Source organism: Mustelus asterias, chromosome 8 (genome assembly GCF_964213995.1).
Source record: "Mustelus asterias chromosome 8, sMusAst1.hap1.1, whole genome shotgun sequence".
Lineage (NCBI taxonomy): Eukaryota > Metazoa > Chordata > Chondrichthyes > Carcharhiniformes > Triakidae > Mustelus > Mustelus asterias.
The window spans coordinates 25,679,291-25,823,469 of NC_135808.1; the positions used below are offsets into that span (position 1 = coordinate 25,679,291).

Genomic DNA, 144,179 nt, shown 5'->3' on the forward strand with positions numbered 1-144,179 from the left:
GCTTTACAAATATTGACTGGAAAAGCTATAGTTCGAGTACTTTGGAGAAGTCGGTTTTTGTCCACTGTGTGCAGCAAGGCTTCTTGACACAGTGTGTAGATAGACCAACAAGAGGCGAGGCCACATTGGAAATGGTACTGGGTAATGTATCAGGCCAGGTGTTAGATTTGGAGGTAGGTGAGCACTTTGGTGACAGTGACCACAATTCGCTTACGTTTACCTTAGCTATGGAAAAGGATAGGTATATACCAAAGGGCAAGGTTTATAGCTCGGGGAAAGGAAATTATGATGCGATTAGGCGAGATTTAGCTGGCATAGGTTGGGGAAGGAAACTGCAGGGGATGGGCACAATTGAAATGTGGAACTTGTTCAAGGAACAGCTGCTATGTGTCCTTGATAAATATGTACCTGTCAGGCAGGGAGGAAGCAGACGTGTGAGGGAACCGTGGTTTACTAAGGATGTTGAATCTCTTGTGAAGAGGAAGAAGGAGACGAATGCAAAGATGAGACGTGAAGGCTCAGTTCGGGAGCTTGAGAGTTACAAGTTAGCCAGGAAAGACCTAAAGAAAGAGTTAAGAAGAGCCAGGACGGGACATGAGAAGTCTTTGGCAGGTAGGATCAAGGAAAACACTAAAGCTTTCTATAGGTATGTCAGGAGTAAAATAATGACTAGGGTAAGATTAGGGCCAGTCAAGGAAAGGAGTGGGAAGTTGTGCGTGGAGTCTGAAGAGATAGGAGAGGCACTAAATGAATATTCTTCGTCAGTATTCACACTGGAGAGGGACAGTGTCGAGGGGAGTACTGAGATGCAGGCTGTTGGACTGGATGGGATTGAGGTTCATAAGGAGGAGGTGTTAGCAATTCTGGAAAGGGTAAAAATAGATAAGTCCCCTGGGCCGGATGGGATTTATCCTAGGATTCTCTGGGAGGCTAGAGGGGAGATTGAAGAGCCTTTGGCTTTGATCTTTGGGTCGTCATTGTCTACTGGAACAGTGCCAGAAGACTGGAGGATAGCAAATGTTGTCCCTTTGTTTAAACAGGGGAGTAGGGACAACCCTGGTAATTATAGACCGGTGAGTCTTACTTCTGTTGTGGGCAAAGTATTGGAAAGGATTATAAGAGATAGGATTTACAATCACCTGGAAAGGAATAATTTGATTAGGGATAGTCAGCACGGTTTTGTGAAGGGTAGGTCGTGCCTCACAAACCTTATTGAGTTCTTTGAGAAGGTGACCAAAGAGGTGGATGAGGGTAAAGCGGTCGATGTGGTGTGTATGGATTTCAGCAAAGCGTTTGATATGGTTCCCCATGGTAAGCTTTTGCAGAAAATACGGACTCATGGGATTGAGGGTGATTTAGTGGTTTGGATCAGGAATTGGCCAGCTGGAAGAAAACAGAGGGTGGTGGTTGATGGGAAATATTCGTCCTGGAGTTCAGTTCCTAGTGTTGTACCGCAAGGATCTGTTTTAGGGCCACTGCTGTTTGTCATTTTTACTAATGACCTGGATGAGGGCATAGAAGGATGGGTTAGTAAATTTGCGGATGACACTAAAGTCGGTGGAGTTGTAGACAGTGCGGAGGGAAGTGGCAGGTTATAGAGTGACATAGATAAACTGCAGAGCTGGGCTGAGAGGTGGCAAATGGAGTTTAATGCGGAAAAGTGCGAAGTGATTCACTTTGGAAGGAGTAAGAGGAATACAGGGTACTGGGCTAATGGTAAGATACTTGGTAGTGTGGATGAACAGAGGGATCTGGGTGTCCATGTGCATAGATCCCTGAAAGTTGGTACCCAGGTTGATAGGGTTGTTAAGAAGGCGTACGGTGTGTTAGCTTTTATTGGTAGACGGATTGAGTTTCGGAGCCAGGAGGTCATGATGCAACTGTACAAAACGCTGGTGCGGCCGCACTAGGAGTATTGCGTACAGTTCTGGTCGCCGCATTATAGGAAGGATGTGGAAGTGTTGGAAAGGGTGCAGTGGAGATTTACCAGGATGTTGCCTGGTATGGTGGGAAAATCGTATGAGGAAAGGCTGAGGGACTTGAAGTTGTTTTCGTTAGAGAGAAGAAGGTTAAGAGGTGACTTAATAGAGGCATACAAGATGATCAGAGGATTAGATAGGGTGGATAGTGAGAGCCTTTTTCCTCGGATGGTCATGGCTAGCACTAGGGGACATAGCTTTAAATTGAGAGGTGATAGATATAGGACATATGTTAGAGGTAGGTTCTTTACTCAGAGGGTATGAGGAGCGTGGAATGCCCTGCCTGCAGCAGTAGTGGACTCGTCAACATTAAGAGCATTCAAATGGTTATTGGATAAACATATGGATGATATTGGAATAGTGTAGGTTCGATGGGCTTTAGATTGGTTTCACTGGTCGGCGCAACATCGAAGGCCGAAGGGCCTGTACAGCGCTGTAATGTTCTATGTTCTATGTTCTAAGTTCAGTGATCAGTTCATTAATGCAGTGAAGTATTAATTTACATCAACGATTCAATTACTTATGAAACAAAACAACTGAAAACAGACCTGAGGCAGCGAAGGGTGAACATCTGAGAATATAAATCAAGTATTTTTAAGTTTTAAAGTGTATTTAATTGTGTCACAAGTAGTCTTACATCAACACTGCAATTACAGAGCACGGGAGGGGCAGAGGGCGCTGGAGAATGCGATATAGATAGGGAGGAATATAGGTTTTCGAGGAGGTGACAGAAATATGAAGGATGTAGAAGTTGCAGGAAAAGATTGATAGTGATGAATGTAGGGGCTGAAGGAGGTATCAAAAATATGAGGGGTGTTCAGATACGAAACGGGAGGGGTACACGTGAGTGAAAAGTGTTTCTGGATGGCCCGGAATATACATCTCTCACCTGTTTCCACCCTTCGTTTACCATGGAGATTGATTCACAGAAATTCTTCTCACGAATTGCACTGCCGCGGAGGCTACATGACCTTAAGCAAAATTCAGGATCAGCAATATAACAAGTCTTGTCATGGGTTGCCAAACTGAAGTCGGTGATTAGAACCTTTAACTTGGAAACAGAGAGTGGGCAACCACTTCCAACCTCAAATTAGACATACACCTCCCATTTTAAACGGTTGATATTGTCTTATTCCACATTCTTTTTGAAACTGTCTGTCTCTTTCATTCCTTGCTTTCTTCCCTTGTTAACTTCTCTCTCTCTCTCTCTCTCACACACACACACACACACACACACACACACACACACACACACACACACACACACACACACACACACACCCACACACACACACAATCTATCTCTATCTCTCTTTGCCTGTCTCTCTCCCCCTCTCTCCATGGAGTTCAGGTTCAAGCTGTCGTGTTGATTTTCCTTCGTGTTTTCAACTGCTAATGTCAAGCAGCCTTGCCTGCATCTGAATTCTAGCTAAATCAAACTGCTTTACAGCAGTGTTCGATATTCCCATCTTCTACTCAAAATGCTATGCCATTGCCTCAAATATATCTGCTCCCTAAAACTCAGCTTTTAAGTCCATCCTCAAAATCATTATTCTATTGTGATTGATCGAACTTTGGTTAACTCATTCAGGGATATATCTTCTCTACCCAGCAAAGTCATAGTTATCGGCAAGTCATTCTGCTTTTCAATAGATATCGGAAAATCCACCATTAAAATCTTGTCAGTCTCAATCTGAGCAAATTCCAGCACGAGTGTTTTTCTGTGGATTCGAAATCCTGCAAGAGTCTCCAGTTTACGTTACTATCTGGTTATGGAAAATTATTTTAATTTTTATTAAAGCAAACACAGTTCAAAACCCCATTCAGCCACTCGTGTAAAGAAGCTACTTCGTTTCACAGATTAAAACCTAGGATTCAAAATAATGCTCCCCCACCTTTAATTATTGCCACGTATCCATGTATTTCACAAACCACTCCATTCACTATGCTGGCAATGTTCCTGGGTTTCTATAAACTTCAACCTGCCGACCTCGAGATATATGTGCTTCCCCTGGCTTCCTCTGTGCTCAAAGCGTCTCCAAAATGCAACCATCCATCTTCCACAGACTTTAGAACTTGCGAGGATATCTTTTCAGCCATGAATGTCGGGGATCCTGCACAAGACTCCCAACGCTTTGCTGTATGCTGGAAACCAGACAGTGTCCAAACTGAAAACATTCACCCTCTCCCAGAAAACACACGATCAATTGAAACCAATTAATATTTGTTCAGCTCTGCCCATTTCCAAGAAGAGTCGGCCTTCGAGGCAACACTGAAATTGTTTGAATTCATGTAGCTGTACCTCCAAGAACAGTTATGCAACACTGCGAGCCTGGCTGGCGGACAAACTTAAATTAGTTTTAACATAATTCTTGGTACATGGTAGATTATTTATGAAATTTTGAGAAACGATAATGTGTCCCAAGTTACATTGATTCTATGAGCCGACAACATTTGTGTGTCCTGGAAGCTATGCCTATTAAAAACAAGAGTGTAGTGCTTTGCAGAACAAAAGAACAAGTCCAAGCATTGACCCTGTTTTAACTAAACAAAATTCATGACAGTTATTTGTTCACTCATTCCTCAGGACAATTCCTTGGCAAATCAGGTGCAATCAGCCTTGCTTCTGGATCAAATTATGCTTGGGCATTAACTGACGGTCAACCTTTTGCACTCTCTATTACAATCCATCGAAAAAGCAGGCAAAACGTGTCAAACAATCAGGACAACATCCAACTGATAATAGTATTCGTGTGAAGTGGCCTGATGAGTGAAAGACTAACACTCAAGTACTCCAATAATAACCGAATATTAAAGCAAAATAGTGCAAACGTCTAAATTGCTGTACCTCATTCACAAAATATTCCCTCTCTCTTCACTCAGCACTGGCATCACTCGCTCACTCAGACTATCTCTCTCCAGGGAAATCCCTGGCCTGTCCCTCGTGCATCAACTTCAATACTGCTCCCACAGTGCGAACAAACAGCGGGCCTTTGTTGTCGAAGAGGTGATGGAAGGGATGGAACCATCTGTCACTATGATTCTGCCGATGACCAAAAAGAATAGGGCAATCCGAGAAATGTTATACAATTTCGTCAGTGTGATCAAGCAATGCAATTGAAAAGGTATCTAGCCAAATTTCCTTGTTAGAAGCCATTTGTATCCGTAAAAAACCGCAAAACATTGGTCAACTATCGAAAGTGATTTATTTAAACTTCCAGTTCACAAAATTACAGAATCCCGATAGTGCAGAAGGGCGCTATTCGGCCCATCGAGTCTGAAACGACGAAGTTCCCACCCAGGTCCTATTCCCGTAACCCCACTTATTTACCCTGCAGACCCCCTGACACTCCTGGGCTATTTTGCTTGGCCAATTAACGACCGTACATCTTTGGACTGTAGGAGAAGCCCGGAGCACCCGGAGCAAACCCACATAGACACAGGGACAATGTGCAATCTCCACACAAACAGTCACTCAAGGCCGAAATTGGGTTCCTGGCGCTATGAGGCATCAGTGTTAACCACTGAGCCGCCATGCCTCCCACATTAATGCACTTTATCACAAATTAAATCAACATTTGTAATCATGTCAACAATTGGAGATAATTTGTGAAACATTTTACGTGATTAAAAATATGCTGCAGAGTAAAACGACAAGCATGGTGTCGTTAAAGGGAATTTTCTGAGCTGCTTACTCCAGGAGGGAGTATGACTTTGCTACTCCTAGTATTGCTCCGTCATCCACATGGACCTCTGTGTTCACACAGGACTGAAAATTTCGATGGAAGATCTGAAAATGTGTAAGCAGCATTTTTGACCATTATTTGCTGGACAGATGTGATAGAACAAATATTGATGGGACATAAACCCAAGAGCATCGGAATGAATCAAGCCAAAGGCAAGATAAACATAACACTAGTGAAGTTAGAAGTTTTAGAGACTGGTGAACTTTTGAGCGAGGTATAATGTCCCGAAGATTGCTGGGCTGGCCACGCAACAAAACAGTTTTGGTGAAGGACAGAAAGATACGTTCAATATTTGGAAACACAGTTGGACAAGTGTGCAGACCCAGGTATAAAAAGGAGAGCAGATTGAAGCAATTCCACCCTTGAGTCTTCTTCGCAATTTAACTTCATCCTGCAAAACCTTCTGTCTCAGGGGAACTTCCCTGCGCTATCTCCACACCTCTTGACATTTTTAATATCTACAAATCCAATGATACCCATGTCGTATATAGATTCAGTGACTGAGCATAATAACGTTCTGTTGTAGAGAATCCAAGGATTCAGCACACTCCGAGTGAAGACATTTCTCTGCATCTCAATCTTAAATGGCCTTCCCCCCTAATCATGATAGTATCCTCTGTTTCTCGACACATCTACCCCCTCTAGACCGCCACCGCACCCCCACCCAGCCCCAGCACAAGCCCCAGCCCGGGAAACATCCTTCCTGCATGTGCCATGTCGAATCCTGCAAGATTTTCTGGCACCAATCAGAGCATCTGGCATTTACAAAACTCAAGAGAACATGGAGCCGGTCTCCTCAATATCTTCTGATGGAACAATCTTTTCACCCACTGTTCAGCTTGGAGAACAGTCTTTGCATTCAATCTATGGTCAGAATATCGGTCAAAAAATGGTAGCACGGTGGTTAGCGGTGCTGCTTCACAGCTCCAGGGACCTGGCTTCGATTCCCGGCTTGGGTCACTGTCTGTGTGGAGTTTGCACATTCTCCTCGTGTCTGCGTGGGTTTCCTCCGGGTGCTCCGGTTTCCTCCCACAGTCATAAGATGTGCGGGTTAGGTTGATTGGCCATGCTAAAATTGCCCCTTAGTGTCCTGAGATGTGTAGGTTAGAGGGATTAGCGGGTAAATATGTAGGGTTATGGGGGTAGGGCCTGGGAGGGACTGTGGTCGGTGCAGACTCGATGGGCCAAATGGCCTCTTTCTGCGCTGTAGGGTTTCTATGATTTCTATTCTATGATTTCTAATATCCCTTCCTCCTGTCAGAAGACCATAGCTGCACACAAGTTTCAAGGTGTGGTCTCCTCAAACCACCAAGCAATTGCAGAAAGACCAAACTTACCACCAGCAATATCGTTGGATAGGCGATGGCCTAGTGGTATTATTGCTACATATTCCAGAAACTCAGTTAATGTTGTTGGGACCAGGGATCGTATCCTGCCACGGCTGATGGTGGCATTTGAATTCGTGAAACTATGGCCAATCACAGTAAAAACCCATCTGGTTCATTAATGTTCCTTACGGAAGGAAATCTTCCATCCTCGCCTGATCTGCCCATATGTGACTCCAAAGCCACAGAAATATTGTTGACTCTCAGCTGCCCTCTGAAATGGCCGAGCAAACCATTCAGATCACCAGCAGCTTCTCAAGTTCAATTGAAATCATGAAGGTTTACAGCATGGAATCAGGCCCTTTGGCACAACATGTCCATGTCACACAGCTTTTTCCCACTAAGCTAATCACAATTGCCTGCATTTGTCCATATCCCTGTACACCCAGCATATCCATATAACTCTCCAAATGCCTTTTAAAAGACAAAATTGAACACGCCTCTACTATGATCTCTGGCAACTCGTTCCAGACACACACCACCCTCTGAGTGACAAAAAAAATGCCTCTCTGGTCCCTTTTGTATCTCTCCCCTCTCACCTGAAACCTATGTCCTCCAGTGTTAGACTCCCCTATGTTTGGGAAAAGATGGTTAGAATCTACCTGATCCATGCCCCTCAATATTTTATAGACCTCTATAGATTCTACTGGAAGCCTCCTACCCTCCAGGGAAAAAAGTCCCATTCTATCCAACATCTCTCTGTAACTCAAACCATCTGGTCCCGGTAGCATCCTAGTAAATATTTTCTGCACTCTTTCTAGTTCAATAATATCCTGAATTTGGGATGGGCAATAAAGACCAGTCAGCGACGCCCATGTCCCACGAATGAATAAAAAATATGCCTTCCTGCGTTCTTGCTTTCAGGGACTCAGGATCAAGGGCACCCACGTCCCTTTTGCTATCAATATTTTCCAATTTCTCCCCATTGAGAAATAGTCTTCATTTTAGTTTTTTTTCTTTCCGACCAAAATAGATCACTTCATATTTTTCTACATGATATTACATCAGCCATGTTATTATCTACTCATGTAGCCTACCTAAATCAACCTGAGGCCCGCGTCCATCCTTTTAACTATTCTAATTCAGACCATTTTGTCTGATCAAATATAGAAATAATACATGTCGTCCGTACATTCAAATTATTGTTATATATTTTCAAGAGCTGGTGCCCAATCACTAATTGCTGCAATATTCCACCAGTCATAGTCTAAAACTTCAGAATTATCCATTCATTACTATATCTCTGGGCCATAACGCCTGAGGGGTGGCATGGGATTTAACAGCCTCGCTCGACCCAAGACCCAAAATCCCACCCTAGGCCAACGGACCTGCCCATTGTTTGTTCCTCGCCCGCTCAATTCACGTGGTTGGCCGGTCAGTTGAATTCCGGCACAACAGTCAGATTGACGCTCCACTCCTTCCTGGTGTTGCACAGTTCTGGAGTAGATTTCGGATGTTGGTTTGGTGAGAAATGTGAAGCGTGCTCTGTTCTGGAGTCCCTTCAGTGTGTGATAGCAGCATCGGGGCAAATGAAACCAAGCTCACTGTGTATGGCACTGTCTGACACAAAGCAGGGAGTTTTAAAGGCCCCAGCCAGTTTAAGAACCCAGCGAAAAAATACGTGTGTCAGGTATGTGGTTGAAATGGTTAGGGTGGATGTATGCACGTCTGATAATCGGGGATTAGCATGTAATTGAACCGTCAAAAATGTAGTGCAGCAGGTGAGTAGGTCGTAGTGTGTTCTGTAGAGTCGCCAGGTTCGGGAAGCCGGAGGATCAGAAAGTTAGTCCATGATTTGGGACCATGATCAGGGGCTTGTGTATGAGGTAGGTGTTGTGGGCTGGATGACAAATATAGTCAGGGAGTGGGGTGGCCGGCAATCAGGGGAGGGGAACGTCAAAGGATTCAGGGTTAGTCGGGGATTCGCAAAATTGGGAAGTCGTGAGGCCGTTATGAAGCCTTGCGTTCCAATGCAGAAGACAGATTGGAGACAAAAGGAATTATATTGCAATCCAGAGCCTATCTGGGCCAAAGTCATTTCTTGGGCTTGTCTTGTGTATCAGAGGCATTGACCACCAGGGCACGTGTAATGGGAACCGATGTAGTTCACTCAGCCGTGTTGCCATTTAATAATATCATGTAGTTTTGAATTTCCAGTTCCATATACCCGCCTATCCTAAATAACCTTTGATACCTTTGCCAAAAAAGAATCTATCCACCTCCATCGTAAAAAAAAATCTAATGGCAACCACATCCACCTTTTGCTTGATCAAGGATTTCCAACGTTGCACTCTGAGAGATTTATGCTTATTCCAGAGAAATTGATTTGGGAATTTTTATTTTGTTTTTCTGCTTCTATGCAGAGGTCCATTGACTTTGATTGAGGTGGAGAATGCATTTACTGACAGCTTGAAAGATCCATAATATATTTCCCTGGCCTTTATTTGTTTGTTTTCTGGTGTGGGCGTCGCTGGCTTGGCCAACATTTAATGCCAATCCCTAATTACCCTTAAGTTGTCACCTTGAGTTGCTTCAGCTAATATGGTGCAGGTACACCATCGTGCCAGTAGGGTCGGCATTACAGAATTTTCAATTAGAGTGGAGAGTGGCTTGGTGGAGGATCAGCATGTGGCAGCGCTCCCAGGTATTTGCTGCCTTGGTTCCTCTACATGGTAGGTGTGCTGTTTGGAAAGGGCTGAACAGAAAGCCTTGGTGAGTTTCTGCCTTGAATTCCAAATGGGACACATTGCTTTCACTCTACGTCGATCGTGAAGAGAGTGGATGTTTAATTTGATGGATGGGGTGTGGATGAAACGAGTTGTCGTGGAATCACAGAGATTTCGATAATTGAATGAGACTATTTAACCTCAAGTGCATTACACAAGTGTCAGGCAATGGCCACCTCCCACAACAAATAATCTACTCACCTCTCTTTACATTCAATGGCATTACGATCGCTCACACACCAATACCTGGATATTGCCATTGATCAAATACTGGAACTTCGACAAAAGTAGCATAGAAGCTGGGAATTTTGCAGAAAAGAACTCACCTCATGACTCACCAAAGTCTCTAAACAAGGTACAGGTCAGCAGTGTGAAGCAGTACTCACGATGAGTATAATGCCAGAGTAAGTGACGCTGCAACAGCACTCAAGACGTTCGACACCATCCACGTAAAAGCAGTCAAGTTGATTGACACATCGACAATCGCCTCCAACATCCACTTCAACCACTGCCAAATGCAAAGCGACAGAGGTGTGTACCAACTGCAAATTGAATGTAGCAACCCATCAACTAACGGTTTCGACAGCATCTTCCAAACCCGCGACCTCTATCATTTGGAAGGATAAGTGCAGGAGACAACTGGGAACACCACCAACTGAAGGTTTCGCTCCAAGTCACTCACGATCCTGACTTGGAAATATATCAACGGGTCCTTCACTGTCGCTGGGTAATAATCCTGGAATTCCCTCCCAAACAGTACTGTGGGTGTAACTTCGTCGTCCAGTACTTCCCTGGAGCGGAGAAGCTACGACATCTCCTCCGGAACTTTCAACATGTCATTGATGAAGGCGTACATCTCGCCAAGGCCATCCCCACACCCCCACTTCTTGCCTTCAAACAACTGCAAAACCTCAAACAGACCATTGTCGGCAGCAACCTACCCAGCCTTCAGGAGAACAGTGACCACAGCACCACACAACCCTGCCACAGCAACCTCTGCAAGACGTGCCAGATCATCGGCATGGATGCCATCATCTCACACGAGAACACCATCCAGCAAGTACACGGTACGTACTCTTGCAACTCGGCCAACGTTGTCTACCTGTTACGCTGCAGGAAAGGATGTCGCGAGGCATGGTACATTGGGGAAACCATGCAGATGCTACGACAACGGAAGACTGAACACCACTCGACAATCACCAGGCAAGACTGTTCTCTTCCTGTTGAGGAGCACTTCAGTGGTCACGGGCATTCAGCCTCTGATCTCCGGCTAAGCGTTCTACAAGGCGGCCTTCACGACCCACGACAGCGCAGAGTCGCTGAGCAGAGACTGATAGCCAGGTTCCGCACACATGGGGACGGCCTCAACCGGGATATTGGGTTCATGTCACACTATCTCTAACCCCCACAACTTGCCTGGATGTGCAAAATCTCACTAGCTGTCCTGTCTGGAGACAATACACATCTCTTTAACCTGTGCTTAATGCTCCCTCCACTCACATTCTCTGTCCCTTTAAGACTTGATTAGCTGTAAAGATTCACATTCCAATCATTATTCATGTAAATTGAGTTTGTGTCTTTGTGCCCTGTTTGTGATCAGAACTCCCACCCACCTGACGAAGGGACAGCCTGTTCCGAAAGCTAGTGGCTTTTGCTACCAAATAAAACTGTTGGACTTGAACCTGGTGTTGTGAGACTTCTTACGGTGTAACTGCACCACGTGTTGCAGTAGATGATGAAGACAGCTCACTGCCGTTTTCTCATGTGCAATTGAGAATGGGCAATAAATGTTGTTCTCGCCAGCGATTTCCATATTCGGTGAAACAATGAGAAAAACACCAAAACAAGTGGCTCAGTTTGATGCCCTGGGAAATCCACTGGAAACAGTTTTGCTGTGGAACAATCCATGAAAATGAAACTTGGCTTTCTGCCTCTCCGCAGATTTTGGTTGGACTTACCACACTGCTGTGGATCACCTGTGCTCTCTAGTTTAACATGTCCACCTGCCCAGCTTCATTCGCTAAAACAGGCCGAGAGCAATCCATATCTCATTTAGGGATTGCTCTCTATTGGCTTAAATTTTATTTCCTCAAAACATTTAAATGATTCTGCCAATTACGTGGCGTTCTCACGAACCCCATCCCAGATAGCATTGTGTCACGGAAAACCACACTGTTAGTGTTCCATGCTTTTGCAATTTTTGCAGGATTACCTATAGGTTTGTTCCTCGATCTGCCTCTGGAACACTGAAAGTTTACTCCTGCTGGTGTGATTCCTTCATTGATGTGCTTCAGATCGAGCAACATGGCCTCATTTGGTGAATCCTCATGCATGTGACAGTCATAATGGATTATTTCATTAACGCTGCAGCCCCAGCCTGCTCTCTACAGACACATCTGACCTGAAGCCATCGGGACTGGAAATAAGCTCGCACACCTGTTGTTGGTCCATCAGATTTTCCACCATAACCCGACGATTCCCGCAGTGAATGGGACGGGAAATACGCTCCTCTTGAGCTGCCATCCCTATCATTCTTTGAGTGACTGTAAGGATTTGAGAGCTGCATTAGTTTGAGCCGCTCAGAAAGATGGAGGAGATGTATTAATGAGAGGGCACGCTGGATTTTTAATTTAGAACCTTGGTGAAATATGTTGTACAGCTAAATCAGTGCAGGGACTTCTCAGAGTTAAGATTTTTGGGGAAATATATGCTTTTGTGGAATTAATCTGAGAGGCTGTAGTAGTTTGAGGACGCACTTGAATCATTTACCTGTACGTCACAATTAAAGATGGCATCCACATCCCAGTGTTCATTAGAACATCACTGAGAGAGCAGGTTAAATTTGGAATGCAACTGTTGAATGGACAAGGTAGAGAACAATGATCACTGAAACAGTTTGAAATCGAGACATAGAGCTGATTGTATCTGAATGGCTAACACCATTACTGGGAGAATGCAGCTTTCAATTTTCATAGTTAATTAATTAATAAGAATATAAGAATTAGGAGTAGTTACAGGCAATTCAGCCCCAGAGCCTCCTCCGTAATTCAATACGATTATGGCTGATCTCGTGTCGCCTCAACTTCAGTTTTCCTGCTCATTCTCCTTAACCCTTCGCCATGATTAATTAAACACATTTCTATCCCTTCCTTAACTTCACTCAATGCTCAGTATCCACCACCTTCTGAAGCAGTGAATTCCACAGTTTCACGACCCTATGAGAGAAGCAATTTCTTGCTGTAAGATACCAGAAAGCAGGCCATCAAACCCGGGACTTAGCTGCCTTCAATCCTAATAGTTTGCTGAGCATCTTTTCTTATTGATCAGGATTGTTTTAAATTCATTATTTTCTATTACATCTTCTCTGCACGTTACGATTGGGATTGTGCTGGTGTCCTCCACCGCTAAAACTGAGGCAAAGTACTGATTTAGTGCCTCCGCCATTTATCTGTTCCCCACTACTAAGTCCCCACTCTCATCCTTCCACAGCGCCACTTTCAGTGCTTATGGCTTTCCAGTGTAATCTCAGAACAAAAAGGGGGATAACTCTGATGTGTTAGTCTGTTTGTTCATTTTTTTTTAACTAAAGAAAAACAAGTCGACCGACATTGCAACATCAGCGTTCCCATTGTGATTCCACAGGGTATAAATTAATGGTCCTGTGAAAGTGATACCTCAGAGTTCAACTTAGAAGAGGTTACCTACAGCACGAAGGGGTAGATCATTCGCACGTAAAGAATGGAAACATTTCACAGTATCGAGAAAATATACTATACAATGCTTGCCTTCGTCGCTGTTCCTGGTAAGTGACACTGACAATTGAAGCTGTGGCACCTGTGCAGCACGTGGTTTCTGGTTTCAAGATGTGACAAATAATTTCACAGGGTAATCTAATGGTCACTGTTATACAGACACCTGGTGTGTTACCATTTGGTAAGTCAAATGTTCTGAATAATATCTCAAGTTTAATCCATTCCTTAAGTAGATAAAACAACGATGTGTAACTATGAATATTCTTTCCGTCAGTGCAACATTGTGTACACCTGAATCAGAAAGCCAGGGAAATTTCAAAGGGATGATCCCACTAGGCATGTTTCAGCGCCACTGGGCATGTTTCAGCGCCACTGGAGAGACTAACATTTATTGCCCATTCCTGATTGCCCTTGAGTAGTTGTGGGTAAGCTGAGAATTTCATTGTCTCCAGTCTATGTGTTGTAGGTCCACCCAAAAAGGTGTTAGGATTGGTATTCGAAGATTTTTGACCCAACGACAGTGAAAGAGCAATGATATATTTCCAAGTCAGAATGGTGTGTAAATTGGAGGAGAATTTGCAGGTCGTGTCATTCTCACCGATCCGTTGCCATTGCCCTTCTAGATGATAGCGATCACGGCTTTTAATGTTGCTATTGAAGGAACGTTGGTTGTTTGCCTAACGCCTCGTGTAAGCTAGCACACTGCTGTTACTTGGCGCTCCAGGTGGATGGAGCAACTGATTAACATGGTTGCCTGGGGTGCCACATAAATTGCTTGCTTTACCACTAATGAAGTCGAGCTTCTTGAGTCTTGGTGGAGCTGCTCTGATTTCGACGCTTGGAGACTATTCCATCACATGCCTGAGTCATCTCTGTATTCAATGAGGCTGTGTAAGCCATAGAAGATAGAACACAGAACAGTACAGCACAGTACAGGCCCTTCGGCCCACGATGTTGTGCCGAACCTTTTCCGAAACCAAGATCAAGCAATCCCACTCCCTAATATTCTAGTGTGCTCCACATGCCTATCCAATAACCGACTGAAAGTTCCAAAAGTGCCCGACTCCACTATCACAGCAGGCAGTCCATTCCACATCCCAAACACTCTCTGAGTAAAGAACCTACCTCGTACATCCCTCCTATATCTTCCACCACGAACCTTATAGTTATACCCCCGAGTAACAGCTACATCCACCCGAGGAAATAGTCTCTGAACGTCCACTCTATCTAGCCCCCTCATCATTTTATAAATCTCTATTAAGTCGCCTCTCAACCTCCTCCGCTCTAAAGAGAAAAGCCCTAGCTCCCTCAACCTTTCCTCATAAGACCTACCCTCCAAACCAGGCAGCATCCTGGGAAACCTCCTTTGCACTCTTTCCAGTGCTTCCGCATTCTTCTTATAGTGAGATGACCAGAACTGCACACAATATTCCAAATGTGGTCTCACCAAGGTCCTGTACAGTTGCCGCATAACCCCATGGCTCTTAAACTCAAACCCCCTGTTAATAAACGCTAACACACTATAGGCCTTCTTCACAGCTCTATCCACTTGAGTCGCAACCTTCAGAGATCTGTTGATATGAACCCCAAGATCTCTCTGTCCCTCCACATTCCTCAGAATCCTCGCTTTGACCCTGTAAACCACATTCAAATTTGTCCAAGCAAAATGAATCACCTCACATTTATCAGGGTTAAACTCCATCTGCCATTTTTCGGCCCAGCTCTGCTCATATCAATGTCTCTTTGCACCCTACAACAGCCCTCCACCTCATCCACTCCTCCACCAATCTTGGTGTCATCCGCAAATTTACTGATCCACCCTTCAGCCCCCTCCTCCAAGTCATTTATAAAAATCACAAATAGCAGAGGACCCAGCACTGATCCTTGTGGTACACAACTGGTAACTGGTCTCCAGTCTGAAAATTTTCCATCCACCACCACCATCTGTCTTCTATGAGATAGCCAGTTACTTATCAAATAGGCAAAATTTCCCTCTATCCCACACCTCCTTACCTTCTTCATGAGCCGACCATGGGAGACCTTATCAAACGCCTTACTAAAATCCATGTATATGATATCAACTGCTCTACCTTCATCAACGCACTTAGTTACCTCCTCAAAAAATTCAATCAAATTTGTGATGCAAGACTTACCCTTCATGGATCCGTGTTGACTATCCCGGATTAAGCTGCATCTTTCTAAATGGTCGTAAATCCTATCCCTCAGGACCTTTTCCATTAACCTACCGACCACCGAAGTAAGACTAACCGGCCTATAATTACCAGGGTCATTCCTATTTCCTTTCTTGAACAGAGGAACAACATTCGCCACTCTCCAGTCCTCTGGCACTATCCCCATGGACAGTGAGTACCCAAAGATCAAAGCCAAAGGCTCTGCAATCTCATCCCTTGCCTCCCAAAGAATCCTAGGATATATCTCATCTTGCCAAGGGGACTTATCGACCTTCAGGTTTTTCAAAATTGCTCATACATCTTCCCTCAGAACATTTGCCTCCTCCAGCCTATCAGCCTGTATCACACTCTTAGCCTCAAAAACATGGCCCCTTTCCTTGGTGAACACTGAAGAAAATTATTCATTCATCGCCTCTCCTATCTCTTCTGACTCCATGCACAAGTTCCCTCTATTGTCCTTGACCAGCCCTAACCTCACCCTGGCCATTCTTTAATTCCTCACATAAGAGTAAAAAGCCTTGGAGTTTTCCTTGATCCGACCCGCCAAGGACTTCTCATCCCCCTCCGAGCTCTCCGAAGCCCTTTTTCAGCTCTTTCCTTGCTAACTTGTAACCCTCAATGGAACCAACTGAACCTTGTTTTCTCATCCTTACATACGCTTCCTTCTTCCTCTTGACCAGACATTCAACCTCTTTTGTGAACCATGGTTCCCTCACTCGGCCATTTCCTCCCTGCCTGACAGGGACATACCTATCAAGGACACGCAGTATTTGTTCTTTGAACGAGCTCCACTTTTCATTTGTGCCTTTCCCTGACAGTTTCTGTTCCCATCTTATGCTCCCTATTTCTTGCCTAATCGCATCATAATTACCCCTCCGCCAATTCTAAACCTTGCCCTGCCCTCAAAGAAGTCCTCAAAGAAACTAACAAATGGACAGGAAGATATGTTGGTTCCATTTTCTCTCCACAAATGCTGTCAAACCTGCAGAGGTTCTCCAGCATGTTCTGCTTTTGATTCAGTTTGCAGCATCCGCAGTATTTTGACTTGACCTAAGGGAATGCTTTTGGTGCTTGTTGGTGGTTGGGAATTACTGCATCAAGTGAAATATATTAATAATGCTGCGTTTCCTCTTGAACAACAACAATTTAAATAAATGTTAACTAATTGCTGACAGGTAAATGCTGATCTATTCTGTATTCAAATGCTCTGGATAATTTCTTACTCTTACTCGGCGTATAATTACTGTAACAATTTTACTTGTATCACTGCTAATTGTCTCTTTGCCCAATACCGTTGTGAGTATATGTGGGTAATGAGTGTTCTCTGCTTTAAGATCTTCCTGTGATAAGGGCTTAACATTGGTCTGTTGTTATACAGTTGTGCACTTTGAAACTGAACAATAACCAGTATTGCAACTCTCCCACCTCTTTTGCCTGCCTCTCTGTCTCGCCAAAACCATTTATATCCCGGAATATTTAGCTGCCAGTCCTGTCCCCCTTTTAACAAAGTCTCCATTATCGCAACCATATCCATGTTCCGTGCAAGAATCAAGACTTTAACTTCATCAGTCTTACCGTTTATACTCCTTGCATTGAAGCAGATGCACACAAGACCTCCGAAAAGAGGTCGAACTGAGTTCGACCTCCCCCAGTCTGCTCCTCCTCTTTGCTAGCTTGCCCTTGGTTCCATGCTCATCCTCAGTCTCTACTCTTGCTGACCTACTGTTCAGTGTAATATCAAATGTTTAGAGGTTCGACGGATGCAACCTATATTGTACTCTGGTCTTAGCTCACCGCCGTGTTCCCGAGCAAAAAAGCATGTGCTCATGAAAAACATAGTTCCCTGGTTTCATAAGTCTGAGCACAATAAATATTAACATGATCGATAACTAAACTATTGCCATTTCTGTGGTGTTAAAAATGATATTTTTAAGTAGCAATTTACTAATATTCAAAAATATATCGAGCAACATTGAATTTACAACACTGAAACCATCTTTTCGGTTTGTGTTAGCACCCATGTTCCACACGAGCCATCCCCACTCTTCTTTATCGAACGGAGTCACCAGAATCTTCTTAAACTTTTGCCTAGTTTCCAGTTCAATTAATCTGATCCCAGTTAACCGAGTTCGCCATTCTCTTCATTCCCTGATTGAAGACAGTTCTCGTGAATGGCTTCCTTTCTATTAATGACCGTTTTACAGTGATATTCCCAAATACTAGAGCCTCCACATATCTTCTCTTTGTCAAGCTTATCAAATCCATTTAGTGCCTTATATCCTCAAGCAGATCTGCTCTCTGCCATGTATTTTCGAACGAAAATACCCCACCCAGTTTCTTCCCTCCAGATTGTTAACGTCTCTAAGTCCTAATATTGATCCTGGTGAAGCATTTTGCATCTTCTTATGTTTTCCCACAAATGCTTTCTCTGTTATTATAGAGACCAGGACTATAAACAATCTATTAATTAGGAAAGAACTGATGTCCTGGATACGTTTGATATAACATTTCAAGCTCATTCATGATCTAATAGGCCTGTATTAAGTCTGTCCTCAACCTTTTTTGTTCCCTGTTAAAGGTTCTAAACATTCTTATATTTGTGAAATGCATGCATATCGGACACCTGGACCATAATGTGCACATTGCAATTTTATTTCTGCACATGTTTAATGAAAATAACCTCCGATTTTCAATAATTTACCTTTAGAAATAAACACTGGCGTTCTGTTTCAATATTTATTACCTCGTTAAAGTACATTGTGACGGGAGCGGTAAAGTCCATTGTGACGGGCGGCACGGTAGCACAGTGGTTAGCACTGCTGCTTCACAGCTCCAGCGACCTGGGTTCGATTCCCGGCTTGGGTCACTGTCTGTGTGGAGTTTGCACATTCTCCTCGTGTCTGCGTGGGTTTCCTCCGGGTGCTCCGGTTTCCTCCCACAGTCCAAAGATGTGCAAGTTAGGTTGATTGGCCATGCTAAAATTGCCCCTTAGTTTCCTGGGATGCGTAGGTTGGAGGGATTAGTGGGTAAATATCTAGGGATATGGGAGTAGGGCCTGGGTGGGATTGTGGTCGGTGCAGACTCGATGGGCCGAATGGCCTCTTTCTGTGCTGTCGGGATTCTAAGACATTATCTTTTTATCAACCTGTACATCTCCAACCCTTTTTAAGTTCCACTATTTTCCCAGTTACCTCCCTTTTTCATTTACTGCATTTGCTCGATGAACTTAATCTTAGTCATTCTCTCTCTCTCCATCTCTCTCGTCTGTGTTAATACATGTTGCACTCCTCTTTCTTTCTGTGTTCTCCCTTTGTTTCAGTTCTGACTCCCATCTATCACTGCCTTTGTCTCTCCCTTTGCTGACTTGCGTTCTCTGCTCTTGCTTCTCATTATTTCTTCTCCTCTGTATTACCATTGTCTTTCTGAGTTCTATTCTCCTCACTCCTGAATCTAGCTCTTCTCCAATTCACCACGAAGGTTGTCTCGCCCTGCTCTTTTTTCTGGACATCACACCGGTGTGTGGTGTTATCATTGCTATGTCTTATGCAGAAACAGAATGTTTCTCCTTTCAAAATATTTGTGGTAATTTGTTGCCAGAAGCTGAATATTAAATATTGCTCCAAGAACACTGTAGCTATCGTTCTAGCAACAACAGGCATTCTGATTTCTTTAAAGGATATCCCCTTTTATTTTACATTTGAACCTGCAGAGATACTGAACAATGTGCCCCGGCTCTGTAATGAAAGATCAATCTTTTATACTGATCTTGCATGGGTAGGATTTGAATGGTTTGATAAGGTATTAACCCCATTACTCCAACATGCTCTAATCCTGTTGCTCAATATTCTGCCAGTCAGATGTATTATAGTGACCAGTCAAGTCCGAAAAGGACCGAGTAGTCAAAACAAGGGAGATAATTGCACTGACACAGAGGTAGAAAGCAGAAGGAAGTCTGTGATTTTGCTCTTCAACATAGCTGCTACGTTCACTATGTTATGGCTTGCATATGGTATAGACTTCATCCTTTATAGTACGACAGGAATTTACCCAGAATATTACAACAATCGTCTTATATATTTGCAAAGGTTGCACTTATGCTGTTCAGTTTAAATTGCTGTACAATTGCTGTACAATAAACAATTGCATTTGTTTATGGGGCGACACAGTCCAAGTTCACGGAGTAGTTCAAGTATGCAGCGAATTATCCTATCACATTAATTACTACATTGATGTATGAATAAAGGGACTGAGAGCAGCCTGGTGTTGGAGAATTGTGTATGTGCCAGAGGATGCTACATAGATGGGGAGGGTGTGGGAGTTGGAGGAGCTGATTGACATTGAGAGGAGTAAAGGAGCTGACGGATACAACAGAGATGAGAAGGTTCGGAGAGATTGGAGTAGTTGGTTTTATAGGGATTAGAATAGGGGCTCGATGAGGCAACAAATATGATGGGTGTAGGAGCAGATTAATGGGGAGCGGAAATCAGGAAACCTTGGAGTCCATAAATAACTGGATAAATATTTGTCACCCATTTGCACCATTTTGTCACTGAAGAGATTCATTCAGAGGAGCTCTCCAGTTATAATTCAGCTCAGAAACTCCAAAGTGTTTTACAAAATCCGCCTCGATCATAAGCTTTGCAATTTCGGCTACAGTAAGAATGAGATGTTTCTCTACAGGTATGATTCAACTGACCCACTAAAGAGCTTTAATCAAAAGACGTTTATTCATAAATACAATTAACATGTATAGAAAGGAAGTAAGTATGTTTTTTTACTAATTACAAACAAGGAAATAAACAACTATGATGATCTATAAACCGTAATAGCGAAATAGCGTTCCAACCAAACAAAACCCACAAACGAAACATTTACCACAGGTTTAGCACAGAAAATACAAATGCTCACGTGATGCTGGAAATTCCTCTTTTGGTTGGATGCTGCAGTTCTCTTGATATGCATATAAACAAGCTTGAAGTCAGAACAGCTTCCCAATACATCAGAACGAGACAGAGAGAGAGAGGGGGGGGGGGGGGAGGACACTAGGCATTAACTACAGCAGGCGTTCACTCCAGGAAGCCGAGGAGGTCTGCTTCCAGCTATCGATCAGAATTTCCAATAACACGGAGAGGCAGAGAGAGATAGAGAGAAAACCTGCCTGCCATCTGAGAAATGGGACAACTTCTGATGCTGAAATCAAATCTGAAACTGAATCCTTGGATGCTTCTGGGGAGGAACCACCTGACTTTGACTTGTCAATCAATTTTCCCCTCACAATGCAGGGTCATAAAATATCCCAGAAAGTACCTGAGGCACAGTGTAAAAATAAACAAAACGCCATTTAAACCATTGGAGCGGCAATTAAAGGACTTCTGACCCGACAGCCTGCCAACAATGAAAAAAACTTAAAGCCGCTTAACGTTTCGAAAAATCATTTTTTAATGGTACACAGGCATCGCGCCCCACCCGAACAGCACTGCGGGTAAAACTGTCACACGAGCAGCAGCATCTTAAGGGGAATTCGGGATAGGCAATAAACACCAACATAGTCGGCGAGCTTCTCATCTGAAGCTGATCATTACAAACGTTCCCATTTGGAAAATGGAGCGAGTAATAACATAAAGCCTTCATTAACATTGACCCTTTCCATTTTACCCAATCTATGATCTCTTAATTAAACCTCTCTTTGAAGATCATTGTCCCTTTCCTACTTTACCACCTTTTTTTGTTAACTCATTTCACTTCTTGGAGGTCAAAAACAATCTTTCACGTTAATCTTTCTTTTATTTTTCGAATTCAAGTGCTAGATTTGCTCCATCTCTTTAGATGCCCAAATGTTTCATCTTCAACTGAATTCTAATCAATTCAACGATGTTATGCAAGTCTCATGCTTCGTTTTAGTAACTCAAGGCGCTCTTAGATCGTGCTTTTAACTCTAACAACATGTTTTCAGCTAATGTGATTCACCATACCTGATATAATTATTTCAATCACTGAACAATAATCTCCCCTATTCGGCAAAGTGACAGGAACTGGAAAGCAATTATTCTGCTCAATAATTATAGTAACATTTAGCATGAAAACCTGATCAGCCTTACCACAGAAAGTTCCATCACGTATTATTGTCTTTGGATTTTCGACCTTGAAGGTTCCATCAGTTTATTTCACGCTCCTTTGTGGAATCAGTAGTTGTTTTTAAAAGTAAATAAAGTTTAAATTCCCCGTTATACATGCGGCCAACAAAGTCACAACATAGCACATTTCAACCAAACAAAGTAAACTCAGAAGAGTAGAACAATTTGCAATATCTATCTCTTAGACACGAAATGTCCAAGAAATGGAACTAGGAAATTATGAATGAACCACCAAAATGTGGTGGAAATCAACTGATTGCAGAATAAAAGACAGGTGTGACCACGAAGATCCCATTATTTCTCCACATACCATCTCGACATCAGTGACCACTGCAAGATACAAAATGTTGTTAAAGTTCTGGCCCGCTCACAAGGGATTTCACTGCATCAGTAGCGACGATCAATCCTTTGAATGGCCCTTAATGAGCGACCTTCCGCAAACATCAGAGCTCCCCAGGAACTCCCCTGAGCCCTAATTGTTTGGATCCTACTCAGAGCTCTCAAGGCTTTCCTGTGTTCTACAAACCACACAGTGTCCAAACTGAAACCATCAACCCTATCCCAGAAAACATACGATCAATTGAAATCAGAGAATGTTCTTGAGATCTGTCCATCTCCATGAAGAAGTAGCCTTCCAGTTTTCAAAGAATGCCTTTGAAATCATTGAACCTTATCTCCAAAAACAATTCTGCCACATGGCGAGCGTGGTTGGCAAACTTCAGTTAGTTTTCATCGTACGTTTTAGCTCAAGGATTAATTTGAAAATCTTCCAAAACATGGTACCCTACATTTGATCTGATTTTTTGAGTGGGCAATATTTGCATATCCTGTAAGCTATGCATAGTAAGGCCTCAAATATTTGCCGAACAAAAGAACATGTATAGAGTGTGTGCCTGTTTCATCTGAGGAAAATACGTGGCAGCCATTCGTTGATTCATTCCACAGCAAGATTTCTTGGCTAACAAGGTTCAAATTGCTAATGATTGTGCAATGTTCTGCACCATAGCGACCCCTCAGATATTGAAGCAGTCCATCTTCAATCGCAACAAGATCTAGATAGTATCCAGGCTTGGGTTGACAATTGGCAAGTAACACTCGTGCCACATAAATGCCAGAAAATGAATATCACTAATATGAGACGGTCTAACCACAGCCTATTGACATTCAATGAAGTTACATGGGTAAGATGGGTATACAGCGATATGGGCCAAATGCAGGCTATTGGAATTAGCTTAGGGGTTTAAAAAAAGGCGGCATGGGCAAGTTGGGCCGAAGGGCCTGTTTCCATGTTGCAAACCTCTATGACTCTCTGACTCTATCATCAATTGATTCCCCACTGTCAACATCCTTGAATTTACCATTGACCCAAAACTCAACTGGACACGCCACATAAACACAGTGGCTATAAAAGCAGGTCACTGGCTGGCAATGCTGCGGCGAGTAGCTCACCTGCTGATTCCCCAAAACCTATCCACCATCTAGAAGTCTCAAGTCAGAAGTGCGATTGGATAATCCCCACTTGCTTGTACAGGTGCAACTCCAACAACACTGAAAAAGCTTGGCATTATCCAGGGCAAGGCATCTCACTTGATTGGTCCCACATTCTCAAACATCCACTACCTCTTCCAACAGCGGTGGTATGTACTAACTCCAAGATGCACTGCAGTAAATCACCAAAGACACTGCACCTTCCAAACCCAAGGCCAGTATTATCTGGAAGAAAAAGTGCAGCAGATGCATGGGAACACCACCAATTGAAAGCTCCCTTCCAAGCCACTCACCATCCTGACTTGGAAATTTATCAACATTCTTTCACAGTCGCTGGGTCAGGATTGATCACATGGTGTGAACAGAACAGCCAGTCCTTGTTGGGAGGTATGGAAACAGGCTTTCACAATAATTCTGCCGATGGCCAAATGGAGCAGGATGGTCACAATATTGTTATATCGTTTCCTCAGGGTGAGCAAACGATGCAATTGAAAAGTTGGCTGTCCAAGTTTTCTTATTGAAAGCGCTTCAATAACATTTAGAGCCTTGTAGAAAGAGGATTTCCCATTTCTTGTGTATCGATGCATAAAACAACGCAGAATACTACACGTGACGGGTCCCAGGTTCATTGTTGCCTGGATGCACAATGCATATCAAATTGCCAGACATCAGGGACAACAGCTTTTAGTCGGAGATTCAAGAAGATGATGAAGAGAAAATAAATGTGGCAATGGAGAGGGAGAGGGCTATGCGGCAGGGCATAGTTTACAATTGGGGGAGAGGTAATTATGATGCAATCAGGCGGGAATTAGGAAGCATAGGATGGGAACAAAAATTGTCAGGGAAAGGCACGAATGAAAAGTGGAACTTTTTCAAGGAACAAATACTGCGTGTCCTTGATAAGTATGTCCCTGCCAGGCAGAGAGGAAATGGCCGAGTGAGGGAAACATGGTTCACAAAAGAGGTCTTGTCAAGAGGAAGAAGGAAGCATATGTAAGGTTGAGAAAATAAGGTTCAGTTGGCTCGATGGAGGGTTACAAGTTAGCAAGAAATGAGCTGAAAAAGGGGCTTAGGAGAGCTAGGAGGGGGCATGAGAAGTCCTTGGCGGGTCGAATCAAGGAAAACCCCAAGGCTTTTTACCCTTATGTGAGGGATAGAAGAATGACCAGGGTGAGGTTGGGGCTGGGCAAGGACGGCAGTGGGAATTTGTGCATGGAGTCAGAAGAGATAGGAGAGGTGATGAATGAATACTTTTCTTCGGTGTTCACCAAGGAGAGGGGACAAGTTTATGAGGAAGAGAGGGTGTCACAGGCTGATAGGCTGGAGGGAAGATGTACTAGCAATTCTGAACAAACTGAAAGTTGATAAGTCCCCTGGGCCTGATGAAATATATCCTAGGAGTCTTTGGGAGGCAAGGGATGAGATAGCAGAGCCTTTGGCATTGATCTTTGCGTCCTCACTGTCCACAGGGATGGTGTCAGCGGACTGGAGAGTGGCGAATGTTGTTCCTCTGTTTAAGAAAGGGAATAGAAATGACCCTGGTAATTATAGGCCGGTTTGTCTTACTTCGGTGGTCGGTAAGTTGATGGAAAAGGTCCTCAGGGATAGGATGTACGACCATTTAGAAAAATGCAGCTTAATCCGGGATAATCAGAACGGATTTGTGAAGGTCAAGTCTTGCCTCACAAATTTGATAGAATTTTTTGAGGAGGTAACTAAGTATGTAGATGAAGGTAGTGCAGTTGATGTCATATACATGTATTTTAGTAAGGCGTTTGATAAAATCCCCCATGGTCGGCTTATGAAGAAAGTAAGGATGTGTGGGATAGAGGGAAGTTTGGCCGATTGGATAGGTAACTGGCGATCTAACAGAATGTGGAGATGCCGGTGTTGGACTGGGGTATCTATCAGAAGACAGAGGGTGGTGTTGGATGGAAAATTTTCGGACTGGAAACCGGTTACCAGCGGAGTGCCACAGGGATCAGTGCTTGGTCCTCTGCTATTTGTCATTTTTATAAATGACTTGGAGGAGGGAGCTGAAGGGTGGATCAGTAAATTTGCTGATGACACCAAGATTGGTGGAGTAGTGGATGAGGTGGAGGGCTGTTGTAGGCTGCAAAGAGATATAGATAGGATGCAGAGCTGGGCTGAAAGATGGCAAATGGAGTTTAACCCTGACAAAAGCGAGGTGATTCATTTTGGTAGGACTAATTTAAATGTGGATTTCAGGGTCAAAGGTAGGGTTCTGAAGAATGTGGAGGAACAGAGAGATCTTGGGGTTCATATCCATAGATCTCTGAAGGTTGCCACTCAAGTGGATAGAGCCGTGAAGCAGACCTATAGTGTGTTGGCGTTCATTAACAGGGGGTTTGAGTTTAAGAGCCGTGGGGTTATGCTGCAACTGTACAGGACCTTGGTGAGACCACATTTGGAATATTGTGTGCAGTTCTGGTCACCTCACTATAAGAAGGATGTGGAGACACTGGAAAGAGTGCAAAGGAGATTTACCAGGATGCTGCCTGGTTTGGAGGGTAGGTCTTATGAGGAAATGCTGAGGGAACTTGGGCTTTTCTCTTTGGAGCGGAGGAGGCTGAGAGGAGACTTGATAGAGTTTATAAGATGATGAGGGGGATAGATAGAGTGAACGTTCAAAGACTATTTCCTCGGGTGAATGGAGTGGTAACTAGGGGGCATAACTATAGGGTTCATGGTGGGAGATATAGGAAGGATGTCCGAGGTAGGTTTTTTACTCAGAGAGTGGTTGAGGTGTGGAATGGACTGCCTGCAGTGATAGTGGAGTCAGAAACTTTAGGAACATTTAAGAAGCTATTGGATAGGCACATGGAGTACTTCGGGATGATAGGGAGGCAATAGCTTGATCTGGGTTTCAGACAAAGCTCGGCACAACAACGTGGGCCGAAGGGCCTGTTCTGTGCTGTACTGTTCTATGTTCTATGTTCTATAAACCATTATATTGACCACGGAAGGGAAGTTTAGACAGTCAGATGTGATGCCAGGTGATAAAGCACAAGTTGGACGGGAGAGTGCAATCAGATAGATTAACGGTTCAAATGATGAATAAGAAAGAATAAACACAATCGAGAGATGCTATCCTTCCACTTTGCTAATGGAGCGATGTCACTGTGGCAGCTGTTGTGAGCACACTCATAGACATTGCTGAATGAAATATCTGGTAGGATTCATGAAAAGAGTGAAAAAGCTTCAAACCGGAATATTGGAGCTTTGTTGAGCAAATTACTGGGTTTTAATAAAGGAGAGACAAAACGGGGCCTCTGATCTCCGTGATTTTTGTTGAGGCTAGTATTGGACAAGAAGGCTGAAGTTTGACCACAACAAAGCAAACAGGATGGTTATTTTAGGAATAAACTGAGATCGGGGTGGGGGGGGGGGGGGGGGGCGGGGTGTGTAAACATGCACCTCACGATCGCCTGTCTGGGATGGTAGGCTCGTTCACAGAGTCTGGCGGATCCCAACCTATCCATCGATGGAGCCTTGAGTCCAGGAGGCTACGTTGTGGGAGATTCGGGATGCCATCGCCCCCGTCGACTGGGTATTTTCTTTTTGTAATTCCTTCCCAACTCAACAGAGTGTCTCTGAATAACGTGGAAAAGGGGGATTGATTCCCTTTCCTAACAACAGTTGAAATCGGACCAGATGTATGTCATTTGGCATCACGAACTTGCCCCACATTTCAATAAAATCAGTGCTGAAGTGATTTGTCTGTTGAACATTGTGGGGAATGTTAAGGGTATTTTTTTTTTACTTTGCACATTCTGTATTACATTAGGAGGATAAGCACTTGGGCTTCGGGCCTCCTCAGAGTCGCTGTGTCAGTGGTGGAAACATTGAATGTTTAATTTGATGGATAGGTTGTTGATGATACGGGCTGAGTTGGCATAAAATTATAGAAATTTTCAACATTGAATGAGGTTATGTAGTCCATAGATCAAATTCTGCCGTAAAAGCTATTCATCCTAATCCCACTTTCCAGCTCACGGTCGTATCCTTGTCGATTATGGCACTCTAATTTCATATCCAAATACTTGTTTAATTAGGAAAACGGTTTCTGTCTCTACATTGCTTTCTGGCAGTGGGTTCCAGATCCTCGCCGAGTTCTGAGTGAACATTTTCCGCTCAGAACAGTTCTAAACCTCTTAGCGTTTACCCTCCACATATGAACCCTGATTATAAAGACTAACTATCGATGCACTCATAATTGTGCACACCTCAATTATGTCTCACCTCATTCTGCTGTGTTGAAAAGAAAAAAAAACAACGACACTTGTCTGTTGAATCGTTCAACACAACTAAAATTATCTAGTACACGAAACAGTTTCATCAATTTTGTTTCTACTCTCTCTGGGGCTGCCGTATCCTTCCTAAAGCTGAATGAGCAGAATAGCACATGACGCTCCTATAGCTGAAGTTTTCATTCGGTTTTGCACAGTTGAAGCATAACATCCCAGTTCAGAATAAGAAAGCAAGTATCCAGTATGATTGCATTACCTCTTTATATATCTGTTCAGTCACTTCAATGGATCTTAAGTCATGAACTCCTTGATTACAATTTTTATCTACAATTCTTCATATCAAACCATTGATTGCGTTTTCAGCTTTCCTCAAACTCATTGCCTCATTGTTTTATGGATTGAACTCCGTTTACAACTGTTCCATTCACATGACTAGTCCATCGATATCTCACTGCCGTCCAAATCTCTCTTTTCTCTGTCAACCAGACGCCCAATGTTTGAATCATCTTCAAATTCATTGATCGTATCCCTGAAACTCAGGTCCTAAGCATCGATATGTGTTTGAAACAGCCTGTCCCATGTGCATAAGACAAGTGCCTGACAATGATCATGTCCAACAACGAATAATCTAATCGACTACATTTACATTCAATGGCATTGTGATTGCTTATTCCCCACATTGTCAAAATCGCGGGTTAGCGTTGACTAAGAACTGAGCTGGCATGTCGAAAGAACACGATAGATTATGGGAATTTTGCAATGTCAAACTCACCGCCTGAATTCGCGAAAGCCTATCAGCAAGGTACAAGTTAGTCTTAGTCTTACATGGGTGGTGGCCAAATTAGGAGAATCAATCCTAAGAGATAGTATTAACTGTCATCTTGCCTCACAAACTTGAATAAATTATTTGAGGAAGTGACAAGAAGGGTTCATGAAGACAGTAAAGTGGATGTTGTGTACATTGATTTTAGCAAGGTGTTTCACAAGATCCCACATTGCTGATTGGTCAAAAAATTAAACGTCTTGGGATATAGGATATAGTTGCGAACTGGATCATACGTTGACATAGTAACAGGAAACAAAGAGTAATTGTCGATGGATGTCCTAGTGAATGGAAAGTTGTTTCAAGTAGTGTTACACGAGACCTTCACTGTGTTTGTCATATATTAACCATTTTGATGTGAACGTTGGGGGCACAATTGGAAGATTTTGAGACAAGACAAGGAGTGGCCGAGTGTATAGTGCAGTGAATAGATGGAATCTACTTAAACGATGTTTTAATTTGATTGGGCAGTTCAAAAAACATATTAAATGCTTTCCTTCATTGGCAGAGGTATAAAATATAAAAGTAGAGATATAATGTTGGATTGTATAAAACACTGGTGAGGCCCCAAATGGAGTAGTGTGTGCAGTTCTGCCTACCATATTGCAGGAAGAACGTAATTGCTCCGGAGAGCGAGCCGACACAGGGAGAACGTGCAAACGCCACGCAGACAGTTGGGGCGGCACGGTGGGTACAATGGTTCGCACTGCTGCCTTACAGCGCCAGAGACCCGGGTTCAATTTTTGGCTTGTGTCACTGTCTGTGTGGAGACTGCACGTTCTCCTGGTGTCTACGTGGGTTTCCTCCGGGTACTCCGGTTTCCTCCCACATTCTCAAATACGTGCGACTGTGGCGACGAGGGGAATTGCTCAGTAGCTTCATTGCTGTGTTAATGTAAGGCTTGCTTGTGACTAATAAATCAACTTTGAAACACTTCAAGGCCAGAATTGAACCTGGGCCCCTGGCTATGAGGCAGCAATGTTAACCACTGAGCCACCATACCTCCCACACTGTTGCTCTTAATCACCAATTAAAAGAGCAATTGAAATTATTTCAACAATTGGAGATAGTTTGTGATTTTTTTAATTGATTAAAAAATATGCTGCAGAGTAAAACTACAAGAATGATGTCCTTGAAGGATATTTTACTCCAGGAGGGAGTATGGCTTCGGTATTCCTACTGTTGTTCAGTCATCCACATGGACCCGTGTTCAGACAGGACTGGAAATCTCGAATGCAAATTCTGAAAAAGTGTAAACAGCACTTTTGACCATTGTTTGCTGGATAGATGTGACAGAACAAACATTGATGGGACATTAATCCAAGAGCAGCGAAATGAATTATCCAAAGGCAAGATAGAACCAAGAGCAGCAGTAAGTGAAGACACAGCATTTACGAAGTTAGAAGCTTTAGAGACTGGTGAATCTTTGCACGGGGTATAATGTCCCAAACATTGCTAGGCTGGACGTGCAGACAACAGCTAAGTTTCGATGAAGGACAGAAAGATACGGTCAACATTTGGAAACACAGTTTGACAAATGTTTGAACGCAGTAATACAAAAGGAGGATAACAGATTGAAGCAGGAGTTGGCCTTTCCATTCCTTGAGTCTTCTTCACAATTTAACTCCATCGTGGCAGCTCTTCTCTCTCAGTGGAACTTCCCTGCCCTATCTCCACATCTCTTGATGTGTTTCAACATCTTGAAATCCAATGATACCTCTGTCGAACATATTCAGTGACTGAACCTAATCTCGTTCTGTTGTCGAGAATCCAAGGATTCAACACCTTCTGAGTGAAGCCATTTCTCCTCATCTCAATCTTAAATGGCCTTCCTTTAATCATATCAGTATAAGTATCCCTGTTTCTAGACACACCTATCCCCACCACCACCCATCCCCAACCACACCCCAGTCTGGGGAACATTCTTCCTGCATCTACCATGTCGAATCCTTAAAATTTTCGGGCACCAATGAGATCACCTGTCAATTACGAAATTCAAGAGAATACAGGGCTGGTCTCGCAATCTCTTCTGATATAACAATCTTGTCACCCATTGATCAGTTTGAAGAACTGTCATTGTATTCAATCTATCGCCAGTGTACCCCTTTCTCTGGTAAGAAAGCACAACATTCCAGGTGCGGTCTCCCCAAACCTTTATGCAATTGCAGAAAGACAAAAGATACCATCAATGGAGGTTGGGAGGTGATGGCCGAATAGTACTACCACGAGACTATTAATCCAGAAACTCAGTTAATGTTCTGGGGACCAGGGTTCGAATCCCACCATAACTGATGGTGGCATTTGAATTCTTGAAACCTCAGGCAATTGCAGTAAAAACCCAACTGGTTCACTAATGCTTCTTATGGACAGATGTCTGCCATCCTTACCTGTGTCCGGCTAATATGTGACGCCAGAGCCACAGTAATGCTGTTGCATCTCAACTGTCTTCTGACATGGCCTAGCAAACCATTCCGTTCACCAGCTCCTTATCAAGAACAAATAGGGATGGGCAATAAATTCTATGGATGGGCAATGAAGGCTCATGAATTGTTAAAAATATGCTTTCCCGCGTTCCAGCTTTCAGTGACTCATGATCAAGGACATCCATGGCCATTTTTGGTATCAATACTTTCCAATCTCACCCCATTAAGAAATATTCTTCAGTTTTGCGGGGTTTTTTTGTTTCTTAACAAAGTTGATTCCTTCGCATTTTTCCACATGATATAACATCAGCCATGTTATTATCTATTCACATAGCCTGCCTAAATCACCCAGAAATCTCCTTCCGTCATCTAACTACTAATTCAAACATAGAAATAATCAATTTCGTCCCTACATTCAAATCATTGTTATATATTTTGAATAGCTGGTGCCCAATCGCTAGTTGTTGCAGTATTCCACCAGTCAGAGTCTAAAACCTCAGAATTATCCATTTATTCCAACTCTCTGGGCCATAACTTCTGTGGGGTGACACAGGATGTTACGGCCTCGCTCGACCCGAGACTGGAAAATCCCGCACGAGGTCAACGGACCTTCCCATTGTCCGCCCCTCGCCTGTTCTGATTCACATAGCGGGCTGGTCGGTAGAATTCCGGCATAACAGTCAGATCGACGTTCCACTCCTTGCTGGTTTTGCACAGTTCTCGAGTAGACTTTAGATGTAGGTGCTGTGAGAAATATGAAGCATGCTCTGTTCCTGAGTCCTTCCAGTATGTGATAGCAGCGTCGGGGCAAATGAAGCAATCTCATTGTGTACAGCACTGACTGCCACAAACCAGGGAGTTTAAGGATCCAGCTAATTTAAGAAATCAGCGAAAAAGTAAGAGTGTCAGTTAAGTGCTTGAAATGGGTGGATGGTTGGGCAACCGGCAGTCGGGGATTAGGCATGTAGTTGATTTGGCAGAAATTTAGTGCAGCGGGTGAGGAGGTCGTAGCATGTTTGGGAGAGTAGCCGGGGTGGGGAAGCCAGGGGGTTAGAAAGGTGGTCAGTGATTTGGGAGGGTGGTCAGCGGCTTGGGTATGAGGTCGAGGCTGTGGGCTGGATGACAAATATAGTCAGCGAGTGAGGTTGGCCGGAAATCAGAGGTGAGAGACCTCAAGGGATTGGGGTTTGGTCGGGTCGTCGCAGAGTGGGGAACAAGTGAGGCGTTCATGAAGACCTGCGTTCAGATGGGGAGGCCAGAATAGAAAATAAAAGGAATTAGATCGCAATCCATGGTCTATTGGGACCAAATTAATCTCTTGATTATCAAAAGCCACGTGTAATAGGAACTGATGCAATTCATTCAGCCAGGTTGCAGTTCAATAAGATCATGGTAGGTATGCTTGCATTTCGATGAACCCCCAATACTTTAAGGTGCCTCATCCCTGATTTCTGGCGAACCCCACTCCCTGACAATATCCGTCATCCAGCCGTCGACCGCAAATAATGTTTGATTCTCTTGCCTCAAATGAATCTATCCACCTCCAAAGTAAACAAATATCCAATGCCCCGCCTCCACCTTCTGCTAAACAAGGATTTCCAGCTTTGTACTCTGAGAGATTTATTTTTGATGCACATAAATTGGTCTGGGAAATTTTAATTTGTTCTTCTGCTTCTATGCAGAGGTCCCTTAATTTTGATTGAGGTGGGGAGTGTATATTCTGAGAGCTTGAAAGATCCGCAATATATTTCTCTGGCCTTTATTTCTTTGTTTTCTGGTGTGAGCATCGCTGGCTTGGCCAACATTTAATGCCAATCCTGAATTACCCTTAAGCTGCCATCTTGAGTTGCTTCAGTTGATGTGGTGTTGGTACACCCAGCGTGCTGTTAGGGTCGGCATTACAGAATTTCCAATCGGGATGCAGAGTGATTGATGGAAGATTAGCATGTGGCAATGTCCCCAGGTACCTGCTTCTTCTCCATGGTAAATGTCCTTTGTTTTGAAACGGCTGAACACGAAGCCTTGGTGAGTTCATGCCGTGAATTCCGCAGATGGGATACATTGCTTTCACTCAACGTCTGTTGTGAAGAGAATGGATGGTTAATTTGATGGATGGAGTGTGGATGAAAGGAGTTGTCGTAGAATCATAGAGATTTCGAAAATTGAATGAGACTATTTAACCTCAAGTGCATTACACAAGTGTCAGGCAATAGCCATCTCCCACAACAAATAATCTACTCATCTCTCTTTACATTCAATGGCATTACGATCGCTCAAACATCCATAACTGGGAATTTTGCAGAAAATAACTCATCTCCTGAGTCGCCAAAGCGTCCTAACAAGGTGCAAGGCACCTTGATGAAATATGTTGTACAGTTAAATCAGAGTAGAGACCTCTCAGGGTTAAAATTCCCGGGGAAATATATGCCATTGTGGAATTAACGGTAAGTGACGCTGGAACAGCACTCAGGAAGCTTGACACCATCCAGGTCAAAGCAGTCGAGTTGATTGACACATCATCAACCACCTCCAATATCCACTCTAACCATGCAAAGCGACAGCAGTGTATACCAGCTGCAAAACGAACTGGAGCAACCCACCAACTAAAGGTTTCGACAACATCTTCCAAACCCTCGACCTCTATCATTTGGAAGGACAACTGCAGCAGATACCTGGGAACACCACCATCTGGAACTTCCCCTCCAAGTCACTCACCATGCTAACTTGGAAATATATCAACAGTTCCTTGAATGTTGCTCGGCAATAATCCTGGAATTCCCTCCCCAACAGCACGGTGGATGTGATTACACCACATAGCCTGCAGTGGTTCAGGAAGACAGCTCACCACCATTTTCTCATGGACAATGGACAATAGTCAATAAATGCTATTGCAGCCAGTGATATCCATTTCCGGTGAAAGAATTGAAAAACAGCAAAAACAAGCTTCATGCTCTGGGGAAATCCACTGGAAACGGCTTTGCTGCAGAACAATCCATGAAAATGAAACTTGGTTACTTCCTTCCCGCAGATTTTGATTGAACTTGACACATTCCTGTGTATCTCCTGTGGTCCCTACTTTAACACGTCCACCTGCCCAGCTTAATTCGCTAAAACAAGCCGAGAACAGTCCACATTTCATTATGGGAGTGTTCTTTACTGGCTGAAAATTGTATTTCCGCGATACATTTTAATGATTCTGCCAATTATGTGGCGTTTACTTAAGTCCATCCCAGTTAGTATTCGGGTCCTAGAAAACAACTACTATTAGTGCTCCATTGCTTTTGCAATTCTTACAGGATTATCTACAGATTTGCTCCTCGAGCTGCATCTGGGACACAGAAAGTTCACCCCTGGCTGTGTAGTCCCTGCATTGCTGTTCTTCAGTTCTAGCCACATAGTCTTCTTTGACGATCCCTCAAGCATGTGACAGTCATAATGATATCTTTCATTAGCACTGCAGCACCAGCCTGCTCTGGAAAACCCCATCTCACCTGAAAACTCCAGGTCTGGAAACAAGCTCACACACCTTTTGCTGGTCCGTCAAATTTTCCATCAATCAATATCTGACTAATCCCGCAGCGAATGGAATGGGAAATATGCTCCTGTTGTGCTGCCATCCCTGTCATTCTTTAAGTGACTGTAAGGGTGTGAGAGCTATTTCGTTGTGCGCCGCTTAGAAAGATGGAGAAGATGTAAGAATGAGAGGGTCACTGGATTTTAAATTTAGCACCTTGATGAAATATGTTGTACAGTTAAATCAGAGTAGAGACCTCTCAGGGTTAAAATTTCCGGGGAAATATATGCCATTGTGGAATTAAACTGAAGGGTTGTAGTAGTTTGAGGATGCACTCGAACTATATAACCGTCCCGTCACAATTAAACAGGGCAGCCACATCCCAGTGTTCAGTAGAAGAGCCCTGAGGGGACAGATCAAATTTAGAACGTAATTGTTGAATGGACAAGGGGGGAGTAACGTGATCACTGGAACACTTTGAGATCTAGAGATCGAGCAGATTGCATCTGAATGATTAACACCATTACTGGGAGAATGCCACGTCCAATTTTCATAGTTAATTGATTAATAATAATATAAGAAGTTGGAGCGGGTATAAGCAATTCAGCCTCTAGAGTCTGTTCCGCAATTCGATATGATCATGGCTGATCTTGTGTCATCTCAACTCTGCATTCGTGCCCGTTCTCCTTAACCCTCCAGTCCACGACTAATTAAACATGTTTCTATCTCCTCCACAAATTCATTCAATGTCCCACTACCCACCAACCTCTTAGGCAGTAAATTCCACAGTTTCAGAAGCTATGAGAGAAGAAATTTTGCTGTACGATACCAGGATGCAGGCCATCAAACCCTGGGGACTTGTCTGCCTTCAATCCCATTAGTTTGCTCAGCACCTTTCCTTAGTGATAATGATTGTTTTAGATCCTTCTTTCCTATTACCTCTACACTACCTGTTGCTATTCGGGTGGTACTTCTGTCCTCCACTGCTCAAACTGAGGCAAAGTACTGATTTGGGGTCTCCACCATTTCTCTGTTCTCCAGACTCATCCTCCGATGGCGTCCCATTCAGTGTTTATGGCTTTCCAGTGCAATCTCGGGACAAAAATATCACAAGGAGGACGTATCTCCCTAGTTGTCAAAATGTTTGCTCATTTTATTTTAAAAACTAAAGGAAGGCAAGTCGAACGATGTTGCAACATGAGTGTCCCGATCGTGTTCCCTCAGGGTATAAATTAGTGGTCCTGTGAATGTAATACCTCTGAGCTTTACTTCGAGAGAGAGATTACCGACAGCACGAGGGGATTGACCATTCGCACATAAAGAATGGAAACATTTCACATAATCAGGATAATATACTGTTGGTGTTCGTGGTAAGTGACTATGACAACTGAATCTGTGTCAACCTGTGCAGCAAATGATTTCTGGTTTGATGCTGTGACAAATGCTTTCACTCCTGATATAAACGTCACTATTATACAGGCACCTGGTTTGCTACCATTTTGTAAGTTAGATATTCTGAATCAATATCATGTTTTAACCCATTCCTTAAACAGGCAAAAAACCAACGGGTAACTCGCCATTGTCAAGTTATTTCATTTAGTGGAATATTATGTACAGCTGAATCAGAAAACCAGGGAATTCTCAAAGAGAAGATCTTACTGGACCTATTTCATTTACTGGTTCACAGGATGTGAGCGCCACTGGCCAGTCCAGCATTTAATGTCCATTCCTGATTGCCCTTGAGGAGTTGGTGCTGAGCTGCCTTTTTAATCGTCTCCTGTCCATGTTTTTTGGATCCACCCACGAAGATGTTCGGAATGGTTTTCGACGATTTTGACCTATAGACGGTGAAAGAACAATGAAATATTTCCAAGTCAGGATGGTGTGCAACTTGGAGACGAGCTTGCAGGTGGTGTCCTTCCCATGGATTTGCTGCACTTGTACTTCTAGGTGATAGTGGTCACGACTTTTGATGGTGCCATTGAAGAAACCTTGGTTGTTTGCTCAATGTGTCGTGTACAAAGCAAACTGCTGCCATGGTGGACGAAGCAAATGGTTAAGATGGTTTATGGGGTTGCCGCATCAGTTGACTGCTTTACCCTTGATGATGTGGATTTTTTTTAAGTGTGTCTTGGTAGACCAGCTCTGATTTCGGCACTTGGAGACTATTCCATTAAATGTCTGACTCATCTCTGCATTCAATGAGGCTGTGTCAATCCTCAAAAAAAACTAACAGATGGACAGGGGAATACGTTGGCTCCTTTCTCTCTCCACAAATGCTGTCAAATCTGCTGAGTTTTTCCAGCATTATATGTTTTTTGATTCAGATTGCAGCAACCGCAGGAATATTTTTGGTGTTCACTAGCGTTTGTGAATTACTGCATCAAGTGAAACATATTAATATTGCTGCGTTTCGTCTTGAACAACAGCAACTTAAATAAATGTGAACTAATTACTGACAGGTAAAAAGCTAAGCTGTACTGTATTCAAATTCACTGCAGAATGTCTTACCCTTATTCTGTGTACTGTTACTGTTAAGATTTTAGTTGTTTGACTGCTAATTGTCCCTTCTCCCAGCATCATCTGGAGAATCTAAGTGCTGTCTGTTTTATGATCTGTCTGTGATAGGGGCTGAATATTGGTCTTTTGTTGTAGAATTGTACACTTCTGTATCTGATTAATATCTGATGGGTCAGTAAATATCAATGATTCAGAGTCTCCATATACGAAACCTGCATTGTACTCTGGTCTTAGCTCACCAAGATGTGACCCATCAAAGAAAGGCAAATATAACTGAAAAACATAGTCATGAAACAGAGATCAGTCCGACCACAGTAGGTGTTATCATGATTGAACTCTTTATTATTAAATGAATATTGCACTGCTTCAGTAAGTAAACCAGCCCAAATCTGTGGTGTTAAAAATAACTTGGTTTTAATTAGTTTGTTTACATATATTCAAAATACACAGAACAGCATTAAATTTAATTCCAAGAAACAACCTCTTTGGTTTGTGTCAGTATTCACGCTCCTCACGAGCCGATCCCCAACCTTCTTCATCGAATCCAGTCACCATATTCTTCTTATGTTTTCGACCTCGCGTAACTGCCGAGTTTCCACTCCGATAAATCTGATCCCAGTTGACCGGGTTCGCCCTTCGAAAGATTCCCTCATTGAAGACAGTTACCCTTAAGGCGCTTTTGTATTTATTAATGACCATTTTATGGTGATAGTCCCTAAAGTTAGAGAGTCCACTACTTGGAAATAACTTCTCTATCAAATCCATTTATTACCTTACATCCTCCATTAGATTTGCCCTCAGCCTTCCTTTTTCTAATGAAAACGCCACAAATAATGTATTCCCTTCTTTGGGGCTGCACGGTCCCATAGTGATTAGCGCTGCTGCCTCACAGCATCAGGGACCCAGATTCCATTCCAGCCTTGGGTCATTGTCTGTGTGGAGTTTGCATAATCTCCCTGTGTCTGCTTGGATTTACTCCGGGTGACCCGGTTTCCTCCCACAGTCCAAGATATGCAGGTTAGGTGAATTGGCCATGCTCAATTCTCCCTTAGTGTACACGATCAGGTACTGGATTGTGACGACTAGGGGATTTTCACAGTAACTTCATTGCAGTGTTAGTACACGCTGACTTGTATCTAATAAATAAATATCAACTGCTCCTGGTGAAGCAGTTTGCACCTTCTTATGTTTCCCCACATATACTTTCCCCTTTAATAGAGACTTTACGTAATCTATTAATTAAAAAGTTTGATTTCCTACACACGTTTAATATGAAATTTCAAGCTCATTCATGATCTGAGAAACCTCTATTATGTCTGGCCTCAACCTACTTTGCTCCCTGTAAAAAGTTCAATACATTCTTATATTTGGGAAATGCATGTTCATCGAACACACGCACCCATAATGTACACATTGCAATGGATATTCTATATACATTTGTAATTTAAAAAATCCTCTGATTTTCAATAATTTTCCTTTAGAAATGAACATCGGCATCCCGTTTCAATATTTATGGTCTCATTAAATTACATTGTGATTGTATTATTTTGCAATCAATCTGAACATCTGCAACCCTTTACAAGTTCCAGTATTTTCCCAATTATCTCCCACTTTCCATGCTCTGGCATTTGTTTGAACTTGATCCCCATCTCGCTCTTTCCCTCTCTCTTGTATGTGTTGATTCATGTTTCACTCCTCTGTGCTTCTGTTTTCTCCCTCTGATTTGGCTGCTGAAATCATCTATCACAGCCTGTCTTTCCCGTTGATGACTTGCTTTCTATGTTCCTTCTCCTCAATATTTCTTCTCCTCTGTATTATCTTTGCCTCTCTGAACTCACTATTCATTGTCCCTCCATCTATCCCTTCCCCATTTCAGCACTATTGCTGTTCCCCCTTTGCCCTTTTTCCCTCGTACCACTTGTTGTCCTGGTCTCTCTCTCTCCTCTCTTTCTTCCTCACGCTCTCCTCTGCCTTCCATATGTTTTATCGCTTTACAATATAATACTTATTTTACATTTTCAGGCTCTAGATCCTCTTTCACTGCCTCATACTCTCCTAACTGTCTCACTTAAATTACGCTTTTTGTTCTGCTGGCAGTGGTACAATGTGGATGGACCCTTATGTACCTCACAATGACTTTCCTCAATTCCAAGTCCGAAGGCTCAGGCTTCACGGTTCGCACATGAAACGTGAAGAACCTGAAACCAGTTTCTTCACACTTCTTTGAAATATTGCAGTGCCGTGGTACTCACGCACTAACCCACTTCAGCTGAACAAAAAATGTGGTGAACTATGAGATTGTTCAGGGTTTGTGATGCAATATCGGGAGTTTTATACTGTGATCTGACATGGAAGATGTTTCATCAGAAATTTCCAGTCAATTTTCCATTTTCTTTTTCTAACAGTTAATTTATTGGCGATTGTGATCCTGTCACGGGGAAAGTGCGGCCTTTCCCACTGCACGACGCTTTACCTGGTGGCCATGGCAACAGCGGATTTAATGGTCATTCTCTTTTGGACAATATTGTGGCGGATCAATTCTTACTATTTCGCAGGATCATTCCTGGACATCACTCCTGTTTGCAGTGTTATCATTGTTATGTCTTATGCAGCAACAGAATGTTCTGTCTGGTTCACCGTCACTTTCTCCTTTGATCGATTTGTGGCCATTTGTTGGCATCAGCTGAAAATGAAATATTGCACCAAGAAAACTGCAACTGCTGTTCTAGCAACAACAGGCATTCTAATTTCTTTAAAGGATATTCCATTCTACTTTACAGTTGAACCTGCAGAGGTACTTGACAATGTTCCCTGGTTCTGTAAAGAAAGATCCATCTATTATACTGATGCTGCATGGATGGGATTTGACTGGTTTGATAAGGTATTAACACTATTCCTCCCATATGTTCTAATCCTGTTGCTCAATGCTCTGACAGTCAGATACATTTTAGTGAAGAGTCAAGTGCGTAAAGGACTTAAGGGTCAGAGCAAGGAATATAATCCCAGTGACCCAGAGATGGAGAGCAGAAGGAAGTCCGTGATTTTACTCTTCACCATATCTGGCACATTCATTATTTTATGGCTTGCATATATTATAGACTTCACCTTTTATAACATTATAGGCATTCATCGAGAATATTACAACGATGCTTTTTCTATATTTGCCGAAATTGGGCTTATGATGCTCAGTTTAAATTGCTGTACAAATGCATTCATTTATGGGGTGACACCGTCCAAGTTCAGGGAGCAGTTCAAGAGTGCAGTGAAATATCCGGTTATATCAATTATTAAATTCTTGCGCAAACAAAACGACTGAGAGCAGCCAGGTGTTGAAGAAGGTGCATGTGCTAGAAGCTCTTCCATAGGCGTGGAGGGTTCTGGGAGTTGAAGGAGTTGACTGACATAAAGAGGATTATATGAGCTGAAGGATACAACATAGGGATTGGAGAAGTTGCCAAAATAGGAAATAGAATAGGGGCTGGACGAACAACACAGGTATGAGGATCTAGGAGCTGATTATTGGAAAGCAGAAATCAGGACTCACCAGAGTCTCTAAATGGCTTAATAAATATGTGTTGACTGTTTGCACCAATCTTTCACTGCAGAGACATATTGACTCAACAATAAATTTCCCCTATCTGGCAAAGTGATTGGAACTGGAAAACAATTCTTCTTTTCATCAAAGTAACATTCTCCATGAAAATCTGATCAGCGTTAACCGCAGCAAGTTCTACCATGCACTATTGTCTTTGCATTTTCAATCCTGCAAGTTCCATCTGTTTATTTTTAGCTCCGTTTTGGAAACAGTCTCTTTTTAAAAAAGTAAATCAAGTTTGAAATCCCCGTTATCCATCGGGCCAACAAAGTTACAATATGCCACAGTTTAGCCAAACAAAATAAACTCGACTCTACAAAGAGAGAAATGTAGAACAATTTGCAATATCTACCTGCCAAAGGGATGGAATTGGAACATAATGAATTAACTGTCAAACTGTGGCGGAAGTCACCAGAATGCAGAATAAAAGACAGGTGTGACCATGAAAATTCCATTATCTCTCAACATACCATCCCGACATCAGTGACCTCTGCAAGTTACACAATGCTGTTAAAATTCTGGCCCGCTCACAAGGGATTTCACTGCATCAGTAGTGACGATCAAGCCTCTGAATGGTCCTTAACCAGTGACCTTCCACAAACTTCAGAGCTCCCCAGGAACTCGCCAGAGCACTAACTGTCTGGATCCTGCTCAGAACTGTCAAGGCTTTCCTGTGTGCCACAAAACACACATTAGACCATAAGACCATAAGACATAGGAGCGGAAGTAAGGCCATTCGGCCCATCGAGTCCACTCCACCATTCAATCATGGTTGATTTCAACTCCATTTACCCGCTCTCTCCCCATAGCCCTTAATTCCTCGAGAAATCAAGAATTTATCAATTTCTGTCTTGAAGACGCTCAACGTCTCGGCCTCCACAGCCCTCTGTGGCAATGAATTCCACAGACCTACCACTCTCTGGCTGAAGAAATTTATCCTCATCTCTGTTCTAAAGTGACTCCCTTTTATTCTAAGGCTGTGCCCCCGCGTCCTAGTCTCCCCTGCTCATGGAAACAACTTCCCTACGTCCATCCTATCTAAGCCGTTCATTATCTTGTAAGTTTCTATCAGATCTCCCCTCAACCTCCTAAACTCCAATGAATATAATCCCACGATCCTCAGACGTTCATCGTATGTCAGGCCTACTATTCCTGGGATCATCCGTGTGAATCTCCACTGGACCCGCTCCAGTGCCAGTATGTCCTTCCTGAGGGGTGGGGCCCAAAATTACTCACAGTACTCCAAATGGGGCCTAACCAGTGCTTTATAAAGCCTCAGAAGTACATCCCTGCTTTTGTATTCCAAGCCTCTTGAGATAAATGACAACATTACATTTGCTTTCTTAATTACGGACTCAACCTGCAAGTTTACCTTTAGAGAATCCTGGACTAGGACTCCCAAGTCCCTTTGCACTTTAGCATTATGAATTTTGTCACCGTTTAGAAAATAGTCCATGCCTCTATTCTTTTTTCCAAAGTGCAAGACCTCGCACTTGCCCACGTTGAATTTCATCAGCCACTTCTTGGACCACTCTCCTAAACTGTCTAAATCTTTCTGCAGCCTCCCCACCTCCTCAATACTACCTGCCCCTCCACCTATCTTTGTATCATCGGCAAACTTGGCCAGAATGCCCCCAGTCCCGTCATCTAGATCGTTAATATATAAAGAGAACAGCTGTGGCCCCAACACTGAACCCTGCGGGACACCACTTGTCACCGGTTGCCATTCTGAGAAAGAACCTTTTATCCCAACTCTCTGCCTTCTGTCTGACAGCCAATCGTCAATCCATGTTAGTACCTTGCCTCGAATACCATGGGCCCTTATTTTACTCAGCAGTCTCCCGTGAGGCACCTTGTCAAAGGCCTTTTGGAAGTCAAGATAGATAACATCCATTGGCTCTCCTTGGTCTAACCTATTTGTTATCTCTTCAAAGAACTCTAACAGGTTTGTCAGGCACGACCTCCCCTTACTAAATCCATGCTGACTTGTCCTAATCCGACCCTGCACTTCCAAGAATTTAGAAATCTCATCCTTAACGATGGATTCTAGAATTTTGCCAACAACTGAGGTTAGGCTAATTGGCCTATAATTTTCCATCTTTTTTCTTGTTCCCTTCTTGAACAGTGGGGTTACAACAGCGATTTTCCAATCCTCTGGGACTTTCCCTGACTCCAGTGACTTTTGAAAGATCATAACTAACGCCTCCACTATTTCTTCAGCTATCTCCTTTAGAACTCTAGGATGTAGCCCATCTGGGCCCGGAGATTTATCAATTTTCAGACCTTTTAGTTTCTCTAGCACTTTCTCCTTTGTGATGGCATCCATATTCAACTCTGCCCCCTGACTTTCCTGAATTGTTGGGATATTACTCATGTCTTCTACTGTGAAGACTGACGCAAAGTTCCTCAGCTATTTCCTTGTCTCCCATCACTAGATTACCAGCGTCATTTTGGAGCGGCCCAATGTCTACTTTTACCTCCCGTTTGTTTTTAATGTAATTAAAGAAACTTTTACTATCATTCCTAATGGTACTGGCTAGCCTACCTTCATATTTGATCCTCTCCTTCCTTATTTCTCTCTTTGTTATCCTCTGTTTGTTTTTATAGCCTTCCCAATCTTCTGACTTCCCACTACTCTTTGCCACATTATAGGCTCTCTCGTTTGCCTTGATGCATTCCCTGACTTCCTTTGTCAGCCATGGCTGCCTAATCCCCCCTCTGATAACCTTTCTTTTGTTTGGGATGAACCTCTGCACTGTGTCCTCAATTACTCCCAGAAACTCCTGCCATTGCTGTTCTACTGTCTTTCCCACTAGGCTCTGCTTCCAGTCGATTTTTGTCAGTTCTTCCCTCATGCGCCTGTAATTACCTTTATTTAACAGTAGAACCTTCACATCTGATTCTGCCTTCCTTCTTTCAAATTGCAGACTGAATTCTACCATATTATGATCACTGCTTCCTAAGTGTTCCCTTACTTTAAGATCTTTTATCACGTCTGGCTCATTACATAACACTAAGTCCAGAATAGCCTGTTCCCTCGTGGGCTCCATCACAAGCTGTTCCAAAAAGCCATCCTGTAAACATTCAATGAATTCCCTTTCTTTGGATCCACTGGCAACATTATTTACCCAGTCCACCTGCATATTGAAATCCCCCATGATCACTGTGACCTTGCCTTTCTGACATGCCCTTTCTATTTCGTGGTGCATTTTGTGCCCCTGGTCCTGACCACTGTCAGGAGGCCTGTACATAACTCCCATTATGGTTTTTTTGCCTTTGTGGTTCCTCAACCCTACCCACACAGACTCCACATCGTCTGACCCTATGTCGTTTAGTGCTATTGATTTAATTTCATTTCTAATTAACAAGGCAACCCCGCCCCCTCTACCCACCTCTCTGTCTTTTCGATAGGTTGTGAATCCCTGGATGTTTAACTGCCAGTCCTGAACCCCCTGCAACCACGTCTCTGTGATGCCTACCACATCATACCTGCCAGTCACAATCTGGGCCACAAGCTCATCTACCTTGTTCCGGACACTGCGGGCATTTAAATATAGCACCTTTAATTCCCTATTGACCATCCCTTTTTGTTTTCGTAGTGTGGTGGACCTTGGTTTACTGAGCCTTTCCAGACACTGTGTCATATTTTGTGAGATGGGGACTATCGTAACCTCTCCTGAGCGCTGTCTTTTCGTGATTTTTTGTAATCCTAAGCAGCTACGCTTCCCACTGATTCCTTCACCTCTTGGTTCCCTGACTTTCCCTTCCCCCCCAATCTCTAGTTTAAAGTCCTATTGACCACCCTATTTACTCTCTTCGCCAGAACACTGATCCCAGCTCGGTCCAGGTGGAGACCATCCCAACGGTATAGGTCCCCCCTGCCGCAAAACTGATGCCAGTGTCCCATGAAAAAGAACCCCTCTTTCCCACACCACTCTTTCAGCAACGTGTTAACTTCCCTTATTCTTGCCTCCCTATGCCAATTAGCACGTGGCTCGGGCAGTAATCCGGAGATTATGACCCTTGAGGACCTGTTTTTTAATTTGAATCCTAGCTCTTTATAATCTCTAAACAGGTCCTCTTTCCTAGACTTGCCTATGTTGTTGGTACCAACATGGACCACAACAACTGGATCCTCCCCCTCCCTCTCCAGTATCCTTTCAAGCCGGTCAGAGATGTCCCGCACCCTAGCACCGGGCCGGACAGGAGCAGGGATGTGTTGCAACTATACAGGGCCTTTGTGAGGACACTTAGAGCACTGTGTCCAGTTTTGGTCTCCTTTTCTGAGGAAAGATGTTCTTGCTCTTGAGGAAGTGCAGCGAAGATATACCAGGCTGATTTCGGGAATAGCAGGACTCATGCATGAGGAGAGATTGACCAGGTGAGGATGGTTTTCGCTGGAGTTCAGACAAAAGAGGGGGGGAACTCATCGAAACTTATAAAGTTCTAAGAGGTCCAGGCAGCATAGATATAGGGAGTATGTTCCCGATGGTGTGGGAATCCTGACGCAGGGGCCACAGTCTGAGGATTCAGGGTAGGCCATTTAGGGCGGAGGTGAGGAGGCATTTCTTCACCCAAAGACTGATGAGCCTGTGGAATTCATTAGCACAGGAAATAGTTGATGCAAAAACATTGAATGTATTCAAGAGGTGGCTGGATAAAGCACTTGGGACGAATGGGATCAAAGGTTATGGGGAGAAAACAGAATTAGGCTATTGAATTGGATGATCAGACATGGTCGTAATGAATGGTGGAGCAGGCTCGAAGGGTCAAATTACCTCCCTCTACTCCTGTCTTCTATGTTTCTATGTTTCTATATTGTGAACTCAGGATAGTGAATGGTTTGGTGGGGAACTCCCTTGTGGTGGTGATCCCGGGTGCCTGATGTTCTTGTCCTTCTAGGTGGTAGCAGTCATTCGTTTGGGAGGTGCTGCCTAAGGAGCCACGTTGAGTTCCTCCAGTGCAGAGTTCAGGTGGTACATACAGACGGCTGCCACTGTTCATTGGTGATGGAGGGACTGGGTTTTTGTGAAAGATAGAGCAATCACACGGGCTGCTTTGTCCTGGTAGATGTCAAGCGTCTTGAGTGTTCCTGGAGCAGCACTCATCCAAGCAAGTGGAGACGATCCCATTGCCGTACTGTCTTCTGCCATGCACATGGTGGACAGATTTATGGGATTCCGGAAGTGAGTTACACGCCTCAGGGTTCCTGGCCTTTGAACTGTTCTGGTAACCATAGTATTTATGTGGCTAGTCCAGTTCAGTTTCTCATCAATGGCAAATTCCATAACGTTGATAGTGGGAGATTCAGTGATGATAATGCCATCGAATATCAAGTGGCGTTTGTTAGATCCTCTCTTGTTGGAAATGGCCATTGCCTGACACTTGTGTGGCGTGAATGTTACTTGTCATTTGTCATCGCAAGCCTAGATATTGTCCAGGCCTTGTTGCATTTGGACATGAACTGCTCCAGTACTTATGGAGTCGCGAATGGTGCTGAACACAGTACAGTCATCAACGAACATCCCCACCTCTGACCTTATGGTGGAAGGGAGTTCACAGATGAAGCAGCTGAATTTGGCTGGACCTAGGACAGGATCCTGAGGTACTCCTGCAGTGACGTCCTGGAGTTGATTTGATTGAACTTAGCCACCTTAACCATCTTCCTTGTGCCTTGTACGATTCCAACAAGTGGAAAGGTTTCCTCCAGTTCCCTTTGACTATTTTTGCACAGATCCTTTAATGCCCGACTCGATCAAATGCTGTCTTAATGACAAGTACAGTCACTATCACCTCACTTCTGGTCATGTTGGATGTGCCAAGCAATAACTTACAGATTGTAGTTGAGTAAAATTCTGCTCCTGATGTCCCACAGTGCCTCATACCTTGAGAGTGGCTAGCTCTGTTCAAATTCTATCCCATTTTCTCTATTGGTATGCGACTGAGGATAGCCTCAATGTGAGAATGGAAATTTGTCTCCACTAGGATTGTGCGGTGGTCGCTCTCACCGATATAGTCATGCCTCTTCAGTGTGCAGGTTGGTGAGGTATGTTTGTCGCTCTTGCCTCACCAGCTGCCGCAGTCCCAGTCTAGCATATATGTCTTTTTTGGACCCGGTCAGCTCTGTGTTTACTGCTTCGACCTTTCTGTACCTTTGCATCCTCAGTTCTCCCTCCATGTGGTGTTCACTCACATAGGCATGGAGGGAAGGGCGGCAGTTTTCCTTCCATGTCATGCATTAGTGAAAGTGCTGTGTTTATACATCAATCGCCACTGGTGAATGGTTTCATGGTCATCATTAACCTTTTAATTCTTGATGGTTCATTGAGCTTTTCTCTTCCACCATTTGTCGTGCATTTCTCTGGATTACTGGCCAAACAACAATACCAATGTGTCACCCCATCATAGAATCATAGAATCCCTACAATGCAGAAGGAGGCCATTCGGCCCATTGAGTCTGCTCCGACCACAATCCCACCCAGGTCCAATCCCCATACCCTGTGCATTTACCCTAGCTAGTCCCCTGACACTAAGTGGCATTTAGCAAGGCCAATCCACCTAACCCACACATCTTTGGCCTGTGGGAGGAAACCAGAGAACCCGGAGGAAACCTAAGCAGACATGGGAAGAATGTGCAGACTCTGCACAGACAGTGACCCAGGCCGGTAATCGAACACGGGTCCCTGGCGTTGTGAGGCAGCAGTGCTAACCACTGTGCCACCATGCCGCCCACCTTCTATCTTGTTAGCTCATTGTGTCTCTGTTATTCACTGTTTTCTTTCATAACTCTAGCTCCCGGACCTCGTACTTCTTTTCCTCATCCACACATCATTGTTTCTGTATGGCGCAGCTTATGTATCCTCCCTCCATACCTACAACTGTCAATATTCTTTCCTTTCCATCCCTCACCTTTTCTTTCAGTTTTCCTTCTTGCTGTCTTCCTTTTCTTTCTTTGTCTTCCTTTTCTTTATTTATCTATCTTTCCTGTTTCTTTTTCTCTTTCTGTCCTCCCTTCTCCCTCTCTTTCATGTTTTCTCGCTTCCCCTTTTTCTTTTCCTCTTTCCTTCTTCTTTCTTTATCCTTTTCACAGGCATCCGTGGATGGTTTAGAGGAAATGTCCGTCGTCCATTTGTCTCATTTAACTCACGCATCAGATCCCCAAGAGGGCAAATATGCTGGGATTCCTGCACGCTTGTGCACTTCCATGCTCTCTTGCCAAGACACATATATTTGTCTGCAATGGTGGAGCTGGAGGTTCCTCGGCCCCTTGCTTGGCTGGCTTAATACCTGCACGATTCATTGCTTTAACTGGAAAATTCTGATCAGAACAACTTGTGACAGACGAAGGCTGGTATTTTGGTGAGTGTGTGCTGGTCAACAGTCGACTTCTCAGCTTTGAAATGGCAGCTGCGACCTGCTGATTTGCATTCGCCAGAATTCTATCCCCGCCCGCAACAGGAATCGGAACGGGCGAGGGGCAGTCAATGGGAAGTTCTGTTGACCACGGTCGGGATTTTCCGCTCTCAGGTCGAGCGAGACCGTAAAATTCAAAGACTCTAGTGTTGATTAAACTGAGGTCCGTGAAGCTCCACGTACTTGTGTCGAATTTTTAAGTAACTTTGACGATGCTCAGGTATGGCACATTCTCTGCGGCCTGGCCCATAAATTGTGGCTTCCTGACAGTCTTTCTCAGTCGAATCTCCTTTCAACCCTGGAAAAAGAATCTGTAGGTTGTTGAAAGTGAAAATAAGTCTGGGGTCCCAGCGTGGCCTCATCAGAACAAAGCACGAATTCACAGATCATTATGTTATGCGCTCCTGGCTTTACTGTGCAGCGTTCCGAAGTTAAACACTTTGCCGTTTGGTCTGGCTTGTGTTCGCTCATCTTCAACTTGGCAGCTGTACCGGGTAACAGCACAATGAAAAAAAAAGCAGAAATATGCGCAAAAGAGTTGGTGAAAGATCGCTGCACTACTGCACATAGCTGATGACAATAAACGGATCTGATGATGTTCCATTGTAAAGTTTCTTTTTAAAAATCATGCTATTGTGCACTAGAGGAATGATGGAGCTTATTTCCTGCAGTTTTAAAGAGTCTGTCTCTGCATGTGCGATTAAATAACTTGGTCAGATATATGGAGGAAATATAGAAAGGTGAGTGCTGCTCACAGCACTTCTCCTGCACGTGGCAACCTGAGAAAACGATGCAGAATATCATCCTGACAAAGATGACGCCGCACTGAGACTCAGGGTAGACGTAGGTCTCCAGAGTTTTCAGAAAAGAAGCATTCCCCACAGAACACAATGTTAGCATAGATGAATTTGGAAAAGTCACCGCACACTCGGATCTGCTCTAGTCGGTAAACAGTTCATTGAGCTTCCTCGCTGGCGAGGAGAAGACACAAGGCAAACACCGTTGCAAAAAAGAAAATCATCAATCTTTATACCGTTACTCAGCCCATCTCGGCTGGACACACAATCCAAACATAATGGTTATAATGAATCACAAAAGGTTGGTTGTAGATGCAGCAGGTAAATGGAATTTTGTCCTTTATTGCTGGAGGGATGGAGTTTAAAAACAGCGAGGTTATGTCGCAGCTGTATGGGGTGCTGGTGAGGCCACAACTTGAGTACTGTGTACAGTTTTGGGCTCTTTACTTGAGAAAGGATAGAATGGCACTGACGGGGGCAAAGAGGAGATTCACGAGGTTGATTCCAGAGTTGAGGGGTTTGGCTTTTGAGGAGAGACTGAGTAGACTGGGGCTATACTCATTGGTATTCAGAAGAATGACGGGAGATCTTATAGAAACATATAAGATTATGGTTGGAATATACAAGATAGAAGCAGGGAAGTTGTTTCCATTGGCAAGTGAAACTACAACTAGAACGCATGGCCTCAAAATAAGGGGAGCAGATTTTGGACTGTGTTGAGGACGAACTTCTTCAGAAAAAAAGGTTGTGGATATGTGGAATTCCCTGCCCAATGAAGCAGTTGAGGCTACCTCATTGAAAGTTTTTAAGGCTACACAGACAAATTTTTGAACAGTAAAGGAATTAAGGGTTACGTGGAGCGGGCGGATAAGTGGAGTTGAGTCCACGAAAAGATCAGCCATGAACTTATTAAATAGTGGAATAGGCTCGAGGCGCCAAATGACCTACTCCTGCTCCTAGTTCTTATGTTCAAATGTTCTTCTATATTACATACATTATACACTGATCCAATAGAATTGGCAGATAGCCATGATGGGGGTGCGTGACAGTTCATGTCTTGACCCTGACAGCTCGATGACGAGTTGCAGGGTGCCATTGCCAGCCCTGAGTAAGAACAATGTGTCCCTCTGCTCAGCCTGTCCTTATCTCTTCATTTGTTCATGTTCCTTTTTCAAACATAGCAATTGTCATCGAGCTGAACTTTTTGTGCTTCATGTAACAGTTAGCAACGCTCCATTTTGTGTATCTTTATGTATCAAAACAGTTATATATCCAATAAATATACTTTTATTCTATTTGTAACTCAGGCTATACTGCAGGTGCCTCTGTCATACCCATCTTACATATGAAACTGTCTCAATGCTTTTTAAAAGACAAAACTGTCCCCGCCTTCCCTCGTACTGCTGGCAGCTCGGTCCAGACAGTCACCACCCTCTGAGTGAAAAACAATCCCCTTCTGGATCATTTCTTATCTCCCCCTCTCAACTTAAACCTATGCCCTCTAGTTTTAGACTCCCCTGCTCTTGGGGAAAGATGTTGACAATCTCCCTCATCGATGCCCCTCATTATGCTGAGAGTCATAGAGGTTTACAGCATGAAAACAGGCCCTTTGGCCCAACTTGTCCATGCCGCCCTTTCTTTTTTAAAACCCCTAAGCTAATCCCAATTGCCCGCATTTGGCCCATATCCCTCTAAACCCATTTTATCCATGCAACTATCTAAATGCTATTTAAAGGACAAAATTGTACCTGCCTCTACTACTACCTCTGGCAGCTTGTTCCAGACACTCACCATCCTCTGTGTGAAAAAATTGCCCCTCTGAGCACTTTTGTATCTCTCCCCTCTCACCTTAAACCTATGCGCTCTAGTTTCAGACTCCCCTACCTTTGGGACATTAAAGCTCGAGATGGAATAATCTTCCTGGCACAGAATATTTTGCAAGCAGATGGATAATGCTCTGGATGATTATTCCCGCTGGGGTTGACGATAAAAACGTTTTCACGTCGATAAACTTGGGCAATAATTAAAGTTGGCTTGATTAGAACAATAGAAGAGTTTCAGCACATAATGAGGCCATTCGCACGTCTTGTCCATGCCAGCCCAGATGCCCTTCCTAATCTCACCTTCCAGCATCCGGCCCATAGCCCTGTAGCTTACAGCACTAAACATGCAGATCCAGGTACTTTTTAAAGAGCTGAGGGTCCCTGCCTCCACTACCAACTCGGGCAGCGAATTCCAAACACTCACCACACTTTGAGTAAAGAATCTTTCCTCATGTCTCTTCTCCACCTGCAACCACTTATTTTGAAAATATGGCCCCTGCTTCTAGAATTCTCCAAAAAGGGAAAATAATTCTCCAGTCTCGTCTACTCCATCTCTTCCCCTCAAAATCTTGTGCACTATTGTCAAGTCACACCTCAGCCTCCGTTGTTTCAAGGAAAGTAACCCCCAGCCTTTAGGGCGGCACGGTGGCACAGTGTTTAGCACTACTGTCTCACAACGCCAGGCGCCTGGATTCGAGCCCAGGCTTGGGTCACAGTCTGTGTGAAATGTGTACGTTCTCCCCGTGTCTGCGTGGGTTTCCTCCTAGTGCTCCGGTTTCCTCCCACACGCGAAATATGAGTGGGTTCGGTACATCGGCCATGCTAAATCGTCCTTAGTGCTGTGGAATGTGTAGGTTGAGGAGATTAGTGGGGTAAATATGTGGGGTTACGGAATAGGGCCGAGGTGGGGTTGTTGTCGCTGCAGACTCAATGGGTCGTCGAATGACCACCTTGAGTTTCCATGATTCTATCCAATCCCTCTTCATAGCTTCAATTTTCTGACCCTGGCAACATTTTTGTAAACTTCCTCCGCACTCTCTCCAGAGCAATTACGTCGTTCCTCTAATATGGTGACCAGAACTGCGCACAATCCTCCAGTTGCGGCTGCACCAGTGTTTGATATAATTCCAAAACTGCATCCTTACTTTTATATTCTATAGTTCTGCCAATGAAGGAGAGAATTCCATATGTCTTCTTTACAACCTTGTCTAATTCAACGACTGCTTTTGGGGACCTGTGTTCTTGTGCGACAAAATCTCTCACTTCATCTCCCATCAGTAAGAGTGTGGAAGGCAGCTGAGATAAATATTTGAGAAATTCTCTGTGCAAGGTCAATTAAGCATTGCAGCTACCTATGGCTGGAAACTTCGTGGCGAAATTATTCCCGGGACTTATGTATGCGTTTAGCGTTTCAGATGGAATATTGTGCATTTTACTAGCTAAATTAAAACGTTTTGCTCCTTTCCTCTTTTTTATGTAGAATCGTTCGATAAAGAGCCTGCATTTTGTCTTAATATCTATACCAATAAACGATTTCAATGTGCATTACGAATGCACATGTAATATATGCTTCCAAACGCCTAAAAATACTTCTCTCATTAATGAAAAACACAGGCTGCCATGTAAGCGATTTCAGTTGCACATTTTGAGGCACAATGCTTGCCATGACATTGGGGATATATGCAATGAATCACACGAGAATCTTAAACGGTTGAGTTTTGCCCAGCAGGGGCGAAGGACATTCTTTTGCATTGGCAGTCTATCCAATTATTCCAGCTGATTAAATTTCAACATTGATCTGCTTGATTTGCCCCAGCAGTCACAATAAACTGAAAAACACGTTATTCATGAGGGGGGGACAGGTAACCCATCTGGATGCAGAAAACCCTTTTTAAGTTCCTACTCGGCCCTATTCCTCCTCTACCTTTTTGAACTACGTTTTAAGACTGTGTGCAGCGTTGGACTTCAATTTTCTGTCAACTGGGAGTCACTCCTTATGCTCCCTCCTTGCTTCTCTTTGCATATGCCTTTCATTCGTGGAACGTGGGCGTCGCTTGCTGGCCGGCATTTATTGCCAATTCCTAGTTACCTGAAGGCAGTTGAGAGTCAACCACATTGCCTTCATCTGGCGTCACATGTAGTCATGATGTGGAGATGCCGGCGTTGGACTGGGGTAAACACAGTAAGAAGTTTAACAACACCAGGTTAAAGTCCAACAGGTTTATTTGGTAGCAAAAGCCACACAAGCTTTCGAGGCTCTGAGCCCCTTCTTCAGGTGAGTGGGAATTCTGTTCACAAACAGAACTTATAAGACACAGACTCAATTTACATGAATAATGGTTGGAATGCGAATACTTACAACTAATCCAGTCTTTAAGAAACAAAACAATGGGAGTGGAGAGAGCATCAAGACAGGCTAAAAAGATGTGTATTGTCTCCAGACAAGACAGCCAGTGAAACTCTGCAGGTCCACGCAACTGTGGGAGTTACAAATAGTGTGACATAAATTCTGATTCTAGGATCGCATGATAAAGACTCAGGAGGAAAAAAGCAGAAATATTTATGTGAAATAGTGTGACATAAACCCAATATCCCGGTTGAGGCCGTCCTTGTGTGTGCGGAACCTGGCTATCAGTTTCTGCTCAGCGACTCTGCTCAGCGGCCTTCGCGACACACGACAGCGCAGAGTCGCTGAGCAGAAACTGATAGCCAGGTTCCGCACACACAAGGACGGCCTCAACCGGGATATTGGGTTTATGTCACACTATTTCACATAAATATTTCTGCTTTTTTCCTCCTGAGTCTTTATCATGCGATCCTAGAATCAGAATTTATGTCACACTATTTGTAACTCCCACAGTTGCGTGGACCTGCAGAGTTTCACTGGCTGTCTTGTCTGGAGACAATACACATCTTTTTAGCCTGTCTTGATGCTCTCTCCACTCCCATTGTTTTGTTTCTTAAAGACTGGATTAGTTGTAAGTATTCGCATTCCAACCATTATTCATGTAAATTGAGTCTGTGTCTTATAAGTTCTGTTTGTGAACAGAATTCCCACTCACCTGAAGAAGGGGCTCAGAGCCTCGAAAGCTTGTGTGGCTTTTGCTACCAAATAAACCTGTTGGACTTTAACCTGGTGTTGTTAAACTTCTTACTGTGTCACATGTAGGCCAGGCCAGGTAAGGACGGAAGATGTCCTTCCCTAAAGGACATTAGTTTCTTTTTTCCGACAATCGACAATGGTTTCATGGTAATCAGTAGATTCTTGATTACAGTTTTGTTTTGTCATTGAATTCAAATTCCAACAGCTGCCACGGCGGGATTTCAAACCTGGTCCCCAGAATATTACCGGAGTTTCTGGACTAGCAATAATACCACGAGGCCATCACCTTCAAACGGCTCTCAGCTGCATTGCCAATCTTGTATCTTGTCATAAGAACAGATTTTCTGCCTCAACGTATTAGCCATCTTCATCGGCATACCAGCGAGCTCCGTATTTTCTCAGTACTTTTCCCAATGTGGGAATATGTTTTGATTGCATTGCATTCGAATTTCATATTATTGCAGTCAGCCCATTCCTCAATTACAGCTTTACCTGCTAATATTTGATTCAAAATTGTCCGAACTGGATCTGGTCCGACCAATTTAATGTTGGCTCCATGTTGGCTCCATGTAATGTGTGATTCTTATTCGGGACTGTGCCTTGCTCTTCACATAACCTATCGAAACGGCAAGATATTATGACCAATCTTTCCAAAAGTTGCCCTACTGACATTCGATCTTCTTGCCCCGCCTTATTCGAATCTTGGTCTGGACCTCTGTAGGCAAATCTACTAAATATACGGTGGCACAGTCGTTAGTACTGCTGCCTTACATCGCTAGGGTTCCGGGTTCACTTCCCAGCTTGGGTCACTGTCTGTGTGGAGTTTGCACATTCTCCATGTGTCTGCGTGGGTTTCCTCCGGGTGCTCCGGTTTTCTCCCACAGTCCAAATATGTGCGGGTCAGATGGATTGGCTGTGCTAAATTGCCCCTTAGTGGCAGGGGGAATTGTGAGGGTAAATGCATGGGGTTTTGTTGATGGAGCCTGGGTGGGATTGTGGTCAGTGCAGACTCGATGGGCCAAATGGTCTCCTTCTTCACTGCAGGATTCTATACCCTTCCGAAATTATTTCTATGACGAATATATTGCTGTAACGAATTTCACACCAGAACAAGTTTATATTTAAGTTGGCTGTACCTAAATAGAAACAGCGTGAGTTTGCGGGCCAATGCATGTGTCAGGATGTGTATAGTTGTGGATAACTTTATATGGCGTGCGAGCATTCCACTGGGCTGAGTATTGGTGCCTTTCTGAGGTTATGTCCGCCAGTTGTTGCGTGGGGTACCGGGAGTGTGTTAGATGGTGGAGATGGATATTTGTTCCATAGTAATGTATATTTTTCTTTGTGCACAGAGGGTGTGTTGATCGCATTCTTGTCTAACATTATGGCGTGTGTGCGAATCAATTCCTGTCTTTGCAGATACCTAAATGCCTGTGAATGAATGGGCGTGAGTTAAGTGAGCCACACAGTGGCAAGCGCTACTGCCTCACCGCGTTCGGGAGCCGGGTTCGATTTTGGGTCCCTGGGTTGGTCATGCTAAATTCTCCTTCAATGTACCCGAATAGGCAGCGGAGTGTGGCCACTAGGTGATATTCACAGTAACTTCATTGCAGTGTTAATGCAAGCCTTCTTGTGAGACTCAGAAATAAACATTAAACTTTTAAAAATGGCACTCTATGGCTGTGTGCAGCTTTGTGGGGTATTCTCTGTGTGGGATGTTTTAGTGTTGAGGTCTATCTGTAGTCGCTATCTCTACTTAAATCTCAAAGTTATGTTCATATGTTTGTGATTGAAGAAGGGAACGGGTTAATGAACTTTGTCACACTTAAGATTTGTGCAAAGCACTGAAACCCGAACTTTGTAATACTTAGAGATTTGTGAGAAGCATTGTAGAACTTGTTTTCGTGTCTGTAGAACTTGTTTTCATGTATCCAAACAGATAAGAGAAGCAGCTGCTGTATACAAGCTCATGGTTTTCCCAGCTAATTGTGTTCAGGAATGTGGTTAACCCAACTAGAATCCATGTTGTATTTTTTAATATTATGTACTTCTGTTGAACACGGTGGAGCTTACATGTATGCCTTCTGTGACCGTATAATAATAGATCCATATATATTCATTATATACTATTCATCCTTACCGATATAAAGTCTTATATAGCCCCCTATACGTCAGTTAAAACTTGTTTATGCAAACTTATAATCTTGTATGCTGGATAAACAAGCCGCACATGCCCACCACATAGAGGCGACAGAACAGATTGTCGCAGCCTTGAGATGGCCACGGTTACAAGGGAAGGACGGAACTGCTGAGGCAGCAATAATCATGAGAAAATGTGGACGTGACCAGGGGCGAAAATATATGTATAAATATTTGCTCTCAACCTGTATTCAGGGAGACGTCTGGAGACCGTGTTAGGAATCGGACTTCTCCCACAAGCTTGTGAAAATAAACCACGCACTTTGACTCACGACTAGTCTCAGTCGTATGATTTACCTACAACAGTGATGCGCATGTGTTTTGGCGTGTGCCGATTTCGCGCTCGGTATGAAGCTCTCTGTTAGTCTGTGTGGGTCTGCCTGAGAAGGATGGAATGTGTATGTGTTTGGGTTGCTGCATTCAGGTTTATGTACGCAGGGTGCATCGTTCATTTGTGTGTGTGCACGTGTGTGTGTGCAAGTGTCCGTGAGTATGTATGTGTGGCTGTGTGTTGTGTGGAAAGTAACATGCGTTTGTATATTGCAAGATCCCCTGGCTGTGCATTTTGTGTTGTCGGCGATAAAGCTGAGTGCCAGCGTTAGGTTGCGTCTCTGTGAAGGGACTTAATGATTGCTCTAAGTCCAAGTGTTTGGTGGCTCCCTCTCTGTCAGCTGCAGAAACTGGATATTATTGTAACGAAGAGAACTATTATGAAGATTTTATGCAATTAGAAAGGCATGAAGAAGGTCACCAAAATAACATAGAAACATAGAAGATAGGAGCAGGAGGCGGCAATCTGGCCCTTCGAGCCTGCTCCGCCATTCATTACGATAATGGCTGATCATCCAACTCAGTAGCCTAATCCTGCATTTTCCCCATAACCTTTGATCCCATTCACCCCAAGTGCTATATCCAGCCGCCTCTTGAATACATTCAATGTTTTGGCATCAACTGCTTCCTGTGGTAATGAATTCCATAGGCTCACCACTCTGTCTCCTCACCTCCGTCCCAAATGGTCTACCTGGAATCCTCAGATTGTAACCTCAACATAAAATAAACCACCAATCAGAATCGAAGATGTTGCATGAACGAATCGTCAAACATAATTATTGCAAGAGCAGGAGAGGCTTCTGCTCAAATATATTTTGAAATTCTACGAAATCCAGGTGGAATATTGCAAGAGCGAAATTTTCACAGTAGGTGGAGCTGCCTTTAATGTAATTGGAGTCATCCCCATCCATGTCTTCTGGGTATTGCTGCACCATTAATAAAAGCTTGCTGGCTACCGATTCTGAGACTGTCTTCAAGATATAGCTACCGAAATAAGAAACTAAATTCCCATCCAGAATCAATGGATGAACCAATAATTCTACAGCTATTATTCATTTTTCAGCATTGTCTTGTAGCCATCTGCATTCCAGGTGAGAAGATTGCTACAGTTCTTTACGTGGTAGATACATTTCCTTTTTTATTTAAGGTATTTCTTTTTGCAACTTAAAATATCAATATAGCAATGGCATATGCAATCTAACGTCTTGCAGAGGCTACCCTCGAGTCACACTCGAATTATAGCGGGATTCGGGTCATCAGTTCTATAGCGAAACTGCAAAGGATTAGGCTGTTTTCCATCGAAAAGATTGGTTGAGGATTATGTAATAGAGTGGGGCCAGTGTAGAATGTGTCCGTGTTTTACAACGACGGGATATTATGAGATTTGTCTCCAAAGAGAGTATCAGGTTTACGGCGAGCAGGGTGAGGGGTGGCGGTGGGGGGGAGGGGGGGGGTGGTGGAGCGGGAGGCGGTGTTGGGGGGAGGTGGTATTGTGGAGGAGCCGATGGTTTTTGGAGAACTGGCTATACGCTACATGGCGAAACAAGGCAGATTATTTCCTTCAAAACACAGGAGGTAATAACGATATTTAATCACGTATTTATAGATTCTGAATGGTATCCACCTGGTAATTAATGAGAAAAGGGTTTCAGCCTCTTACGATTCATCAAGGAGCCATATAAATGCAAAGATAAAGGCAAAATATTGCAGATGCTGGAATCTGAAACGAACACAGAAAATGCTGGAAAATCTCAGCAGGTCTGACAGGATCAGCGGAGAGAGAATAGAGCCAAAGTTTCGGGACTGCCTGACCCTTCGTGATACAAACGTTTGCTCTATTCTCTCAGATGCTGTCAGAACTGCAGAGATTTTCCAACATTTTCTGATTTGGTGCCATATAAATGCAATTGCACAAAGAACAGGCAAAGGTTTCAGAAGTATGGCGCGAGAAACTACCCACGTAGCGCTCAAGTTCCAGTCTAACATCGTCACGGTTACAGTACAGTGCGTCATGTAATTCTCTCTGTTTGCCTGCATGAGAACAGTTCCAAACTCACGCAGTTACCTGGTCATCATCCGGGTGAAAGCGTTCGTTAAATTCTATCCCTCCCCCATTTTATGTTTTCACTCCCTCATGCACCAACGAAAAGTGGCGGCATGCGCACCGTTTCCAAGATAAACGGCAGGATCTCGTCAAGCCTACTTTAAAAATGTGCAAACTTCTCCGCCTACAGCTTAAGGGTTCAGGATGCTTGACAAAAAAACAGGATCTGCAGGTTCTCCTCCAACTCGCACACCGTGCTTGCTTGCAACGACTTTTCCTCCCTTGATCGTTGCCCATCGAAACCCCGGATTCGGGGCCTTGAATGTAGAATATGCACCGTTAAGGTCTAAAAAAACCTGCTCATGATAAACTTGTCAAGGCGAGTTGGAAATGTGCCGCAATTGCTAGTCATGCCAGCATCTCACACATCCAATGAACAAACAGAAGATTAGTACAGACATGTAACTGTCACAATAAGCAAGGAGCGGGTTGGTGTACTGTCCATTCATTGAGTAGTTATGAAGTGGGATGAGTTGACTGGAAAGGATGGGTGGAAGAGGCAAAGCGGTCCATATAGAACTGGGAGCATTCTTGAAAGAGAAAACTTGAATGACCATGGCGACATGCAGAGGAATGATATAAACTTAACAGTTCTTTGAAAGCGGTGGGCAGACCAGTGACCTTTATTGGTTTTGTGTGATTCCCTTCATTTTGCCTTGATTTCAAAAATTATCAAAACCAGTTTGTGTTTGGGCCTATTCTTTTTATTTTTCTTAATCTGTCGTTTTCTGGAAAGTGGCGCAATGCTATTGGATCATTGGCTCCTTATTAACATCGAAATTACTGATATTTATTGTGTTGACTTGCTTTGGTTCTGGGGATTTGTTTTAATGCCCTGTTCAAATACAAACCCATCGAAAGCCTGGCACACCTGCCCCAGTGAACAGCTGCTCAATATGCATTGCTGAGGTCCATAAAATGTGCTCAGCATAACCTTGTCAAGGCAAGTAAGAGAACTGCTGACACAGGAAGCAGGTCAGCCCTCCCGGTGCTGGCATTGAAGGAATGCTGCGGTGCTGTGAGATGCGGCCTTCCAATGAAATGTTAAATTAACGTTCCGGTATGCCCTTCAGAAATTGTGTCAAATGTCAAGGTCAACATTTGTGCTAAATTGTCCCTTAGTGTCAGGGGGACTAGCTAGGGTAAGGGCATGGGGTTATGGGGAGAGGGCCTCGGTAGAATTGTGGTCGGTGCAGACTGGCTGGACCGAATGGCCTCCTTTTGCATTGTAGAGATTCTATGAAATTTGTAGATGTTTTGTTTGTGGAATCTAATAGTATGCAATGTAGTTGCTTGCGGTTTCTAGATCTTAATCTGGAAACATGTGTATTTTATGTTCACTGAATCGGCCAAAGAGCTATAGAAATGTAATTGCTTTACTTCTGTCGTAAATGGTTAATACCTCTGCTTGCAGCTAATTTGGTCACGATGCTGGTGCTATCCCGGGGAAATTGTGGCCTGTCCAGAGGTATCGTCCTCTACCTGGTCTGCATGGCAACAGCGGATCTGCTGGCCCTTGTCTTCTGTATACTCAATTCGATATTGTATTCCTATTTTCCGTTCTGTTTCTTGTTCTACACCGCCGTCTGCAGGACACGGGGCATCGTCTGTTACACTGCTATAGACTGCTCTGTCTGGTTGACTGTAGCTTTCACTTTTGACCGTTTTGTGTCCATCTGTTGTCATAACTTGAGGACCCGTTATTGCAAGAGGAGGACAGCTGCCTGGGTCATAGCTGCCATGTGTGCTGCTAACCTTCTCAGGAATATCCCATTCTACTTTAAGTACACACATTACGGCACCATCAACGGCATTCCATGGGGCTGTGCTACCAATCTCAGCTTCTTCAGCTTGCCCGGCTGGGTGGTATTTTTCTGGCTTCATCACATTTTAAATCCACTGGTCCCTTACGTGCTTATCCTGGGCTTCAATGTTCTGACCGTCTGGCATATTGTATTATCAAGTCGAGCACGCAAGGCACTCCGAAAAAAAGAAGCTCGTGGAGGGGATCCTGAAATGGTTAATCGGCGACGGTCCATCATTCTGTTGTTCACAGTATCGGGCTGTTTCGTCCTGTTGTGGTTGCCCAAGATCACAGTGTTCCTCGGGATGAAAATCTCCAACAACCATTCGTATCCGAGTTACAATCATCCCCTCGCCATCGCTGACATTTCAGGTACGATCTTGTTCTACCTGAGCTCCTGCACCAACACGACAATCTATGCACTGACCCAGAGCAAAGTCAGACAGGTGTTGAAGGGTGCTGTGAAATGCCCTTTCACATTTATTTCACAATTGATTACACGGTCAAAGTAATACATTTCTCTTTGCATGTGGGGCAGCAACATCACTAGGAGTTAGATATTGCACTGTTTCCATTCCCGTTCCACAGACTAAGAACATAAGAACTAGGAGCAGGAGTAGGCCATCTGGCCCCTCGAGCCTGCTCTGTCACTCAATAAGATACTGTCTAATCTTTTTGTGGACTCAGCTCCACTTAACCGCTCACTCACCAGAAACCTTAATTCCCTTACTGTTCAAAAATGTATCTATCCTTGCCTGAAAAGGATGAGGTCGCCTCAACTGCCTCACTGGGCAGGGAATTCCACAGATTCACAACCCTTTGGGTGAAGAATTTCTTCCTCAACTCAGTCCTAAACACAGACAAAATTGGTAATAAGTCATATTTCAATCGCGCTGCACTATCTCCAATCTGTTTGTCTCACTGAGGGAATAGTCTCCATCAGGAAGGTTAATATGCAGAGCAACATAACGGGATTTAGACAATGTGATGTTTTGTTTCATTTACAGCAACAATATTAGGCTTGAGGTTACTGTTACCAGCGGTAACCATGTTTTGGAAGCAGGTTAGGAAAAAAATACCAAACCATTACCGGTCTCAATTTTGAGGAATGCAGGAGAGACTCCTCAATGAAAGAACAGAGGAGGATGGAGATGATGCACGTCAGAATGGTGCTCTAGCTATTCCTGGTCTGTGTATAGCCCAAAACGTTCGTTTCACATATCCTACCCAGTGTACAAGTTTTAAGTGTGGAGAAATCTAAAATATGCAGTGAGGTTAGATCCAATGAGGTGACAACATTAAATGCTCCTTTTCTGATGAGAAACATTAGCCAGCTGAGGAAAATGTACAGCAGTAAAACACCCAGCACCCAGTTGTGTTTGTAACACACCCAAACATGAATTCAGAAGGTGAAATTATTAAAGACTTTCACATAAATAATTTGCATTGCAGCAATACACAGGATTCCAATGAACCTCCAAGTCCGTGAAACAGAAGTGATTAGTTTCGATCTCCTCAGGGATGCACATCATGACATTCGAAATATTGGGCAAAATTATAAGCTCTAAAACGATGAATAAAAACATATCGTTTGTGTAAATCTTTTTTGTAACGCCACTTGTTTATGCTTAATGTATGTAATGCTATCTTGAGATAAGAAAATATGTTGCAACATAAATTCAAGGGAATATGTAAATGATGACCACATCACATTGGGGGACACGGATCCAATAATTATCAAAATTTTATCACAGAATTTCTACAGTGCAGGAGAGCCCATTCGGCCATCGAGTATGCATGGACTTTCTAAAAGAGTATCTTAACCAAGGCCTCTTCCTTCTCCCTATCCCTCGAAGCCCATACTATTTTCATGGCCCACCTACACATCTTGGGCCATTAAGGGGTGATTTTAGAATGTCCAATCGACCTAACCTACACATCTTTGGACTGTAGGAGGAAACCGGAGAATGGGGAGGAAAACCGTACAGACATGGGGAGAACATGCGAACTCCACAAAGACAATCACCTGAGGTCAGAATTGAACGCGGGTCCTTGCAGCAATGCTAAGCACATTGATAACCAATGTGCTACCCATGATCAAAAATGGATGCTGGAGGATTGTCTTATACAAGGGTGGAGGAGTAGAAGAGCATCCGTTCACATGGATCTATGGAGGTGACGAGACATTGTGAGTGATCAGATATCAAAACATGAAACATTTTGCATTAAAATCAGTTCATCCTCCCTCACCCAACCACCAATTTTCTCTATTGAATAACGTAGTTGAATCGCAACAATGTTTCCCTGCCCCAGAACATAGGAGACAACACATCTGGGCTTCACCTTATAAAAATAATTCGGTCATTTCCTTTCCAACATCCCCAAGGCCTTAACAATTTTTTTAAACATATTGTGCATAATTTAAAATAGCATTGCAGGTCAACATTCATTCACATATTCATTCATTCTCCAATTGTTTCCAGAGATGACGGGTTTGTTGTGTGAAGAGAGATTAAATAGATTAGGCCTGTACTCTCCGGAATTTAGAAGAATTAAGGGATATCAAATTGAGGTATTCAAGATGATAAAAGGTATGAATAAATTAGATGACGAGTGAATGCGTCCGCTGGTGCGGCATTCTAGGACGTGGCATCATCGTCTTACAATAAGAGGTAGCAAATTTAAAACAGAGTTGAGGAGAAACTACTTCTCCCAAACGGTTGTGTATCTGTGGAATTCGCTACCCCAAAGTGCAGTGGATGCTGGGACAGTGAGTAAATTTAAAGAGGAGTTGGACAGATTTATAATTGGTAAGGGGCTGAAAGGTTATGGCGAGAAGGCAGGAAAATGGGAATGAGGAGTATATCAGCCATGATCGAATGGCGGAGAGGACTCGATGGCCAAAATACCTAATTCTGCTCCTATATTTTATGAACTTACAAATTTATGGCTTGCTTATTTAGGATTCAAATGTATTTATTTACTCATTCCTTAGTATATGCTCTCTTGCTCAGGTGGAGTTCAGGTGACCACCGGAATAGCCTTTTGAACGCCTTTTTACACAACGGTTGGTGTGTACACTGACACGCTTCATTGTCTATGGTCGTGCATTCCATTTAAAGAATATAAATGCATATACCCCTTCTGCTCATTCTGCAGGTTCAATGTATTTTGTTGCACATTGCAGAATTTTATCTGTCACTTGCCCATATGTGTGACCAGCCAGTCAAAGGAGCCGTGTATTGTCCTGCCCTGGGCACTGATTGATGCATTCCCAAGCTTCATCTTCATGAAGTGACATTTAGGTACTCTCTTAGCAATGTCCGCAGAAGGAAAGTTGAAAAATAGCAATGCGGAAAAGTAGAGGGATGAATTCCAGGGCTGTCTAGACGATCATGAAGGCTTTCTTTTCTTTGTCCCAGTGTATTAGATTGAGAACAATATTGTAGCATCAAATAATCTTCAAAAAATAAGCAACAGCCGCACAGATGGAAGTAGATCCAGGGGCTGTTTGTCTTTTATTTCTCAAATCCCTATTTCGCAAGCTAATCCTTTCATATAATTCGGTAACTATTCACTCAAGACGTCTTGCCGCCAAATGTTGAGGCCAAAACGTTATGTGATTTCAAGAAGAAATTTGGTGCATCTCTGGAGGCTGAAGTGATCAAAAGATATGTGGGTAAAGCGGAATTAGGATATTGAATTTGTTGATCAGGCACGATCAAAGTGAATCCCCAGCAGGCTCAAAGGACTGAATGACCTACTCGATGCTTCCATTTTCTATGTATCTATGTTTACATTCTTCCATAGATCCATGTGAATAAGCGCCATCTTCTTTTTTCACTCTGCACACTTTGGCAGTGCGCAATTGATCCATAGTTACAGCCCTTATTCTTTCTGAGAAAATGCTCTACTGCGCATATATTTGCATTCTGATATAGGTGCCCCGTGTCTGCCGTTCGACTGATCGATTTCTGAACAGATGCAATCAAACCAGACGTTACTGGAAATATTCAGCATGTCAAGCAGAAACTGTGGAGAGATAAATTGTGTTAAATATTAAAGTTGCAACTCGCCATTAAAAACATAGAAGAATGGAAGATGGGAGTTGTCCATTCCGCCCTTCGAGCCTGCAGCCCCATTCGGTATGATCAAGGCTAATCGTCCAAATCAATAGTGTGATCACCCCCCCCCCCCACCCACCCCCATTTACTTTGAACCATTTGGCCCCAATAACTAAATCTTAATGTTGAAAACACGCATTTTCTTGGCCCCAAACGCTTTTTCTGGTAGTTAATTCTACAAGCTCACCACGACTTGGGTGAAGAAATCTCACCTCATCTCAGTACTAATCAATCTACCCCGTGTCCCCAGACTGTGGTCCCTGGTCCGGGACTCCCGCGCCATCGGGAACTTCCTTCCCGATCGAGCAGTAGAATATCAGAGGTTTCTATGAGATCCCTCACTCATTCTTCCAAACTCCAGCAAATAAAATCTTCACCGACTCAACCACCGACACCCGTCCCACCACCCCTCGAATAAATCTGGGCATTAGAACTGAGAAAAAGAATGAATTTAGACTGCTGCAAGTCCGACCAGTTTATGTTGCGTTCCGTTTCAGAAACAGTTGCAGCAGTGGCTTTTTCAAGTAAATAAAGTTTGAAAAATCCCTTATCCGTGGGGCCAACAAAGTTGCAAGATATCAGATTCGAACCGCATATCTTTTATCACAGATTTCTGATGTTCCCGTTGTTGTTCTCAGGCCAACTGGTCCGTAATTCTTCATTTATACTCTCCCTTCCTCTTTATGTAATTCAGCTGAGCTTGCCACCCCTCAATCTTCAGGAACTGCTCCAGAGTTTATAGCATTTGGAACATGACCGTCAATGCATCAAATATTTCCGGTGCCACTCCTTTAATATAGACTATCAGTCCCTGCTTATTTGACAGACGTTAAACCCATTTAGTTCCCCAACACCATTTTATGACTCATGGTGATTTGTTTCATTTCTACTCACTCAAAAGACCCTTAGTTTTGTGCATTTCTGGGAGTTATTTTTTGTCTCTTTATGAAGACGGAATCAAAGTATGTGTTGAATTCTTCAGTTATTTCTTTGTTCCCTATTAGGATTTGCAGAGCTTCCGACTGGAAGGAACCTACATGGGCCGAAAGGCATATAGCACATTCATTTCTATCAATCGGAGAAGAGATTACAAAAGCAGAGAGGTCATGCTGGAGATGTATAGAACTTTGTTGAGGCCACAGCTGGAGGACTGAGTGCAGTACCTTGAATTCGGACAGAGGACAGAGGCAGGAGGGTGTGGCTGTGAGTGAGGCAGGTCGGAGATGGAAGAGGGAGGGCTGCAGGAGCCTCAGTCACTGAACTTGTCCAACAGTTTCGAGATTCTTGTTCCCTGTATGGACGAGAACGGGTACTGAAGAGGGATCAGCAAACTGAACATGGAACCATGTTATCAGTGTATAACCTTATAAGTGTATAACCGGGGTATAAGTGTTTTAGGCGAGGCAGAGAAGGGGCTAGGAGTTGTGGGGGAGTAGCAATGCTGGTTAGGGAGCATATTACAGCGGTACAGAGAGTGGAAAATTTGGAAGGGTCAGGTAACGAGTCACTGTGGGTGGAGCTCAGAAACAGGAAGGGCGCAGTCACTATGCTGGGGGTATACTACAGGCCTCCCAACAGCCCACGGGAAGTTGAGGAACGACCATGTAAGGAGATTCTGGACAGGTGCAGAAGAAATAGGGTTGTTGTAGTGGGAGACTTTAATTTCCCTTGTATAGACTGGAAATCGCTTAGGGCTGGGGGCCTGGACGGGGAAGAATTTATAATATGCGTACAGGAAGGTTCTTTGGAACAATATGCTGACAGTCCAACTAGAGAGGGGGCTATACTGGACCTAGTACTGGGGAATGAGCCCGGTCAGGTCATCAAAGTTGCATTAGGGGAACGTGTGGCAAATAGTGAACACAATTCTGTAAACGTTAGGATAGTAATGGAAAAAGATGAGTGTTTTCCTATGGCTAAGGTGCTGAATTGGGTTAAGGCTAGCGACAGCTGGATTAGGCAGGATTTGGTGGCTGTCGATTGGGAGAGGCTTTTCGAGGGTAAATCCACATCTGGCATGTGGGAGTCTTTTAAGGAGCAGTTGATAGGACTGCAGGACAGGCATGTGCCTGTAAAGAGGAAGGATAGGAAAGGTAGGATTCGGGAGCCGTGGATAACCAGTGAAATTGTGGGTCTAATCAAAAAGAAAAAAGAGGCACACATGAGGTCCAGGCAGCTAAAACCAGATGGAGCACAGGAGGAATACAGCGAAAGCAGAAAAGAACTCAAACAGGGAGTTAGAAGGGCAAAAAGGGGTCACAAAATGTCCTTGGCAGACAGGATTAAGGAGAATCCTAAGGCATTTCATACATACGTTAGGAACAAGAGGGTTGTTAGGGAAAGAATCTGACCTCTCAGGGACAAAGGAGGGGAATTATGGTGAGAACCAAAGGAAGAAGGAGAGATCCGAAACGAATACATTGCATCAGTATTCACAAAGGAGAGGGACATGTTGACTGGTAGTGTCTCAGAGAGATGTGTTGACCTGTCAGAAAAAATCTCAATTACAAGGGAGGAAGTGTTAGGTTTTTTAGGAAACATGAAGACAGACAAATCCCCAGGGCCAGATGACATCTGTCCTAGACTCCACAGGGAGGCAAGAGATGCAATTGCTGGGCCTCTAACAGAAATCTTTGTCTCTTCACTGGACACAGGTGAGGTCCCAGAGGATTGGAGGAAAGCAAATGTGGTCCCATTACTTAAGAAGGGTAGCAAGGATAACCCGGGTGATTATAGGCCGGTGAGCTTGATGTCCATGGTAGGGAAATTGTTGGAGAAGATTCTTAGAGATAGGATATACGCGCATTTAGAACTGAATAATCTCATTAGCGATAGACAGCATGGTTTTGTACGAGGGAGGTCATGCCTCACAAATTTGGTTGAGTTTTTTGAGGAGATGACAAAAACGATTGACGAGGGAAGGGCTGTGGATGTCGTCTTTACGGATTTTAGTGAAGAGTTTGACAAGGTCGCTCATGGCAGGCTGGTGCAAAAGGTCAAATCTCACGGGATAAAAGGTGAGCTCGCTAGATGGGTGGAGAACTGGCTTAGCGATAGAAGACAGCGGGTAACAGTGGAGGGGTCTTTTTCCGGTTGGAGATCTGTGACGAGTGATGTTCTGCAGGGCTCTGTACTGGGACCTCTGCTGTTTGTGATATATATAAATGATTTGGAGGAAGATGTAGCTGGTGTGATCAGTAAGTTTGCGGATGACAGAAAGATTGCTGGAGTTGCGGATTGTGATGAACATTGTCAGAGAATACAGCAGGATATAGATAGGCTGGAACATTGGGCGGAGAAATGGCAGATGGAATTTAATCCAGATAAATGTGAAGTGATGCATTTCGGTAGATCTAATGTAAGGGGGAGCTATACAATAAATGGCAGAACCATCACGAGTATAGACACACAGAGGAACCTGGTGTACAAGTCCACAGATCCTTAAAGGTGGCAGCACAAGTGGAGAGGGTGGTCAAGAAGGCATATGGCATGTTTGCCTTTATTGGACGGGGCATAGAATATAAAAGGTGGCATATGATGTTGCAGCTGTATAGAACGTTGGTTCGGCCACATTTGGAATACTGCATCCAGTTCTGGTCGCCACACTATCAGAAGGACGTGGAGGCTTTGGAAAGAGTACAGAAAAGGTTTACCAGGATGTTGCCTGGTATGGAGGGTCTTAGCTATGAGGAGAGATTGGGTAAACTGGGGTTGTTCTCCCTGGAAAGACGGAGGATGAGGGGCGGCTTAATAGAGGTGTATAAAATTATGAAGGGCATAGATAGGGTGAACAATGGGAAGCTCTTTCCCAGGTCAGAGGTGACGAACAGAAGGGGTCACAGGTTCAAGGTGAGGGGGGCAAGGTTCAACACAGATGTCAGGGGGACGTATTTTACACAGAGGGTGGTGGGGGCTTGGAATGCACTGGCAAGCAAGGTGATTGAGGCAGACACACTGGGATCGTTTAAGACTTATCTAGATAGCCACGTGAACAGACTGGGAATAGAGGGATACAAACGAATGGTCTAGTTGGGCACATGAGCGGCGCAGGCTTGGAGGGCCGAAGGGCCTGTTCCTGTGCTGTATTGTTACAGAGAAACATAGAAAAAGTACAGCACAAAACAGGCCCTTCGGCCCCACAAGTTGTGCCGAACATATCCCTACCTTTTAGGACTGCCTATAACCCTCCGTCCTACTAGGTCCCATGTACTCATCCAGGATTCTCTTAAAAGACCCTATTGAGTTTGCCTCCACCACCACTGACGACAGCCGATTCCATTCGCCCACCACCCTCTGTGTGAAAAACGTACCCCTAACATTTCCCCTGTACCTACACCCCAGCACCTTAAACCTGTGTCCTCTCGTAGCAGCCATTTCCACCCTGGGAAAAAGCCTCTGAGAGTTCATCCGATCTATGCCTCTCCACATCTTATATACCTCTATCAGGTCTCCTCTCATCCTACGTCTCTCCAAGGAGAAAAGAACGAGCTCCCTCAGCCTATCCTCATAAGGCATGCCAATCAATCCAGGCAGCATCCTTGTAAATCTCCTCTGAACCCTTTCAATCTGTTCCGCATCCTTCCTGTCATGAGGCGACCACAACTGAGCACAGTCCTCCAAGTGGGGCCTGACGAGGGTCTTATATAGCTGCATCATTATCCCCAGACTCCTAAACTCAATCCCTCGATTGATAAAGACCAGCACACCAACCGCTTTCTTAACCACCTCCTCCACCTGCAGGGCCGATTTTAGAGTCCTATGGACTCGGACCCCAAGGTCCTTCTGATCCTCTACAGTACAAAGAGTCTTTCCCTTTATATTGTACTCTTTCATCCCATTTGACCTCCCAAAATGGACCACTAAGCATTTATCTGGGTTGAAGTCCATCTGCCACTTCTCCGCCCATTCTTGCATCCTATCTATGTCCCTCTGCAACTTCTGACATCCCTCCAGACGATCCACAACGCCACCAACCTTCGTGTCGTCGGCAAACTTACCAACACATCCCTCCACTTTCTCAAACAGGTTATTTATGAAAATGACAAACAGCGAGGGTCCCAGAACAGATCCCTGGGGCACACCACTGGTGACCGACCTCCATTTAGAAAAAGACCCATCTATACCCACTCTCTTTGTTCTTTGTTCTTTGTTCTACAGGGAGCCGTTCAAATGGGGGGTTAAAAAAAGAAATGTAACCGTAATTGGGGATAGTATAGTTAGGGGCATTGATAATATTCTTTGTGACCTGGATCGAGAATCCCGAAGCTTGTGTTGCCTGCCTGATGCTGGGGCTAGGGATATCTCATTTGGTCTGCAGAGGATTTTGGAGTGGGAGGGTAAGGACCCAGTTCTCGTGGTCCACGTAGGTACCAATGACATAGGTAGAACAGAAACAAAGGTTCTGCTCAGGGCGTATTAACAGCTTAGAGCTAAATTAAAAAGCAGAACCAAAACGGTAATAATCTCTGGATTACTACCTGAGCCACGAACCAATTGGCACAGGATCAATAAGATTAAGGAGGTAAATGCTTGACTCAATCATTGGTGTGGGCAGAATGGGTTTGAACTCTTGGGACAGTGGCACCAGAATTGGGGAAGAGGGGACCTGTCCCGATGGGACGGTCTTCCAGTGCTGGTCCCAGCACTGAATCGTGCTGGGACCAGAGTCCTGGCAAATCGTATAACTAGGGCTGTAGATCGGGCTTTAAACTAAATAGTTGGGTGGGGGGACGGGAGAAGGGGGTTCCGTGGAGAGGGGGGCTCAGTTGTATGAGAATGAGAAAATCAAAGCTAAAGGAGTGGGTATAAGTGCAGGTTAATGGAGCTGAGGGCTCAGGAGAAGTTAGTAAAGTTTCCAGACAATGGAATAGAACAGAGAGTATAGAAGGTGGCAGGAATCTAATCTCAGGTAGAGCAAAGAAGGTGACAAGTATGAGAAGAGAGGTGGTCACTGCTGGATCGAGGGTGTTATACCTAACAGCGCACTATACGGAACAAGGTAAATGAGCTTTTTGTGCTCATTGAAATTCGCTGGTACGATGTTGTGGGCATCACAGTGACGTCGCTGCAAGGGGATCAGGGCTGGGATCTAAATATCCAAGGATATTTTTCCTATCGGAAAGACAGGCAGATGGGCAAAGGGGGCGGCTTTGCATTGTTAGTAAGGAATGAAGTTAAATCAATAGCAATAACTGATACAGGATCAGAAGGTATAGAATCTCCGTGGGTAGAGTTGAGAAATCGCAAGGGTAAAAACACCCTGATGGGAGTTATGTACAAGCCCCCTAGCAGTAGTCAGGATGTGGGGCAAATAATAAATCAGGAGATAGAAAAGGCATATAAAAAAGGCAATATTACAATAATCATGGGGGAACTTCAATATGCAGGTGGACTCGGAAAATTAGGCAGGTAGTGGATCCCAAGAAAAGGAATTTGTGGAATGTCTAAGTTTTTTTGGAGCAGCTTATGACAGAGCCTACTACGGAACAGGCAATTCTGGATTTGATCATGTGTAATGAGGCAGACTTGATTAAGGAACTTCAGGTGAAGGAACCCTTCGGGAGCAGTGACCACAATATTATGGAATTTACCCTGCAGTTTGAGAGGGAGAAGCTGGAATCAGATGCAACAGTATTACAATTAAGAAAAGGTAATTATGAACTCATGAGGGAGGAGCTGACCAGAGTTGATTCGAAAGGGAGCCCAGCAGGGAAGACAGTCGAAGAGCAATGGCAGGAGTCTCTGAGAGTTATTCGGGAGGCACAACAGAAATTCATCCCAAGGACGAGGAGACATGCTAAAGGGAGGATGAGGCATCCATGGCTGACGAGGAAAGTCAAGGACAGCATAAAAGCAACTGAAAATGGCGAGGATTAGTGGGTGGCATTGGTGGTGATCTTTCAGGAATCACTGGAGGCAGGGAGGGTACCAGAGGATGGAAAATAGCAAATGTAACACCATTGTTTACGAAGAGAGGGAGCCAGCAGGCGGGAAATTGTAGGCTGGTGAGCCAGACTTGGGTCATTGGCAAAATGTAAGAGTCCATTATTAAAGATGAGATCACAGAGCAGTTGGAAGTACATGATAAAGTAGGACTGAGTCAGCACGGCTTTGTCAAGGGGAGGTCATGTCTGACAAATCTGTTTCAGTTCTTTGAGGAGGTAACAAGCAAGTTAGATAAAGAAGAACCAGTGGACATGATTTATTTAGATTTCCAGAAGGCCGTTGACAAGGTGCCGGATCTGAGACTGTCAAATACATTAAGTGCCCATGGTGTTAATGGTGAGATCCTAGCATGGATAGAGGATTGGCTGACTGGCAGAAAGCAGGGATAAAGGGATATTTTTCAGGATGGCAGAAGGTGACTAGTGGTGTGCCTCAGGGATCGGCGCCTGGACCACAACTTTTCACAATATACATTAATGATTTGGAGGAAGGAACTGAACGTACCTTTGCTAAGTTTGGAGATGATACAAAGATATGTAGAGGGACAGGTAGTATTGAGGAAGCAGAGGGGCTGCAGAAGGACTTGTACAGGTTTGGAGAGTGGGCAAAGAAGTGACAGATGGAATACAATGTGGAAAAGTGTGAGGTCATGCACTTTGGAAGGAGGAATGAAGGCATAGACTATTTTCTAAATGGGGAAATGCTTAGAAAATCAGAAACACAAAGGGACCTGTTCAAGATTCTCTTAAGGTTAACATGCGGGTTCAATCAGCAGTTAGGAAGGCAAATGCAATGTTAACATTGATGTCGAGAGGGCTAGAATACAAGAGCAGGAATGTACTTCTCAGGTGGTATAAGACTCTGGTCAGGCCCCATTTGGAGCATTGTCAGTAGCTTTGGGCTTCGTATCTAAGGAAGGATGTGCTGGCCTTGGAAAGGGTCCAAACGAGGTTCACAAGAATGATCCCTGGAATGAACAGCCTGTCATATGAGGAACGTTTGAGGACTCTGGGCCTGTACTCCTTCGAGGTTAGAAGGATGAGGGGGAGATCTTATTGAAATTTACAGGATTCTGCGAGGCATGGATAGAGTGGATGTGGAGAGGATGTTTCCACTCGTAGGAAAAACTAGAACCAGAGGGCACAACCTCAGGCTGAAGGGACGACCTTTAAAACAGAGATGTGGAGGAATTTCTTCAGCCAGGGAGTGGTGAATCTGTGGAAATCTTTGCCGCAGAAGGACTTAGAGGTCGGGTCATTGAGTGTCTTTAAGACAGGCAATAAGTGGGTCAGGGATTATGGGGACAAGGCAGGACAATGGGGATAAAAAAAATATAAGCCAGGATTGAATGGCGGAGCAGACTCAGAGGGCCAAGCGGCCATATTCTGCTCCTTTGTCGTATGGTCTTAAGGCCTATATCATTTCACTCGCTCTTTTGTCAAACGAATTGTCAAACGCCCCATATCGTTTGCATCAGATTTGGGAAGTCCCTGTACGAATCTAAGCATTTCCCCATTATATTTCATTTAGAACTATACTCTTCCCCAGCCTAATATATCTGCTTTCAAACGTCAGTTGCTTAACCTGAAATCATCTTTTCATATCTCCTTTTTTCTTTCTTTCTTTTATACCTAAATGGCAGAGAGCACTGAATGGCTGGGGGCGAGGGTTGGAAAGGGGGAGGGGGGGGGAAGGTTCTCACTCGTGAAGCTGTGGTTGACTGACGTGATATTTGGCGTTTTCGTTTTCTTGCACTTCTCCTTCTTGGCTACAAAGTGTTAATGAATGCAGCCTGCTCACTGTAGCAAAACTGCATGATACCCAAGCATACGTTTAATCAGGTCTCTCCAAACAGTATGAAGTGAACATATTTACGTTGGAAAGTACCAGACATATTGGTATTGTCATTAAAGGTTCACTTGCATCTGTACTTTGATGATGAACATCTTAGAATTTTGGGATGATGGTGGGATAGCTTGGGGAGGACGGGTGTAATTTACATGGAACGGCTGTAAAAGAGCTTCAAGATGTGAATGAGTGCCGATCACTTAAAATGCAGCACACTTGGTGGCATAGTCGCACAGTGTTTAGCACTGCTGTATCACAGCGCCGGAAACCTGGGTTCAAATGCCGCCTTGGGGAACTGACTGAGTGTACTCTATACGGTCTTCCCATGCCTGCATTCCTCCAGGCGCTCTGGAGACCAAATATGTGCAGGTTAGTTGGACTGCCTGTGCTGAATTAGCCCTAATATTACAAAAAATATTTAGGTTAGGTAGATTTATCAGTGGTGAATGTGGTGGGTTATGGGGTTAGGGTGGAGCGAACTGCCTAGGTAGGATGTTCTTTCAAAAGATCAGGGAAGCCTCGGAGCGCCGAATCACCTCTTTCCGCATTGTAAGGATTATGTTGTTCTATTTATTCACTCTACCCGTCATTCGTCCCCAGAGCGATACTCATCTTTCCTTCACCATTGAGATTGTGGTTGATGTGTGTTTTGTTCTGCAATTGTTGCTTCTATTGTTGGTTTCTGTAATTTTCTCTTTTCCTCTAATATAACCGGTGGTGACCGTTGATGCACAGATGCATCGTATCTAACTAAGCACTTCATTGAAGCACGAGACTAAATACTGTATGAAAACAGTCTACTGGAACTGGTTAGAGGACAATTAGGCCTGGGCCCAGCCAACAACGCTAATTTTCCATGAATGGAAAGAACAAATGATGATATTAAATTCTCTTCCATAATAAAAACAAATTCAGGAAGCTTGACAGCATCTGTAGAGAAACGAATTCGAGATTTCTTTTGTCTAATCTGCCTCTTCTGAAAGTTGCAAATGTAAAAATAACATGCACATCACAGAATTGTATTTCCAATTTCAGAACATCGTTGTCTGAGAATAATTGCCTTCCTGTTGATGGTTAAAAAATCTAACATATAACCACTTGCTCCAATCCATCAATTGATAGCGAATCTAATTCAAAATTGAAATGAAGCACCAGCTGCATTTATTTTTTTAATCAAAGCCATTTTCTGCAATTTCTATCGACTCTGTTCATTTGGATCATTTATACTTCTCAGTCGTTTATAAATGCTTGACGAACTTGCAACGGTTCCAGAGCAGGAGAAGATGCACTTTGCTGCGAGTTGTGAGTCAGTATCCTGATGCATCGAGGATCTGACAGAAATTTTGAAACGAGGGCAGTACAGAGAGAGGTGGGGTAGGGTGCCAGGGACGTAGTTGCCTCCAATCCATTGAGGTGATCATCAATCGAAAAGGGAGGGCCATAAAGTGATTTTCCACACGCTAATTGCGAAACATGGAAGGTTCTTTGCACGTGCAAATCTGTTGAATTCTTTGATGCAATTGGCAATCGACTTTTCTGAATAACCATTTTACCCACTTTAGACTATACTTCAGATCGGGCAGAGTTCATTTCACCGGGCCCGTTGTCACTTTTCCTCGCTGAGGCTGTTGCACCTCTGAAGGTTTGGGTCCCCTCCGCTGCCAGGGATCTGGCAGACCCAATCCTCAGCTGGCGTCTGCCTTTGCTGTTCGTGTGCCACAAACAATCCCAATGTTCCTTGTCAGTGCTAATAATTGTGTGCTGAGTACACCTCCAGCCAGGCTCAGTTAGTCACATGTGACAATTGCATCACGGGGTTGCAACATGGAAGTTGTCCAATGTTAAGTTCCTGCAATCGAATTTAAGTCAAACTCTCACCTCATTCTTCCCCAAAGAGTTCCTCCCAATCTGTGGAGGATAAATGCCTGATACGTCAAATTTTAAAAGGTGCATACAATGACCATTTTAATACATCATGAGTCCCCACATGATTCCACATCAGTTATCTGGGAATAATAGAGACATTGTTTCACTTAAAACGCCCACACAAACCAATATTAATGTCAAAATAAATGAGCGATCATGTTTTCCCAAAGTCCCATGATCAGACTTAATGCAAGAGTTCAATCCTGAGCTGTCTTGGAGATAGACAGATGCAATCAAATTTTTGCTATATATATTTTAAGGGATGGTTTAACAAATACATTAAAAAATCCTTTAAGTGCTCCCAGCAAAATGAGAGAGAATGAATTGCGCAGGATATTCCTTCACATGTTATACTAACATAATCAGTCATTAGAAAATCGTTTTTCAAGCATAGTATTTGGCAAGATCTGCAGTTATATTCTTTCAGTGGAATGATTGAACAAACATCATGGATCATCTTAGTTGTTTTATTTCTTCCTTATTTGAATCATCGATGTAATTGGGTATTTCACTAACTCCTTTACCTGAATTTAGACTGAGTAACTGCATAAATAAAAGTGTTTGTGCAGCAAGTTCAAACCTGCAGCATGAATTCCACTTGTGAAAATATGTATTCAGAATCTGTGTAATCACTCGGATCTGTCCCGAGTTATAATATAAAAATTCTATAACATACACCAATCAAAGGAAAATGAAGCTTTCAGATATGGACAAGAGCAAAATCACAGACTTCTTTCTGCTCTCCTTCTCTGGGTCATTGTGATACTGTCCCTTACGTTGTGTCTTCAGTCCCTCACGAACTTGATTGGCCAATAAAATGTGCCGTACTGTCAGAGCGTTGAGAAATAGAATCAAAGCAAATTGTAGCAATGGGATTAAAATCTTGTCGAACAAATCAAACCCCACCCATCCAGGATCACTGAAGTAATTTGATTTTTCATTACAGAACCAGGGTACATTTCGCTTATCTCTCTGGGTTCCCACACAAAGTACAGGGGAATTTTTTTTAAAGACAGGAGGATGCCACTTGTTCCTTGAACCACAGTCGCATTTTGTCGGTGCAATATTTTGTTTTCAGCTTCTGGCAACAAATGACCACAATTGGATCAAATGCCAAAGCAACAGTGAACCAGACAGGACAGTCTGTGGCTGCCCAAATTAGTACATAGTTAGCACGACACACAGACGTTAAGTCCAGGAAACACCATTGGAAATAATAATACCTGACCTACCAGTGTAAAACCTCAATGATAATGACGAGCAGATTAGATATCGCCATGGCCAACAGATAACGAGTGGTGCATCTGGAGAGACCACATTTTCTGTGGGTTAAGATCATGGTCGCCAGTAAATTAACTGAAAGAGAGATAAAAGTTTGGAATTGGACAGATAAAACTGTTTCTCTGCCTGACACTGACAATAAGTTTCAGATTGTGAAACAAAAATAGGACGGCTGTGTGAGAGGCGGACGTTTGAATAAAATAATAATACTCATCCCACAACTTCGCATTGTAATCCTACGTAATATCCCATTTAACAAATTCAGATGAGGCCGCATTACGTATTGTAACTTTGGACATACAGAACAGGAACAGTTCCAATCATTCCGTTTTGTGGTTTTATGTTGCACTCTATTCTACGCCTATATCTCTTTAGTTAAAGTTCATATTCCATAATAACTGAATTGTTGCAGTGTAAAAGGAGGTCATTTCGTCCACCGTTCTCCAAACAAACATTATGGCTTAGTGTCATTCTGCTACCTTTCCCCCATACGCCTGCATATTGATTCAGCTCCGTAAATCATCTAATGCCCTCCTGGATGCCTCGACTGAACGTCCCTCCAGTTCACGACACACAGTGGTTTCTGGAACCAAAGTACTCGTTGTGTGATAAAGGTTTTGTTTCTCACATCACATTTGCTTATTTAGCAAATTACTTTAAATCGAAAGTATCTAAAGACTTCCTAATCCAATATTCCTTTCTCCCTCGTATAATTTTCTAGATTTCCTTAAAATTACCGAAGCTCTTCTCATCTATCACTTCGTGCTAGTCAGTTACACATTTTCGCCAAACCTTCGGCTGAGCAGTTCCTTCTAAACGTCCTTCTTTTTTAATATATAACATATTGATGGTCACTGGTTAGGCACCTCCTGACAAGATGAAATAATCTTTTTGCATCCAGTTTATCGAAGCTTTTCATTACATCAAATCTAGTTAACCCTCCCACCATATCCCCACCCCGACACTCAACCTTTTTCGGTGAAAAAGTATCCTGCCGTCTATCAGTCGCTTTTTGATATGTATACCCACACATATTTCATGTGATCCATGCAAATCGCCTTTCCGCTTTCACCAATTTCTTTATATTGTTTGCAATATTCGACCAGGCCTATATGCAGTAATCAACATGCTGCCTAACCCAATTTCGATCCAGGTTTGGCACAACAGTTCTGCTCTGTATATTTCATAACAGACTTAAAGCCTTGTCTCTGTTTTGCTATTTGCAGTATGATCAACCTGCGTCACAACATGTAGTGATCAACGTATTTGTATTCCGAGATCCCTTTCTTTCTCGAGCTCTTCCATACTTGCTATTCTAACAAGTGAAGGCCCTCCCCATTCTCCCTCGAAAAATGCCCCGCTTCATATTTACGAGTGTTAAATTCAATTGCCAATTATTTTCCCATTCTGTATGTTTAAGAATTGCCTCTTGTAATGTGTTCCTGTCCCTTCAAGTATTGACCACACTCCATCTCAATTTGGCGTATTTTAAAAATTGTAAAATACGTTTCTGATTTCTAAATTCAAGTCATTAATCCATCAAAGAAACTAACCACAACACTGAACCTTGTGGAATATCATTACCCGCTTTCTGCTGCTCTGAATAACTACAACACGTTACAAATGTGTGCAGTCTGTCCAGAAAACTGCTAGTACACCACTCGGTCACGCGTCCACTGAAACCATATAATCGGAGCGCATTCATTCATCTCTGATGCTGCACTGTTTGCACATCAACAGATATATGTTTCAGTTGGTGTAGCTTAACAGGAGGCATTTCTCGGCCTTTTGGCTAAGATCAAGTGTAGTATCGACATGCTGTGCTTGGTTGAAGTCATTAGGTTACATTTCAGCTTCATTTGAAGCAATTTTTAAAAGCTTCAGAAAATGCGGGAGGCTGAGATTGTGCTATCTTCGCTGATTCCAAACCTATGACACCAAAATTGGAACACATTGCATCTCTAGTGTTCCAAAGATCAAGCTTGAAGTAGTGAGGATTATTGAGTGTCCACATCTCGGCCTTTTGGCTAAGATGCAAATGAGATCAAGCCTTGCAGGATGAGCTGTGCCTACTCCAATCAGCTTGGATCATGTAGATCCAGCCCAAGACAGGAGGTAAGAGCCCTGTCTTGTCAGCTTGGATCGGAAATGTTTCAACTTGTTGAGACTCTGAATTGGACTTGATTTGATTGAATTGGAATAAAAAGACAAAGAAAACAGCGTCTGCGACAACTATGCAGACGCTGCGACAACGGATGAATGAACACCGCTCGACAATCACCAGGCAAGACTGTTCTCTTCCTGTTGGGGAGCACTTCAGCGGTCACGGGCATTCGGCCTCTGATATTCGGGTAAGCGTTCTCCAAGGCGGCCTTCGCGACACACGACGGCGCAGAGTCGCTGAGCAGAAACTGATAGCCAAGTTCCGCACACACGAGGACGGCCTCAACCGGGATATTGGGTTCATGTCACACTATTTGTAACGCCCACAGAGTTTCACTGGCTGTCTTGTCTGGAGACAATACACATCTTTTTAGCCTGTCTTGATGCTCTCTCCACTCACATTGTTTTGTTTCTTAAAGACTTGATTAGTTGTAAGTATTCGCATTGCAACCATTATTCATGTAAATTGAGTTTGTGTCTTTATATGCTCTGTTTGTGAACAGAATTCCCACTCACCTGAAGAAGGGGCTTGCAGCTCCGAAAGCTTGTGTGGCTTTTGCTACCAAATAAACCTGTTGGACTTTAACCTGGTGTTGTTAAACTTCTTATTGAATAAGACAGTCATGCTTTAGCAGACGGGTGATAGTATTGAGGTTCTACAAGGATCATTACTAAATCCAGTGTTATTTACAGTAAATGTCAGTGAGTCAGATGGATCATTGAAGCTACAACTTCAATATTGTGAACTTCATAATGGAATGAAGTAAATAAAGCTGTGAAGATGATACCCGAGTTGTGGCAAAGGGGTACAGAAATGTTAATTCAGCGGGTAAGAATAAAAAATGGGAGGTGGAATGGAACATCGGGATTTTTAAGGCGATTGAAGTTGATGTGAGGAATAGAATACAAGCAGATGACTGGAGTCAGAGAAAAGTCATAGAGTCAGAAAGGTTTACAGCATGGAAACAGGCCCTTCAGCCTAACTTGTCCATGCCGCCCCTGGCTGAACATGATTATGAATAATTAAAGCTTGCCTCTTGCACTGATGTCATAGAGTCATAGAATGAGAGTTCTCTCCAATGCGATTTTCAAGTTTGCTGAAGACACAGTCTCAAACAATGACGAGACAGAGTACAGAAATGAGACAGAGAATCTGGTGAACTGGTGTGGCAACAATAACCTCTACCTCAATGTCAGTAAAATGAAGGAGTTTGTCACTGAATTCAAGAAGCGTAAAGGAGAACATGCCCATGTCTACATCAATGGGGATGAAGTAGAAAGGGTCGAGAGCGTCAAGTTTTTATGTGTGCAGATCACCAACAATCTGTCCTGGTCCCCCATGCTGACACTATAGTTAAGGAAGCCCACCAATGCCTCTACTTTCTCAGAAGACTAAGGAAATTTGGCATGTCAGCTACTACTCTCACCAGCTTTTACAGATGCACCACAGAAAGCATTCTTTCTGGTTGTATCACAGCTTGGTATGGCTCCTGCTCTTCCCAAGACCGCAAGGAACTAAAAAAGGTCATGAATGTAGCCCAATGCATCATGCAAAACAGGCTCCCATCCATTGACTCTGTCTACACTTCCCGCTGCCTTGGCAAAGCAGCCAGCATAATTAAGGACCTCACGCACCCCAGACATTCTCTCGTCCAACTTCTTCCTTCAGGAAAAAGATGCAAAAGTCAGACCTTTGAATGGACTTAACTTGCATCAAGTTGATCTTTCTCCATACCCTAGCTGTGACTGTAACACTACATTCTGCACCCTCTCGTTTCCTTCTCTATGAACGGTATGTTTTTTTCTGTATAGCATGCAAGAAACAATACTTTTCAATGTATGTTAATGCATGTGACAATAATAAATCAAACCAAATCAGATCAAATCAAATAGAGGTTTACAGCATGGAAACAGGCCCTTCGGCTCAACTTGTCCATGTGCCCCTTTTTTAACAACTAAGCTAGTCCCAGTTGCCCACGTTTGGCCCCTATCCCTCTATAGCCATCTTGCCATGTAACTGTCCAAACGCTTCTTAAAGGACAAAATTGTTCCCAGCTCTGGTGCTATTTCTGGCAGCATGTTCCAGACACTCACCACCCTCTGTGTGAAAATAGAATGCTCCTCTGGACGCTTTTGTATTTCTCCCCTCTCCCCTTAAACATCGGCCATCTAGTTTAAGACTTCCCTACCTTTGGGAAAAGATGTTGACTATCTAGCTGATCAATGCCCCTCATTATTTTAGAGACCTCTATAAGATCGCCCCTAAACGTCCAACGCTCCAATGAAACAAGTCCCAGTCTATCCAGCCTCTCCTTATAACTCAAACCACCAAGTTCCGGGAGTGTATTCTTTAACACAAAGCACTAAATGTTAAAATTCAGGTGTCGCCAGAAATTAAAGAGACTAATAGTATAGGAGAGAACGAATATCAATAATTTGCTCATATTGGAAAAGACATTAGGGGGACTCGACCTAAGGACACTCTAATGTAGCATTTCATTGCAATCTGTTACATGCTAATGAGTATTTGCATCATGCCAGGATATAATTCGTAGAAACTCATCATAAGAGGGTGTACATGTCCACATGTGGCAAGGACAACAGTGTCTTCCATCACTGCACTCAAAGCCGCCATTGGGAAATCGATATTTCGCATCCTGCCTTATTAAGTCACACTTTATGCCACATCTCCGGCTGGATTCCATTTAATTCAACCCGTACCACTGCTACCAAACATACCCCGAAAACACACACACACACACAAACACACACAGACGCCCCCAATCCCTAATCGTCCCCCACCCCGAACACACAGTCACAGGCAATAATGCCTTCCCGCCAATAATGACGGGTGGATGAAAGAATACTGAGGGCTTCACGGGCACAATTTTTCCACCTGATTAATATTTTGGCACCACTAAACTGACTGCCCGGCAGGGAATGGACACATAATTCCATACCCAGGCACAGAGGGATTCCAATTTAGCGGCTAAAGGGAAATGCAGTGGCATGGTAAGAGACATTGGCAATGTCCGTCTTCGAGGGAAAAGTTGTGGTGGAGGTGGAAGAGACATGGGGTGCCACATCGTTATACAATTGAGTTCTACATTGTCCAAATTGTCCGTACTGTCTATAGGACACTGTCATTGGACGAGGAACCCAAGGTCCCCAAGTAATGCTCTGATTTAGAGGGTTTAAATCCTACGGCATTGTGTCACACTAGTAAGCGCTGTTACCAGGAGCACCACTTAGGTTAAATGTTTTGTGGAACTTGTGCATTCTCCCCTCTCCAGGTGCCCCTGTTTCTTCCCAGAATCCAAAAGACGGGCTAGTTAGGGGCATCGACCATACTGAATTCTCTCTCAGTGTATCCGAACAGCCGCCGGAGTGTGGCAACGAGGTGAATTTCACAGTAACTTCATTTCAGTGTGAATGTAAGCCCACTCACGACACGAATAAAACAAAATATGCGTCGATTAATTGGATTAACCATGGTAAATTACTCCACAGTGTACAAACATTTGTAGGTTCGATGGATTAGTCATCGTAAATGTGTTTGTTTACAAGGGTAAGGCGGGGAAGAGGGCCTAGGTAAGATGCTCTGTCAGAGAATGGATAATGGGCCAAATGGCCTCATTATGCAATATAGATATTCTATGACTTTAACTTCGTCAAACGTGCATTCAGTAAAAATCTGGAATCGAAACCTATTGTCGATTGTCGGGAAAAAAAAACATTTTGTTCACTAACGTCCCTTGAGGGAAGGAAATCTGTGGTCCTTACTAGGTCTGGCCTCGATGTGAATCCAGGTCCACAGCAATGGACACCCATGTCCCATGAACGAATGGAAAAGTTGATTCGGCTTCAGGGGAAGCGATTTGATGTTATGTGAAACCATTTTGTCTGTGATAAATTGGTTCATACACTGACAAGGCATTGCTCCGAATCATGTGTGCCACAGTTAACCTGCGCCACTGATCGTCTGGCCAGGAATTGATCTCACTAATTGAGAGGACATATAAATGCACAGAAGCAAGGAAAGAGAGAAATATTGACCGACAGATTTGGGGGGTGGGGGCGGGGGGGGCGGGGGTGGTGTGGATGGTGTGTGGTGGCTGATAGAGAAGTGTGTTAACAACTTGGCAAGCGGAAGAAAAGAGGCAAACTGAAAGTACTGGCTCCAGGTGTTAATACAATTTGTTAAGTCAAACACGAATGCTTCCAGAATTTTATTTGTGCAACCTATTATTTTATAATTATGTTATATGAAGTATATCATTGCACCAATTATCTTATGATATAAAGGTATTATTATTCAATCTGCGAAGGTGCAAATTGAACGGGTGAGGAAAGAGTGCTGTTTCCATTCGTGTCCTGCTCTGATTCACCTCTCCCATTTACATCCACTTCCCTTGCACTTGAACCACTGCCATTTGGCATGTGGGACATCTCCGCTCGGGAACCTACTGAATGTCGCTTGTGAGTATTTTCTATACTCCCTCTGCCCTTTACTCTGCAGAACTCGGTGGACTCTCCATTTCCTCATGTCTGCGGGATCAATTACGTGTATTGTCATGTCTCAATTTGTCGTAGTTCACCGCCCTGAAGCCAGTGATTGCCTCAAACAGCACCGCGACTACTGCTGTTGTTCGCAGATCGCACAGGTTATGTGGAATAAATTATACAGCTATAAACATTCTATTAATGGACAGAACGCTCCGGGTCCCTTGTCTCGGCTGTTTTCAGAGGTCTGTACAGTTGAGGCAACTGGATATGGCAAGACATTTTGCAACCTCTCTCTGGAATTGGACTCGGGTACCCATAAATAAATCTGTCTGTGCAGCAATTTAAATTTCGCAGCATCAATCCGGCTTGACTAATAATGTATGTAAAAACAATGCCAAACAAATCCCCGGTATTTGTGCCTGCACTGTTATAACAAAATAATTCTATAACATGCACCATTCACAGGAGTATAAAGATGCTGGTTATATACACAGACTGAAATCATAGGTTTCCATCTCGGGATCTCTACATTATTCTCTCTTCTTCTGACCAATCAATCCGCTCAGGACTCGACTGGCCACTAAGCTGCGTCTGATTGTCAGAGCGTTGAGCAAGAGCACCGAATCTAACCGGAGCAATGACGTTAAAACCACATCAAACTAGTCTACCATGATCCAGCTAACGTCAATATAATATCGTAGCTCCACCCGTAAAGCCAGAGGCAGCTTTGACTATCTCCGAATGTCCATCCTGAGAATATAAGGTTACGCTTTCGACACATGCCGGAATGCATGTTCTTTCCAGAACCACAGACATTATTATCGGTGAAATACTTTCAGTTTTGGTTTCTGGCAACAAAGGGTAGCAACTTGACCAAAGGGGAGACTTTAATGGCAAATTGGGCGGAACCGTCTTGAGCTGCAAAACTCGGGACAACGAGAACGCTGCAGACAGGAGTGATATCCTAGCAACATATTGGATCAATGTGACCTCTGATAAAATTGGGTAAATCCTAAGTTAGCATAGCCAACCTGTAGCGACTACTGCGGGGAAGAGAGGCCGCAATTTCCATTGACATTATCACCACGCCAGTAAGTTAGATGTAGGAATCATAAAGGGGAGAAAACTGATTAATTATACCGAGACATTTTGAGCTGAAGCTTTGCATACAACGGGTCTGATGCGTGCATTTGTGCGCGTGGGCGTAGAAGGCGGGCAGGTGGTGGTGGAGGGACTGTAGAGGTGGGTTGTAAATATAGCTTAACCCTAGCTCACAAATATTCAGCGACACCGTGGCACAGTGGTTAGCACTGCTGCCTCACAGCTCCAAGCTGTTCGATTCCCGGCTTGGGCCAATGTCTGTGTGGAGTTTGCACATTCTCCAGGTGCTCCAGTTTCCTCCCAAGGTCCAAAGGTATGCTGGTTAGATGCTCTGGCCTTTGTAAATTGCCCTTAATGTCCCGGGATGCATAGGTAAGAGGGATTAGCAACGTAAATATGTGGGATTTTGGGGTTAAGCCGCAGGTGGGATTGGTGTCGGTGCAGACTCCATGGGCTGAATGGCCTCTTTCTGCACGGTCGGATTTCTATGATGCTTTTTCTAATATCAATAGTTTGCACAAATATTTGGAGGACACTTTCATCCATTTCGCTCTGCTGCGAAATCTCAATTGCCTCATCCCCCACTCCCCTCCTACCCCTTACAGGCATTGGCCGATTTACCTGTGTTCCCAAAGGTTATTCTGTGTATAGTGAGATTTCTATAATCGTATACAACCACATATCCATCAGGCATCTGCTGGTGGCCATTCTCAATATACTCCGCCTAGTCTGCCAACAGATCTGTTTCCCATCTGCCAACAGATTTGTTTCCAAGTTGTGCATGCTCTATGCATCCCACAAAATCTGTCTCTCACGCGCATACGCACAATCACCCACAGACATGCAATCTCTCACACACACAAACACGCATGCACCAACACAAAGAAATATATATAACTCAATCACACATACACAAACTCAAACACACAGAGACAAGAACACTCACGCACAAACAGACACTCCCACACATACAAACACACACACATTCGCAAACACAAACACGAAATGATGTAAACACATGCACACACACACGCACAGACACACACACATACACATTCACAAGCACATATCCATTCACACAAAAACACACATGACATCAGTTTTCTCCCAATGTGATTTTCCACTAAAATCCATCACCATCCTGCCTGTTGCAGATATATTTCTACCCGAGATTGTCGGTAGATATTTCCGCTAAAAATCTCAGAAACATAGGGAGCACAATCTGTATCACTTTGTTTCTCCCTGGCTCCCTGCTCAATTGGAACGATTTCGATAAGGTATCACAAGTCAAAACTTGGCAAGGCACAACAGAGGGGGCAACGATTGTTTCACCACAATCTCTACGTCATTCCCCCAACTGTGCAATACCAGAAAGCACCAGAATCAACACAGATTCAATGAAGTTGCAGAGGGAATGCCCGGAGCAGCAGCTAGCACGGCTATTTGCGAATCTGGCGACGCTAAATCTCTGTGATACCTGCGTGTTTAACAGCGATAGCTGCGTGCAATATCTATAAGCTAAAAGTCAGTTTAAGTTTATATATTAATGTCACAGGTAGGCTTACATTAACACTGCAGTGAAGTTACTGTGAAAATCTGCTTGTCGCCACACTCCGGCACCTATTCGTATACACGGAGGGAGAATTTAGAATGGCCAATGCACCTAACCAGCATGTCCTTCAGACGGTGGGAGGAAACCGGAGCACCCAGAGAAAACCCACGCAGACACGGGGAGAACGCGCAATCTCTGCACAGATAGTGATCCAAGCTAGGAATTGAACCCGGGTCCCTGGCGCTGTGAGGCAGCAGTTCCAATCACTGTACCACTGTGCCACATGATTACAGTCAGATCAAAGCTCTTCAATCGTGCCGCAGCCAATTGTGAATGCTTAGATTTACAGACTCACAGAGGTTTACAGCATGGAAACAAACCCTTCTGCCCATCTAGCTTTATCCCTTAGCTGGTCCCAATTGCCCGCATTTGGCCCATATCCCTCGATACATCTTACCCATGTAACTGTCTAAATGCTTTTAAAAGACAAAATTTTACCCGTCTCTACTACTGCCTCTGGCACCTCGTTCCATACACCCGGCACTCTCTGTGTGAAAAAAAATGCCGCTCTGGACTCTTTGCATTTTTCCCCTCTGGATAAGAAAGCGAGCAACGACAGGAGGAGGAAACAGAGACATCCCCTTTCTCATGAATGCAGACCAGTGCATCAGTACGAAGCAAAATCTCGAGGCATGTGCCACAATTTTCACTCAGATCAAGAGCGTATGATACATCACAGCTACCTCTTGAGGAATCAGCATCACGTGCAGCAGTCCAAAGGCAATTCAAGACACTCCACATGAATCAATAAAGAGTTGAATGGCTGGGATATTATAATGGCGATGGAATCTTGCAAAATTTCAGGAATAGTACTGAAGACTTGTATATTACATGTAGACAAACTGTTGACGCATAACTACAAAACTGATATCTAACTACCAACATGGGGCATTGCTCATCTAGGTGTTGTTCAAAAATGCAATCCATAGAATTAGCACCACATCAGTCTACCGTCAATCATCAGCAAAGCGACGAAGGAGTCATCAAACGCGGGTCTGCTAGGGCTATTCAGTTCCTGAACTAATTTCATATTTTATTTCGCACATGGACAAAGGAGCTGAATTCAAGACCTGCCGCAAGAACAATTGCCTTCAACATCAAGACAGCAGCTAACAAAATCTGGCATCAATGAAGCTTCGTCAAAATTAAAACAATGGGAATAAAGGAGGAAACCCTCTGCTGTTTGGAGTCATACCTAACACAAAGGAAGATGGTGGCACCTGCTAGACTCCCGTTGTTTCAGTTCAAGGATAACACAGCAAGAGTGTCACAAAGTAGTGCCCTGGGCTAAAATATCTTTAGCTGTTTCAGCATGAGCAATCATCCATCCGAATTACAGTTCATGGATGATAGCATAATGCTCACAGCCGTTCACAAATCCGAATTCACCGAATCAGTCCGTGCCCACAATCCAGATGTCATGGAGAATACATATATTTGGTTGTTTGGTTGCAAGGGAAACTAACGTTACAGATGTGGCTAATAATGACTCTCAGCAACAAGAGAAAATTTCGCCATCTCTCCTTGAGGCAATGGCACAAAAATCGTTGAACCCCTCACTGGCAACATCTTGGAAGTTACCAAGACCAGGGACTGAGCCAAAGAAACATGAATACTGTGAGTACAAAATGAGTTCAGAGAGTCTAACTGACCGACTGACTGCTCGAAATTATTCACCATTTGCAAGGTGTAATCATGTATGTGATGGACTCTCAATTTTCCTGCATGAGTACAACTCCATCAACAGCTCCCAGATCAAGCCAGCACGCAACGTTGAGCATGAGCATTCACTCCCTCCAGCACTGATGAACAGTGGCAGAATTGTGTACTACCTACTAGTTGTACAGCAGCGCCTCGCCAAGTGCACCTCGATCTCATCTTCCAAGCCTGCGATCATCCCCCCAGAATCAATATCCTCAGTATAATCCACTGTAACCAAACAATTCATAATTTCCATTTTCCAACTACTTCTTGCCTCAGGCTTCTTTTTCTCCAATAGAAAAGAGATGCAGCATGACAATCCCTTAATGCTGTATGCAAGAACGCATATCTAAAATGATTCGAGAATATACATATGTATTGTAGAAGCAGAGTTGAATCCAGAATCCAGTACTCGAATTGCAGTCAAATTAGTTTCCATAAAGGTTCAGTAAACGGTTCTACGTTTCATCATCACCACCATTCTCCACGCCCCGAGAATTAATCCCCGTACCTGGGTTGCTGTTTAAGATCCTGCTAGCTTATTCCACAACTTTTACTGATTAATGTATTTGTATTCCGAAAATCCTTTGACACTAACCAATAACAAGGCTCTCACTTTCCAAATTTCCAATAGGTTACTTTTCCATTCTCTCCAAAAGGCGCGTCTTAATAGTTATCTGCACGGAACTTCATTCACGAGTTATTTTCCCATTATGCAAGTTGATAACAGTGCTCCTGTAATTTTTCATTTTTTTTATTACTGTTGCGGTCTTCGTTGGGATTGACAAAATCCTGTTTCGATTTGTGTCATCTGCAAATGTATAAATTGTGTTGGTGATTCCAAATTCCAAGTCATTAATGTGTGTTAAATATTATTGACCCCACTCCTGAAACTTGAGGAATGCTACCTCGCACCTTCTGACACTCTGAAAAAGTAACCTCGTCTCAAATTGTCTCCATTTGGCCTGTAACCAGTGAACAATCCATTCGGCCAAACTTCATTCATCCACATTCTCTGACCTAACCTATTAGTATGTGCTGCTTTTCCATTTACCTATCCGCAAATATGTGCTTCTGTTGCAATAATTCTACAGGAGACCGACCAGTAGCAATGGTTTTCACTGGATAAACGTACACACAAATAACAACAATAATCTAGGCATTTTAAATCGATTACAATTTATAGCACGAGATACACTGCATGGAATGGAAATAACACTCGCCCTAAATCGGATTCCAACATCGAACCAGTTTTTTTTTTCTTTCTATTTATTGATTCAGAATCAGTACCCATCTATCATTGACAGGTGCTTCCAAAACTATATGGTCACTGGGATTAGGTGCTTCGCTACTCTTGGAGACCCACACAGTATAAATCAACACTGCCAGATACTCCCACTAATATATGGTGACTGGGGCCATTTATTCCACTCATGAGAGACACAACACAATAAGCACAATTCAACAAAGACATGTAGTGATACAACCTTCCCTGCACTGTCTACTTTAACAACACCTGTTATTTTACGAAAGAATATGACTTGATTATGCAGCGTGCACGTTCGGTGTCAAAAGGGATCGATATTACGCTCAAGCAACTGAATGAATTGGTAGAGATAATGCAGGCTATTTGGGTACAGCAAATGCTACCAGTGACGCGGCATCTTTACAAATTGACCACAAGGTTATCAGGTTAAACTAGGCAGACAATGATGCAATCACAAATCAGCTCACACACTGCTTTGCATGCATTCAATGTTTGTATACCGGGTACACCGATTACTGAGAGGATCAGTCAATATAGTTTCTTGAAATTGTTAAATGCTCCAAGCATATTTTCTGTGCGGTGACCTATCAGTTCGTGGACCGAGGAATCTTTCCAAATTAAACTGCAGAGTGATACATTCCCAAAGCCTTTAATATATTCCCTATGAAATCACCTTGGGTGATGTAAAATTGCAGCTTATTTTGACTTTATAACAGACTGAAAATGTGAGTCAATTCCCTGTTGCAAAACAGATGTTTAGCACCGCGATTCCATTGGACCATTCTGAGCACATCAATTAGCTAAGAAAACAAAAGAGTAGTTTTATTCGTCCTTCACTGATTTTGTTCTACTGAATAAAAACAGCAGTTGGAAAACAACAAAAAGCGTTCTGATTATTTTTAATTGCATTGGAAATTGCAGTCTTCACAAAGGGGAAGAATGTGGTGGATGGTGAATGTAGAAAGGAGGCTGTTGTCATTCTAGGACATATTGACATAAAAAGGGAGGAGGTACTGGATACCTTGAAAAACATTGAGATGGCCAAGTCCCCAGGGCCAGATAAGGTCTCTGCCAGAATACTGAGAGATGCAAGGGAAGAAATTCCTGAAGAGATTCCGCAAAATCTTTGTATGCTCTTTACCCACTGGCGAGGTACCAGAGGATTAGAGAGTAGCTAACATTGTTCCTCTGTTTAAGAAGAGAAAATCCGGGAAATTGCAGGCCTATGAGCCTTACATCAGTGGTGAGGAAATTATTGGAGAAGATTCTTAGGGACAGGATATATTCACATTTGGAAGGGAATAGGCTTATGAGCGATAGATAGCATTGTTTTGTGGAGGGGAGGTCGTGTCTCACAAATTTGATTGAGGAAGGGACAAAAACTTGACCAGGGTAGGGCAGTGGATGTTGTATACATGAATTTAGCAAAGCTTTCAGTAAGGTTCCTCATGGCAGGCTGGTACAGAAGGTGCAATCATATGGGATCCGAGGTGAGCTGGTAAAATGGATATAAAACCGGCTTGGGCTTAGAAAGCAGAGAGTATCAGTGGAAGGGTACTTTTCCAACTGGAGGTCTGTGACAAGTTGTTCAAGGATCAGTGATGGGGCCTCTATTATTTGTAATATAAATGAATGATATGGTGGAAAATATAGGTGCTCTGATAAGTAAAGTTACATATAGCATAAAAATCGTGGGAGTAGCGGATAGCGAGGAGAATGCTCAGACTTTACAACAAGATATAAATTGGTAGACCTGGGCCGAAAGATTGCAGATGCAATTTAACCCGGACACGTGTGAGGTGATTCGATTTTGAAGGTCTACTGAAGAAGGAAAGTATACAGTAATTAGTGGAGCACTTAGAAATGTGACATACAGAGGGATGCACGAGTTCAGATCCACAGTTCTCTCAAAGTGGCAACACAGGTAGACAATATGGTCAAGAGGCCATATGGCATGCTGAGATTCATTGGTCGGGTCGTTAAGTATAGGGATTGGAAAATCATGTTGCAGCTGTATATGACTTTGTTTGGAACTCATTTGGAATATTGTGTACAATTCTGGTCACCACACTACGTGAAGGATGTTGATGCATTGGAAAAGATGCAGAAGGTTCGCCGTGGGTGCTCTGGTTTGCTCCCATAGTCCAAAGATGTGCAGATTGGCTGGATTTGCCTTGCTAAATTGTCCCTTAGTGTCCAAAGATGTGGTGTTGCAGGGGTAGGACGAGAGAAATTTGGCCTGGTAAGATGCTCTTTCAGAAAATCGGTGCAGATCCGATTAGCTGAATGTGTTGCTTCTCCACTGCGGGAATTATATGGTTCCATGGATTACACCAGATCAATTATGGTTTGCTTGAATAGCGGATCAGGCTCGATTGACTGATTGGCCTATATCTGCTCCAACGTCCTAAGTTCTAATGATCACAGTCGAGAATTATGAGAGCCCACATAAAAATGATCACGGTACAGAATTAACAGAGCCCCCATGTTAATTATCATAATGCAGATTTAACAGAACCCCTTCAGAAATAACCGTAGTACAGAAATAACAGAGGCCCAACCTAAATGATCATGATACAGGCGGCACGGTAACACAGTGGTTAGCACTGCTGCTTCACAGCTCCAGGGACCTGGGTTCGATTCCCGACTTGGGTCACTGTCTGTGTGGAGTTTGCACATTCTCCTCGTGTCTGCGTGGGTTTCCTCCGGGTGCTCCGGTTTCCTACCACAGTCCAAAGATGTGCGGGTTATGTCTATCCTGGAATAGAAATCAAGTGTTTTAAAGTTTATTTATTTGTGTCACAAGTAGGCTTACATCAACACTGCAATGAAGTTACTGCGAAAATCCCCTCGTCGCCACACTCTGGCGCCTGTCCATGTACATTGAGGGAGAATTTAACATAGCCAATGCACCTAGTCAGCACGTCTTTTTGGACATTGGGAGGAAACTGGAGCTCCCGGAGGAAACCGATGCACACATGGAAGAATGTGTGGACTCTACACAGGCAGTGGTCCAAGCCAGGAATCACACCTTCGTCCCTGGCCCTGCGAGGCAACAGGCATGGGGGATGTATATATTATGGAGGAGACTTTAACAGTAGGAAGCATGAATGGGGGCTGCAGGAGGTTACAGGACTAGGAACGGTATAAGGTGCTAGAGGATATGATAGGGAGGAATATACGTTTTCGAGAAGGTGACAGAAATATGAAGGGTGTAGGAGTTTGAGGAAAAAATTGATAAGGATGAATGTAGGGGCTGAAGGGGGTGACATAAATATGAGGCGTGTACGGATACGATAGCAGGAGGGGTAATCATGAGTCAAGTGTTTGTGGATGATCCTGAAAATATATCTGTCACCTGTTCCCACCATTCTTTTAGAGATCGAGTCACACAAATTCTTCTCACTGAGTGAACTCCCACAGAGATTGCATGACCTAAAGCAAAATTAAGGATGAACAATAGATCAAGTCTTGTAGTGGACTTCCAAACTGAAGTCAGTGATGAGAAACTTTAAGTTGGAAAACAGGGAGTGGCCACTAATTTCCAGCCTTAAATGACATCAACGCTTCCCATTTTAAGTGGTTGATACTGTCTGATTCCAACTTCTTTTTGAAGCTCTCAGTCTCATTCAGTCCTTTCTTTCTTCCCTCAGTCTCATTCAGTCCTTTTGTCCCTCAGCCTCATTCAGTCCTTTCGTCCCTCAGTCTCATTCAGCACACACACACACACACACACACACACACACACACACACACACACACAGACACACACAGACACACTATCTATCGATCTGTCTCTATTTCTCTTTACCTCTCTCACTCCCTCCGTGGAGTTCAAGTTCAAACTGTCGTATTAATTTTCCTTCGTGGTTTGAACTGTAAATGTCACATTAGTTCTACCACTTTCAATCTCAAGCAGCATTATCTGCATCTGAATTGTAGCCAACTCAAACTGCTTTTTAGCAGTATTAGATAATCCTTTCTTCTAACACAAGATGCTGTGCCATTGCCTCAAATATATCTGCTCCCTAAAACTCAGCTTTTAAGTCAATTCTCAAAATCTTTAAACTAATGTGATGAACCTAATCTTAGTTAAATCACTCAGAGATGTATCTTCTCTATTCAGCAAAGTCATAGGTATCAGCAAGTCATTCTGCTTTTCAATAAATGTTGCAAAATCCACCATTAATATCTAGTCAGTCGCAACCTCAGCAAATCCCAGCACGTGTTTGTCTGTGGACTTGAAATCCTGCAAATGTCTCCAGTTTACATTACTATGTGGTTACAGACAAGTAGTTTTTTTTTATTAAAGCAAACAAAGATTAAAATCCCATTCAGCCACTCGTGCAATGAAGCTACTTCATTTCACAGTTTAAAACTTAGGATTCAAAATAATGCGCCCCCGCCTTTAATTATTGCCACATATCCAAGTATTTCCCAAACGACTGCATTCACTATGCTGGCAATGCTCCTGGGTTTCTTTAAAGTTCAGTCACCTGTCGACATCGAGAAATATATGCTTCCAGTGGCTTCCTCTGAGCCCAAACCGTCTCCATTCTGTAACCAGCGATCTTCCACAAACTTCTGAACTTGCCGGGACATCTTTTCAGCCATAAATGTCGGGGGCCTGTGCAGAGTTCCCAAGGCTTTGTTGTGTGCTGCAAACCACACAGTGTCCAAACTGAAAACATGAACACTCTCCCTGAAAACAGACGATCAATTGAAACCAATGAATGTTCTTTTTTTCAGCTCTGCCCATCTCCATGAAGAGATAACCTGACAGGCTTCATTGAATGTGTTTGAAATCATTTAGCCATGTCTCCAAAAACAATTTTGCAACGCTGACAAACCTCAATTATTTTTCAACATAATTCTTGGTACATGGAGGAATATTTAGCAAATTTTGCGAAACAATGTGTCCAAACTGACATTGGTTCTATGATTGGACAATGTTTGTATGTCCTGGCAGCAACGCCTATTAAGAACAAGAGCATGATTATTTGCGGAACAAAAGAACACGTGCATGCCTGACCCTGTTTCAGCTAAACCAAATTCATAGCCGTTATTTGTTGACTCTTTCCTCAGGACAATTCCTTGACCAATCAAGTCCAAACAACTTTGCTTATGGATCAAATTATGCTTGGCCATCAACCAACAGTCAGCGTTTGCATTCTCCATTGCAACGCATCAACAAACCAGGTTCAGCTTTTCAGCCAACCAGGGCATTCCTAAACTGATATTGGTATTCCTGTGTAGTGGCCTGATGAGCGTAGATCTAAAAAAAAACTTTGACATGTCACCTATTTAAGCAACGCTCAAGTACCCCAATAACAACCGAATATTAAAGCAAACGTGCAAACTTCTAAATTGCTGTCCTCATTCCTAAAATACTCCCTCCATCTTCACCCGGTACTATCTTCACTCGCTCACACAAGCAATCCATTTTCAGAGAAATCCCTGGCCTGTCCCTCCTGCATCACCTTCAATACTGGGGGCCTTTGTTGTCGAAGAGGTGATGGAAGGGACGGAACTATCTGTCACAATGATTCTGCCGATGACCAAAATGAACAGGGCAATGCGAGAAATGTTATACAATTTCGCCAGTGTGATCAAAAAATGCAATTGAAACGGTACCCAGCCAGTTTCCCTCAGTTAAAAACCATTTGCATTCGCGAAACTCAAAAGATTAATCAACTATCGAAAGTGATTTACTTCGACGTCCAGTTCACAAAATTACAGAATCCCTATCGTGCATACGCAGGATATTCGGCCCATCGTGTCTGCATTGACAAATTTTCCACCCATGTCCTATCCCCATGATCTCACTTATTTGCTCTGCTGACTCTCCAGGGCAGATTGGCATGGCCAATTACTCAATCCCGCACATCTTTGGACTGTGGGAGAAACCCGGAGCATACGAAGGAAACCCACACGGACACAGGAAGAACGTGCAATCTCCACACAGGCCAGAATTGAACCTGAGTCCCTGGCGCTATGAGGCAACAATGTTAACCACTGTGCCACCATACCACCAACATTGTTGTTCTTTATCACAAATTAAAGCAACAGTAGTAAATATTTCAACAATTGGAGACAGCTGTGAAAATTTGTAAGTGATTAAAAATATGTTGCAGTGTAAAACTACAAGCACGATGTCCGTAAAGGGAATTTTCTGAGCTGGTTACTCCAGGAGGCAGAGTGGCTTCACAATTCCTACTGTTGCTCAGTCATTCACATGGAGCCCTGTGTTCAGACAGGACTGGAAATCTCGACTGCAAGATCTGAAAAAGTGTAAACAGCACTTGTGACCATTGTTTGCTTTACAGATGGTGATAGAACAAACATTGATGTGGCATAAACCCAAAAGCAACGAAATGAATCATCCAAAGGCAAGACAGAACTAAAATCAGCGACAAGTGAATTCACAACACTAGTGAACTTGGAAGTTTTAGAGACTGGTGAATCATTGTACGAGGTACAATGTCCCACATTTTTTAGGCTCGCCATGCAAAGAACAGCTAAGTTTCGATGCAGGACAGAAAGATGCGTTCAATATTTGGAAACACAGTTTGACAAATTTTTGAACCAAGGAATACGAATGGAGGATAACAGATTGAAGCAGGAGTTCGCCTTTCCTTGCCTTGAGTCTTCTATGCAATTTAACTCCATTGTGGCTTCTCTCTCAGTGAAACATCCCTGCGCTATCTCCACATCTCTTAATATCTACAAATCCAATTATACATGTGTCGAATATATTCTGTGACTGAACCTAAAAGCGTTCTGTTGTAGAGAACCCAAAGATTCAACACCCTCCGAGTGAAGATATTTCTCCTCATCTCAATCCTAAATGGCCTTCCCCTTAATCATGATAGTATCCCCTCTTTGTAGACACCCCCCCAAAAATGCCCACTACACCCAGCCCCAGCGCACACACCAGCCGGGGAACATCCTTCCTGCAACAATCATGTTGAATCCTGAAAAATGTTCGGGCACCAATGAGATCACCTATCATTTACGGAACGCAGGAGAATATGAAACCGGTCTCTTCAAACTCTTCTGATAAAACAACCTTGTCACCCACTGATCAGTTTGGAGACCCGACGTTGTATTCGATCTATAGCCAGTATATCCCTTCCTCCTGTAAGAAGACCATAACTGCGCACACGACTCAATATGTGGTCTTCTCAAACCTCTACACAATTGCAAAAAGACCAAAATTACCACCAGCAATATAGTTGGGGAGGCGATGGTCTAATGATATTATCGCTAGATAATCCAGAAATTCAGTTAATGTTCCGGGTACTGGAGATCAAATCCCACCACAGCTGATCGTGGCATCTGAATTCATGAAACCATTGTCAATAGCAGTAATAACCCATCTGGTTCGCTAATATTCCTTACGGAAGGATATCTGCCTTCCTTACCTGGCCTGGCCTATATGTGAGTCCAGAGCCACAGCAAAGTTGTTGACACTCAACTGCCCTCTGAAATGGCCCAGCAAACCATTCAGTTCACCAGCGCCTTCTCAAGGGCAATTAGAGTCATTGAAGTTTACAGCATGGTAACAGACCCTTCGGCACAACCTGTCCATGTCGCCCAGTTTTTGCCACTAAGCTCCTCCCAATTGCCTGCATTTGTGCCATATCCCTGTATATCCAGCTTACCCATGTAACTCTCTAAATGCTCTATAAAAGATGAAATTGTACCCGCCTCTGCTACGACCTCTGGCAGGTCGTTCCAGACACCCAACACCCTGAGTGAAAAAAATGCCCCTCTGGACCCTTTCGTACCTCTCCCCTCTTACTTTAAACTTATGCCCTCTAGTTTAGGCTCCCCAAACATTGGGAAAAGATGTTTACTATCTACTCCACCTATGCCCCTCATTATTTTATAGTTCTCTGTAAGTTCACGCCAGAGCCTCCAATGCTCCAGGGAAAAAATGCCCAGCCTATTCCACCTCTTCTCATAACTCAAACCATCAGGCCCCGATAATATCCTAGTAAATCTTTTCTGCACTATTCCTAGTTTAATAATTCCCTTAATTTGGGATGTGCAATAAATTCTCGGGATGGGCAGTAAAGATCAGCCAGCGACACCCATGTCCCACGAATGAACAAAACATATGCCTTCCTGCGTTCCAGCTTTCAGTGACTCAGGATCAAGGACACCCAAGTCCCTTTTGCTCTCAATATTTTCCAATCTCACCCCATGAAGAAATAATTTCATTTCTGTTTTCTTTTCCAAACAAAGTGGATCACTTCATATTTCTTCCACATGATATTACATCCGCCATGTTATTATCTACTCATTAGCCTGACTAAATCACCGTGAAGCCCGCTTCCATCCTCCTAACCACTCTAATTCACACTATTTTGTTCTTATCAAACATGGAAAAAATGCATTTCGCCCCTACATTCAAATTATTGTCATATATCTTGAACAGCTGGTACCCAATCAGTAATTGCTGCGGTATTCCACCAATCACAGTCTAAAACCTCCGAATTATTCGTTTATTCATACTCTCTGGGCATTAACGTCTCAGGGGTGACATGGTGCTCGACCAGAGACAGGAAAATCCCGACCAATGTCAATGGACCTTCCCATTGTCCACCCATCGCCTACTCCGCTTCACATGCTGGGTAGAATTCTGGCATAATAGATTGACACTCAACTCCTCCATGGTGTTGTACAGGTCTCGAGTAGTCTTTGGATGCAGGCACGGTGAGAAGTGCGAAGTATGGTCAGTCCTGAGCCCTTCTTATGTATGATAGCAGCATCGGGCAAATGAAGTCAATCTCACTGTGTACGGCACTGTCGGCCACCAAGCAAGGTGTTGAAAGTTTGCAGCCAGTTTAAGTAACCAACGAAAAAAATAAGTGTGTCAGGTAAGTGGTTGAAATGATTAGGGTGGATGGTTGGGCGTCCGACAGTCGGGCATGTTTGTGAAACATCGAAAATGTAGTGCGGCAGGTGAGTAGGTTGTAGCCTGTTCCACAGGATCGCAGGGCCAGGGAAGCCAGATAATCTGAAAGATGGTCCGCGAATTGGGAGGGTGGTCAGCAGCTTGCGTATGAGGTCACGGTTGTGGGCTGAATGGCGAATATAGTTAGGGAGTGGGGGTGACCAGCACACAGGGATGGGGGACCTCAAAAGATTGGGGGTTGTTCGGGGCATCGCAGTGCGGGGAACTCGTAAGAATGTTATGAAGCTCTGCGTTCAGATGGAGGGGGCAGAATAGGACATAAAAGGAATTATGTGACAATCCACGTCCTATCAGGGCTAAAGACATGTCTTGTGGTTGTCTTGGTTACCAGAGACATTGGTCACCAGGCAGTGCCGGATTTAGACTTGGTGAGGCCCAAAGCTATATAAAACTTGGACGCCCCTTGTTAAAAAGTTACAGCAAAAGGTCTCACAAAGGTGCGTACCAAAACAGGACCTTGGGTTGCCACAAAAAAATTGAAAACATAATTATGCCTTTTAATTATTTCATAGCAAGGTATTTAAAGTGAAAAATACAAATTATTTTCAAATGAATGCATTTACTGATTACATATTTATCATTTGGCTTGATCTCTCTCATAGATTTTGGTAATTTTGGTAATTTGTTGAGTTGCTCTTCAAGCTGGTGCTTTCTTTTTCTTTTCTGGTATCCGCTCTTAAATGTTCTCTTCATTGTAAACCTTCTGAAATTTTGTGAGGCCCTTGCGGATTGTGAGGCCCGAAGCTGTAGCTTGTTTAGCTTATGCCTAAATCCAGCTCTGTCACCAGGCCACGAGTAATGCGAACTGATGTAGTTCATTCAGCAGGATTGCCATTCAATACGATCATGGTAGGAATGCTGGGTTTTACAGTCCCATATACCCACCTACCCTAAATAACGTTTGGTACCCTCGCTGAAAAAGATTCTATCCACCTCCACTGTAAAAAAGATTATCTAATGGCCCCGCCTCCACCTTTTTCTTGGTCAAAGGTTTCCTGCGTTGCACTCAGAGATTTATTTTTATTCCACAAAAATTAATCTGGGAATTTTTAATTTATTCTTCTGCTTCTTTGCAAAGGTCTCTTGATTTTGATTGAGGCGTGGATTGTTTATACTGACACAATATATTTCCCAGGCCTTTATTTCTTTGTTTTCTGATGTGGGCATCACTGGCATGGTCAATATTTAATGCCGATCCCTAATTACCCATAAGCTGCCATCTTGAATTGCTGCAGTTTATGTGGCGTAGATACACCCACTGTGCTGATAGGAACAGCATTCCAGAATTTCCAGTCAGGCTCTTGAGTGGCTTGGTGGAATATCACGAAGTCGCAGTCTTCCCAAGTATCTGCTGCCATTGTCCTTCTACATGATAGATGTGTTTGGGAAGGGCTGAACAGGAGGCCTTAGTGAGTTCCTGCCTTGACTTCCTCAGATGGAACACATTGCTGTCACAATCGTGAAGAGAGTGAACGTTTAATTTGTTGGATGCGGTGTTGATGAAACGAGTTGTCGTAGAATCATAGAGGTTTCGAAAATTGAATGAGACTATTTAAACCCCATGTGTATTTAACAACGGTCAGACAATTGCCATCTCCTACAAGAAGTGATCTTTAACAAAGAGGTTGTGCTGGAATCTTTGAATGGCATCAAGATAGATAAGTCGCCGGGTCCAGATGGGATGTACCCCAGGTTACGGTGGGAGATGAGGGAAGAGATTGCAGTGCCTCTGGCGATGATCTTTGCGTCATCGATGGAGACGGGAGAGGTGCGGGAGGATTGGAGGATTGCAGATGTGGTTCCTATTTTCAAGAAGGGGAATAGGGGTAGCCCAGGAAATGACCGACCGGTGAGTCTAACCTCAGTGGTTGGTAAGCTGACGGAGAAGATCCTGAGGGACAAGATTTATGAACATTTGGAGAGGTTTAGAATTCTCAAGAACACTCAGGATGACTTTGTCAAAGGCAGATCGTGCCTTACAAGCCTGGTGGAGTTCTTCGAAAATGTGACTAAACACATTGACGAAGGCAAAGCGGTAGATGTGGTTTATATGGATTTTAGCAAGGTGGTCGATAAGGCCCCCATACAAGGCTTCCAGAAAAAGTGAGAGGGCATGGGATCCAAGGGGCTGCTGCCCTGTGGATCCAGAACTGGCTTGCCCAAAGGAGGCAGAGAGTGTGTATAGATGGTTCTTTTTCTAAATGGAGGTCGGTCACCAGTGGTGTGCCCCAGGGATCTGTTCTGTGACCCTTGCTGTTTGTCATTTTCATAAATGACCTGGATGAGGAAGTGGAGGGATGGGTTGGTAAGTTTGCCGACGACACGAAGATTGGTGGGGTTGTGGATAGTCTGGAGGCATGTCAGAAGTTACAGAGGGACATAGATAGGATGCAAGACTGGGCGGAGAAGTGGCAGATGGACTTCAACCCAGATAAATGCGTAGTGGTCCATTTTGGCAGGTCAAATGGGATGAAGGAATACAATATAAAGGGAAAGACTCTTAGTACTGTGGAGGATCAGAAGGACCTTGGGGTCCGGGTCCACAGGACTCTAAAATCGGCCCCGCAGGTGGAGGAGGTGGTTAAGAAGGCGAATGGTGTGCTGGCCTTTATCAATCGAGGGATTGAGTTTAGGAGTCCGGGGATAATGATGCAGCTATATAAGACCCTCGTCAGACCCCACTTGGAGTACTGTGCTCAGTTCTGGTCGCCTCATTACAGGAAGGATGTGGAAAAGATTGAAAGGGTGGAGAGGAGATTTACAAAGATGTTGCCTGGATTGAGTGGCATGCCTTATGAGGATAGGCTGAGGGAGCTCGGTCTTTTGTCCTTGGAGAGACGTAGGATGAGAGGAGACCTAATAGAGGTACATAAGATGTTGAGAGGCATAGATCGGGTGGACTCTCAGAGGCTTTTTCCCAGCGTGGAAATGGCTGCTACGAGAGGACACAGGTTTAAGGTGCTGGGGTGTAGGTACAGGGGAAATTTTAGGGGGAAGTTTTTCACACAGAGGGTGGTGGGAGAGTGGAATCGGCTACCGTCAGTGGTGGTGGAGGCAAACTCAATAGGGTCTTTTAAGAGACTCCTGAATGAGTACATGGGACTTAATAAGATGGAGGGTTATCGGGAGGCCTAAAATGTAGGGATATGTTCGGCACAACTTGTGGGGCCGAAGGGCCTGTTTTGTGCTGTAGTTTTCTATGTTTCTATGTTCCTAATCATCGCTCTTTACATTCAATGGCATTACAATTGCTGAAACACCCATAACTGTGTATTAGCATTGATCAGAAACTTGGACGTCTACAAGAGCAGCACAGAAGCTGGGAATTTTGCACAAAATAACTCACCTTCTCACTCGCCAAAGTCTTTTAACAAGGTCCCAGTCTGAAGTGTGATGCAATGCTCTTGATGAGGGTAAATGACGCTAAAACAGCACTCAAGAAACTCGGCACCATCCAAGTCAAAGCAGTCGAGTTGATTGACACATCATCAACCGCTTTCAATATCCACTCCAATCACTGCCAAATGCAAAGTGACAGCAACGTGAAGAACCTGCAAAATGAAATGTAGAAACTCAACAAATAACGGTTGCGACAGCACCTTCAAAATACACAACCTTCATCATCAAGAAAGACAATAGCAACAGATACCTGCGAACGCCACCACCTGAAGGTTCGCCTCCAAGTCACTCACCATCCTGACTTGGAAATATCTCAGCGGTTCCTTCACTGTCGCTGCAATATAATCCTGGATTTGCTTCCCCGACAGCACTGTGGGTCTTAGTACACCACATTGGCTGCAGCTTTCAAGAAGATTGCTCACCACCATTTTCTCGTGTGTAATGGAGAATGGACAATAAATGTTGTTCTCGCCAGCGATGTCCATATTGGGTGAAAGAATTAAAAAAAACAAGGGGCCCAGTTTCATGCCCTGATGAAATCCATTGGGAACTGCTTTCCTGTGGAACCATCCAAGAAAATCAAAACTTGGCTTTCTGACTCCCGGAGATTTTGACTGGATTTGCACATTGTTGTGGATCCCCTGTGCTCCCAACTTAAAGACGTCCACCTGCCCAGGTGCATTCGCTAAAACAAGCCGAGAAAAGTCCACATCTCATTTTGGAATTGTTCTTTACAGGTTAAAAATTGATCTCCTCAATACATTTTAATGCTTCTGCCAATTATGTGGCGTTCTCACTAACTCCATCCCAGGAAGTATTAGGGTCCCGGAAAACCACGACTCTTCGTCTTCCATTGCTTTTGCAATGCTTTAGGATTACCCACAGATCTGCTTCTCTATCTGCCTTTGGGACACTCAACATTTACTCCTGGCAGTCTGATCCCTACTTTTTTGTTTCTTATTTCGAGCCACATGGTCTCATTTGATGATCCCTCAGTCATAATGTGACTGTCGTAATGGTTTCTTTTATTAGCACTGCAGCACCAGTCTGGTCCTTAAAGCCTCATCTCACCTGAGAATCCTGGGACCGGAAATAAGCTCACACATCTTTTGCTGGACCATCAAATTTTCCACCATAACCTGACGATTCCCGCAGTGAATGGGATGCAAAATACGCTCATGTCATCCTGTCATTCTCTCAGTGACTGTAATGGTTTGAAAGCTGCATGTTTGAGCAGCTTAGAAATATGACCGAGATGTGTCAATGAGAGGGCTCGCTGGATTGTTAATTCAGTACCTTGGTGAAAAATGGTGTGGAACTAAAATCAGAGGAGGGACATCTCAGGGTTAAGATTTTCGTGGAAATAGCTGTCATTGTGGAATTGATCTGAGGTGCTGTAGTTGAAATATTTGACTGTACTGTCACAACTATAGAGGGCAGCCACATCTCAGTTTTCAGTTGAAAAGTCCTGAGAGAACAGATCAAATTTGGAATTTAATTGTTGAATGGACAAGGTGGAGTAACATGGTCACTGGAACAGTTTGAGATCTAGAGATAGAGGTCATTGTATCTGAATGATTAACACCATTATTGGGAGAAAGCAGCTTCCAATTTTCACAGTTAATTAATTAATAAGAATATAAGAACTCGGAGCTGGTGTGGGCAATTCAGCCCTGAGTGCCTGTTCTACAATTCAATACGATCATGGCTGATCTTGTGCCGCCTCAACTCCATTTTCGCACCCATTCTCCTTAATCCTTCATCCCATCACGAATTAAACATGTCTCTATCTCCCCCTGAAATTCACTCAATGTCCCAGTATCTAGCATGCCCTGAGGTAGTGAGTTCCACTGTTTCACGACCCTATGAGAGGAATAATTTCTTGCTGTAAGCACCAGGATGTAGCATCAAACCTTCGGAACATGTCTGCTTTCAATCCCAATCGTTTGCTCAGCACCTTTCCTTATTGATCAGGATTATTCTAAGCTCATTCTTTTCCATTAGCCTTGCTCTACATGTTACGATCGGGACAGTGTTGGTGTCCTCCACCGCTAAATCTAAGCACTAATACTGATTTCGTGTCTCCACCATTTATCTGTCCCCACCAGGGGACAGATAAATGGTGGAGACACGAAATCACCGGGGGGTGTGACATCCACTTGGGGAAAGTTCTGGGTGGTGAAGCCACGGACATAGTAACACCAGAGGGATTTTTATTCTCCGGGAGAAAAATTGGAAAGGCAGGCCCGAACTGAGTACCCTGGAGAGACTCTCCCACCGCCCCGGCTGAAATTCCGGAAGGGATTCCGGATTGAGTAGGCAGGGTGGTTTCCCCATTTCCCCCCTCCGGCTGAACATCCGTAAGGTGTAACCCCCGGATATGAGTACCACTGGAGGGTTGCATCCCCCGGCAGGTGGACAAACCCAGGGGACGGTGCCCTTATGCTTCAGTGTTTATTTTTTTGTTGTGTACAGTTGTAGTGTTGTGTTAATGTTTGTAGATTTGTAGATTATGATTTGTAAATGGAGGTGTATTTTGAGGGCAATGCCCTGGAAAACTGTAATTGACGATGAACCCTTCCGAAATGGAAGGTAGTAATTGATAAATGGATGGTGTTAGCCATCGGTAATGTATTTTTCATGGATTGTTTGTTATTGTCATATGTGGTTTTCCTGTTATGGTAGTTGGTGGTTTGTTCCGGCCCCCGTCTATTTTCTTGCGTTATTTGTGGCCTGGGGGGCATCCCCCCCTGGATAAAGTCACCCTCGGGGGGTGTGACATCCACTTGGGGAAAGTTCTGGGTGGTGAAGCCCCGGACATAGTAACACCAGAGGGATTTTTATTCTCCGGGAGAAAAATTGGGAAGGCAGGCCCGAACTGAGTACCCTGGAGAGACTCTCCCACCGCCCCGGCTGAAATTCCGGAAGGGATTCCGGATTGAGTAGGCGGGGTGGTTTCCCCCATTTCCCCCCTCCGGCTGAACATCCGTAAGGTGTAACCCCCGGATATGAGTACCACTGGAGGGTTGCATCCCCCGGCAGGTGGACAAACCCAGGGGACGGAGCCCTTATGCTTCAGTGTTTATTTTTTGTTGTGTATAGTTGTAGTGTTGTGTTAATGTTTGTAGATTTGTAGATTATGATTTGTAAATGGAGGTGTATTTTGAGGGCAATGCCCTGGAAAACTGTAATTGACGATGAACCCTTCCGAAATGGAAGGTAGTAACTGATAAATGGATGGCGTTAGCCATTGGTAATGTATTTTTTCACATTTGTTCTTTGTGTATTTGTAATTGTTTTGTATTAACGTATTTGTAATAAACAAAAAGAAACCATTAACTCCCCACTCTCATTCCTCGACGGCGCTGGGTTCACTGTTTATGGCTTTCCAGTGTAATCTCAGGACAAAAAAAAATCACAAGGGGAGATAACTCCGATGTGTTAATCTGTTTGCTCATTCTTTTTTTAACTACAGAAAAGCAAGTCGAACGACATTGCAACATCAGCGTTCCCATTGTGATTCATCAGGGTATAAATTAATGGTCCTGTGATGTTGTACGTCAGAGTTCAACTCAGACCAACAGCACGAAGGGATCGGTCATTCACACAGAAAAGAATGGAAACACTTCACAGTATCGAGAAAATATATTATACGATGCTTGCCCTCGTCGGTGTTCCTGGTAAGTGACTATGACAACTGAAGCTGCGTCAACCTCTGCAGAATGTGGTTTCTGGTTTCAAGATGTGCCGAATAATTTGACAGGATGACATAACGGTCACTGTTATACAGACAACTGGTCTGTTACCATTTTGTAAGTCAAATATTCTGAATAACTTCTCAAGTTTTAATCCATTCCTTAAACGGACAAAGCACCAATGTGTAACTATGAATATATTCTTTCCGTCAGTGCAATATTGCATACACCTGAATCAGAAAGTCAGGGATCCCTCAAAGGGAAAACCTTACTGGGTCTATTTCACTTATTGGTTCACAGGATGTGAGTGCCACTGCTGAGCCCAACATTTATTGTCCATCCCTGATTGCCCTTGAGGAGTTATGTAAGCTGAATTTTCATCATCTCCAGTCCATTTGTTGCAGATCCACCCATAGAGACGTCAGGAATGGTATTCGAAGATATTGACCCAACGACAGTGAAAGAACGATGACATATTTCCAATCAGGATGGTATGCGACTTGAAGGGGAACTTGCAGATAGTGTGATTCCCAAGGATATGATGCCATTGTCCTTCTAGATGATAGCGATCGCAGTTTTTAATGGTGCTATTGAAGGAATATTGTTTGCTTGCTGAATGCCTCATGTGGATAGCACACTGCTGGCACTTCGCACTCCTGGTGGGCGGAGCAAATGTTTAAGGTGGTTGATGGGGGTGCCACATAAATTGACTGCTTTACTGCTGATGATGTCGAGCTTCGTGAGTTTTAATGGAGCAGCTCTGATTTCGACACTGACAGACGATTCCATCACATGCCCGACTCATCTCTGCATTCAATTGAGTTGTGTCAGTCCTCAAAGAAGGTGATAGATGGATGGGGGAATAATCTCTCTCCACAGAGGTTGTCAAACCTGCTGAGATTTTCAAGCATTTTCTGCTTTTGATAAGATTGCAGCACCCACAGCATTTTGGCTTGATCTGAGGGACATATTTTGGTGTTTATTGGTGTTTGAGAATTACTGAATCAAGTGAAATATATTAATAATGCTGCGTTTCCTCTTGAACAATAAGTGAAATCAATGTTAATTCATTACTGACAGGTAAATGCTGATCTATTCTGTATTCAAATCCTCTGGGTCATGCCTTACTCTTACTCTGTATATAGTTACTGCAAAAGTTTACTTCTTTCACTGCTAATTGTCACTTCACCCAACATTGTCATGAGAATCTGGGGTCATGAGTGTTCTCTGCTTTACGAACTGTCTGTGGAAAGGGCTCAATATTGGTTTGTTGTTATGCAGTGGTGCACATCTGTAACTGAGTAATACCTGACGGACAAGTAAGTATCAATTATTTAGAGGATCGACGTTTGGAATCTATATTGTAGTCTGGTCTGAGCTCAACGACGTATGCCCCATCGAAAAAAGGCAAGATCGCATAAAAAAACATTGTCCCTTGATTTCATGGAACAGAGATAAGTCCGTGCACAGTAAATACTGACATGATTAAACTGTTCATCGTGAAATAAATATGGCACTGTCTCAAAAATAACCTCCTGCTATAACTTTGGTGCTAAAATAATAACTTATTTTTAGGTAGCAATTTGCTAATATTCAAAAATACATCGAGCAACATTGAATTTACAACACTTAAACCAGCTCTTCGGTTTGTGTCAGTATCCATGCTCCACACGAGCAGACACCCACCCTTCTTTATCGAACCGAGTCACCATAACCCTCTTATGCATTTGCCAGTTTTCAGTTCACTTAATCTGATCCCAGTTTACCGAGTTCGCCCTTCTCTTCATTCCCTGATTGAAGACAATTCTCCTGAATGCCTTCTTGTTTTTATTAATGACCGTCTTACGGTGACAATCTCGAATATTAGAGCCTCCACAGGGTGGAAGTATCATCTCTATATGCACCCTATCAAATCCATTTATTGCTTTACATTCTCAAGTAGGTCTGCTCTCAGCCTTGTACATTCGAAAGAAAATACCCCAACCAGTTTCTTCAGATCTCTCCAGATTGTTAACGTCTCTAATTTCTGACATTGATCCTGGTGAAGAATTTTTCATCTTCTTCTGTTTCCCCAATATGTTTTCTCTATTAATACAGAGACCAGGACTACAAAATATCTGTTGATTAAGAAAGAGTTGCTTTCCTATATACGTTTAAACATTTCGAGCTCATGATCTGATATGTCTCCATTAAGTTTGTCCTCAAACGTCTTTGTTACCTGTAAAAGTTTCCATCAATTCTTATATTTGTGAATTACATATATTTGACACGTGAACCATAATTTGCACAATGCAATGAATTTTCTGCGCATGTTTAATGAAAATAACCACGAGTTATCAATAATTTTCCTTTAGAAATAAATACTGCCACCCTGTTTCAATATTTCTGACCACGTTAAAGTATATTTTGACTTTTTTTTATTAATCTGTACAGCTGCAACCTGAACACCTCTCTTTTTCATTTACTGCGTTTGTTTGATGAAATTAATCTTACTCCCGCTCTCTCTCCATCGTCTGTGTTAACGCATATTGCACTCCTCTTTGTTTCGATTTTTTCCCTTTGTTTCAGTTCCAAAAACCGTCTCTCTTTCCCTTTGCATATCCCTTTGATGACTTACATCCTGTGCTCTTTCTTCTCAGTTTTTCTTCTCCTCTGTATTGCCATTGTCTCTCTAAATTCACTTCTCCTCACTCCTACATCTATCTCTTCTCTCTTTCACCACTATTGCTGTCTGCCCCTCCCCTCTGCCACCCCTACCTCTCGCTCTCCTGGTCTCTCTCCTCTCTCTTTCTTCCTCCCCTCTCCTTCTTCCTCATCCTATCCTCTGCCTTTCTTAAATGATATTGCTTTATAATATAATACTTACATTATTTTTCAGGCACTATGTTGTCTTCTACTGCCTCACACTCTCCGAACTGTCCCACTCAAAATAAGATTTTTTTTTCTCTGATGCCAGAGCAACAATCTTGATGGACCATTATATATATATCACACCATGACTTTCCTCAACTCCAAGACCAAAGGGTTTTACACATGAACCGTGAAAAGCCTGACATCATGTTCTGCAAACCTCCTTAAAATATTGTTGTACCTTGGCTGCTCACACCTACGCTGAACACCTACGCTGAACTTAAAAATGTGGTGAACTTTAAGATTGCCCCGGATTTGTGATGTAATATCTCAAAGCTTACCCTGTGACCTAACATGGAGGATGTTTGATCAGAAGTTACCGGTCACATTTACATTTTTTTTAACAGGTAATATATTGGCGATTGTGATCCTGTCACGAGGAAATTGCGGCCTCTCGAACTGCACCACATGTTATCTGGTGGCCATGGCAACAGCGGATTTCATGGTCCTTATATTTGTGACAATACTGTGGCGGATCAATTCTTATTATTTCCCAGGATCTTTATTGGACATCACACCTGTGTGTAGTGTTATCATTGTTATGTCTTATGCAGCAACAGAATGTTCTGTCTGGTTCACCGTCACTTTCTCCTTTGATCGATTTGTGGCCATATGTTGGCAGAAGCTGAAAATGAAATATTGCACCAAGAAAACTGCAGCTGTTGTTCTAGCAACAACAGGCATTCTGATTTCATTAAAGGATATCCCCTTCTATTTTACATTTGAACCTGCAGAGATACTAAACAATGTGCCCTGGTACTGTAACGAAAGATTAATATATTATACTGATCCTGCATGGGTAGGATTTGACCGGTTTGATAAGGTATTAACCCCATTGCTCCCATATGTGCTAATCTTGTTGCTCAATGCTCTGACACTCAGATATATTTTAGTGAGCAGTCAAGTCCGTAAAGGACTGAGGGGTCAGAAAAAGGGAGCTAAATGCACTGACTCAGTGATAGAAAGCAGGAGGAAGTCAATGATTTTGCTCTTCACCATATCTGGCACTTTCATTATGTTGTGGCTTGCAAATGTTGCAGTCTTCATATTTTATAATATTACAGGAGTTCACCCAGAATATTACAGTGATGCTTCTTATGTATTTGCTAAAGTTGCGCTTATGATGCTCAGCTTAAATTGTTGTACAAATGCATTTATTTATGGGGTGACACAGTCCAAGTTCAGGGAGCAGTTCAAGCATGCAGTGAATTATCCGATTACATTAATTACTAAATTGATGTATAAGCGAAGCAACTGAGACCAGCCGTGGAATTGTCTATGTGCGAGATGGTGCAACATACATGGGGAGATTTAGGGGAGTTGGAGGAGTTGACTCAGATGGAGGGGAGTAAAGGAGCTGAAGGATACAACAGAGATAGAGAAGCTCATAGAGATTGGAGTAGTTGGTTAAATAGGGATTACAATAGCGGCTGGACGAGGCAACACAGATGTGATGGGTCTCGGACCAGATTACTGGGGAGCCGAAATCAGGACACATTGGAGTCTATAAATGACAATAAATATTTGTCACCTGTTTGCACCATTTTTGTACTGAGCTTGTGGCTTTTGCTACCAAATAAACCTGTTGGACTTTAACCTGGTGTTGTTAAAATTCTTACTGTGTTTACCATTTTTGTCATGGCAGAGATGCAGTCACATGCACTCTCCTGTTATAATTCAGGTCAGAATCTCCAAAGCATTTTACAAAGTCCACCTGGATTATAAGATTTGCAATTTCAATTTGGCTCCGGTAAGCATGAGATGTTTCACCACAGGTATGATTCAACTGACCCACTAGAGAATTTTTATCAAAAGACGTTTATTGAGGAATGCAGTTAACATGTATAGAAAGACAAATAGCAATATGTTTTACCAATTACAAACAAGGAAATAAACAGCCATGGTGTTGTATGAACTGTAATAACTAAATACAGTTCCAACCAAAAAAATCCTAAAGGGGGAGGGGGACCAGCCCCAAGTTGTGGTTCACAAAGGCACTCAAGACATAGTTAGTAAAAGGGATGGGGATGTAAGGCAGAAATTCAGGGAGTTAGGGTGGACGCTTAGGGCGAGAACAAAGAGAGTTGTTATCTCTGGTTTGTTACCCGTGCCACGTGATAGTGAGGACAGGAATAGGGAGAGAGAGCAGTTGAACACGTTGTTACAGGGATGGTACAGGAGGGAGGGTTTCAGATACCTGGACAATTGGGGCTCTGTCTGGGTAGGTGGGACCTCTAGAAACAGGATGGTCTGCACCTGAACCAGAGGGGTACCAATATCTTGGGGGGGGAAATTTGCTAATGCCCTTCGGGAGGGTTTAAACTAATTCAGCAGGGGGGTGGGTACCTTAATTGTAGCTCCGGTGTACAGGAGGTTGAGAGTAGTGAGGTCATGGATGAGGTTTCAGGGTCGCAGGAGTGTACTGGCCGGCAGGAAGGTGGTTTGAAGTGTGTATACTTCAACGCCAGGAGATTCCGGAATAAGGTGGGTGAGCTTGCAGCATGGGTTGGTACCTGGGATTTCGATGTTGTGGCCATCTCAGAGACATGGATAGAGCAGGGACAGGAATGGTTGTTGCAGGTTCCGGGGTTTAGATGCTTCAGTAAGTGCAGGGAAGGTGGTAAAAGAGGGGGAGGTGTGGCATTGTTAGTCAAGGACAGTATTACGGTGGCAGAAAGGACATTTGATGAGGAGTCGTCTACTGAGGCACTTTGGGCTGAGGTTAGAAACAGGAAAGGAGAGGTCACCCTGTTGGGAGTTTTTTATAGACCACCGAAAAGTTCCAGAGATGTACAGGAAAGGATTGCAAAAATGATTCTGGATAAGAGTGAAAGTAACAGGGTATTCGTTATGGGGGACTTTAACTTTACAAATATTGACTGGAAAAGCTATAGTTTGAGTACTTTAGAGGGGTCAGTTTTTGTCCAAAGTGTGTAGGAAGGCTTCCTGACACTGTATGTAGATAGAGCAACAAGAGGCGAGGCCACATTGGATTTGGTACTGGGTAATGAACCAGGCCTGGTGTTAGATTTGGAGGTAGGTGAGCACTTTGGTGATAGTGACCACAATTCGATTACGTTTACCTTAGCGATGGAAAGGATAGGTATATACCAAAGGGCAAGAGTTATAGCTGGGGGAAAGGAAATTATGATGCGATTAGGCGAGATTTAGGTGGCATAGGTTGGGGAAGGAAACTGCAGGGGATGGGCACAAATGTAATGTGGAACTTGTTCATGGAACAGCTACTACGGGTCCTCGATAAATATGTACCTGTCAGGCAGGGAGGAAGCAGATGTGTGAGGGAACCGTGGTTTACTAAAGAGGTTGAATCTCTTGTGAAGAGGAAGAAGGAGACTTATGTTAAGATGAGACGTGAAGGCTCAGTTAGGGCACTTGGGGGTTACAGGTTAGCCAGGAAGGACCTAAAGAAAGAGTTAAGAAGAATCAGGAGGGGACATGAGAAGTCTTTGGCAGGTAGGATCAAGGAAAACCCTAAAGCTTTCTATAGGTATGTCAGGAGAAAAAGAATGACTAGGGTAAGATTAGGGCCAGTCAAGGACAGGAGTGGGAAGTTGTGCGTGGAGTCTGAAGAGATAGGAGAGGCACTAAATGAATATTTTTCGTCGGTATTCACACAGGAGAGGGACAGTGTTGTCGAAGGGAGTACTGAGATGCAGGCTGTTGGACTGGACGGGATTGAGGTTCATAAGGAGGAGGTGTTAGCAAATCTGGAAAGGGTAAAAATAGATAAGTCCCCTGGGCCGGATGAGATTAATCCTAGGATTCTCTGGGAGGCTGCAGAGGGACTTGAGGTTGTTTTCGTTGGAGAGAAGAAGGTGAAGCGGTGACTTAATAGAGGCATACAAGATGATTAGAGGATTAGATAGGGTGGATAGTGCGAGCCTTTTTCCTCGGATGATGATGGCTAACACGAGGGGACATAGCTTTAAATTGAGGGGTGAGAGGTATAGGACAGATGTTAGAGGTAGGTTCTTTAATCAGAGAGTAGTAAGGACATGGAATGCCCTAGCTGCAGCAGTAGTGGATTCGTCAACATTAAGAGCATTCGAATGGTTATTGGATAAGCAGATGGATGATATTGGAATAGTGTAGATTTGAGGGGCTCTATATTGGTTTCACTGGTCGGCACAACATGGAGGGCCGAAGGGCCTGTGCTGCGCTGTAATGTTCTACATTCTATGTTCTATAAACAAAACTTTTGCTGCAGGCTTAGCAAAGAAAATGCAAATGCTCACGTGATAGAACCATAGAACCATTGAAAATTACAGCTCAGAAACAGGCCTTTTGGCCCTTCTTGTCTGTGCTGAACCATTTTTTGCCTAGTCCCACTGACCTGCACTTGGACCATATCCCTCCACACCCCTCTCATCCATGAACCCGTCCAAGTTTTTCTTAAATGTTAAAAAATTTACCACTTTATCCAGCAGCTCATTCCGCACTCCCACCACTCTCTGCGTGAAGAAGCCCCCCCTAATATTCCCTTTAAACTTTCCTCCTTTCACCCTTAACCCATGCACTCTGGTTTTTTTCTCCCCTCGCCTCAGCGGAAAAAGCCTGCTTGCATTCACTCTATCTATACCCATCAAAATCTTATACACCTCTATCAAATCTCCCCTCAATCTTCTACGCTCCAGGGAATAAAGTCCCAACCTATTCAATCTCTCTCTGTAACTCAGCTTCTCAAGTCCCAGCAACATCCTTGTGAACCTTCTCTGCACTCTTTCAACCTTATTTACATCCTTCCTGTAACTAGGTGACCAAAACTGTACACAATACTCCAAATTCGGCCTCACCAATGCCTTCTATAACCTTACCATAACACTCCAACGTTTATACTCGATACTCCGATTTATAAAGGCCAATGTACCAAAGGCACTCTTTACGACCCTATCCACCTGTGACGTCACTTTTAGGGAATTCTGTACCTGTATTCCCAGATCCTTCTGTTCAACTGCACTCTTCAGAGTCCTACCATTTACCCTGTACGTTCTACTTTGGTTTGTTCTTCCAATGTGCAATATCTCACACTTGTCTGCGTTAAATTCCATTTGCCATTTTTCAGCCCATTTTTCTAGTTGGTCCAAATCCTTCTGCAAGCTTTGAAAACCTTCCTCACTGTCCACTACACCTCCAATCTTTGTATCATCAGCAAACTTGCTGATCCAATTTACCACATTATCATCCAGATCATTGATCTCGATGACAAAAAACAATGGACCCAACACCGATCCCTGCGGCACACCACTAGTCACAGGCCTCCACTCAGAGAAGCAATCCTCCACAACCACTCTCTGGCTTCTTCCATTGAGCCAGTGTCTAATCCAATTTACTACCTCCCCATGTATACCAAGCGACTGAACCTTCCTAACTAACCTCCCATGAGGGACCTTGTCAAAGGCCTTGCTGAAATCCAGGTAGACAACATCCACTGCCTTCCCTTCATCCACTTTCCTGGTAACCTCCTCGAAAAACTCTAATAGATTGGTCAAACATGACCTACCACGCACAAAGCCATGCTGACTCTCCCTAATAAGTCCCTGTCTATCCAAATATTGATGTGGAGATGCCGGCGTTGGACTGGGGTAAGCACAGTAAGAAGTCTCACAAGCTTATGGTATTTGCTACCAAATCAACCTGTTGGACTTTAACCTGGTGTTGTGAGACTTCTTACTATACAAATATTTGCAGATCCTATCCCTTATCACACCTTCCAATAACTTGTCCACCACCGACGTCAAACTTACTGGCCTATAATTTCCCGGATTTCTTTTGGAACCTTTTTTAAACAACGATGCTGGAACCTACTCCTTTGCTTGGATGGTGCAGTTCTCTTAATATACTCATAAACAAGCTTGAAGTCAGAACAGCTTCCCAAAGCACCAGAACGAGAGTGAGTGAGAGAGAGAGAAAGACTCGAGGTACTAACTTGAGCAGACTTTCACTCCATGCAGAGGAGGTATTCATCAGAATTTCCAATAACAGGGTGTGAGAGAGAGAGAGCGAAAGAGAGAGAGAAAACTTACCTGCCACTTGACAAACGGGACAGCTTCTGACTTTGAAACCAAAACTGAAACTGGATCCTTGGATTATTCTCTGGAGGAACCACCTGACTTTGACTTGTCAATCAATCTTCCCCCTCACAATGTAGGGTCATAAAAGATCCCAGAAAGAACCCGAGGCCCAGAGATAAAATAAACAAAACCTCTTTTAAATTTACAGAGAGTGTGCCTGTTTCAACTGAAGAAAATACATGGCAGCCATTCGTTGACTCATTCCACAGCACAATTTCTTGACTAATCAGCTTCAAATTGCAAATGATTGCACAATGTCCCACACTATTTGCGACCCCTCACATAATGAAGTGGTCCATGTTCAAATGCAATAAGATGTCGACAATATCGAGGCTTGAGTTGACAAGTGGCAAGTAACATTCGTGCCAAACAAATGCCAGGAAAAGAATGTAATTAATATGAGACACTCTAACCACAGCCTATTGACATCAGATGGTGTTTACCGTCAATGAATTCCCCAACATCCTCGAGGTTACCATTACTCAACTGGACTCGCCACATAAACACAGTGGCTATAAGAGCTGGTCAGTGGCTGGGAATGCTGCGGCGAGTAACTCACCTCCTGATTCCCCAAATCCTATCCACCATCTACAAGTCTCAAGTCAGGAGTGTGATGGGATACTCTCCACATGCTTGGGTGAGGCTCCAACAACACTCAAGAAGCTTGGCATCATCCAGGCCAAAACATCTCGCTGGATTGGCCCCACATCCACAAACATCCACTGCATCCACCAACAATGCTCAGTAGCAGCAGTATATACAAACTCCAAAGTGCATTGCAGAAAATAACCTAAGATCCTTCTACTACACCTTCTAAACGCAAGGCCACGACCACCACCTGAAGAAAAAGTGCAGGAGGTGTGCATGGGAACGCCATCACTTGCAAGGTCCTTTCCAAGTCACGCACCATTCTGACTTCACATTTACTGTGTCAATATTGATCGCATGGTGCAAACAGGACAGCCTGTCCTTGTTGTCCGAGTGGTGATGGGAAGTATGGAATGAGGCTTTCCCAATGATTCTGCCGATGGCCAAATCGAGCAGGGTGGGGGTCAGAATAATATTGTATGATTTTATCGGAGTGAGCAAACAATGCAATTGAAAATTTCGCTATCCAAGTTCCCTTATTAAAAGCGTTTCAATAACCTTTTTGGAAGGAGGATTTCCCTGTCATGTGTGTCAATACATAAAATAACTCTGAACACGACAGCGGGAAGGGTCCCAGGTTCACTGGTGCCTGGATGCACAATGCACACCACAATGCCAGAGCTCAGGGAGATCAGTGTTTATTGGAAGGATCAGGAAGATGGTGAAGAGAAAAGAAATGTGGCAATTTTTATTTCTGACGATGGAAGGGAAGCTTAGACAGATCTGGTGTGATGCCAGGAGATGAAGCACAAATGAGACGGGAGAGTGGAATCAGATGGATTCACCATTCAAATGGTGAATGTGAAAAAAAACACACAATCAAAGGATTCTATCATTCCACTTTGCTACTGGAGAGATGTCACCATGTTGTTGCGAGCACACTTATAGACAGTGCAGAATGAAGTATCTCGGAGGGTTCATGAAAGAGGGAAAAGCTCCAAACCGGGATATTGGAGCTATGTTGAACAAATACTGGTGTTTCAAACGGAAGGAGAGAGAAATCCGGGACATCTGGGGGGGGGGGGGGGGGGTCTCCATGATTCTAGTTGATGCTGGTGGTGGGCGACAAGGCTGACGTTTGACCACAACAGAGAAAACAGGATGGTTATTTTATAAATAGAATTAGGGGGGTTAAACGTGGACCTCATAGTCGCCTCTCTGGGGCGGCCAGGTATTTCGCAGAGGGAAGTGGATCCTAAGCTGGCCATCGATGGAGCCCTTTCTCCACAAGACTGCATTGTGGGAAGAGCGCTGCAATCACCTCATGCAATGGGAGGGTATTTGTTTGCAATTCCTTCCCAACTCAACAGAGTGTCTCAGAATAATGTGGAAAAGAGGGCATTTCCTTTCCTAACAACGGTTGAAATTGGACCAGGTGTGTGTCATTTGGCATTCGAACTTACAATATGATTTCAATAAGATCAGTGCTGAAATGATTGGGAACTGCGATCCAAATTTCAGGCTGACCAGCAAGTCCCTCCCCTTTCCTCTCCCCCTCCAACCCCACCCTTTTCAATCACAAATCAATTTAACACTGTCTTGAATATGTTTAATAACCAGCAGCCTCCGCTCCTCAGTGGTGAAGAGAATTCCAAATGTTAACAATCCACTAACAGGAAACGCTCCTCTTTTTCTACTTCTTAAAGGGAGACACTTCATTTTTTAAACATCCCCCACTTATGGAATCCCCACAAGGAGACAAAAGGTCGCCTCAGAATCTTAAATATTTCAAAAAAATCATCTCTCATTCTTTTAGCCCCCCTTAAATATTTTCCAATCGTGCTCAACCTTTCCTCATAAGACAAACCCTTCAAATCCACAATTAGCCGAATGAACCTCCTCTGAACTGTTTCCAGTGCAATTATGCCCCTTCTGAACTGAGGTGACGAACATAATTTTAGAGAATGCATTCCGAGCACTAGCCAGTTCTCATCCCGAAGTATGTGCCCAATCGTCGAGTGTAAATCATCTCCCTTTGCGAACTGTTCCCTGGCGAGCTGCTCCCTCCTGATCTCGGCCTCTGTGATCTCATTGCCATTTTTCAAACAACACAGCATTTTCCGCACATTACCTTGTCTGTTGAACATTGTGGGGAATGTTTAGTTTTTTTTTTATATTCTGCATTACATTAAAAGGATAAGCATTTGGACGTTGGGCTTCCTCAGAGTCGCTGTGTCATTGGTGGAGAAAGTGAATATTTAAGTTGATAGATGGGATGTTGATACAACTGGCTGAGTTGGCATAAAATTAGACAGATTTACAACGTTAAATTAGGATATTTTTCCCATAGATCAAATTCTGCCCTAAAAGCTATCCATCCTAATCCCTTTTTCCAGTTCACGGTCCATATCCTTGTTGATTATTGCACTCCAAGTTCATATCCAAGTACTTTTAGAAATATGAATAGGGTTTCTGCCTCTACAATGCTTTCTGGCCGTGGGTTCCAGATCCTGGCCGAGTTCTGAGTGAACATTTTCCGTTCAGAACAGTTCTGAACCTCTTAGCATTTGCCCGACACATATAAACCCTGATTATAAACTCTCAACTATTTATGCACTCATAATTGTGCACAATTCAATTCTGTCTCACCACATTCTACCGTGTTGAAAAGAAAAACAACACTTCTCTGCTGAATCGTTCAACACAACTAAAATTATCCAGTACAGGAAACAGGTTCATCAATCTTCTTTCTATCCTCCCTGGAACAGTCGTATCCTTCCTATAGCTGGATGAGCAGAGTAGCACACAACGCTCCTGTAGCTGAAGTTTACCTTCGGTTTCACACAGTTGATGCATAATTTCCTAGTTCAGAATAAGAAGGCAAGTATCCTGTATGAATGCTTGAACTCTTTATATGATTGCCCAGTCACTTCAAGGGATCTAGCGACATGAACTCATTGATTACCTTTTTTTATCTGCAATTCTTTGTATCAAACCATTTATTGCATTTTCAGCTTTCCTCACACTCATTGCCCCATTATTTCATGGACTGAGCTCCGTTTACAACTGTTCCATCCACATGACTAGTTCATCGATATCACACAGCGGTCCAAATTTCTCTTTTCTCTGTCAAACTGACGCCCAATGTTTCAATCATCTTCAAATTTATTGACTGTATCCCTGAAACTCAGGTCCTAATAGTTGATATGCGTTTGAAACAGCCTGTCCCCAAGTGCAACAGACAAGTGTCTGACAATGATCATGTCCAACAAGACATAATCTAATCGATTCCCTTTACATTCAATGGCATTGCGATTGCTAAACCCCCATTACCAAAATGCTGAGGTTAGCATCGATCAAGCGCTGAACTGGAACGGCTAAAGGAGCACGATAGAGACTGGCAATTTTGCAAAGACGAACTCATCTCCTGAATTCGCCAAAGCAAATATCAACAAGGTAGTCATAGTATTACCTTGGTAGTGGCCAAATTAGGAGGATCAATCCTGAGAGATAGTATTAACTGTCATGTAGAAAGACATGGACTTGTCAGGGATGGTCAGTATGGGTTTGTTAAAGGAAGATCTTGCCTCACATACTTGATTGAATTATTTGAGGAAGTGACAAGAAGGGTTCATGAAGATAGAAAAGTGGATGCTGTGTACATGGATTTTAGCAAGGTGTTTGACAAGGTCCCACATTGCAGATTGTTCAAAAAATTAAAAATCCATCGGATATAGGGTAGAGTTGCAAACGGGATCAAAAGTTGACTGAATGACAAGAATACTGGCCGCTGGGTGTCCTTGTGAATGGAAAGTTTTTTCAAGTATTCTTCCACGGGCTTCCGTGTTGGGACCTTCACCTTTTATGTCATATGTTAACCATGTTGACGTGAATGTTGGGAACATAATTGGAAAATATGCAGACAACGCAAAGAGTGCCCGAGTGCATAGTGTAATCTACTAAACGATATCAATTTGCTGCTGAATTCTGCAGTAAATGAGGCACATTAAATACATTGACAGAGGCATAGAATATAAAAGTAAGGATATTATGCTGGATTGTATAAAACACTGGTGAGGCCACAACTGGAATAGTGTGTGCAGTTCTGCCCACCACGTTGCAGGAATTAAATAATTGCTCTGGAGAGAGTGCAGTCACAGGAAGAACGTGCAAACTCCACACAGTCATTCAAGGCTGGAATTGAACCTGGGTCCCTGGCGCTCTGAGACAGCAATGTTAACGACTGAGCGAACATGCCTCCCACATTGTTTTTTATTTAATCACAAATTAAAACAGCAATTGAAATGATTTCAACAATTGGAGATAGTTTGAGAAAATGTTTAAGTGATTAAAAAATATGCTGCAGAGTCAAACTACAAGCATGATGTCCTTAAAGGGAATTTTACGCAGGAAGGAGTATGGCTTGGCTACTCCTACTGTTGCTCAGTCCTCCACGTGGACCCCTGTGTTAACACAGGACTGGAAATCTCAACTACAAGATATGGAAAGGTGCAAACAGCACTCTTGTTTGTGGGACAGATGTGATAGAACAAACATTGATGGGACGTCAACAAAAGAGCATCAGAATGAATCAAGCCAAATGCAAGATAGAACCAAAAGCAATGATAAGTGAAGACATAACATGAGTGAAGTTAAAAGTTTTAGACACTCGCGAATTATTGTGCGAGGTATAATGCCCCAAAGATTGCTCGGCTGGCCACGCAAACAACAGCTAAGTTTCGATGAAGAACACATAGTTAAGTGCAATATTTGGAAACACGGTTTGGCAAGTGTTCGAAATCAGGATTCAAAAGGAGGAAAACGGATTGAAGCAGGAATTCGCCTTGTATCTTCTTCCTAATTTAACTCCATCGTGGTAGCACTTCCCTCTCAGTGGAACTTCCCTGCACTACCGCCACATCTCTTGATATTTTTGACATCTAGAAATCCAATGATAACTGTGTGGAATATATTCAGTGACTGAGCCTAATCGAGTTCTACTGTAGAGATTCCAAGGCATCAACATCCTCCCAGTGAAGACCTTTCTCCTCATCTCAATCTTAAATAGCCTTCCCCTTAATCATGACAGTATCCCCTTCATCTAGACCCAACCACCACCCCCCCCCCAACACACACACACAACCACCCCACCCACACCCAACCCCAGCGCACGCCCCAGCCTGGGGAACATGCTTCCTGCATCTACCAATCCTGTGAGATTTTCGTGCAGCAATGAGCTCATCTGTCATTTACGAAACTCAAGAGAAGACAGGGTCGGTCTCATCAGTCTCTTCTGATTGATCAATCTTGTCACCCAGTGATCAGTTTGGAGGACCGTCATTGCATTAGACCAATGGTCAGTATATCCCTTAATCCTCTAAGAAGACAAAAACTGCATACAGAACTCCAGGTACAGTCTCCCCAAACCTCTACACAATTGCAAAGAGGCAAAAATTACCACCAGCAATAGAGTTGGTGAGGCGATGACCTCGTTGTTTTATTGTTAGACTATTAATCCAGAAACTCAGCTAATGTTCTGGGGACCCGAGCTCGAATCCTGCCATGGCTGACGGTGACATTTGAGTTAAGGAAACCATTGCAAGTTGTAGGGAAACCCGATCTGGCTCACTAATGTTCGTTATGGAAGCAAATCTGCCATCCTTACTTGTCTGGCCGATACGTGGTCAATTCCGAATGGGCAATATATTCTAGGGATGGGCAATAAAGGCCAGCCAGCGACGCCAATGTCCCATGAATGAATACAAAAATATGACTTCCTGCGTTCCAGATTTCAGTGATCATTGATATTTCGATAACAATATTTTCCAAACTCTAATGAGGGGGTCATAAAGCCCTGCGTTCAGATCGAGGGGGAAGAACAGAAAATTAAATGAATTATGTTGCAATCCATGGTCTATCAGGGCCAAAGTAATCTCTCGGGACCTTCTTGATTATCAGAGGCATTGAACACATGACCACTTGTAACAGGAAATGAGGTAGTTCATTCAGCCGTGTTGCTGTTCAATAAAATCGTGGTCGGTATACTTGTGTTTCCAGTTCCATTTTCCCCCGCCTACCCCAAATAACGTTTGTGTCCCTTGCCTAAAAAGAAACTATCCACCTCCACCGTAAAAATTATCTAATGGCCCCGCCTTCATCTTTTGCTTGGTCAAGAATTTCCAACGCTCCGAGAGATTTGTCTTTGTTCTACAGAAATTGGCCTGGGAATTTCTAATGTGTTCTTCTGTTTCTATGTGGAGGTCCCTTTATTTTCACTGAGGTTGCGAATGTTTCTTTTAATAGTTTGAAAGATCCATGATATATTTCACTGTCCCTTTATTCTTTGTTTATCTGGCGTGGGCGCCGCTGGCTTGGCCAAAATTTAATGTCAAATCCCAGTTACCCTTAAGCTGCCATCTTGAACTGATTCAGTTTATGTGTTGTATCTACACTCATCGTGCCGTTAGGGAGAGCGTTCCAGGAATTTGAACCAGAGACAGTGAATTGGCAGCAAAAAATGTTCCTAGCAGGGTGGTGAGTGACTTGATGGAATATTAGTACCTGTCAATGTTCCCAGGTTGCTGTTGCCGTTGTCCTTCTACATGGTAGATGTCGTGTGTTTGGAAGGTGCTGAAAAGGAAGCCTTCGTTTGTTCCTGCCAGTGTCGGATTTAGGCATAAGCTAAACAAGCTACAGCTTAGGGCCTCACAATCAGCAGGGGCCTCACAAAATTTCAGAAAGTTTACAATGAAGAGAACATTTAAGAGCGGATACCAGAAACGAAAAAGAAAGCACCAGCTTGAAGAGCAACTCAAAAAATTACCAAAATTACCAAAATCTATGAGAGAGATCAAGCCAGCCAAATGAGAAATATGTAATCAGTAAATGCATTCATTTGAAAATAATTTGTATTTTTCACTTTAAATACCTTGCTATTAAATAATTAAAAGGTATAATTATGTTTTCAATTTTTTTGTGGCGACCCAAGGTCCTGTTTTGGTACGCACCTTTGTGAGATCTTTTGGTGTAACTTTTTAACAAGGGGCCTCCAAGCTTTATATCGCTTAGGGCCTCACCAAGTCGAAATCCGGCACTGGTTCCTGCCCTGAATTCCTCAGATGGGACACATTGCTCTCAGTTTTTGTCGGTGCTGGAGACAGTGTATGTTGAAGTTTATGGATGGGGTGGTGACGAAACGGGTTGAGTTGTAGAGTCAGAGATTTGGAAAATTGAATGAGACTACTCATCCCAAATATCAACATACGTGCTTAATGCTACTCAGCCTGATCAGAATTTTCACTTCATTGTCCATATCCATGTCGATTATGGTACTTCAGGTGCTTATCCTTGAAATGTGGAGAGGGTTTCTGCTTCTACCACACCTTCTAACACTGGGTTTCAGATACTCACCCATCCCTGAGTGAAAATAAATCCCCCAGTACAGATTTATCCTCCGAAATTTTATGATACGTCGCTGCTCCCTTATTAATTGCCCTCAATTATCTATGCACTCATAACTTTGTACACTTCAATCATATCTCACGTCATTCTACTGTCTTGTAAATAAATAGAGCACTCGCTATATCACAACTAAAATTAACCAGTACAGAGAACAGGCTCATCAATTTATTTTCTACCCTCACTGAGGCAGTCGCATACTTCCTATAGCTGGATGATCAGAATTGCACATAGCACTCCTGTAGCTGAAGTCGACCTTTTCTTTTATACAGGTTAAGCTTAACTTCCCAGTTCACAATAAGAAGGCGAATAACTGTATGAATTCTTGAACTCGTTATATACCTGACTAGTCACTTCAGGGATCCATGGGAATGAACTCCTTGGATCTTTCTGTTACACTACAGTTCCCAGTGTCAAACCATTTATTGCCTTTTCAGTTTTCCCAACATTCATTTCCTCATTATTTCCCGGTTTGAGCTCAGTTTACCACTGTTTCACCCAAGTAACTACCTATTGATATCTCCCTGCCTCCAAATCTCTCTTAATCTCTGACAACCAACCGCCCAATTTTTGAATCATTTTCGGACTTATTGATCATGCCCGTTGAACTCAAGTCCAAATCATTTATGTGTGATTGAAACAGTCTGTCCCCAGGTGCAATAGAGAAGCGTCAGGCTTTAACCTGGTGTTAGAAAAGAATGGACTTTGAACAATGCTCATCAATAAGGAAAGGTTTTGATTGGAATTTGATTTTGATTGGATTTGCAACATTGCAGTGGATCCCCTGTGCTCCCAACATTGTAAGAAGTCTCACAACACCATTCTTTTCTATTACCTCTGCACTACCTGTTACGATTAGAATGTTACTAGTTTACTCCAAAGCTAAAACTGAGGAAAAATACGATTTTGTGCCTCCACCATTTATCTGTTTCCCAATATTAAGTACCCAGTCTCATCCTGCGATGGTACTGCCTTCAGTGTTTATGGCTTTCCAGTGCAATCTCAGGACACAAGTATCACAAGTGGGAGGTAACTCTGAGTTGTCAATCTGTTTGCTCATTCTTTTTGTATAGCTGGAAACAAACAAGTCGAACAACGTTGCACCATCAGTGTCCCGATTGTGATCCCACAGGGTATAAATTAATGGTCCTGTAAATATAATACCTCAGAGTTTAACTTAAAGAGAGATTACCTACAGCAAGAAGGGGTAGATAATTCGCACAGAAAGGAATGGAAACATTTCACAGCATCGAGAAAATATATTATACAATGCTTGCCCTCATTGGTGTTCCTGGTAAGTGACTATGACAACTGAATCTGTATCAACCTGTGCAGCAAATGATCTCTGGTTTGATGCTGTGACGAATACTTTCACAGGCTGATATAAATGTCACTATTATACAGGCACCTGGTTTATTACTATTCTGTATGTTAAATGTTCTGAATAACATCTCAAGTTTTAATCCATTCCTTAAGCAGAAAAAAGCACTGACGGGTAACACACTGTTTTCAAGTTACTTCCTTTAGTATAATATAGTATAATACACCTGAATCAGAAAGCCAGCGAACTCTCAAAGGGAAGATTGTACGGGGCCTATTTCATTTATTGGTCCACAGGATGTGAGCGCCATTGGCCAGCCCAACATTTATTGTCCATTCCAGATTGTCCTTGAGGAGTTCGTGGTGAATTACCTTTTTCAGCGTCTCCTGTCCATTTGTTGTAGGTCCACCTATGAAAATGTTAGGAATGGTGTTCATCGACTGTGACTTCGGGACAGTGAAAGAACAATGGTATCTTTCCAAGTCAGGATAGTGTGCAACTTGGAGGGGAACTTGCATGTGGTGTTCTTCCGATGGATTTACTGCCTTTGTTCTTCTTGGTGATAGAGGTCAGGGCTTTCGATTGTGCTATTGAAGGAAACTTGGTTGTTTCTGAATGTGCCGTGTAGATAGTACACTGCTGTCATGGTGGATGGTGCAAATGGTTAAGATGGTTGATGGGGTTGCCGCATAAGTTAACTGCTTTACCCTTGATGATGTTGAGCTTTTTGAGTGTTGGTTGCCCTGCCCTGATTTCGGCACTGGGAGACTATTCATTCATCTCTGCATTCAATGAATCTGTGTCAGTCCTCTGAGAAACTCAACGATGGACAGAAAATATGTTGGCTCTATTATCGCTCCACAAATGCTGTCAAATTTGCTGAGTTTTTCCAGCATTTTCTGTTTTTGATTCAGATTGCAGCATCCACAGTAATACTTTTGGTGTTTATTAGCATTTGTGAATTACTGCATCAAGTGAAATATATTAATATTGCTGCGTTCCTCTTGATCAACAACAACATAAATCAATGTTAACTAGTTGATGACAAGTAAAAAGCTAATCTGTACTTTATTCAAATTCTCTGCATAATATCTTACTCTGCGTATAGTTACTGTAAAGATTTTAGTTGTTTGATTGCTAATTGTCCCTTCATCCAACATCATCGTGAGAACCTGAGTGTTGTTTGTTTTATGATCTGTCACGATAGGGGCTGAATATTGGTCTTTTGTTATAGAATTGTTCACTTCTAAAACTGATTAATATCTGAAGGATCAGTAAATATCAATGATTTAGCGTCTCCACATACGAAACCTGCAATGCAGTCTGATCTTAGCTCACCGAGCGGTGCCCCATCGAGGAAAGGCAAGTATAACTTAAAAACATCAACACCTGTTGTCATGAAACAGAGATCAGTCCGGGCACAGTAAATGTTATCATGTTTGAACTCTTCATTATTAAATGAATATTGCACTGTTTCAATAAGTAAACTGCTCCTATATCCGTGGTGTTAAAAATAACTTAGTTTTAATCAGTTATTTACTAATATTCAAAATACACCGAATAACATTGAATTTATATCAAAGAAGCAACCTCTTTGGTTTGTGTCAATACGCACACTCCTCGCGAGCCGACCTCCAACCTTCTTTATCGAATCCAGGCACCATAACCTTCTTATGCTTTCGACCTCATGCCTAGTTCCAACTCCGATAGATCTGATCCTAGTTGACCGAGTTCCCCCGTCTAAACATTGCCTGATTGAAGAGAGATCACCTGAACGTGCTATTGTATTTATCAATGACAATCTTATGGTGATAATCCCTAAATTTAGAGCATCCACCAGCGGGTGATATCCTCCCTATCAAATTAATTTATTACCTCACATCCTGGAGTAGCTTTTCCCTCAGCCTTCCCTTTTCTAATGAAAAGACCACAAATAGTTTCTTGCGTCCACATTGTTCAAATATCTCAGCCTAACATTGCTTGGGGCAGCACGGTGGCACAGTGGTTAGCAGTGCTGACTCACAGCGCCAGGCAACCGGCTTCCATTCCCGGCTTGGGTCACTGTGGATTTATGGATTTTGCACGTTCTCCCTCTGTCTACGTGGGTTTCCTCCAGGTGCTCCAGTTTCCACCCACAGTCCAAAGATGTGCAGTTTGGGTGTATTGGCCATGCTAACTCCTCCCTCAATGTATCTGAACAGGCGCCAGAGTGATTTTCACAGGGGATTTTCACAGTAACGTCATTCCAGTGCGAATGCAAACCTGCTGGCGACGAATAAATAAAGAAATGCAAGCTGATCCTGGTGCAGCATTTTTCACCTTCTTATATTTCCCCGCATATGCTTCCTCTTTTAATGCAGAGAAAACGACCATTCAGAACATATTAGTTAAAAAGGAACTGATTTCCCATATATGTTTAATATAACATTTCTAGCTCCTTCATTATCTGCGAGGCCTCTATTAAGTCTGTCCTCAATCTTCTTTGTTCCTTGTAAAATATTTCATACATTCTTATATTTGTGAAAGACATGTTCATTCAGCACACGGACTCATGATGTACACATTGCAATGAATGTTCTACCTATATGTTTAATGAAAAACATCCTCTGATTTCCAATAATTGTCCTTTCCGAATGAACACTGACGTTGAGGAGGAACTTCTTCTCCCAGAGGGTGGTGAATCTCTGGAATTCTCTGCCCACTGAGGTGGTGGAGGCTACCTCGCTGAATATGTTTAAAGCGCGGATGGATGGATTCCTGAGCGGTAAGGGAATTAAGGGTTATGGGGATCAGGCGGGTAAGTGGTACTGATCCACGTCAGATCAGCCATGATCTTATTGAATGGCGGGGCAGGCTCGAGGGGCTAGATGGCCTACTCCTGCTCCTATTTCTTATGTTCTTATGTTCTTATGTCCTGTTTGAATATTTATAACCTCGTTAAGTTACACTGTGAGTTTTTTTTCTATCAAACTGAAAATCTGCAAACCCTTGCAAGTTCCAGTATTTTCCCAGTTAACTCCCACTTTCCATTTTCTGCATTTGTTTGATCAACTTGATCTCTCTCTCTCTCTTTCTCTTTGTTTTTTTCTGTGTTGATTCATATTTTTCTCCCCTGTGTGTCTGTTTTCTTCCTTTGTTTCGATTCTTACAATCGTCCATGACTGGTTCTGTCTATCCCTTTGTCGACTTGCTTTCTATGCTCTGCCTCCTTAATATTTCTTCTCCTCTGCATTACTTTTGCCGCTCTGAGTTCTCTTCTCATCACTCCTCCAGCTATCTCTTCTCGATTTCAGCACCATTGCTGTTTCCCTGTTCTTTTCCTCCCCTACCTCTTGTTGTCCAAGTCTCTCTCCCCTCTCTTTCCCCTGCCTTTCGGATATTTGATTGCTTGATAATATAATACTTATATTATGTTTTCAGGCTCTGGATCCTCTTTCATTGCCTCATACTCTCCCAACTGCCCCACTTAAATTACTTTTTGTTTCTGAAGGCAGATGTGCAATCGAGATCGACCCTTATTTTTCTCAATGACTTTCTTCGACACCAAGTTCAGAGGCTCAGTCTTCATGGTTCACACATGAAACGTGAAGAACCTGAAATCAGGTTCTGAAAACCTCCTTGGCTATTCAAGCCCTAACCCACTTCGGTGGAACAAAAAAATGTGGTGAACTTTAAGATTTTTATGGCTTTGTAATGTGATATATGAAGCTTTATCCTGTGATCCGACATGGAAGGTGTTTGATCGGAAATTTCCAGTCACTATTCCATTTTCTTTTTCTAACAGTTAATTTATTGGCAATAGTGATCCTGTCACGAGGAAAGTGCGGCCTCTCCAACTGCACCACACTTTATCTGGTGGCCATGGCAACAGCGGATTTAATAGTCATTATCTCTCTGGTAATATTGGGGCAGATCAATTCTTACTACTTCCCAGGATCATTGCTGGATATCACCCCTGTGTGTAGTGTCATCATTGTTACGTCTTATGCGGCAACAGAATGGTCTGTCTGGTTCACCGTCACTTTCTCCTTTGATCGATTTGTGGCCATTTGTTGGAAGCAGCTGAAAATGAAATATTGCACAAAGAAAACGGCAACTGTCGTTCTGGCAACAACAGGCATTCTGATTTCTTTAAAAGATATTCCCTTTTACTTTACATTTGAACCTGCAGAGGTAATTAATAATGTGCCCTGGTTCTGTAACGAAAGATCAATCTATTATACTGATCCTGCATGGGTCAGATTTGACTGGTTTGATAAGATATTAACCCCATTGCTCCCATATGCTCTAATCCTGTTGCTCAATGCGCAGACAGTCAGATACATTTTAGTGAGGAGTCAAATCCGTAAAAGACTGAAGGGTCAGAGCAAGAGACATAATCCCAGGGACCCAGAGATGGAGAGCAGAAGGAAGTCCATGATTTTACTCTTCACCATATCTGGAACATTCATTATTTTGTGGCTTGCATATGTAATAGACTTCATCTTTTATAACATTATAGGAATCCATCCTGAATATTACAACGGTGCTTTTTATATATTTGGCGAAATTTCGGTAATGATGCTCACTTTAAATTGCTGTACAAATGCATTTATTTATGGGGTGACACAGTCCAAGTTCAGGGAGCAGTTCAAGAGTGCAGTGAAATATCCAGTTACATTAATTATTAAATTCTTGCACAAACAAAGCGACTGAGAACAGAACGGAGATGGAGAATTATGCATATGCCAGAGGATGCAACACAGATGTGGGATGGGGAGGGTTATAGGATTTGAAGGAGTTGACTGACATACAGATGAGTATAGGGCCTGAAGGATACTACAGAGATACGAATTTTCATAGGGGTTGGAGAAGATGCTAAAAGTGGGAATTACAATAGGGGCTGGACGAGCCAATGCATCTATGATGGTAACACAGGTATGATGGATGTAGGAACAGATTACTGGGGAGTGGAAAGCAGGAATCACCGGAGTCTATAAATGACTATAAATAAATATAAATTTATTGTCTGTTTGCACCATTTTTTCTCACTGCAGAGACATATTAACCAGAACTCCCCAACATAACAGCACTGTGGGTATTACTCTGCCGCACACACTGCAGCATCCTAAGGGAAATTTGGGATGCGCAGTAAAAACTAGCCTTGTCGATGAGCATCCCAGCTGAAGCAGGTCATTGCAATGTTGTCATTTGGAAATGGAGTGAGCAATAACTTACAACCTCACTTGGTACTACCTTTTCAATTTTACCTAGTCCATGCTCTCTTCTTTCACCCTCTCTTTGAAGATCAGTGTCCCTTCCCTCTTTTACTTCATTCTCTTGTTAACTCTCCTTGGAGTTCAAGATCAAAATGTCAAGTTTATGTTTCGAATTCAAGCGCTAACATTGCCCCATCTCTTTAGCACCCCAACTGCTTCGCTTGCAACTGAATTCAAGTCAATTCAAATGATGTTATACCAATTTCATATTTTGTGTTACTAAATAAAAGTACTCTTTTATCCTGCTTTTAACTCTAACATCATGTTTTCAGATAATGTGTTTAATTGTAACTTAGATAATTGTTTCAATCACTCAAAAATAAATCTCCCCTATCCGACCAAACAATTCTTCTGTTCATCAATTATCATAACATTCACCATGAAAATCTGATCAGCTTTAACCACAGCAAGTTCCACCATGTATTATTGTCTTTGGAGTTTCAATCCGACAAGTTCCATCAGTTTATTTTAAGCTCCGTTTTGGAAACAGTCGCTGTTTTTTTTTAGAAAAGGTAAATAAAGTTCGAAATCGCTGTCATCCATAGGATCAACAATTTTACAAGATGACACCATTTAGCCGAACAAAATAATCTCGAGTCTGCAAAGAGAGAAAAGTATCACAATTTATAATATCTATCTCTTAAACATGAAATGGCCAAGAAATGAAATTGGGAAATTATTGACGAACTGCCAAACTGTGGCGGAAGTCACCAGTTTGCAGAATAAAAGGCAAATGTGACCACGAAGATCCCATTGTTACTCAACATTCCATCCTGACATCAGTGACCACTGCAAGTTTCAAAATGTTGTTAAAGCTGTATCTCTTTCACAAGGGATTTCACTTTATCAGTAGCGACGGTCAAGCCACTGAATGGCCTTTAACCAGCGACCTTCCACAAACTTCAGAGCTCCCCAGGAACTCTCCTGAGACCTATCTGTCTGGATCCTGCTCAGAACTCTCAAGGTTTTCCTGTGTGTTACAAACTACACTGTTTCCAAGCTGAAACCAATAAAATTCTCTCAGAAAACATACGATCTATTGAGACCAGGGAATATTCTTAAACTCTGCCCATCTCTATGAAGAGGTGCGAGTTTGGTTTGATTGGCCATGCTAAATTGATCCTTAGCATCAAGGGGTACTAACAAGATATATAGGTGGGGCGACAGGGAGAGGGGCTGGGTGATCAGGTTCAAATTGCTAATGATTGCACATCGTTCAACACTAATCACGACTCCTCAGAGACTGAAGCAGTCCATCGTGAAATGAAACATGATCTGGACTGTATCCAGTCTTGGGGTAACAAGTGACAATTAACATTCGCGCCAAACATATGCCAGGCAATGAACATCATCAATCAGAGACACTCTAACCACCACCCCTTGACATTCAATGGTTTTACAATCACTGAATCCCCCACTGTCAACATCCTTGTCGTTACCATTGACAGAAACTCAATTCAATTTGCCACAGAAACACAATGGCTACAAGAGTAGGTCAGTGGCGGGGAATTTTGCGGCGACTAACTCACCTCCTGACTCCCGAAAAACTGTCCACCTACTACAAGGTGCAAATCAGGAGCATGATGGGATATTCCCCACTTGCCTGAATGGGTGAAGTTCAAATAATATGCAAGAAGATTGGCATCACCCAGGACAAAGCAGGTCGCTTGATAGGCACCACATCCACAAACATCAACTACTTCTTCCACTGATGCTCAGTAGCAGTGGTGTATGCTATCCCCAAGAAGCAATGCAGCAGTTCACTAAAAAACATTAGACTACACCTTGCAAACCCAAGACGACTACCAACTAGAAGGAAAAGTGCAGCAGATACATGGGAACACCAACAGTTGCAATTTCCCTTCCAAGCCACTCACCATCCTGGCTTGGATATATATCAGCATTCCTTTGCAGTCGCTGCGTCAATATTGATCCAATGGTGTGAACAGAATATCCATCCCTTGTTGTCCCAGTGGTGATGGGAGGTTTGTAACAGGCTTTCAAAATGACTCTGCCGATGGCCAAATGGACCAGGATTGTCACAACAATGTTATATGATTTCATCAGTGTGAGCAGACGATGCAATTGAAAAGGTGGCAAGTTCCCTTTTTAAATGTCCCTCAAAAAAATTTAGACCCTATTCTTTTCCGTTAAAAACTCAGTACTGAAACTATCGAAAGTGGTTTATTTTAAGCTTGCAGTTGCAACTTATCACAAATTTAAGCAACAATTAGAATCATTTTAATGATTTGAGATCGTTTGTGAAAAAACTTAAGTGATTAACTATATATATTGCATTGTAACACTGCAACATGCTGTCCGGAGAGGGAGTGCGGCATCGCTGCTCTTTCCTGTGCTCACTCCTCCACAAGGATCCCTGTGCTCATTCAGGACTCGAAGTCTCACCTGTAAGAACTGAAAAAGTGCAAACATTACATTTGACCAATGCTTGCTGGACAGATGTGACAGAAAGAAAATTGATGCGACATAAACACAAGAACAGCGGAATGAATCAAGCCAAAGGCAAGATAGAGCCAAAGGCAAAAGAATGTGAACACCAAACACCACTGAAATTAGAGGTTTTGGAGACTCGTGAATAATTTTCCGAGATATAATATCACAAACTTGGTTAAGCTGGTCAAATGAAAGAACAATTCAGTTTTGATGAAGGACAGAAAGCAGCCTTCAATATGTGGAAACAGAGTTTGACAAGTGATCACAACGAGTGACACAAAAGGAAGATAGCAGATTGAAGCAGGAGTTGGATTTTCCACCTCTTGAGACTGCTTCGCAAATCAACTCGAACATGGCTGTTCTTCCCCCTCAGTGGAACTTCCCTGCTCTATCGCCACATCTCTTGATTTTTTTAGTATCTAGAAAGCCACTAATCACCTTGTCATATATATTCAGCAACAGAGCTTCACTTGCGTTCTGTTGTAGAGAACTCCAATGATTCACCACCCTCTGAATGAAGATATCCCTCCTTATTACAGTCCTGAATGGCCTGCTCCTTATACAGGACCATATGCCCTGATTCTGCATCCACCCAACCCCTCGCACCCTCCAGCACTACACACCACCGCCCCCCTCCCTTCCAATCCAAGTGCACACCCCAGCCCAGTTAAGAAGGTATATGGTGTGCTGGCCTTCATCAATCAAGGGATTGAGTTCAGGAGTCAGGAGATAATGATGCAGATTCATAAGACCCTCGTCAGACCCCATTTAGAGTACTGTGCTCAGTTCTGGTCGCCTCATTACAGGAGGGATGTGGAAATGATTGAAATGGTGCAGAGAAGATTTACAAGGACGTTGCCTGGATTGGATGGCATGCCTTATGAGGATAGGCTGAGGGAGCTCGGTCTTTTCTCCTTGGAGAGACGAAGGATGAGAGATGACCTGATAGAGGTATACAAGATGTTGAGAGGTATAGACCGGGTGGATTCTCAGAGGCTTTTTCCCAGGGCTGAAATGGCTGCTACGAGATGACACAGGTTTAAGGTGCTGGGGATTAGGTACAGAGGAGATGTCAGGGGTAAGTTTTTCACTCAGAGGGTGGTGGGTGAGTGGAATCGGCTGCCGTCAGTGGTGGTGGAGACAAACTCGATAGGGTTTTTTAAGAGACTTCTGAATGAGTACATGGGACTTAATAGGATTGAGGGTTATAGGTAAGCCTATATATAAGCCTCGGTAGGTAGGGACATGACGGCGCAACTTGTGGGCTGAAGGGCCTGTTTGTGCTGTATTGTTTCTATGTTCTATGTTCTAACTATCCTTCCTGAATCTACCATGTCGAATCCAGTAAGACATTTGGCTGCTTGAATGCGATCACCCGTCAGTTTCGAAACTCAAGTGGACATCGGACTAGTCTCGTCAATCCCTTCTGCTGGAGAATTCTGTCACCGAGTGATAAGTTCGGAGAACCGACATTACACTCCTGCTATGCCCTGTATATCATTTCCATAGTTAAAAAGACCAAAACTGCACGCAACCCTCCACGTGCAATCCAACCAAGCCTCGACACAAATGCAGAAAAGTCAAAATTACATTCAGCAACATGATTGCTAACATATCATTTGCCCTCATTATTATCTGTCTGCTAGCTTTCACAGACACATGATCAATGATACTCACGTCCTTTTGGGTATCAATATTTTCCAATCATTCTCCATAAAGAAATACCCTTTATTTCTGTATTTTTGTTTTCTTACAAAATGGATAACTTCTCATGTGTCCACATTGTATCACATCACCAATATTCATACCTACTTACAGAGCCTGTCTGAATCACCTTGAAGCCCTTTGCCACCGTCCTAACCTTTCTAATTCACAACAGATATTTTGTCATTATCAAACATGGAAATATTAAATTCGATCCCCACATGCACATTTTTGTTGTCGACTTTGAATAACCGAGGCCCAATCACCCATTGTTGCAATACTCCACCAGTCACAGTCTAAAGTCATAGAATGGCCCATGTATTCCTACTCTCTGGACCATGATTTTTGAGGAGTGACAATCACAGTAAGATTGCGGAAGGTCCCGTGACTAACTGTTCAGCATTGAGCTTGAACGAATGAAGAGCAACAAGCCATTAGGGACCATTTATTCTCCAAAATCCAACCCATGTGGCAGAATAAGAGATCGGCTCTGGCAATGCGAGAACAAGTTGGGCAAACTACCGGAAAGATGAACATTGCTCACCCTCAGCCATGCCTATTGAGGGAAGACAGAACGCAAAGATCCTCACTAAAGGAAGCCGTACCTTTCACGTGGGCTTGAGGCACTTCATGCTATCGCAAAAACACAGGTTGAAAGAAATGCAAACAAAGATCCAGAATTGGATGACATTAGACATTGAAAGCAGTCTAGAAACTCGGAGGATTAATGATTCAATGTCGACATTGCCACGCCACATCAACTGTACACAATTGGAAAGGGTGTTTTCAGAGACAGTAGACAATCAATGCCACAGAAGTTTAGGCCTGCACTGGTGACGTTAGCTGATGTGGGTCATTTAGTAGTTGGTAATAAAGAAACTGGCCGAAACAAAATGTGCTGGCCAGGAATGGAGAAAGAGGTGGAGCGCTTTGTCAAAACATACCCCGATGTCATTATATCGACCAGAACAATGCAACAAAGAAGTCGGCAAGATATTGATACCAGCTGGACCATGGAACCATGGGTATTTTATGACGTTATCCGAGAGCCTAAAATTTGTGTTTGATTTTTACATTAGGATGAGCATAACCTGTTTCACTCCAGCTTATTCAAATAAGCCAGGAGAATTTTTTAAATCAAAACAAACATTACTTGGAGCACATTTAGAATATAACAAAAAAGCAGAACATTTACCATTTTCAGAATTATCTAGCGCAAAAATGAGTATGCTCACGTGATTCTGGATTTTCAGCCTGTTAACACTCCTGGACAGAGGTCCAGACAGCTATTTCCCAAAACGGATATATACTCAAAACAGCAACGCTTCATAGATGTAAACTTAGCCCCAAGCAGCTGCCGGTCTCCAAACTTTAGGGCAGAAAACGACAGCTTCCAAAACAGAAACTCACAGAGAGAAATCCACACTCATACAAAAGAATCTACAAGAAAGAAACTTATCTCCTGTCATATTCCAGTCTCCACCAGAGAGCGGAATCTCTCCCTCTCTCCCTCTCTCAACTGAAAGAGCAGCTTCTGAACAAGTATTAAGCTGGAATGTTCTTTATAGGCTTCGCTTACCCAATCATACAACCACACCGATCAATGAATCTAATAAAACCCCATCTAAAAACTCCCAGTGGAAAACAGGATAATAGCCTTGGTTAATACCAACAATTTAGTCATTAGAAGCAATTATGCTGTTGCAGCAACAATACAGGTTACAGTTGTAGACAGAATGGTACCGATAAAATGGAAGGGACTGCTAGAAACAACGGAAACATGACTAAAATACATTTCTCAAAGGCACAGTAGCATCACAGTGATAGCAACGCTCTGCAACAACAGAGAAAACAGTGTCTGTGCGGACTGAAGTGTTTCCAAGATGCACTCTGCCAATCACGCCATATTCGGACATCGGGCTATTATTAATTTCACAGGACTTTGTGGATTAGATGTAAGTCACAAGCATTAACCACCAGAGACTCACTACAAAATGGAGTCAGGGCAATCGGAAAGTGGAGCGAGAAAACAAATGCTTAACAAAATGGGTGAGAGTTACTTAGGCTGAGGAAAAAGATTGGAAGGAGGTTTTCCCTGTCATGTGTGTCAATGCATAAACAACACCGAATATCACAACGCGAAGTGTCCCAGGTTCATTCCTGCCTGGATGTTCAATGCGCACCAAAATGCCAGAGCTCAGGGACATCAGTGTTGATTAGAAGGTTCAAAAAGGTGGTGCAGAGTAAAGACATGTGGCAAACTTTTATACTGACCAGGGAAGTGGAGCTTAGGCAGCCTGATGTGATGCCAGATGATGAAGCATACCTACCAGGTAAGGCAGGAGTGTGGAATCACATAGATTCACCGTTCAAATGGTGAATGAGAAAAGAAATACAATTGAAAGATGCTATCCTTCCACATTGCTAATGGGGTGATGTCACTATGACACTTATAGACAATGCTGGATGAAGCAACTGATAGGGTTCGTGAAAAGGGAGAAAAGCTCCAAACCAGGATATTGGAGCTGTGTTGAGCAAATTACTAAAGTTTAAAAAAGGAAGGACAAATCCTGGACATCTGGTCTCCATAAATCCTGCTAAGGCTGGTATTGGATGAAAAGGCTGAAATTTGACCACAATGCTTAGCATTTTTATGAATAAGATAAGGGGGGGGAGTTAAACTTGGACTTCATGGAGGTCAGGAATTGTATCCCGAGCTATCCATCAAGCCCTTTCTACACGGCTACATTGTGGAAAGTTCACGCCACCATCACCACCTTCGATTGTAGGTTATTTTTTGCAATTTTTTTCCTAACTCATGATGTGGAAAAATGGGATTCCGTTTCCTAACAACCGTTAAAATAGGGACAGGTGTATATCATTCGGCATCTCAAATTGGGTTATATTTCAATAAGATCAGTGCTGAAATGATTGTGATCTAAGATCCAAATTGCAGGCTGACCAGAAAGCCCCTCCCTTTTCCGCACCCCCCCCCCCCCGCTCTTATCAATCACAAATCAATTTAACTTTGTCTTGAATATATTAAATAATACAGCAGCCTCCGCTCCTCAGTGGTGAAGACAATTTCAAACGCTAACAATCCACTAACTGGAAAATCTCCTTCTTCTCCACTTTTTAAAAGGGAGACACCTTATTTTTAAGCAGAGCCCCCACTTATAGAATGCCCCCAATGAGACGAAACGTCCCCTCAGAATCTTAAATATTTCATCTCTTTTTCTTTTAATTTGCTGCGAATATTTTTCCAACCTGTTCAACATTTCCTCATAAGACAAACGCCTCAAATTCACAGTTAGCCGAGTGAACCTCCTCTGAACGGTTTCCAGTGCAATTATGCCTCTTCTGAACTGAGGTCAGCAACATTGTTCTATGGCAGGCAATCCGGGCACTACCCAGTTCTCATCCAGAAATGTGTACACAATCGTCGACGTCAATCCTTTGTGAACTGCTCCCTGGTGAGCTGCTCCCTCCCGATCTCGGACTATGAGAATTCATTGCCATTTTTCCAACAATACAGCATTTTCTGCACATTTGTCTATTGAACATTATGGGGAATGTTTAGGTTTTTGTAACTTCCACATTCTGCATTTCATTTGAAGGATAAGCATTTGGACTTTGGGCTTCCCCAGAGCCGCTGTGTCGGTGGTGGAAAAAGTAAATATTTCAGTTGATGGATAGGATGTTGATGAAACTGGCTGAGTCGGCATAAAATTATAGAGATTTACAACATTGAATGAGTATATTTAACCCAAAAATCAAATTGGCCCTAACCACACTTTCCTGCTCACGGTCCATATCTTTGTCGATTATGGCACACCAAATGCATATCCAAGTACTTTTTGAAATAGGAAAACGGTTTCTGCCTCTGCAATGCTTTCTGGAAGTGGGTCCCCGATCCTTGCAGTGTTCTGAGTCAACATTTTCCGTTCAGAATACTTCTAATCCTCCTGGCGTTTACCCTACACATGTGAACCTTGATCATAAGCGCTCAACTATCTATGCACACATAATTGCGCACGCATCAATTATGTCTCACCTCATTCAACTGTCTTGAAAAGGAAAACAACACTTGTCTGCTGAATCATTCAGCACAACTAAAATATCCAGTACAGGAAATAGGTTCATCAAACATGTTTCTACCCTCGTTGGGACTGTCGTATCCCTCCTTGTGCAGAATGGCACAAAACGCTCCTGAAGCTGACGGTTACCATCGGTTTTACACAGTTAAAGCATAACTTCCCAGTTCAGAATAAGAAGGCAAGTATCCTGTGTGAATATTTGAACTCGTAATAAAACTGTCCAGTCACTTTAAGGGATCTAACGACGTGCATTCCTTGATCACCTTATTTTCATCTCTGATTCTTCATATCAAACCATTTATTGCATTTTCATCTTTCCTCAAATTCATTACCTCATCATTTTATTGTTTGAGCTCCGTTCACAACTGTTCCATTCACATGACTTGTCAATCGATACCTCACTGTGGTCCAAATCTCTCTTTTCTCTGTCAACTTGACGTCTGATGTTTGACTTATATTCAAATGTATTGATCCTATTCCTGAAACTCAAGTCCTAATCATCGATATGCGTTTGAAGCAGCCTGTCCCCATGTGCATCAGCCAAGTGCCTGACAATGTTATGTCCAACAAGAAATAATCTAATCAGCTCTCTTTGCATTCAATGGCATTGCGATTGCTAAATCCCCCATTATCAAAATCCTGTGGTTAGCGTCGATCAAGTACTAAACTGAAATGTCTAAAACAGCATGATAGGGGCTGGGAATTTTGCAACGACGAATTCACCTCCTGAATTCGTCAAAGACTGTCAAAAAGGTACAAGTTAGTCTTAGTCTTACCTCGATGGTGTCCAAATTATGAGAATCAATCTTGAGAGATTGTATTAACTGTCATGTAGAAAGCCATGGACTTGTCAGGAATGGTCAGCATGGATTTGTTAAAGGAAGGTCTTGCCTCACAAACTTGATTCAATTATTTGAGGAAGTGACAAGAAGGGTTCATGAAGATAGTAAAGTGGATGTTAGCAAGGTGTTTGACAAGGTCCCACATTGCAAATCCATAGCCTATCAGGGCCAAAGTAGCCTCTTGGGACTGTCTTGGTTACCAGAGGCTTTACGTATAATGGGAACTGATGTAGTTCATTCAGCCGGGTTGTTGTTCAATAAAATCACGGTAAGTATACTTGTGTTTCCAGTTCCATATACTCCCCTACCCCAATAGCGTTTGTTTCCCTTGCCTAAAAATAATCTGTCCATCTCCACCGTAAAAATTATCTAATGGCCCCACTTCCACCTTTTGCTTGGTGAAGGATAATCAACCCTCCAAGAGACTTGTTTTTGGTCCACAGAAATTCGTCTGGGAATTTTTAATTTGTTCTTCCGATTCTATGTCGAGGTCCTTTTTTTTGACTGAGGCGGGGAATGTTTCTGCTAGCCGTTTGGAAGATCCATAATGTATTTCCATGGCCCCTATTTCTTTATTTTCCTGGTGTAGGCGTCGCTGGCTTGGCCAAAATTGAATGTCAATCCCTAATTACCCTTAAGTTGCCATCTTGAACTGCCTCAGTTCATGTGTTGTATAAACACCCATCGTGCCGTTGGGGACAACGTTCCAGGAGTTTAAACCAGAGGCAGTGAATGGGCAAAAATAAATGTTCCCAGCAGTGTGATGAGTGTCTTGTTGGAATACTAGTACTTGTCAATGCTCCCAGGTATCTGCTGCCCTCGTCCTCCTACATGGTAAATGTCCTGCGATTAGAAGGCGCTGAATTGGAAACATTGGTTTATTCCTGCCGTGAATTCCTCAGATGGGACACGTTGCTGTCAGTCTTTGTAGGTGCTGGAGAGAGTGACGAAATGGGCTGAATTGTCGCAGAATGATAGAGATTTAGAAAATTGAATGAAGCTATTTGCCCCACAGAACAACATCTTTCTTAAAAGCTATCCCACCTGATCCCAATTACCACTTAATGGTCCACATCCTTGTCGACCATGGCAGTTCAGCTGCATTTCCAAATATTCCTTGAAATGTGAAGAGAGTTTCTGCCTCAACCACACTTTCTAACACTGGATTTCAGATACCCACCACTGCTGGGAACACCACGAACTGGAGGTTCGCCTTGAAGTCACTCACCATCTTGACTTGGAATTAGATCAATGGTTCCATCACTGTCGTTGGGCAACAATCTTGGAATTCCCTTCAGAACACGGCTTTGGGTGTAACTATACCACATGAGCTGCATTGGCTCAAGAAGACACCTCACCACCATTTTCTCATGGGCAATGGAGGATGGGCAATAAAGGCTGTTCTTGCCAGCGATGTCCATATTTGCTGAAATAATAGAAAAAGATAGAGCCCAGTTTTATGCCCAGGGGAAATCCATAGGAAACTGTTTTGCTGTGGATCTATCCATGAAACTAAAACGTTGCTTTCTTCCTCCCTGCAGATTTTGATTGGATTTGCAACATTGCTGTGGATCCCCTGTGCTCCCAACTTCAACATGTCCACCTGCCCAGTTTCATTCGCAAAAACAAGCCGAGAACAGTCCACATTTCCTTTTGAAATTGTTCTTTACTGGCCAAAAATTGATTTCCTCAATACATTTTAGTGTTTCTGCCAATTTTGTGGCATTCTCACTCACTCCATCCCAGTACGTATTAGAGTTCTGGAAAACCACCACCAGTGTTCCATTGCATTTGCAATTCGCACAGGATTACCTACAGGTTTGCTCCTTTATCTGAGTCTGACAAACTGAACGTTCAGTCCTGGTAGTGTGATTCCTACATTGCTGTTCTTCAGTTCAAGACACATGGTCTCATTTGATGATCCTCCATGCATGTAACAGTCATATGGTTTCGTTCATTAAGACTGCAGCCCCAGCCTGCCCTCAAAAGCCCCATCTGACCTGAAAACCCAGGGTCCAGAAATAAGCTCACGCATCTGTTGTGGGTCTGCCCAATTTTCCACCATAATGCGGTGAATCCCGCAGCGAATGGGATGGGAAATACACTCTTGTTGAGCTGCATTCCCTGACATTCTTTCAGTGACTGTAATGGATTGAGAGCTGTATCACTTGGAGTCGCTTAGAAAGATGGACGAGATGTATTCATGAGAGGGCTCACTGGATTTTTAATTTAGCATGTTGATGAAATATGTTGTACAGCTAAATCAGAGTAAGGACTTCTCTGTTAAGATTTTGGGGTGAATATATGCCATTGTGGAATTGATCTGAGGGGCTGTAGTAGTTTGAGGACGCACTCGACCTATTTTACTGTACCGCCACAATTAAAAAGGGCAGCCACATCCCAGTGTTCAGTCGAACAGCCGTGAGGGAACACATCAAATCTGGAATGTAATTGTTGAATGGACAAGGTGGAATAACGTGATCAATGAAACAATTTGATTTCTGGAGATAGAACTGATTGTTTCTGAATGATTAACACCATTACTGCGGGAATGCAGCTTCCAATTTGCTTTGTTAATTAATTAATAAGAATATAAGAACTCGGAGCAGGTGTCGGCAATTCAGCCTCTCGAGCCTGCTCCGCAATTCAGTGCGATCGTGGCTGATCTTTTATCGCCTGAACTCCACTTTACTGTCCATTCTCCTTAACCCTTCAGCCAATGATTAATTAAACATGTCTCTATCTCCTCCTTAAGTTCACTCCCCTCTTACCTTAAACCTATGCCCTCTACTTTTAGACTCCCCTATCTTTGGGAAAAGATATTGACTACCTAGCTGAACTATGCCCCTCATTATTTTATAGACCTCTATAAGACCACACCTCAGCCTTCTACGTTCCAGAGAAAAAAGTCCCAGTCTATCCAGCCTCTCCTTATAATTCAAACCACCAAGTCCTGGTAGCATCCGAGTAAATCTTTTCTGCACTCTTTCTAATTTAATAATATCCTTTCCATAATAGAATAGACTCACTCTCCGATGGTACTTCAGAGTTCAAGGCTTTCCAGTGCAAGCCCAGGACACACATATCACAAGAGGGAGGTAACTCTCCAGTTGTCAATCTGTTTGCTCAATTTATTTTCAAAACTGAAGGAAAACAAGTCGAACGACGTTGCAACATCAGTGTCCCGATTGTGATCCCATAGGGCATAAATTAGTGGTCCTGTGAATATAATACCTCAGAGTTTAACTGAGAGAGAGAGAGATTACCTACAGCACGAGGGGACAGATCAGATCATTCGCACAGAAAGGAATGGTGACATTTCACATTATCAGGATAATATACTATACAATGCTTGCCCTCATTGGTGTTCCTGGTAAGTGATTATGACAACTGAATCTGTGTCAACCTGTGCAGAAACTGATCTCTGGTTTGATGTTGTGACGGACACTTTCACAGGCTGATATAAACGTCACTATCATAGAGGCACCATGTTTATTACCATTTTGTAAATTAAATATTCTGAATAACATATCAAGTTTCAATCCATTCCTTAAACAGGCAAAACACCAATGGGTAACTTGCTATTATCAAGCTATTTCCGTCAGTGTAATATTGCATATACCTGAATCAGAAAACCAGGGAACTCTCAAATGGAAGATCTTACTGGGCCTATTTCATTTACTGGTTCACAGGATGTGAGCACCACTGGCAAGCCCAACATTTATTGTCCATTCCTGATTGCCCTTGAGGAGTTGTGCTGAGCTGCCTTTTTCATCGTCTCCTGTCCATGTGTTTTGGTCTACCCACGAAGATGTTAGGAATGGTTTTCGAGGATTTTGACCTATAGACAGTAAAAGAACAATGATATATTTCCAAGTCAGGATGATGTGCAACTTGGAAGGGAGTTTGCAGGTGGTGTCCTTCCTATGGGTTTGCCACCCTTGTCCTTCTAGGTAATAGAGGTCACGGTTTTTTATGGTGCCATTGAAGGAATCTTAGTTGTTTGCTGAAAGTATCGTATAGATAGCACACTGCTGCCGTGGTGGATGGAGAAAATGGTTAAGATGGTTGATGGAGTTGCCACATAAGTTGACTGCTTTACCTTTGATAGTGATGAGCTTTTGAGTCTTGGTAGACCTTTCGGCATTTGGAGACTATTCCATCACATGCCTCACTCATCTCTGCATTCAATGAGGCTGTGTCAGTCCTCAAAAAAACTAACAGATGGACAGGGGGATACGTTGGCCCCTTTCTCTCTCCACAAATGCTGTCAAACCTGCCGAGCTTTTCCAGCATTTCCTGATTTTGATTCAGATTGCAGCAACCACAGGAATACGTTTGGTGTTAATGAGCGTTTGTGATTTACTGCATCAAGTGCAACATATTAATATTGTTGCGTTTAGTCTTGAATAGAAGCAACATAAATAAAATTTAAGCAATTGCTGACAGGTACAAAGCTAATCCGTACTGTATTCAAATTCTCTGCATAATGTCTTACTCTTATTCTGAGTATAGTTCCTGGAAATATTGTAATTGTTTGACTGCTAATTGTCCCTTCACCCAGCATCATCGTGAGAATCTGAGTGTTGTCTGTTTTATGATCTGTCTGCGATAGGGGCTGAATATTGGTCTTTTGTTATAGAATTGTTCACTTCTGTGGCTGATTAATATCTGAAGGGTCAGTAAATATCAACGATTCTGAGTCTCCATATACGAAACCTGCATTGTACTCTGGTCTTAGCTCACCAAGATGCGACCTATCGAGGAAAGGCAAATATAACTGAAAAACATAGACACTTGTTGTCCTGAAACAGAGATCAGTCCGACCACAGTAGATGTTATCAGGCTTGAACTCTTCAATATTAAATAAATATTGCACTGCTTCAGTAAGTAAACTCGTCCTATATCTGCGGTGTTAAAATAACTTGGCTATAATTAGTTATGTACAAATATTCAGAATACACAGAATAACATTGAATTTAAATCAAAGAAACAACCGCTTTGGTTTGTGTCAGCATTCACGCTCCTCACAAGCTGATCCACAAACCTCTTCATCGAATCGAGTCACCATATCCTTCTTATGCTTTTGAACTTACATCTTGCCTAGTATCCCCTCCAATAAATCTGATCCCAGTTGACTAAGTTCACGCTTATAAACATTTCCTGATTAAAGACAGTTCCCCTGAGGGCGCTTTTGTATTTATTAATGACCATTCTAAAGTGATAATCCCTAAAGTTAGAGAGTCCACTACCTGGAAATATCTTCTCTGCCAAATCCATTTATTACCTCAAGTCTTCGAGTAGATTTGTCCTCAGCCTTTCCTTTTCAAATGAATGAACAAAAATAGTTTCTTCCCTCCAGATTGTTCAAATCTCTCAGTCCTGATCGTGTTGGGTTGCACGGTATCACAGTGGTTAGCACTGTTGCCTCACAGCGCCAGGGACCCAGGTTCCATTCCGGCCTTGGGTCACTGTCTGTGTGGAGTTTGTACGTTCTCCTGCGCTTGCTTGTGTTTACTCTGGGTGTTCCCGTTTCCTCCCACAGTGCAAAGATGTGCAGGTTAGGTGAATTGGCCATGTTAAATTGTCCCTCAGTGTACCCGAACAGGTGCTGGAGTGTGGTGACTAGGGGATTTTCACAGTAACTTTGTTGCAGTGTGAATGCACGCCAACTTGTAACTAATAAATATATATCAACTGGTCCTAGTGAAGCATTTTGCACCTTCTTATGTTTCCCCACATATACTTTCTCTTTTAATACAGAGACAAGGACTTTACAGAATCTATTAATTTAGAAGGAGCAGATTTCCAACATACGTTAAAGAGCATTTTAAGCTCATTCATAATCTGCGATGCCTTTATTAAATCTGTCCTCAACCTTCTTTGCTCCCTGTAAAAGGTTCAATACATCCTTATATTTGGGAAATGCATGTTCATCAAACACGCTGGCCCATAATGTATACATTGCAATGGATATTCTACATGAATTTTTAAGTTTAAAATTCCTCTGATTTTCAATAATTTTCCTTTAGAAATGAACATCGGCATCCTGTTTCAATACCTATGGCCTTTTTTCTATCAATCTGAACATCTGCAGCCCTTTGCAAGTTCCAGTAGTCTCCCAATTATCTCGCACTTTCCATTTTCTGGCATTTGTTTGATGAACTTGATCTCCCTCTCTCTTGCCTGTGTTGATTCATATTTCACTCCTCTGTGTTTCTGTTTTCTCCCTGTATTTCAGTTGCTGCAATCATCTGTCACTGTCTGTCTCAGCCTGCTCATTGTTCCACAGGAGCAGGCTGAGGGTAAGGGAGTGTGTTTCTGCATTTGATTCATTTATTTATTTTTCCGTTAAATTTGTGTTGAAAATCAGAGGGTTTTTTTCCAAAACAGGAAGTATGCCCAGGAGAAGCCTGGGAAGGTTTTTGGAGAGTTTAAAAGCAGGCCGCACTTTTGAGTGGGCAGCGTCGGGAGCGGGCAGCGGAGTGAGTGGGGAGTAGAGTGTGAACTGTAAGGGCTTTGGCTCACAGGGCTTGGGCGAGAACAGGCAGAGGCAGAGTAGGGTTTCACTTTTAAATTACACCAACTTATACAAGGTAAATTGGTCTGGAGGGATCTGTAATGTGCTGTTTCTGCATGATGTGGGAGCAAGTGGATGCCAAGGTGGACCCCAGGGACCATGTCTGCAGTAAGTGCTGGTTGCTGGAGGATCTCCAGCTCAAGGTAGATGAACTGGACTCTGAGCTACAGACACTGAGGCTTATCAGGGAAGGGGAGAGCTAT

General features: G+C 43.2%; 1 pseudogene; it reads left to right on the forward strand.

The window, feature by feature from the left end:
• Nucleotides 1–78,020: 78,020 nt before the first annotated feature.
• Nucleotides 78,021–78,178, forward strand: LOC144498037 (U2 spliceosomal RNA; annotated as a pseudogene).
• Nucleotides 78,179–144,179: the final 66,001 nt, after the last annotated feature.